The sequence below is a fragment of the Coregonus lavaretus genome, assembly GCF_964263955.1.
Source record: "Coregonus lavaretus genome assembly, chromosome: 11".
NCBI lineage: Eukaryota > Metazoa > Chordata > Actinopteri > Salmoniformes > Salmonidae > Coregonus > Coregonus lavaretus.
In genome coordinates, this window is record NC_139998.1 from 6,160,105 (window position 1) to 6,304,283 (window position 144,179).

Here is a 144,179-nt window from a genome sequence, read left to right on the forward strand (position 1 = left end):
AGCCTACCACACTTTCTTATACAGGCATGTTGTATAAACTTTGTTACATATTGAATGATCTGTGTTTTGTTGAATGAATGCATGGTGTTGCATAACCTGATAAAGCTAGCAGAAACATTTTTATTTATCTGTACAAACCACCTTAGGTCATTCATTCGCTTATTTTGCATGTGCAATAGGACACTTTTCACTTCTCTTTTTCCAAGGCCAGTCCCCTTTCACTTCCTCCTTGATTTCTTCACATCAGACGACCTTGTGTCTCTTCTCCATTGAGAGCCAGCTGTGTCACACACACACACACACACACACACACACACACACACACACACACACACACACACTTTCTCTATCTCATAATGTACTCTAAAGGCCTATGCGCAGCATTCCATTTTTAGCTCACACCTACACTATCCACCCACCCAGCCACCCACACAACAAAACACAACACAGCCCAAGCATGACAGTATAATGCATCAGTTCTGCTTCCTGCCTGGCCAAAATGGTCAGTTTACTGTGAAGGTCTCATCAAGATGAAGAGCCCACATCAACTGAATCAAGTGGTCTAAAATAGACCAAGATGAAACGCCCAGCGTGAGATGTACCAAGCTGTGACAGGCAGCAGAAACGTATACTGTAGCTAGTTTTCTCCTTAAAGGCGTAATCTGCAATAGTTACAGCTGTTCAATGGTTATTTCATTGAACAGCTGTAACTATTGCAGATTACACCTTTAGCAATGAATTCAATATATGCCCATTTGGAATACAGGTTGTTGCTTCAAATACCATCAAGATGTGACAGACAGCAGAAACTAATACTGTAGCTTCTTAAATGTGCACTCTGTGATATTTCCCGCTGTTCAATGGTTATTTAAATGAATGATATATTATATACCCATTGGAGTACAGATTGTAGCTTTAAATACCATCCCGATGCAAGTTACAAACTAAGTGCCTCCCAACTCATGGAGAGACAGAAGATTAAAATATTGCCTGTTACTATGGAGATGAGTTCCCATGGTGTTACTATTCTTATTATTTGCACAGATACTCCTATACACTGTACATGAAAGGATAAGTGATCTGGAGCACAGAAACAAACAGCAACATGCTTTCTTCCTATACAGACTGCAAAACAGAAACCTAGATTCTGTTTATAATGACACACCATTCACTGGGTGGCAGCGACTTATTTTGTGATCTCTGGAAGAGTGTTTGGGTTTCATTTCGCTGTTCAATCAAACATTGCGCTCAACATTTTACCTACAGGTAGAAAAGCAACAAAATAGTCCCCTGCATGATGTAAGCCTCATTATAAACCAATCAGAAATTAATTGACTAGTCTATTATCAATCCCATAGCACCTGTAGTTTGTTGCGTCATGGGGGAGGAGACAGACACTGCAAAAGCAAGTGAACTTTCATGATAACAGTTCAAAGGCAGTAAGTGAAGTGCTCCACATGGGCTAAACTATACACCAGAGAGACATTAGTTCCAGTTTCTACATTCATTATTTTGGAGAACATGATTTTTTGATGAGCATGCTGTGAGCAAAATGAATTCCACTTCGTCATTCACCAGAATCCAAAACATTGGATAAGAGCTTCTCTCTCATGTCTTCTTGGCATGTGAAGAAACCTGCTAGCTTCTGCATTAAGAATGACACCATGTGGTCATATGGAGAAATGCAAAATTGGAAGAATTGCTGTGTAATGGTACATAACCGTGCTGCACATTGCCTGACAGAAAAACCATGAAATGGGCAAAATGTTCACATACACCCATCATTTACCCTGCTCTTTTTTTTTTTATGGGGGTAGATCAGCTTGATATTGCAGATAGATTGTAACTTCTATCAATGTAATTGTCTGCATCACTTCCAGTCCCCCATGTTTTATATACAGTGGGGGAAAAAAGTATTTAGTCAGCCACCAATTGTGCAAGTTCTCCCACTTAAAAAGATGAGAGAGGCCTGTAATTTTCATCATAGGTACACGTCAACTATGACAGACAAATTGAGAAGAAAAAAATCCAGAAAATCACATTGTAGGATTTTTTATGAATTTATTTGCAAATTATAGTGGAAAATAAGTATTTGGTCACCTACAAACAAGCAAGATTTCTGGCTCTCACAGACCTGTAACTTCTTATTGTAGAGGCTCCTCTGTCCTCCACTCGTTACCTGTATTAATGGCACCTGTTTGAACTTGTTATCAGTATAAAAGACACCTGTCCACAACTTCAAACAGTCACACTCCAAACTCCACTATGGCCAAGACCAAAGATCTGTCAAAGGACACCAGAAACAAAATTGTAGACCTGCACCAGGCTGGGAAGACTGAATCTGCAATAGGTAAGCAGCTTGGTTTGAAGAAATCAACTGTGGGAGCAATTATTAGGAAATGGAAGACATACAAGACCACTGATAATCTCCCTCGATCTGGGGCTCCACGCAAGATCTCACCCCGTGGGGTCAAAATGATCACAAGAACGGTGAGCAAAAATCCCAGAACCACACGGGGGGACCTAGTGAATGACCTGCAGAGAGCTGGGACCAAAGTAACAAAGCCTACCATCAGTAACACACTACGCCGCCAGGGACTCAAATCCTGCAGTGTCAGACGTGTCCCCCTGCTTAAGCCAGTACATGTCCAGGCCCGTCTGAAGTTTGATAGAGTGCATTTGGATGATCCAGAAGAGGATTGGGAGAATGTCAGATGAAACCAAAATAGAACTTTCTGGTAAAAACTCAACTCGTCGTGTTTGGAGGACAAAGAATGCTGAGTTGCATCCAAAGAACACCATACCTACTGTGAAGCATGGGGGTGGAAACATCATGCTTTGGGGCTGTTTTTCTGCAAAGGGACCAGGACGACTGATCCGTGTAAAGGAAAGAATGAATGGGGCCATGTATCGTGAGATTTTGAGTGAAAACCTCCTTCCATCAGTAAGGGCATTGAAGATGAAACGTGGCTGGGTCTTTCAGCATGACAATGATCCCAAACACACCGCCCGGGCAACGAAGGAGTGGCTTCGTAAGAAGCATTTCAAGGTCCTGGAGTGGCCTAGCCAGTCTACAGATCTCAACCCCATAGAACATTTTTGGTGGGAGTTGAAAGTCCGTGTTGCCCAGCGACAGCCCCAAAACATCACTGCTCTAGAGGAGATCTGCATGGAGGAATGGGCCAAAATACCAGCAACAGTGTGTGAAAACCTTGTGAAGACTTACAGAAAACGTTTGACCTGTGTCATTGCCAACAAAGGGTATATAACAAAGTATTGAGAAACTTTTGTTATTGACCAAATACTTATTTTCCACCATAATTTGCAAATAAATTCATAAAAAATCCTACAATATGATTTTCTGGATTTTTTTCTCTCATTTTGTCTGTCATAGTTGACGTGTACCTATTGTGAAAATTACAGGCCTCTCTCATCTTTTTAAGTGGGAGAACTTGCACAATTGGTGGCTGACTAAATACTTTTTATCCCCACTGTATATATATACTCCCCTTTATTACTTTTCAACCCCGCCATCCTTTCCCTACTTGGGGTAAATTAGTGAACAACAATGCCCAGGCCTCTACTTCCAGCCTATACTTACTATCTACACCTTATGGACACAGTCAATTTTACAATAATTCTATTTTTATTTTTTTTGCTCCTGAACATCTTCTACTCTCAACCTCTCCGATCATTTTCATGATGTCCATCCGGTTTGCTTCTATATGCCATATCTTTCTAACTGTGCTCTTTCCCAAAAGCTCCCAACATACAACCTATATACTTATTATGGACACAGTATGCTTACATTATTAGTTATCTTGTTATTATTTGTTGTTATTTGTTATTAGTCCCATCCTTCAACTCCATTCAATACCTCCCATCTATCTCTTAACACCATCCATAAAGGATTTCTATTTGCCATATATATTTCAACCGTACTGTGATGTTTTACAAAAGTTCTGAACCTTTCTATTCTCATTGCATATACAGATTGTGATTTAAAAATAAACATTTTTGCTAGAAGTATTATTATATTATTGATCGATTGACTATGACTTTTCAGATCACCCAGTAATGCTATCTGCAAGGTTGGCTCCAGGTAAATATTGCAATCCTTTAGCCATTCCTGGACCTGTGTCCAAAAACAAGCTACAAATGGACAGAAACAAAACAAATGATCTAATGATTCTGTCTCTTCACAGCAAAATCTGCAGAGCTGGGAAGATTGTATCCCCCATATAAATAACATTATATACATTAAAAATGAAGGTTTTTTGTCAATTAGTATATTTGAATTTAACCACAATATTTGTTGCATTATTTGTTCTGTCGTTTCTGGAGGATTAAATTGAAATTGCAACCAACTTTCTATGGCTTGTTTTAGAAATAGTGATATTTGGGAGATTATTTCCTTTTCAAATAACTGAAAATTAGTTGTTGTAATCTGAATAAAGGGAAAAAGGCCTTTCTTGAACATTGGGTGAGACAATCTTACTAATTTGCTTGAGAACCAGTTCGGATTTAAGATTAACTTTTGTATGACTGAAGCTTTTAGTGATAGGTCTAATGCTTTAATATTTAATCATTTCTGTCCTCCGAATTAATATTCATTATATAAATAGGCCCTTCATTTTGTCTGGCTTGCCGTTCCAAATAAAATTGAATATTGTTTTCTCATATAATTTAAAAAACTGTTCGCTAGGCGTAGGCAAAACCATAAGTAAATAGGTAAACTGGGATAATACTAAAGAGTTAATCAGGGTGGTTTTTCCACAAATTGACAGGTATTTTCCTTTCCATGGTAGTAAGATTTTATCTATTATCTTTAACTTTCTATTAAAATGTATTGAAGTGAGATCATTTATTTCCTTTAGGATATGTATTCCGAGTATATCCACATCACCATCAGACCATTTTATTGGTAAACTACATGGTAATGTGAAAATTGTATTTTTAGTGATCCAATACGTAATATAGTACATTTGTCATAATTTGGTTGTAATCCAGAGAGGTTAGAAAATGTATCTAGATCAGGGCTGTCAAACGTCCGTCCCGCGGGCCGGATCAGGCCCGCAAACGGGTTTAATCCGGCCCGCGAGATGATTTCGGAAAAAATAGAAAAAATAAAATATTATTATTATTATTATTTTTTTTTTTTGGTAAAGTATAAAAATGCGCTGCAATTTTTCAATAAAATAAACTGCTGTTCCAATTGCGTCCACTGGATGGCGCAATAGCAATTGTGTTAAGCAAGCAAACTGTTTATACCGGGGCAGAGCAAGTAGGTCAAGCACGTGCAGCCAATGAGCTACTTTGTTTTGCCCGCGATATTTATTACGGCTTCTACTCCTATTTATTCACGGAATTGAATGGGAAAGCTGTATGTTTGGTGTGTTCAGAGCATGTTGCAGTGCTGAAAGAATATAACCTTCGTCGCCACTATGTGAGTCTTCATGCCGACAAATATGACAACTTTCAAGGACAGCGGAGATGAGAGAAGGTGAATGAACTGTTGGCGGGTCTGAAGAAACAGCAGTCTGTGTTTACTCACAGCCGAGACATCAGTGACGCTGCAGTGAAAGCTAGCTACCTCATTGCTAATGAAATCGCAGTGCCTTCAAAACCATTTAGTGAGGGTGAATTTGTAAAAACATGCATGATGAAGGCAGCGGAGATTGTGTGCCCTGAAAAGCGGCAGGCTTTTGCAAATATCAGCCTGACAAGAAACACAGTTGCAGACAGGATTTCCGATCTTTCAGTGGATTTGGACAGCCAGTTGAAGGAAAAAGTAAAGTCATTTATTGTGTTTTCGGTTGCAATTGATGAAAGCACGGACATTACAGATGTTGCACAACTGGCCATTTTCATCCGCGGAGTTGATGACACATTGACCGTCACCGAGGAGTTTGTGGAGTTGGTGCCGATGACAGATACAACGACAGCAGCTGATATTTTTACCGCACTCGTCGGCGCGCTGGACAGGGTCGGAGTGGACTGGTCCCGCGCTGTCAGCCTGGCTACAGATGGTGCGCCCTCAATGATCGGGAAAAAAGCAGGCGTTGTGACAAAGTTCAGAGAGAAAGTACAATCTGCAAATGGAGGACGTGATTTTTTGACTTTTCACTGTATTTTGCACCAGGAGGCTTTGTGTTGCAAGTCATTAAAGATGGATAACGTCATGAACTGTTAATTTCATCCGATCCAGAAGCCTGAATCACCGTCAGTTTGACAGCCTTCTCAGAGAGAAAGACCACATCTATGGCCTGCCATACCACACTGAGGTAAGATGGTTAAGCCGAGGTGCTGTGCTGAGGCGTTTCTTTGATTTACGAGAAGAAATTGAACAGTTCATGGAAGAAAAGGGCAAACCAGTGTTAGAATTTCATTCCGCAGAATGGATGCAGGACCTTGCATTTATGGTGGATGTTACAGAGCACCTGAATAACTTGAACAAACAGCTGCAAGGGCGCAACAAAGTTGTCACGCAGTATTATGACAGCATACGTTCTTTCAAGTTGAAGCTGTCATTGTGGGAGACGCAACTTGCCGGTGGTGATGCAGCTCACTTCCCCTGTCTGAAAAATGTGTGCGCGACCCAACGTGGCAGACATGAAGCGGTTCAAAGATAAAATAACGGGACTGTTACGGGAGTTTGAGCAACGCTTTCAGATTTATGTTTATATGTTATACAATGTGCTATTGTTTTTAATTGATTTTATTTTATTTGTATATTTAACCTATTCTTGACTCTGTGGTTCTTGCACTTGTTTGGGGAACAGGATTTCATTATTTTTATCTACATTTCTGCCTGAGAAATGACACCCTGATATAGTTCTGTGATCTGTGATATACTTCTGTGAATCACTGAGGCATTGTGTGTTTGTGTGTTCTTTTTCTTTAGAATTTTCAAATAAACTTGATGTGTTTTATGATTAATAGTGATGTTGTGCTTGTACTATTTTGGACACACTGTCCTCAGGCTCCAGCTTTATGTTGTATGTTGATCGTATTAAAACAAAGAAAACAATCTGAAGTTGTTGTTTTTAATAGATTTTCCTCCATGTGGCCCCTGAGCTAAAATGAGTCTGACACCCCTGATCTAGATCCTCTATGAGGCTGTTGAGGGATTCATGTTGTGGATTTAAAAGAAAACATGAATCATCAGCGTACAATGACACCTTTGTTTTTAAGCCCTGGATTTCTAATCCTCTGATATTATTATTGGATCTGATTTTAATAGCTAACATCTCGATGGCCACAATAAATAGATATGCCGATAGTGGACAACCTTGTCTCACTCCTCTTGACAGTTTAAAACTTTCTGAGAAATAGCCATTATTTACTATTTTACACCTAGGGTTACTATACATGATTTTGACCTATTTTATAAGAGATTCTCCAAAATTGAAATGCTCCAGGCATTTATATATAAACCCCAGATGTACTTTATCAAATGCCTTTTCGAAGTCTGCTATGAATAGCAGGCCTGGTTTCCCATATTTTCCATAGTGTTCTATTGTTTCCAATACTTGCCTTATATTATCTCCAATGTATCTTCCATGTAAAAAACCTGTCTGATTAAAATGAATAATATCCGACAATATCTTTTTAATTCTATGCGCTATACATTTTGCTAGAATTTTTGCATCACAACACTGAAGTGTAAGGGACTGGATCTTTTTATATTTTCCACTTGTATCACCACATTTACCCTGCTCTTACTTTTTACTCTTATCCATCCTGATGCCTAGTCACTTCTGCCCTGTCTACATGTACATATCTACCTCAATTACCACGTATCTCTGCACCTTGCTCCTTTATGGTATTGGTACTCCTGTATATAATAACTCCCTTCTTTTTTCCTTTTCTTATTTAACTCTTCATCGTTGGGAAAGAGCTTCTAAGGAAGCATTTCACCTGTTGTATTCGGCGCATGTGATAAATACAATTAGATTAGATTTGGTGTATTATCACACCAGGAAGATATTACTTCTTAAACACTCTGCGCTAAGCTTTACTTTAACATTCTACCTACCCTAGGCTTTTTAAGCATTATACTAAGAAATTATAAAAGGTTCATACATGTTTATAACAAGAGATAAAGCATTACACCAGTCGTCTTTAAGTAAGTTAAATGTTAAAAGGAGTTTACTTGAACATTCTACACTAGGCTTTAGGCCTACTTGAACATTCTATTAGGCTCTACCTGAGCATTCTACACGAGGAGTTTCTTAAATATACACTAGACTTTTGGGTGCCAGTCCATTTCTGCTCTATTGCCAACTTCTTATGGTATTGGACACGCATAAGGAGTTGCCAAGGGAGCAGAAACATTTACTCGAACATTCTGCACTAGGCTCTTCTTGGTTGCTACAGCTGAGACTGCTAGTGATTCACCTCCAGCTGGAGGCACACGGATATGTTTTGAGCTGTATGACTCCCTGCGCCTCAGACAGAAATCCAAAGACGGCAAAAATAACAGACTGCTTCTTCATCAAAACATTTTCTGATTAATTTAACAAATTCACTGTTTTGTTAAAATATTTCCAATGTATTTTCATGAATTAAATGCATCAAAACAAAGGAAAATAATTATTAGGGAAAGGGTGAAAATTGCACAGAACAATCAGTATAAATGCATGAAGGAAGATAGAAGTGCGTACACACTCAAATGATATCAAAGTATAGCTGCATACAGAGAATTTAGGTACAGATGAGTGACTTCTTTTGAAAAAATGTTTATGGCAATTAGATTTACGTGTCTTTGAGAACAACAGACTGTTAGGCTTTAATATTGGAAATATCAGCAAAATTAGATACGTTTACAACCAACACAGCTACAGTATAACTCTGATCGGGGGACAATTCATATGAACGAAAAAAATAAAAATACAAACTTTCATAAAAAAAAAAAATATACAGAAATTACAGAAAATCATTCAAGTTAAAAACCAATAATTTGGAAATGGATTTAACAAGTCAGAAGAAGCCTCCTATGAACAAAATGCACTTGGCTTGGTTGGAAGTTGGTATTGACGCATTTTATAATACACACAAATGCAGTCACCTTTATATACATGACATATTTAAATGATACTGCAGAAAGGGGGGGGGGGGGTTAAACAGGCAGGATCTGAATCTGTCATTCAGTTCGATGTTATTAACCTTCCTTTTGTGGCAATACTAGCCTGGTCCCCAGATATGTTTGTGCTGTCTTGCCATCTCCAACTCAAGCCAATGGCCATAGGAGTTGGCAAGACAGCACAAACAGATACGGGACCAGGCTATGGAAATACTAACAAAACAACAAGAATAATATGACGATGGATGAATGATGGATGTAGATTTTTCTCTATACCATGTCCATGCTCTCTTTGACAACATTGAACTCAACAGTGATCGGTTTGTAACCACAATGATGGAAAGGCATGATCTCTGTGACGACATCACACCACCTGAACGCTGAGCCAAGGGCTCTCACATCAACAAAGGCTACGACCTAATTCTCTAGATTTAAACAATGGTGGAAACTCTCTCCAGCCAATGCTTACATCAATCCAATGCGTTTAAATCCATGACGGGGAGTGTGCAAGCCAAGTGCTTTGCGTTATCTTGGCCAGGTCGCAGTTGTAAATGAGAACTTGTTCTCAACTGGCTTACCTGGTTAAATAAAGGTGAAATAAAATAAAATAAAATAAAAACCTTTGGGAGAAGGGTACAGAACTAGGACGTAGCCTTAAAAGCTGAGGTTGAATATGTGCTGGTTAAAGAGTCTGTTAGGCTCATGACGTTCACTAAAATCATCAGGATGTGTGAATGTCACATCTGTCATGTTTTTAACTTCTTTGTTTTATTTTTGTACAGCAGTGCCAGGAGTGTTCCAGTATGGCTTGAAGAAGCAGTCAGTCCAGCTAATGAGAAGTCCAAAGTGTGCTTTGTTTTGCATAGTCTCAATGCACTTTGTGTTTCCGCTTCTTGTGTTTTTTGTCCTTCTTCTTGCCGGCACACTTCACACAGAACCACTGCTGGTCCTCGGGAGGGGCCGAGACCATCCCAACACATGGCCTGAGGAGAGGAGGACGGAATCAGTGAGTGAGTGAAAAAAAGAGGGAAGATGGAGGGATCAAAAAGGGATACATACATAGTAAAAGTGGATATCACCTTTCCACATCGTAGCATAAGTATATTTTTTAGGTTCAACAACTAGTATCCTAGTACATGTTCCTCACTATGCTTCTACAGCAATAACTAGTCATATCAGCTGGACTGAACCACAGTAGATAAATGAATGAATGAAGCCAAGCCTGTTTCTTACCAATGGTACCAGTCATCGCAGTCATCACAGCCGATCATGGGACTGCCGTCATCAGGCTTGTTACAGCCAGGACAGATCCAGATCTGGTTCCCCAACTCATCACGGACCTACAGAGAGAGAAAGTGTTAGCAACAAGACACTCAGGACTAAAATAAAAATATACATCACACATCCAGCCTAGTGTTGCACGGTATACCGAAACTTCTGTACTTTTTCGCTACTAGAACATGAAAATCAGTTTGGTAAAAACAAATATATTTTATCCTCAGAGTTCGTACTGCTTGGTGACCTAAATTGGGATATGCTTAACACCCCAGCCATCCTACAATCCAAACTAGATGCCCTCAATCTCACACAAATTATCAACGAACCTACCAGGTACAACCCTAAATCCGTAAACATGGGTACCCTCATAGATATCATCCTGACTAACTTACCCTCTAAATACACCTCCGCTGTCTTCAACCAGGATCTCAGCGATCACTGCCTTATTGCCTGCGTCCGTAACGGGTCCGCGGTCAAACGACCACCCCTCATCACTGTCAAACGCTCCCTAAAACACTTTAGCGAGCAGGCCTTCCTAATTGACCTGGCCCAGGTATCCTGGATGGATATAGATCTCATTCCGTCAGTAGAGGATGCCTGGTTGTTCTTTAAAAATAATTTCCTCTCAATCTTAAATAAACATGCCCCGTTCAAAAAAATACAGAACTAAGAACAGATATAGCCCCTGGTTCTCCTCAGACTTGACTGCCCTTGACCAGCACAAAACCATCCTGTGGCGTACTGCATTAGCATCAAATAGCCCCCGCGATATGCAACTTTTCAGGGAAGTTAGGAACCAATATACACAAGCAGTCAGGAAAGCAAAGGCTAACTTTTTCAAACAGAAATTTGCATCCTGTAGCACTAACTCCAAAAAGTTTTGGGACACTGTAAAGTCCATGGAGAATAAGAGCACTTCCTCCCAGCTGGCCACTGCACTGAGGCTAGGAAACACGATCACCACCGATAAATCTACAATAATCAACAAGCATTTTGCTACGGCTGGCCATGCTTTCCACCTGGCTACCACTACCCCGGCCACCAACTCTGCACCCTCTGCTGCAACTTGCCCATGCCCCCCCCGTAGTCTGCGCTCCAGCAGGTATATCTCACTGGTCATCCCCAAAGCCAACACCTCCTTTGGCCGCCATTCCTTCCAGTTCTCTGCTGCCAATGACTGGAACGAATTGCAAAAATCTCTGAAGCTGGAGACTCTTATCTCCCTCACTAACTTTAAGCATCAGTTGTCAGAGCAGCTTACCGATCACTGCACCTGTACACAGCCCATCTGAAATTAGCCCACCCAACTACCTCATCCCCATATTGTTATTGATTTTGCACCCCAGTATCTCTATTTGCACATAATCTCTTGCACATCTAGCATTCCAGTGTTAATACTAATTGTAATTATTTTGCACTATAGCCTATTTATTGCCTTACCTCCATAACTTGCTACATTTGCACACACTGTATATATATTTTAGACTTTGTTTTTTTACCCCATATGTAACTCTGTGTTGTTGTTTTTAATCGCACTGCTTTGCTTTATCTTGGCCAGGTCGCAGTTGTAAATGAGAACTTGTTCTCAACTGGCTTACCTGGTTAAATAAAGGTGACATTTTTATTTATATATATATTTATACATACACAGTGGGGGAAAAAAGTATTTAGTCAGCCACCAATTGTGCAAGTTCTCCCACTTAAAAAGATGAGAGAGGCCTGTAATTTTCATCATAGGTACACGTCAACTATGACAGACAAAATGAGGGGAAAAAATCCAGAAAATCACATTGTAGGATTTTTTATGAATATATTTGCAAATTATGGTGGAAAATAAGTATTTGGTCAATAACAAAAGTTTCTCAATACTTTGTTATATACCCTTTGTTGGCAATGACACAGGTCAAACGTTTTCTGTAAGTCTTCACAGGATTTTCACACACTGTTGCTGGTATTTTGGCCCATTCCTCCATGCAGATCTCCTCTAGAGCAGTGATGTTTTGGGGCTGTCGCTGGGCAACACGGACTTCCAACTCCCTCCAAAGATTTTCTATGGGGTTGAGATCTGGAGACTGGCTAGGCCACTCCAGGACCTTGAAATGCTTCTTACGAAGCCACTCCTTCGTTGCCCGGGCGGTGTGTTTGGGATCATTGTCATGCTGAAAGACCCAGCCACGTTTCATCTTCAATGCCCTTGCTGATGGAAGGTGATTTTCACTCAAAATCTCACGATACATGGCCCCATTCATTCTTTCCTTTACACGGATCAGTCGTCCTGGTCCCTTTGCAGAAAAACAGCCCCAAAGCATGATGTTTCCACCCCCATGCTTCACAGTAGGTATGGTGTTCTTTGAATGCAACTCAGCATTCTTAGTCCTCCAAACACGACGAGTTGAGTTTTTACCAAAAAGTTCTATTTTGGTTTCATCTGACCATATGACATTCTCCCAATCCTCTTCTGGATCATTCAAATGCACTCTAGCAAACTTCAGACGGGCCTGGACATGTACTGGCTTAAGCAGGGGGACACGTCTAGCACTGCAGGATTTGAGTCCCTGGCGGAGTAGTGTGTTACTGATGGTAGGCTTTGTTACTTTGGTCCCAGCTCTCTGCAGGTCATTCACTAGGTCCCCCCGTGTGGTTCTGGGATTTTTGCTCACCGTTCTTGTGATCATTTTGACCCCACGGGGTGAGATCTTGCGTGGAGCCCCAGATCGAGGGAGATTATCAGTGGTCTTGTATGTCTTCCATTTCCTAATAATTGCTCCCACAGTTGATTTCTTCAAACCAAGCTGCTTACCTATTACAGATTCAGTCTTCCCAGCCTGGTGCAGGTCTACAATTGTGTTTCTGGTGTCCTTTGACAGCTCTTTGGGCTTGGCCATAGTGGAGTTTGGAGTGTGACTGTTTGACGTTGTGGACAGGTGTCTTTTATACTGATAACAAGTTCAAACAGGTGCCATTAATACAGGTAACAAGTGGAGGACAGAGGAGCCTCTTAAAGAAGAAGTTACAGGTCTGTGAGAGCCAGAAATCTTGCTTGTTTGTAGGTGACCAAATACTTATTTTCCACCATAATTTGCAAATAAATTCATAAAAAATCCTACAATGTGATTTTCTGGATTTTTTTTCTGGATATATATATATATATATATACACACAGTGCCTTCAGAAAGTATTCAGACCCCTTGACCTTTTCCACATTTTGTTAGGGTTCAGTCTTATTCTAAAATTGATTAAATTGTTTTTTCCCCCCTCATCAATCTACACACAATACCCCATAATGTCAACTGTGGGACCTTATATAGACAGGCGTGTGCCTTTCAAATCATGTCCAATCAATTGAATTTACCACAGGTGGACTCCAACCAAGTTGTAGAAACATCACAAGGATGATCAATGGAAACAGGATGCACCTGAGCTCAATTTCGAGTCTCATAGCAAAGGGTCTGAATACTTATGTAAATAAGGTATTTCTGTTTTTAATACATTTGCAAACATTTCTAAAAACCTGTTTTCGCTTTGTCATTATGGGGTATTGTGTGTAGGAAATTGTTTTATTTAATCCATGTTAGAATAAGGTGTAACGTAACAAAATGTGGAAAAAGTCAAGGGGTCTGAATACTTTCCAAAGGCACTGTATATTTAGGTACTTCTGTCAAATGTGTCTCACGGATCAAGTCTGTATCAGTGCAGCCGATGTCCCCGAACACTTTACAATGCAAGAAAATCTGTAGGCTAACTTTCCTTGCTAGCTTACAGCTGAAGCTAACATCAATTCACTACCCTAGTACTTTGTTTGTGATACCAAACCATAAAGCGAAATATGCTGATTTCAAAGCTGATTGCCACCAACTTTATTAATTCACTTAAAATCGTTCTCTGTCACGTCTCTCCCAAAGATGACCTATGCCTCAGCGAACTGACTGTGTGAATAGGGCTCTCTTGCCTTGTGAATGAGTCATTACTGGTTAAAGAGACAGCGTGCACTTTTATAAAATAAGCTACTTCTATGCAAATGTTGATGATCAGTCCAATAAAATAAGTCCCAAATGGAAGGGAAACAGATTGTTTTTCATCTGTAGCCCCATGAAATCAGCCAAAACAAGCTCAATAACTCAATGCAACACACACTCCTATTGAATATGCATTCACCTGTATTGTGAATAGGCCTAAGCTACATCTTGATTTACCCAGTTATCAATAGAGATTTACAATTCAAATAAATTACCATTATTTTGTTATGTAGTTAGATTGGTAAAAACAAAATCACATTAATTGTATGATTGTATAATTTATTCATTAATGCATATATGTCTGTCTCTGAAAGATTTGACATAAAAATGTCAAATGTAATGATTGAACAGAGCAGTAGCCGAGTTTATCTGTCTGGATCAAGTGCCATTCTGTGACTTTGGCTAATATGCCTTCTTTTTTTGCCGTGGTATCGTTTTGGTATCGAGTATCGTGATACTAAACCTGGTACCGAAGTCAAAATTCTGGTGTCGTGTCAACACTAGTCCAGCTATGCACTGCAGACATCATAGTAAAACTCCTTGTAGTTTATTTGTATAGCACCTGAGGGGTCCCTGATGGATTTGCTATCACAAAAGGGGTCCCCGGCCCCCAAAAGTTTGAGAACCCCTGAGATAGAGGATAGGCATGACAGATACATAATTATGTATATGATTGATGTAGAGGGTCTGACTGGGACTCACCACGTATGTTCTGACAGTTTCAGTGATCACACTGCGTACAGGCAGTTTGCTGGAGGACAGAATGGAGGCGGGGGAGAGCAACGAGGGTACAACTGGGGACAATACTGGGGGAGGTGGTGGGGGCTGAAGGCGACTGCCAGGTCCTGATTTGGTGGCGGGGATCTTGGGTGCTGGCATCTTGGGTGGCGGCAGTGGTGGCTCTGAATTGGGAACCACCTTGCTGATAACTCTGGAGATGGATATAAAGAGAAATAGAGGGGGAGAGAGAGATATCAAACCAGAGCCTATGACACATTACTGCATGCGGATCAACAATACAGCTGCCTTGCAGCACATAGAGCCAACAAAATTAGTTAGGTACAGTATTTCTATGTATGGTTTCATCGGTGTCTGTATGTGTTTGATGTAATGTATGATGTGGACAAATTACAGTGCATTCGGGAAAGTATTCAGACCCCTCATCAATCTACACACAATAACCCCCCCCCCATTTTTATTTATAATTAAATATCACATTTACATAAGTATTCAGACTCTTTACTCAGTACTTTGTTGAAGCACCTTTGGGTATGACGCTACAAACTTGGCACACCTGTATTTGGGGAGTTTCTCCCATTCTTACATTTAAGTCATTTAGCAGATGCTCTTATCCAGAGCGACTTACAAATTCTTCTCTGCAGATCCTCTCAAGCTCTGTCAGGTTGGATGGATTGTCGCTGCACAGCTATTTTCAGGTCTCTCCAGAGATGTTTGATCGGGTTCAAGTCCGGGCTCTGGCTGGGCCACTCAAGGACATTCAGAGACTTGTCCCGAAGCCACTCCTGCGTTGTCTTGGCTGTGTGCTTAGGGTCGTTGTCCTGGCTGTGTGCTTAGGGTCGTTGTCCTGTTGGAAGGTGAACCTTCGCCCCAGTCTGAGGTCCTGAGCGCTGTGGAGCAGGTTCTCATCAAGGATCTCTCTGTACTTTGCTCCCTTCATCTTTCCCTTGATCCTGACTAGTCTCCCAGTCCCTGCTGCTGAAAGACATCCCAACAGCATGATGCTGCCAACACCATGCTTCACCGTAGGGATGGTATTGGCCAGGTGATGAGCGGTGCCTGGTTTCCTCCAGACGTGACGCTTGGCATTCAGGCCAAAGAGTTCAATCTTGGTTTCATCAGACCAGAATCTTGCTTCTCATGGTCTGAGAGTCCTTTAGGTGCCTTTTGGCAAACTCCAAGCGGGTTGTCATGTGCCTTTTACTGAGGAGTGGCTGATTGGTGGAGTGCTGCAGAGATGGTTGTCCTTCTGGAAGGTTCTCCCATCTCCACAGAGGAACTCTGGAGCTTCCCCAGATCTGTGCCTCGACACAATCCTGTCTCGGAGCTCTACGGACAATTCCTTTGACCTCATGCCTTGGTTTTTGCTCTGACATGCACTGTCAACTGTGGGACCTTATATAGACAGGTGTGTGCCTTTCCAAATCATGTCCAATCAATTGAATTTACCACAGGTGGACTCCAATCAAGTTGTAGAAACATCTCAAGGATGATCAATGGAAACAGGATGCACCTGAGCTCAATTGTGTAGTCCCCTGTAGCTCAGTTGGTAGAGCATGGCGCTTGCAACGCCAGGGTTGTGGGTTCGTTTCCCACGGGGGGCCAGTATGAAAATGTATGCACTCACTAACTGTGAGTAGCTCTGGATAAGAGCGTCTGCTAAATGACTAAAACGTAAGATGCACCTGAGCTCAATTTCGAGTCTCATAGCAAAGGGTCTGAATTCTTAAGTAAATAAGGTATTTCTGTTTTGATTTATCTTTAACCTGTTTTCGCTTCGTCATTATGGGGTATTGTGTGTAGGTTGATGAGGATTGTTTTTTAGAAATACATTTTTAGAATAAGGCTGTAAAAAAGTGAAGGGGTCTGAATACTTTCCGAATGCACTGTAAGTTAAATAAAGGGACATATAAATGGAAAGAAAGTTGAATTGAATAGAGAAACGTACATTTTGTCCTGGCCAGCCCCCACCCTTAGGGTAAGCCTGGGGATGACTGGTGATGGGACAGCTACTGGAGTCTCCACTTTCACCTGTGACAGAGGGAAGAAAGGAGAGCAACCAGTTAGTGTGTGTGTTGATTCACTGTGTTATAAATGCTACACTATAAATCAACACTGGGAAAACACAAGTTACCTTTTCTAGCCTAATCCTCTCTTTTTCCTTGTCTTTCTCCTTCTCTCGTTTCTCCTTCTCTTTCTCCTTCTCTTTCCTCTTCTCCTCTTTCTCCCTCTCCTTCTCCTTGGACTTTTCCCTCTCCTTTTCCTTCTCCTTGTCTTTATCTTTCTTCTTCTTCTTCTCCTTCTTGTCTTTCTTCTTGTCCTTCTCCTTGCTCTTCACATCCTTTTCCTGGAGGATAGGGGGAAGAGGAGGCAGCATGGAGGGGATGCGGAGACACGTGGACGGGCTGAACAGGGCAGGCATGTCACCCAAACCGAACGGGGTGAGGGAGGATATCTTCTGCCTGTCCTTACCCTTGTCCCGCTTGTCTTTTCCCTTCTTGCTCTTCTCCTTGTCCTTCTTCTTGTCTTTGTGTTTGTCCTTCTCCTTCCTGCCACTGCCATCCCCTCCATCTCGCGACTTGATCTTGATCATGGAGCCCTCTGGTCCGCTGAACCCTGACCTCTGACCCAGGAAGTGTTCCCTGAGGTCGTCGTCCTTGTTACCGAAGTCCTTCCACGGCATCTTGGCCTCCTTGGAGAAAGAATCTTTGTTCTTATCCTTGTTCTTCTCCTTCATCTTCCCCTTGTCCCTCTCTTTATCTTTTGGCTTCTCTCCCTTCTCCTTCTTCTTCATCTTGGTCTTCAGCTCCTTCTTGAGTTTCTTCTTGATGTCAGCCGAGGAGACAAGCTTGTTCTTCTCCTCGTACATCTTGAGGAGGGGCTCAGGGGTCGGGGGCGAGGCGGATGCTGAGGACAGGTACGATTCGCCCTGGGGGTGTGCCGCATTGGGACCTCCCTGGTTTACTTTACGTATGACCTCGTTGATGGAGTCGTCCATGGTCCAGTTCCCGGGGCCACTGCCTGCGTTGAGGTGAAGCGGCATGGACGTGTCTTTCTCCAGGCTGTTGGCATCCAGTGAGAGCTTAGGCGTTCCCCCTGGCTCCATGATAGTAAGCCTCCGTGGAGAGGAGAAGCCATCACTCTCCGACTCGGAGCCCGACGAGAAGGCAAAAGGGTCAGGCTCTCGCTCGGCGCATGCCCTGGCGATCACGGCGTCGATAGAATCGTCAATATCAGCGTTGTCGCCACCGGGTTCGCCGAGTTTACCAGAGACGAAACCCGCCAGCTCGCGGTCCTCCAGGCTTTGCAGCACGTGGATGTTTTCCTTCCCCATCCTTTCGCTGAGGGCTGACAGGGGCAGTCTCTGTAGGGCCAGGACCTGAGCCTGAGCCTCCGCTTTGCCCTGAGAACCAGACTTGACTCCAGAGCCCATCTTGGGGCTCTTGGGACTTTTAGGGCTCTTGGTCCTGCCCGGGGACTTTTTCTGCTCCTTGGAAGATTTGGGCGAGCGGATGGGGCTGCCTGACATAGCCCCACCAGCATTTACCCCCTTGGGGGACTTAGTCCGTGGCCTACCGGGGGATGAGCCTTTGGGTCCTTTGCGGCCTTGACCGCCATGAGACTTATGATCAGAGTGTCTCCCTGGGGTCACCGGCTGGGGTCTGAACAACGTTGGAGGCCCAGGTGTCTCTGGGGACAGAGACATTGAACCCATGCTGTCGTGGGAATGGGAAGCCATCATGCCTGGAGGGACACGCTGGGGGTTGAGGGAGGTGAGGGGCTCCCTGGGCTCCATGCTCCAGTCGGGGCTAAAGCCGGGGTGCATGCGGGGCCTCTTGGAGGTGGGCATCATACCCATGGCGGCGTCGGGGCTGTCCAGGTGTCTCTTCACAGGGTGGTTCTCATCGTTCACCGCCTCGTCGTCATCCATGTCCTCGTCTGTATCGTCCAGCGGGACCTGCATGGCCTCGGCAGAGGTGCCCATGTCAGCCAGGGCTTCTTCCTCCTCCTCTTCTATAGATGGGAGAAGAGAGAGGGGGAGAGAGGATGAGACACAGAAGAGAGAGGCAGAGAGAGCGAGTCAAAGGTTCATCACTGTCATTCAATCAATCTTGCCCTCTGATTAGTATTGTATTAAAGGACAAAAGAAAAAAGCATTGATTATCTGAGTACCGTAACCCCATTAACACACAAATGCACGCACACGTGTCTCACATAGGGCTGTTGCAGTGACCGTATTACCGCCACTCCAGCAGTCATGAGTCATAACCGCAGTCAAATTCCACGTGACCGTTGGGTCACGGTAATCTCCTTTTATGCACTCTGGACATAAACTCTGTTAACAACTATCAGGTTGCTAATGGCCTGGTACTCAGGGCTCTATTATCCCTCTAACCACTCCGACATCAATGCAAATGCAATCGAAAATCACATCAAACACTCATCATCAAAACAGTATGTGCTTTTAAAACTCAGCTCACTGTGATGATAAATTTGAAGAAAGAAGTTCAACAACAGGTTGAAACTGAATGGAACACATGGTCGTGGTGGATGTTGTTTCAAAGCCAAACAACTAAATGGACAGCACTTTCTAAGGTTATGATTAAATCAAAAACACCCATAAGCATACAGTGCCTTTAGAAAGTATTCATACCCCTTGACTTATTCTACATTTTGTTGTGTTACAGCCTGAATTCATATATATATTTATTTTACCCATCTACACACTATACCCCATAATGACAAAGTGAAAACATATTTTTTAGAAACTTTTGCAAATGTCTTGAAAATGAAATACAGAAATACCCCTGAGTCAATACATGTTAGAATCACCTTTGGCAGCGATTACAGCTGTGAGTCTTTCTGGGTAAGTCTCTATGAGCTTTGCACAATTGGATTGTACAATATTTGCCCATTATTCTCTTCAAAATTCTTCAAGCTCTGTCAAAAACATTTTCAAGTCTTGCCATAGATTTTCAAGCAGATTTAAGTCAAAAATGTAACTTGGCCACTCAGGAACATTCACTGTCTTCTTGGTAAGCAACTCCACTGTAGATATGGCCTTATGTTTTACGTTATTGTCCTAGTGAAAGGTGAATTCATCTCCCAGTGTCTGGTGGAAAGCAGACTGAACCAGGTTTTCCTCTAGGATTTTGCCTGTGCTTAGCTCCATTACGTTTCTTTTTTATCCTGAAAAACTAACCAGTCCTTAACGATTACAAGGATACCCATAACATGATGAAGAGTGGTACTCAGTAATGTGTTGTATTGGATTTGCCCCAAACATAACACTTTGTATTCAGGACAAAAAGTGAATTGCAGTATTACTTTAGTGCCTTGTTGTAAAACAGGATGCATATTATGGAATATTTTTATTCTGTACTTCCTTCTTTTCACTCTGTCAATTAGGTAAGTATTAAGTAGTAACTTCAATGTTGTTGATCCATCCTCAGTGCTCCTATCACAGTCATTAAACTCTGAAACTGTTTTAAAGTCACCATTGGCCCCATGGTGAAATCCCTGAGCGGCAACTGAGTTAGGAAGGACGCCTGTATCTTTGTAGTGACTGGGTGTTTTGATACACCATCCAAAGTGTAATTAATAACTTCACCATGCTGAAAGGGATATTAAGTGCTCTCCTTTTCTTTGCCCCATTGGAAAACCTCCCTGGTCTTTGTGGTTGAATCTGTGTTTGAAATTCACTGCTAGACTGAGGGACCTTACAGATAATTGTATGTGTGGGGTACAGAGACGAGGTAGTCATTCAAAAATCATGTTAAACACTATTATTGAACACCGATTGAGTCCATGCAACTTATTATGTGACTTGTTAAGTAAATGTTTACTCCTGAACTTATTTAGGCTTGCTATAACAAAGGGGTTGAATACATTTCAGCTTTTCCTTTTTTATTAATTTGTAAAAATATTTAAAAACATAATTTCCCTTTAACATTATGGGGTATTGTGTCTAGGCCAGTGACACAAAATCCATTTTAAATTCAGGCTGTAACACAACACAATGTGGAAGAAGTCACTTGGCTCATCGCGCTCTAGTGACTCCTTGTGGTGGGCCGGGCACCTGCAGGCTGACCTCGGTTGTCAGTTGAACAGTGTTTCCTCCGACACATTGGTGCGGCTGGCTTCCGGGTTAAGCGGGCGGGTGTTAAGAAGCGCGGTTAGGTGGGTCATGTTTCGGAGGACGCATGACTCAACCTTCGCCTCCCGAGTACGTTGGGGAGTTGTACCGAAAGAGACAAGATCGAAATTGGGGAGAAAAAGGGGGTAAAATACACACGTTTAAAATATAAAAATAATTATAGTACTTGCCTTTCAGTGCGAACTGCATTATGCATACTGGATGGGCTGGTTACCTTATGCTACACTCCAAACTGTCTATCCATGAGTCTAGGAGAGAACGTATAGGCCTAGGCGATGCTGTTGGTTCATTGATTGTGCAGGGCAGCTTCGTGTTAGCCTACAATTATAGTGCATTTGAATTTGAATAGCCTAGTAATAAGGCATTTTTTATATTTTCATAATTAATAGGCTGACACATTACCTTTAGCAACAGAATATCTCACCACTGTGCGTTTCCATCTCCGCCTCTCTCTCCTTACTTCCTTCTTGAGCGTGCAGAGAGAGGCGCTGGCAACAGTTTAATGAAATATGTTTCATTGTGAAAACAAATTAAGCACTGGGTAGCTGCAGGAACAGGTTTGGAGAGCCCATGGCATACAGAGTTTAGGTGGAATATCACCTGTGGAGGCCTGGAGATGCTAAATGTGCTTATGTTAAATAACGGTCAATTGCCGTGAGACCGGCAGTCATTTACATGACAATAACCGGCTGACAAAATTTCATGACCACCACAGCCCTAGTCTCACACACACAAGTCCCACACACACAGAATATTGTTAAAGCCCCCACCTTCTTGCAAGGAGACCAAGGGTGGCATATAATCTGGAATGTATTCCTTCCTCTCCTCGGCATCCCCCCGGACCCCCACTCCAGGCTGAGGGAACTGCAGCATGTTATTTTTGCTGAGGGGGAAGAGCGGCGTCTGCTGGGAGAACCCCACAGGCTCCAGGTTATGGACATAGTCCTCCAGCTCAGACAGGCTCACCCCCAGCAGTCTGAAGGCCTGGCCCACGTCCTCCAATACTGGGTCTGTTCGCCCATCTAGGAGGAGAGGAAAAGTGCATGCATGAGACATGATCAAACCTTTATGTCTCCTCCTTCTATGCATGCATATATGATACTGTACTATAGATGGTTTAGCTGACAACGTCGAAAACGATGCGCACAATTCAACGGGGCAAAGGTCTGGATGTTTTTGTGATTCTGGATGGCCAGATACCATGTCTTGTTTTGAGGTGTTTTGACTGAAGTCACGTCTATGCCAATAAAGCTAAAATTACAGTTGAAGTCAGAAGTTTACATACACCTTAGCCAAATACATTTAAACTCAGTTTTTCACAATTCCTGACATTTAATCCTAGTGTCGCTCTGGATAAGAGCGTCTGCTAAATGACTAAAAATGTCAATGTAAAATGTAAAAATTCCCTGTCTTAGGTCAGTTAGGATCACCACTTTATTTTAAGAATGTGAAATGTCAGAATAATAGTAGAGATAATTATTTCTTTCAGCTTTTATTTCTTTCATCACATTCCCAGTGGGTCAGAAGTTTACATACACTCAATTAGTATTTGGTAGCATTACCTTTAAATTGTTTAACTTGGGTCAAATGTGTCGGGTAGCCTTCCACAAGCTTCCCACAATAAGTTGGGTGAATTTTGCCCATTCCTCCTGACAGAGCTGGTGTAACTGAGTCAGGTTTGTAGGCCTCCTTGCTCGCACACACCTTTTCAGTTCTGGCCACAAATGTTCTATAGGATTGAGGTCAGGGCTTTGTGATGGCCACTCCAATACATTGACTTTGTTGTCCTTAAGCCATTTTGCCACAACTTTGGAAGTATACTTGGGGTCATTGTCCATTTGGAAGACCCATTTGCGACCAAGCTTTAACTTCCTGACTGATGTCTTGAGATGTTGGTTCAATATATCCACATAATTTTCCATCCTCATGATGCCATCTATTTTGTGAAGTGCACCAGTCCCTCCTGCAGCAAAGCACCCCCACAGCATGATGCTGCCCCCCCTGTGCTTCACGGTTGGGATGGTGTTCTTCGGCTTGCAAGCGACCCCCTTTTTCCTCCAAACATAACGATGGTCATTATGGCCAAACTGTTCTATTTTTGTTTAATCAGACCAGAGGACATTTCTCCAAAAAGTATGATATTTTTCCCCATGTGCAGTTGCAAACCATAGTCTGGGTTTTTTATGGCGGTTTTGGAGCAGTGGCTTCTTCCTTGCTGAGCGGCCTTTCAGGTTATGTAGATATAGGACTTGTTTTACTGTGGATATAGATACTTTTGTACCGGTTTCCTCCAGCATCTTCACAAGGTCCTTTGCTGTTGTTCTGGGATTGATTTGCACTTTTCGCACCAAAGTACGTTCATCTCTAGGAGACAGAACGAGTCTCCTTCCTGAGCTGTATGACGGCTGCGTGGTCCCATGGTGTTTATACTTGCGTACTATTGTTTGTACAGATGAACGTAGTACCTTCAGGCGTTTGGAAATTGCTCCCAAGGATGAACCAGACAAATTTTTTTCTGAGGTCTTGGCTGATTTCTTTTGATTTTCCCATGATGTCAAGCAAAGAGGCACTGAGTTTGAAGGTAGGCCTTGAAATACATCCACAGGTACACCTCCAATTGTCTCAAATAATGTCAATTAGCCTATCAGAAGCTTCTAAAGCCATGACATCATTTTCTGGAATTTTCCAAGCTGTTTAAAGGCACAGTCAATTTAGTGTATGTAAACTTCTGACCCACTGGAATTGTGATACAGTGAACTATAAGTGAAATAATATGTCTGTAAACAATAGTTGGAAAAATTAGTTGTGTCATGCACAAAGTAGATGTCCTAACCGACTTGCCAAAACTATAGTTTGTTAACAAGAAATTTGTGGAGTGGTTGAAAAACGACTTTTAATGACTCCAACCTAAGTGTATGTAAACTTTCGACTTCAACTGTAGCTAGCGAGCTAACCAACAACTGTAACGATGTATTTGAGAGACACTAAGTGCTCATGACTTTGTGCAAATATATTTATGTTTGCAATAAAGATTGGTGACGAAATATAGTTCACATGTTGTCAACAATCTAAGCCAATACTGTCTGTTTTGCCCCATAGTTGTGCATGCGTCGGTTTTGTTGCTAAACAACCAACCCGTCTATATTATACACACTATAGGAAACTGAGTGAAGTCTCTTACACCATTGCATAATGTAAGAGAATGTCAAAAATCAGACAGAAGTTATTTTTTTGAATATCAATTATGTCTTCAGCAAATAATTGATTAATTTCACCCCAGGAAAGACAGTGGCATTTACTGCTAACGTTACCTAGTATTTGTTTAAGCCATTTCTATACAAGATGCCACACTGTTTTCTTTGGAACTACAGTATGTTAGAACACTCCCCCATGTTGACATCTGAGCTAGCTAGTTAGCACACACACCACAGTATGACCTGTTTCAAATTGAGAAACAACCATGGTCATAAGCGACTAAATGTATATAATGACTGTAGTTAGCTAAACATTAAATACATGTAATATTTGGGAAATTACTTTAGCAAACAAACCTAGTCATTGTTTACATAATGTGGCTAGCTAACATAGCTAACTAGTACTAGCACCTAGGCTAACTTTACTGTACACTTCTCTGACAACCTTAGCACTACTAGGCCTCGATTGGAGAGGGCGCTAGTCACAGAGCGTGGAATAAACAATGCGATCCAATACCTAGACAGATTAATTTCATTTACAGTAGACATGTATGAAATACAGTACTTACAGAGCTCCGAGTAACGATGACAACCCCTGGCTAACTGCTGGATATATCTGTGCAGAACATCGGAGAGCAGGTCGCAGGCTGTGAGCTGCACTGCATCCCAGCCCAGCGCTTGGCAGATCTGCGCCACCGACACACGCAGCAGCGAGCGGGCATAGCTCTCGCACATCTCGCTGACTTTAGTAACGGTCCTAGCTTATTCAATCCCTACTATAAAACATCCTCCTGGTCTTCATGATGCATGAAAGACGTGCAGGTTGTGAACAAAATGCTCGATGAGGGATAATTCTGACATCTATTCGAGTAAATATGTTGGCGCTCTTGCCAGAGCCGCCATCTTGTTTCCACCGACAAACCCATCCCAGAAAACGTCGATTAGACATGCGCAAAAACATCCGCCAACCCACAAAGAAGGGTACGTTCACGACACGGTTATCATTACCTGCGCTGCAGTGCAGCGGAACAAGTTCTCAACTATCAAACAGCCATTCCATTTTCACTGACAGAAATAACATATTTAGGGATAAAGTACAGAAGGACACTCAGTATGGATGAAGAATATGATGTTATCGTTCTCGGGACCGGCCTAACGGTGAGAAAACAGACAAAGTAATAGTACAACCGTCCAACAATGGTCACAGCTACTAGGTGTGTAGAAGGCTAATCTGTAGGCTAATGTCATGGCTAACTAACGTTAGTGCTAAATTAGCTTGCTAGCTCGTTTGTTAGAACTCTATTTTCAGATTTTTTTTCTCGGGAATCGGTGTCTACTATGTTTCTCAGTAGTGTTGTGGCGATACTTTCCCCAGTCAGCAATAAGGGACAGCTCCCATACAACAGTATTTCCAGTTATTTTCCTTAGAAAAATGTAGCTAGTTTCCTACGCTAAGTAGCTACTGTATTAGTTAGCTTGCTGTGTTGACATTGTTCTTTACTGTGTTGTTTAAATAGTTTACACTGTTGTTTACACATTTAAAACATAAATGACAATTGTTATCTCTTTGTGTAGCTACCTAGCTATCTGGCTTATCTTTTTCTTCCATAGGAATGCATTCTGTCTGGCATTATGTCAGTGAAGGGAAAGAAGGTGCTTCATATGGACAGGAACTCTTACTATGGAGCAGAGAGTGCGTCCATCACGCCACTGGAAGATGTAAGCAAAGGCACACAAGATGACTATGACCCTTTTCATGCTATAATGCCGAACCATACTTTGCTGGCTGGGATCTTTTGTTTTCACATATTCCCTTCTGGCAACTATGGTGGATCCCTAACTAGGCCAGCCCAGTAATTGGTTTAACTTGGCTCAGTTGGGTCAAAAGGGTATTAGATTATTAACCTTAGGTTCCACAGGCCCCACTGTGTGGTGCCATCACACAGATAGAGTAATATGTTATATTATGTATGCTATCACTCACATCTCAGTTTTATTTTCAAAAGTTGAGGCACAGCTGAGTTTCAGATACTCACAATCTGACAGCTCTATGTTTTATTGTCAAATAAACTAAGTCATGAATGAAATTGAATGAAGTAATAATACAAAGTTTAATCATTTCTGTTTGTCTTCTTCTTGTCCCCCTCCAGTTGTACAAGCGCTTCAGTCTTCCTGGTAAACCTCCAGAGTCCATGGGAAGAGGTCGGGACTGGAGCGTGGACCTCATCCCAAAGTTTCTGATGGCCAATGGTAGGAAAGCAATATGGGGTGTATTCAATTCACTAGGATCCAAACAGAACCAAACGGAATGAAACTGTGAGGAACCTACCTACATTTGTCCAATAGAAACGCTTGTTTTCATTGCAAAATGTTTTACATTTGGAGGAAAGGGCTTCTGTTGTAAAACGTTTTTGCAACTGTTTGCTACGGTCATCATCTAATGAATACACCCATGTTATTCTAGATATAATACTCAGTGCAGGGTTGTGTTCATTAGCCACCACACGGAAGAAAGGGGACTGTACAGAAAGGGACTACTTGGACTATTTTCATTTTCTGTTGCAGAATGTTAAAAAATGTTTTCAGTCAAATGCCCTAATGAACACAACCCACGTATACTTTTCATGAATGTTATCAAAGGCCTCTCCCTCAGCAGCTTATTTAATCTTGGTACACATCAGGATTATTTTGAAATGTTTTCCGTTGTATGCCTTAACGAACATGACCTCTTTTCTTCTCTCTGCTCTACCCAGGTCAGCTTGTGCGGATGTTGCTGATCACTCAGGTGACCCGTTACCTGGACTTCAAGGTGATCGAGGGCAGCTATGTCTACAAGAAGGGAGCGATCTACAAAGTGCCTGTCACTGAGACAGAGGCACTGGCCTCCAGTGAGTATATCAATGGGATTTTCAGTGGCTTATTCCTATAATATAGGCTATGCCAGACGCTTTTATCCAAAGCGACTTACAGTACAGTTAGTGCATACATTTCTTGTAGAGTTTAGAAAAAAAGATTTGTGTCACTCCTAGGGCTGTTGCGGTGACCGCGTTACCGTCACACCGGCGGTCACAAGTCATGAAGGCAGTCAAATTCCATGTGACCGTTTAGTCACGGTATCTCCAAGCTCTGATGCTCCTTAATAGCCTACCGAACTTGTTACATGTCTATAGGCTATGCAATTGCGCGAGAAAACAGAGTGATGGCCTCTACTAAAAAGAGGAGGATCCCATCAGCTTTCTATAGGCTAGGTGTACTATATTTATTTCTCAATTTTCCTAATATTAATAAAATGAACCACGGGAAAAGCGTACTCCATTCGCTATTTGGCCAAGGCTTTCGACTCTGTCAACCACCGCATTCTTATTGGCAGACTAAATAGCCTTGGTTTCTCAAATGACTGCCTCGCCTGGTTCACCAACTACTTCTCAGATAGAGTTCAGTGTATCAAATCGGAGGGCCTGTTGTCTGGACCTATGGCAGTCTCTATGGGGGTGCCACAGGGTTCAATTCTTGGGCCGACACTTTTCTCTGTGTATATCAATGATGTCGCTCTTGCTGCTGGTGACTCTCAGATCCACCTCTACGCAGACGACACCATTTTGTATACATCTGGCCCTTCATTGGACACTGTGTTAACAAACCTCCAAACGAGCTTCAATGCCATACAACAATCCTTCAGTAGCCTCCAACTGCTCTTAAACACTAGTAAAACTAAATGCATGCTTTTCCATCGAACGCTGCTGGCACCCGCCCACCCGACTAGAATCACCACTCTCGACGGGTCTGACCTAGAGTATGTGGACAACTACAAATACCTAGGTGTCTGGTTAGACTGTAAACTCAACTTCCAGACTCGCATAAAGAATCTCCAATCCAAAGTTAAATCTAGAATCGGCTTCCTATTTCGCAAACAAAGCCTCCTTCACTCATGCTGCCAAACATGCCCTCGTAAAACTGACTATCCTACCGATCCTTGACTTCGGCGATGTCATTTACAAAATAGCCTCCAACACTCTACTCAGCAAATTGGATGTAGTCTATCACAGTGCCATCCGTTTTGTCTCCAAAGCCCCATACACTACCCACCACTGTGACCTGTACGCTCTTGTTGGCTGGTCCTCACTACATGTTCGTCGTCAAACCCACTGGCTCCAGGCCATCTATAAATCACTGCTAGGCAAATCCCCGCCTTATCTTAGCTCATTGGTCACCATAGCAGCACCCACCCGTAGTCTGCGCTCCAGCAGGTATATCTCACTGGTCATTCCCAAAGCCAACACCTCCTTTGGCCGCCATTCCTTCCAGTTCTCTGCTGCCAATGACTGGAACGAATTGCAAAAATCTCTGAAGCTGGAGACTCTTATCTCCCTCAATAACTTTAAGCATCAGTTGTCAGAGCACCTTACCGATCATTGCACCTGTACACAGCCCATCTGAAATTAGCCCACCCAACTACCTCATCCCTATATTGTTATTTATTTTGCTCTTTTGCACCCCAGTATCTCTATTTGCACATAATCTCTTGCACATCTAGCATTCCAGTGTTAATACTATTGTAATTATACTGCACTATAGCCTATTTATTGCCTTACCTCCATAACTTGCTACATTTGCACACACTGTATATATATTTTCTGTTGTATTTTTGACTTTATGTTTTTTTACCCCATATGTAACTCTGTGTTGTTTTTATTGCACTGCTTTGCTTTATCTTGGCCAGGTCGCAGTTGTAAATGAGAACCTGTTCTCAACTGGTTTACCTGGTTAAATAAAGGTGAAAAAAAAAAAAAAAAAAAAAAAAATTTAAGTGCATAGATTACATGTATTATTTTCCCGCTGCCCCTGTTTCGAGACAGGTGCATGATAATGGTCCATTCTAAATCAAAACAAATTTCACATATATATTATTTAGTATATGTAAAAACAAGATTAAATCAAGAATAGTCTGATGGGGTGACAATATTAGCCCATCACTTGTGAATTATATGTTATCACTTGTGAATGATGCCCAGCATAAGAAACTGCCTTTTCCCCCCGACTTTTTCAAATCATAGTCGCACACCTCATGTAGCCTAGCCCATAGGCCTATATGTTTTGATAAGGTTTGTATCACAACTGAAGTGGCCAAATAACTACTTAAAATGAAGCACATTAATCCGCTTTATAATGGGTGTAGAGCCTAACTGGCATACATACGCAGCGCGTGAGTCTCAAGTTTGGGGAAAATCATTTTCACCATAAAAATGCACCGTTATAAAATTACGATTAAATGCATAATCGCGTTTGTGGTCACTTTTGAGAATGGTGTTTTCCTGCTTGAACATTTGCACTTATAGCCTACTGCCGTGTGCGCATTGCTGCTCTTATAATGTGAAGAAAAAGCCTAATAGTTTATCAACATTTTAAGCTAAACCTCATCTGTTGCGTCAGGCTCATTGCTTAAAACAGTTTTTTTTTAATGCTAGTGGTTGTATTAATTTGGGATCTATCGCATCCCACAACTGTCCTAGACTATGTTTGGAATATTTATTTCTCGCACAATAGAATAGGTGAAGTTTGTAAAGCCTGCGCAAAAAAACAAAGCAGAGCTCATGCCTTTCATGCGACTTTTATCAAATTATCATTAGTCGCATCATGCAGAGTGTATTAAAAATCTAAACATATAGCCCAACATTTGTATCACAACTAAAGTTACATAAATAACTCTAAATTAAACATATAGCAGGACCTGTTTCTTTGTTATCTGCTCAACACAGAATAGCCGCATGTGCGCACTCCCTCAAATCGTTTGGAGAAAATATCCTTTCTATTTTATTCAGCTTTGTTCAATTGTATTCTTCATACTATAAAATAATCCCACGGAATTCTAAGCACATCTTGTATGCTAAATGAACTAGTGTAGCCCACAGCCATATGGCATAGCCAGATCACAACCTAACATAAGGACAACTCAGAGTATGCTATTCTGTTCTTCTGAAATAGACTACATTCTCTTCATATCATGTTTCTTTAGACCTGTCTAAAATATATAATGGATTTGTGATGGTGTCGCCTATATTACATGGATTTATTAGACTCTTTAAAATGTAGATGTTACAAAGGTCTGCATCAGTGGCTTGTAGGCTATGCGTGGAAGCCAGGAGATGCTAAATGTGTTTATGTTAATTAACTGTCAATTACTGTGAGACCGACAGTTATTTGCTTGACAATCACCGGCTGGCAAAATGTCATGACCGCCACAGCCCTAGTTATCATCTGTTGCTTATTTTTATAATAACCAATTATAATGTGGATTACCTATGCTACTCAAGTAGAAAAAAGTTGTATGTCTAGTAAATCAAGTATTCTATTAACTTATGCTATACACTGAGTGTACAAAACATTAAGGACACCTGCTCTTTCCATGACATAGACTGACCAGGTGAATCCAAGTGAAAGCTATGATCCCTTGTTGATGTCACTTGTTAAATTCACTTCAATCATTGTAGATGAAGGGGAGGAGACAGGTTAAAGAAGGATTTTTATGCCTTGTGGAACGCATTCGACACCTTGTAGAGTCCATGCCCCGATGAATTGAGACTGTTCTGAGGGCAAAAGTGGGGGGTGCAACTCAATGTTAGGAAGGTGTCCTTAATGTTTTGTACACTTAGTGTATACCACTTAGCAGAAGCTTTTATCCAAAGCGACTTGCAGTGAGTGTGTAGCTATGTGATCCCTGCGGGAATTTAAGCCACAAATGAACCCACATCCTTTTAACTGAGCCATACAGGACCACATTCTTAATCTTAGTTCAAACACCCAACAGCTTTTTCTTTTTCTGTCTCACTGACTTTTCTACACACTCTCAGGCTTGATGGGGATTTTCGAGAAGAGACGGTTCAGGAACTTCTTGATTTTCGTTGCCAACTATGACGTGAATGATCCCAAAACCATGGAGGGTGTCGACCCCAACAAGGCGACAATGCGTGACTTGTACAAGAAGTTCAGCCTGGGCCAGGATGTGATGGACTTCACTGGCCACGCCCTCGCCCTCTACAGGACAGACGAGTAAGTGGCTGTGTCCCAAATGGCACCCCATTCACAATATATAGTGCACTACTTTTGACCAGGGCCCATAGGGGTCTGGTCAAAAGTAGTGCACTGTATAGGGAATAGGGTGCCATTTGGGACACAGACTCCGCAGTCGTCACCACCACTACTTGAGTTGAGATGGCACATAGGCTGTTTCACTTCCCTTACTAGTTGTGTATCAACTTTATTATATATTTGTGTGTTTCTTGGTGTTTTATTTATTTTATTTATTGTGAGAGCTCTGGTGAGTAAGATTTCTAATGTATTCATTACTCATCATGGCAAATTAACTTTAACTTGAAAGATGGGAACTACTTTAACAAGTGTCATATTTAAAATATCTATAAGCATTTATGATGGCTTATTCATGAACATTATAACAGTGTGTTACAATCTCTTTGTTTGATCTCTCAGCTACCTGGACCAGCCCTGCATCGACACCATCAACAGGATCAAGCTCTACAGTGAGTCTCTGGCCAGATACGGCAAGAGTCCTTATCTCTACCCTCTCTACGGCCTGGGGGAGCTGCCACAAGGCTTTGCCAGGTAAGATTCACTTGTTTACCTCCTCCCTGCCACTATCATTTGTCCATCTTTAGCCTTTTGGTTGATGAACCCAAGGTAATCGGTTTAATTCCCGCAGGGATCCCATACACACACTGAAAATGTGTACACTCACTGCACCATACGTTTAAAAGTGTCTGCTCAGTGGCACTAATAATAATAATATGAACCCATCCCATGCTCCACTATTCACCAGTGTCTTTGAATTGACCTCTCTCCCGCTAGGTTGAGTGCTATCTATGGTGGGACCTACATGCTGAACAAGCCCATAGAGGAGATCGTTATGGAGAATGGAAAGGTGGTGGGGGTCAAGTCAGAGGGAGAGGTCAGATTTTGTCACATTTTTACCTCTAAATGTTATTATTGTTTTATATTAGTTCTTAATGGTGATTTAATTATGGCAGTGTATACAACCGACAGAGTTTGAATGTTTCCAGATGGAAATTCACTAACCCTATGCCTTACCCAAAACTTAACCCTTACTCTAACCCACCCTAACCTTAACTATAACCCTAACCACTACCATCTCTCCTTCCCTCTCCAGATAGCCCGCTGTAAGCAGCTGATCTGTGACCCCAGCTACGTCATGGACAGAGTCAGCAAGGTCGGCCAGGTGGTCCGTATCATCTGCGTCATGAGCCACCCCATCAAGAACACCGGCGACGTCAACTCCTGCCAGATCATCATCCCTCAGATCCAGGTCAACAGGAAACATGGTGAGACCCCTGGATACTAGGGTACCTAGCCTACAGAAAGACTTAATAATACATTCATAACCATACATACCACATTCATAAGCAGTAGATAAGCATTTCATAAATGATTGTGTGTGAAATGAAGTTGTCACTGAAATATGTTGTGACTTTTTGAAATGGTATTGACTGTGTTCATTAGGCACCAAATATAATAAAAAATAAACAGGGAGGGACTACCTGGAAGAAATAAAAAATGTAATGTTTTCCCGTTGAAAAACTTGTTTCTACTTTTTCTACCCTACTGAACACACCCTAGTAGAGCTTAGTGAGGGTGTATGATTTGTCACTGATCTGTTGTGTTTTCATTTTAGACATCTACGTGTGTATGATCTCCTCGGCCCACAACGTGGCAGCGCAGGGCAAGTACATTGCCATCGCCAGCAGCGTAGTGGAGACCAACGACCCAGAGAAGGAGCTCAAACCGGCCCTGGATCTATTGGAGCCTATTGAACAGAAGTAGGCCTTTGATTCTATGATACTATACAGTGCATTTGGAAAGTATTCAGACCCCTTCCCTTTTTCCACATTTTGTTACGTTACAGCCTAATTTTAAAATTGATTAAATTAAATGTTTTCCTCATCAATATACACACAATACCCCGTAATGACAAAGCGAAAACAGGTTTTTAGAAATGTTTGCACATTTATTCAAAATAAAAAACAGATACCTTATTTACATAAGTATTCAGACCCTTTGCTATGAGACTCGAAATTTTACATTTGACGTTTTAGTCATTTAGCAGACGCTCTTATCCAGAGCTACTTACAGTTAGTGAGTGCATACATTTTCATACTGACCCCCCGTGGGAAACGAACCCACAACCCTGGCGTTGCAAGCGCCATGCTCTACCAACTGAGCTACAGGGGACTACACAATTGAGCTCAGGTGCATCCTGTTTCCATTGATCATCCTTGAGATGTTTCTACAACTTGATTGGAGTCGCCCTGTGGTAAATTCAATTGATTGGACATTATTTGGAAAGGCACACACCTGTCTATATAAGGTCCCACAGTTGACAGTGCATGTCAGAGCAAAAACCAAGTCATGATGTCGAAGGAATTGTCTGTAGAGCTCCGAGACAGGATTGTGTCAAGGCACAAATCTGGGGAAGGGTACCAAAACATTTCTGCAGCATTGAAGGTCCCCAAGAACACAGTGGCCTCCATCATTCTTAAATGGAAGAAGCTTGGAACCACCAAGACTCTTCCTAGAGCTGGCCGCCCGGCCAAACTGAGCAATCAGGGGAGAAGGTCCTTGGTCAGGGAGGTGACCAAGAACCCGATGGTCACTTTATGGTAGAGTGGCCAAACGGAAGCCACTCTTCAGTAAAAGGCACCTGACAGCCCGCTTGGAGTTTGCCAAAAGGCACCTAAAGGACTCTCAGACCTGAATGCCAAGCGTCACGTCTGGAGGACACCTGGCACCATCCCTACGGTGAAGCATGGTGGTGGCAGTATCATGCTTTGGGGATGTTTTTCAGCGGCAGGGACTGGCAGACTAGTCAGGATTGAGGGAAAGATGAACGGAGCAAAGTACATGGAGATCCTTGATGAAAACCTACTCCAGAGCGCTCAGGACCTCAGACTGGGGCAAAGGTTCACCTTCCAACAGGACAACGACCCTAAGCACACAGCCAAGACAATGCAGGAGTGACTTCGGAACAAATCTCTGAATGTCCTTGAATGGCCCAGCCAGAGCCCGTACAACCCAATCGAACATCTCTGGAGAGACCAGGAAATAGCTGTGCAGCAACGCTCCCCATCCAACCTGACAGAGCTTGAGAGGATATGCAAAGAATGGGAGAAACTCCCCAAATACAGGTGTGCCAAGCTTATAGCGTCATACCCAAGAAGACTCGAGGCTGTAATCGCTGCCAAAGGTGCTTCAACGAAGTACTGATTAAAGGGTCTGAATACTTATGTAAATGTGATATTAAAGTTTGTATTTTTGCTTTGTCATTGAGGTATTGTGTGTAGATTGATGAGGAAAAAAACAGTTTAATCAATGTTTGAATAAGGCTGTAACATAACAAAGTGGAAAAAGTCAAGGGGGTCTGAATACTTTCTGAATGCACTGTAGTATATTATACTATAAGATACATATGATAATTATAGTGTTACTGTTATACTCCTAGCACAGGCGCTCACATCACTGGAACACAATGCTGTAATATTATTTTCACACGACCGAGCTGTACCGCACTGGCTTGGTTACATATTCACCGTTCGTTAATGTTTCCTTACCCCGTTGAAACCTTCTCTCCTCAGGTTTGTTAGCATCAGCGATCAGTATGCACCAACTGACATGGGAAAAGACAGCCAGGTGAGTGCATATTTCCTAATCCTCATGTTGGGCTGCACTCTTCTTTGAAATTGTCAGGAGGTGCAAACATTTTCTGAACACTAACCACGTTTCCATCCAGTTTTTATGCGAGTAAAGTCATATAATATTTTGTAAAAAATCATGACAGCTGTGATGGAAACAGGAAGTTTTGGTGTAATTTTATCAATGTGTTCATTTGACATGGTGGGATCTTTTTGTGTCTGTAAAATTAATATGTGGGAAATGGCAGTGGAAACGACTTTATGCGCAAATATTGATATAAAAACCAGCATATCGAATACATTTGGGGTCAAGCGACGATATGGTGTGTGGTCCTCCCACTACGACTTGGGAAACCATGCAGTTTATTAGGCTACAGATTTAAATACTATAAATTATGATGAATTTAACAGGGTGGTAAAAGTGCACGTGATGAGCTTGATGCTGCTTTCCAATAAATATTGAGGGTCTGATTCTGGTGACATGATGATCGATGCTTGACTGTCCTTTGACAAATAAATGTTCTTGCTCTTATCCATAATAATCTCATCATGTAGACTAGCCAACCCCCACAGCCTACCCGCACTATCTGCCAGCTGTTGGCTAGAGCGCAGGTGCCAAGACCAGAGGCAGGCACATTTGCTATATAACGCAAGTTTTTTTTAACCAAACTATCGGTAGAGTTAAAATACAATGGAAACGCATTGAAATTTAGAATTTTATTGGGTACATGAACATTTGCGTGAAGTACATTTTGTGTGCAGTACATCATCATGCACTGATTTTTATCCGCAACAAGTCAATTTGGTAGAAACGTACCACTGGTGGGAAAATTCACAAATTTTCTTTGTGTATTTTAATTTTTTTTCGCATGAAAATCTGTCGCCAATTGGATGGTAACCTAGCTATAGACTTACATAGCGTATTCATACATAGGCCTGTAGACACGTTTTCATTTGTTCAACTTTTTCCTCTTTCCCCTTCTATGCAGATATTTATCTCCCGTACGTATGATGCAACGACCCACTTCGAAACCACCTGTGATGACATCAAGGACATCTACAAGCGCGTGATGGGCACAGAGTTTGACTTTGCAGAGATGGAGCGCACAAAGAACGACATCTTTGGAGATGCAGGTGATCAGTGATAGTATCATGTTAGTGTCCAGACAGCTCCAAATCTTAACAAACTGGTTTATAATCCAAATTCATTGTTGGAATCTGTATCTATGACCATTTTAAAACAATGGAAATATATTTGTAGAAAAAATAAAGATATGTTTATTACTGGCATGCGGATAATTTTGGGTGGCTGCGTTTTAATAATGAATTTGACAGTTTGTTGAGAACATGCAATGATCACATTGTGTACGATCATGGTTTCTTCAAATTCAGACATGTGAATGTCACCAAAGAGTTTTATTCAGGGGTTTATACGTAGTCTATAATTGTGATATAAATTGTATTTTTACATAAGGCACTATTCTCTGTTTAAGTGAAATAAAGATTTATTTTATCTGGAATAGAGAAAAGAACCATGGTCACTCTTTTTTTCTGCGTGTATGGGGGGAAAAAAGATGGGGAACACTTTGTCAATTTCTTTATACCGCAAAGGTGCAATAAATGTATTTACAAACATACAAATAAATACAAGATTGAACAAATACAGTATAACACAGAGCTCTGCATTGAAGCATTTGTCATCGTTAATCTATACAGAATCTACCTGTCATAGAAAATGATTAAGAATAAATAAATCTACACTAAATTAAAACGAAATGGTGCAACGATTTACACTAAGGAACCAAAATGTTGCTCTAAGTAAACTTTTTGAAAATCAAGGCTTTAAATACAGCAATAAACAATAACATGAATATAAAACATAAATTATTGAGAAAATGTTTTATCTTACCCCACAATGATTTAGATCAGTGTGTCAAACTTAGGAGAAAACTCCCAAGAACCCCCTAAAAAGCAGATTTTGGAGTAAAGGGGCCTCCCCTTCTGAGTCTGGTTCCTCTCGAGGTTACAAGGTTTCCCTTGCCACTGTTCTTCTGCTTGCTCTTTGAAGTTTGAGTCGGTTTAATTTAAATAACAGCTGTTGATCATGGGCTCCCGAGTGGCGTAGCGGTCTAAGGCACTGCGTCTCAGTGCTAGAGGCGTCACTACAGACCCTGGTTCAGTTCCAGGCACTATAACAATCTGGCTGTGATTGGGAGTCCCATAAGGCGGTGCACAATTCTCCCAGCGTCATCCGGGTTTGGCCGGTGTAGGCCGTCATTGTAAATAAGAATTTGTTCTTAACTGACTTGCCTAGTTAAATAAAGGTTCAATAAAAAAAATACATGTACACTGAATTTCTGTAATAAATTCATTTTGTGGGGGAAAACTCATTCTGATTGGCTGGGCCTGGCTACTAAGTGGGTGGCGTGGGTGTGGGCCCACCCACCACCCATGGCTACACCCCTGCCCAGTCGTGAAATCCATAATAGATTAGGGCCTAATGATTTCCTTATATGAACTGTAACTCAGCAAAATCTTTGAAATTGTTGCGTTTATATTTTTGTTCAGTATAAAAAGGGCTTTATAAATCAAATGTGATTTGAATTTGATGTATTGAAGACTTCTGTCGAAGGCTTCCCCATCAGCTTAAGAAATAGTGCAAGTGTCACTCTGAGAAATCAGCAGGAAGGAGTTAATATTCATTGTGAATATCCCATGTTTTGCAAACGCTTTGTCTGCCGTTGTGTCTGCAAAATAAAGAAATAATTGTCAGAAACTAGCATTCTTGCGACTAAGAATCCCTATGTATTGCAAACATCGAATTTCTTTCAATGTTAAAGGTCCTACTAATTAACCCCAAAATACCATAAATGTAGCTAATCTTAACGAATGCAGTATAGGGAAAAAGTCTGATCTCTCACCAGTTATAAATACAGGTAGACGAGCTGATACATTCTGGACCTGCAGGCGGACTAGACAGTGGAGGTAGTTGGGTCGTGCCCTTGAAATGACGTCACATTCATGGTAGGGTAAGACCTCCACCATTCCAGCCTCCTGGCAGACGTCCATGAAGCTCTTTTTACCCTGTGCCTCAGCACTAGACCTGTAGAAGGAGGGATGACCAGTTCCGGCAGTTAGTTAGAATCTTTATGGGAACATTAGTTTCCTTGAATTACAAAAATTACTCTGGCCTGGATTCTTACAAACACAGTGTCTTTGACTACCTGCACCGTGATTGAACTTTTACAAGCGCAAGAATAAGCTTACCGTGCGTTCTCTTTCAGCATCCGGCTGTCTCTATAGTGCAAGAGCCATTTCCACTTCCCCTTTTTACTCAGCCCCTCCAGGAAAACAGACATTTTCTTAATGTTGCCTAAGAGAAAGAAAGAGACATTGAGTGAGTCATACACATCTATGCAATGTAGGAGGGGACATTATAGCCTGGCCCCAGATCTGTTTCATGCCAAACATCGGCCATAGCAGTTGGCAAGATGACACAAACTGATCTGGGACCAGGGACATCATAGTTGCGTGTAGAGATTGACAGTTGTGAAAACATAATGAAATGTAACAAATGCACTTTTATATATGGTCTCTTGCAAATCGGGAAGCGCCCATACTGAGACTCAGTGTGTCCAGTGCTGCTCCCTCAAACACCACAAAACCGCCTTTGCTGAAGAGTTCTTGGTGGGTCAGGTTCACAATGTCATCAGGACGATCAATACCAGCAAACAACACATTCTGAGCCTTCTTCAATTCGAGCAAGTGAGGGACCTGAGGGTAAAACAGAAATCTAAAAATTACGATGATAATGTAATCCAACGTATACCGATTCAAAAAGGCTGGATTTCGAACCTGGATTGCTTATCCTTTTCCGGGAGTTTGAGATACTTTTATAAGTCTACAATGGTATAACAGTCTTACCTCACAAATGTGTTCAGCAATATCTTCATTCCTCAAGATAATGTATAGAGGGGACGAGGAACTATCCTTTCCAAGGCAGAATTGAGACTGTTGTACCGCTATGTGGCCTTCTGCTTCTAACAGCTCCTACAAATATAACAAGCTAGTTTTTAAAAATGGCGCAAGAATGAACTTTGGCTTTCATTGTTGTACAACTTATGGTACGGTTTCGTACCCTGGTCCCAGATCTGTTTGCGCTGCATAGGCTATGGTCATTTGACACTGACCATAGAAGTTGGCAAGACAGCACAAACTGATCTAGAACCAGGCTAACATTTACGTTAATCTTACCTTTGTCTCTTTGAAGAATGGGTCATCTGATGTCACCAATATGTAGAACCTGAACTTGTTCTTACATGACTGTTTCACAACAGAGTTCAGATTATCATGCAGGTTGTCATACATGTCCTTCTTCATCTGCCCACAGAAGTCTTTGTCTTTGCTTGGGGCTCGAGACTTTGGCGAACTATTTCTCTTTGCTTCTTCCCTCTTGAGTCTCTCAGTTCTGTGTGGGTACTTTCTGCCTGCACAGACCGCAGTCATCATGGCATGGTATGCCTTGAAACTTTCCGCAACCAGATCTGAAACGTTGACATGCGTCATCTCACTGCCCTTTGTATAGGAGAGTTTTTGAAGATGCTGTGGCATATCTCTGTCTGTTTCTTCAGGCATACCTGTCCTTTCAGGCATATCTACTTTCAACTTCTGCCCTGCGAATGAAGGTAGTCCTTCCCAGTGGTCTTCCGAGCTTTCCTGTTCCTGCAGGCTGGAAAAGTGCACTGTCACAGCCGGGCTACTGGAGGAAGCTCTTTCTTCTACATTTGACCTGTGGTGTCTTGATTGGTTGTACCTGCTGCTGCTGCTCTTCCTTTTACGTTTTAGCATCTGGTTCATTCTCTCTGAGAAGATAAGGGTCTCCAGATCCATAGAAGACTGAGTGAGGTCAGATTCATCAGCGTTATGTGTATCATCCCACCTCTTGGAGAACTCCACAAAACTGCTCGAGCCCTGTCTGTTTGAGTTTGGAACTGTCCATGTGTGCATGCTTGTTGACGGTTTCAGAACGGGACAGTTTTCATAGGTGATTCTGTTTCCTTTGTGATCCAAAACTGTAACTAGGCATGGCTTTGCAACTGAGGAGACTTCCTCGTGGCTTTTGGAGGTGTTCCCACTCCTTTCTGGCCTACAATACTTTAACCAGTCCTGTTTGTTCTCTTCCATACAGGTAAATATTTTGTCTGATTCTTCAGACTGGAAGGTGACCGAAGAGGAAGTGCCTTGCTTGCTGAAGTCCAAAACGTCATCAAATTCCCTTTTCTCCCATTGCTGATACTGGCGTAAAGAATTGATGAAGTCAAGTTTTGTTTTATTCACCCGGGATGTACTACTTGCGTGTTTGTCATCTGATACCCAATTTGTCTCTAGACTAGATTCAATGTTGTCTTGATCTACAGCAGGCCCCTCACTTTCATCCATAACATCCTCATAATCTTGCAAACTTGCAATCTGTCTCCTCATCTCAGTGACATATGGTGTGTTATACGGGTAAGCATTAGTGTTTGAGTGGACAGGGGCATCGGTTTGTTTGCTTTTGAGAACATCTGAAGACATAGGGTCAATATCCGTTTGTCCTTCTTTCCAGCTGTACTCTCCTCTGCTGTCTTCACTCTTCGAGAGATTCACAGCCATGGCAGGTTGTTGGCTGTATGGATGGTGGTCAGTAAAGTTGTGCACTGAAAGGTTCTGAGAAGCTGCTGTAGGTCCACTTACTCCTGGGATACTCTGACGGATGGACTGTATGATAATCTCTGAGTCAGGACACAAGTTAGTGTCTCCTTCCAAAGCGATTTCACTCAAGTCCCGAGTTAATGTTCTTTCTGTTGATTCATTGGACAGGACTTCAAGGTGGATTGATGGCACAGAGAATGCTGCTTTCTCTGTTAAGGTGCTATGGGTTTTGGGAGAGGAGTCAGGGATCCTATGCAGTGAATCGTGACTTGAAAGAGCACACAGGTCTTGTTCAGCAGGGGTAAATCGCATATTTGAGTAAGGATTGTAATCGTTTTTTTCCTTTGAAGAAGTATAGGGAGTGTTGAGAGGTGTGCTAGTGGCGACTGGCTTCTTGCGGGGTTCAGTCCATACTTGAGACAACTGATTACCAATGGCTTCCAGATGATTTGGTTTGTTATTGTTGTTGCTGGATTTATGCAACATATTCTCTACAGAGCTAGAGCTGCTACTAACACTTGGTTCATGTGGTTCACCATGAGCCTTTTCCTTTTCAATAAGAGCAAGACCACTATTGAGGTTGGGCATGTTGGTGTCTTTCGAATCGGGCAACAAAACAGTCTTCGGTGTGTGATGGTCATAAGACAATTCTGTAACGAAAGGTGGCTCATCTTGTGTAGGCGTTGGGCATCTGCTGTGACCTTCCCTGGTGCTGAGGGGTTTGCTGACCCCACCGGTATCGCAGATAGCCAAGGAGCCACTGTAGATGTCAGGAATCGGGATGTAACCATACGGCACATCGTCCACGGTAGGGGTTGGGCATCTACTGACAGATTCAGTTCCCTTTGAAACTATTGTAAGCATTTCATCTGAAAACAAATGATCCCTATGACACACTGAAGAGATTGGTGTCTCTTTCTGACATGAGTGAGTGTCGTGCAACTCTGTGTGCATGATTTCCTTGCTATCCTTCTCTACTTCAATGAATGGTAATTCTACTCCAATAAATGGTATTTCAATCTGAGCACGCACTGTCTCTGATGTCTGACTGTGTGAATGTAGAACATCTTTGTGTGTGATATCTTCCCTGGGAAATCCTACTTGAATCAGTGGTATTTCTACCTGGCCTGTCAGTATTTCTGATGTCTCGTCTTGAGAATGTTGGGGCCCTTGTGTGTCAATATCAGATTTACTCTGACCCGGCATTGATATCTGTTTCTGATCCTTAGAATCCCTAATCCCATTGAAATCAGTCTTAACTACTGTTTTAGCCTCTCCAGAAACATCCTTGGACTGAATGGGTGTGTCGAACTCACCTACACAAGGCGTGTTCCCATCACATACTGGAAATACTCTCGTGGTCAGTACCTCATCTTTAGATTGAATCTCACCCTGCATCTCTGGCAGTACTCTAGTAGTGCCAACAGAAACATCCCCAACCTGCTCCATTGGTAGTACCTCATCGGTGGAAGCATTTCTATCATGCACTGCAATGGGTTCTTTGTCTATATACAGCTTGCTATACAATTTCACAGGTAGTGTCGTGGTTCTCGAATCATTTCCATCATGCGCCACTGGCGGTGTTTCTTTATGGGAATCATTTTCATTATGTGATATCTCTGGTGGCGTCTCAGCCACAGAATTATTCCCATCACACACTGCAGGTGCTGCTCTATCTCCTGAATCTTTTTCATAATTCACCGCTGATAGTGCCTCATCTCTAGTATCATTCCCTTCCTGCAATGCAGTTTGCACCTCATTTTTGGAGTTCCCATCATCCCGTGACACATCTTTGGGAATCTTTTCATCATGCATTGCTTTGAGTGCCTTGTCAATGGAATCATTCCCAACATTCCCAGCAGGTTGTGCATTGATTTCCTTGTTTGTGGTGTCTTTCCCAACATGCACTGCCTCTGGTTTTGCTGCTTCAACAGAATCCTTCACGCTATGATATGCTTTGTGCGTCTCCTTTTTGGACTCACTGCCATCACAGATGGCAACGTAAGACCCATCTCTGGGTTCACTTGCATTACGCTCAACTCTGTCAGCCATGTTGGTAACGTCACCATCCCCCAGCACCTCTGTGCATGACATTGTTTTGACTGAATCGTTATCTTTAACTCGTTGTGCCTTATCAACATCTTTAGATTCCATGGTTTTAAGACTTGCTATGTTTTGTTCTCCATCATGGCTCCTCTCCTCCTTTTGGATTTCCTTTTCGGCTTTGCCCTCCAAACCCTGGGCAGTTCTTTGAGTCTCCAGGACCTTTTCTTGATTAATGTACACACTTGCTGTCTGTTCACACAAGAGAATGTACGATCCATCACTTTCCAAAGTTCTTCTGTTAGGGGACACATCATTTTGGAGGGTACCATTGCTGTCAATCTCATGGTTGTTCGTTTCATCATCATCAAGTTCACTCGCGTTGTCTGACATCATGCTGTCCACACGGTCTCTGTAAACCTGTAGAGAAAAGAGAATAGCAAGATAAACAATGAATCATTGCAAAACTAAAATGTGTATCATGTCAACAAAATATTTATTGGAAAACATTTGTGCTTTACATATATATTTGTTTTCTAACCTTTAACTCAAGACCTGTACTTTGTTTGTGAAAAGAGATGGTTTCCTTGTGGAGTCCACTTTCTGGTTGGTATACTGGAGGATTTTTAAAATCTAGTCTTTGCTTGGACTCAGGGGAATCCTTTGTGTCTACAGTGACATCTAACACAGCCGAGGCTGTTTTCATTGAAAGGTCTAATACCTCAGGTTCCAAGCTTAATGGTTGTGCTTCTTTTTCACCCGTGTTACTAAGGTCCAGAACTTCAGGTTCTGGTATCCTGGAAGGGGCAATATAAGCAGGGGAACTTGTCTTGGTCTCAGATGGAACCTGGGTTTGTACCATTCCATGATCCACTTCTGTAGAATATTTTTCTTCCAAACATGGAAGACTTGGGTCTGCCTGGAAGAACCTAGCAGTGGACCTGCTGTAGAAAAGACCTATCCACATGTGGATGATGAGCTGAACCTGTTCGTTTGTGTCCTCAATGTTGAAATCCCATGGGCTGTACAGAGAGGGAGTGCAGAGGGATGAAGGAAAGGGACAGAGAAAGATCAAATTCCAGTCAAACAATTAGTCACAGATACATAGAGTATTATAGAATAAGCTTTCTGTCTCTAGCAAACTCTTCACTTGTCCTTTCTTCTAACTACTAGATGCATAACTAATCAAACTGAATATATTTTTATTTACACTGAGCAAAAATATAAATGCAAAATGTAGTGTTGGTCCCATGTTTCATGAGCTGAAATAAAAGATCCCAGAAATGTTCCTTACGTACAAAAAGCTTATCTCTCTCATTTTTGCACAAATTTGTTTACATCCCTGTTAGTGAGCATTTCTCCTTTACCAAGATAATCCATCTACCTGACAGGTGTGGCATATCAAGAAGCTGATTAAACAGCATGATCATTACACAAGTGCACCTTGTGCTGGGGACAATAAAAGGCCACTCTAAAATGTGCAGTTTTGTCACACAACACAATGATACAGCTGTCTCAAGTTTTTAGGAAGCGTGCAATTGGCATGCTGACTGCAGGAATGTCCACCAGAGCTGTAGCAAGAGATTTGAATGTTCATTTCTCTACCATAAGCCACCTCTAATGTAGTTTTAGAGAATTTGGCAGTACATTCAACCGGCCTCACAACCGTGTACGACAACGTGTTCCAGTTTCCGCCAATATCCAGCAACTTCGCACAGCCATTGAAGAGGAGTAGGACAGTATTCCACAGGCCACAATCAACAGCCTGATCAACTCTATTTGAAGGAGATGTGTCACGCTGCATGAGGCAAATGGTGGTCACACCAAATACTGACTGGTTTTCTGATCCACGCCTCTACCTTTTTTTAAGGTATCTGTGACCAACAGATGCATATCTGTATTCCCAGTCATGTGAAATCCATCGTTTAGGGCCTAATTAATGTAATTCAATTGACTGATTTCCTTATATGAACTGTAACTTTGTCAAATCTTTGAAATTGTTGCATGTTGTGTTTATATTTTTGTTCAGTGTAAATTACAAATTGTAAGTACATACCCATGTAGGGCTCTAATAACTGTTATATCCATTGGGTTGTTGGTAAACTTGCTGTCTGAATTAAAGTCATAGTTTTCCTTCCACAGCCTTGTCACTTGAACTGAGCCGTCTTTTTCGATGAACTGCCGTAAGCGACGGAACTTCTGCCTGCGCCCGATTCCTTTGCTCATGGATTCTGGAGCCATTCCGGGTTCCTCCCCGAGTTCCTTCCTGTTCTGGTCCTGCTCCTGACACCGGAAGGCCCGTAGTGCTTGAGTTCCGTCACCATAGACCATATCCTTGTGATGCGGCTGAAGTCCCTCCGAAATGGGGACTTGGAGGATTGAACCTGACAAACCCAATAGTAGAGAGGATGGCGGCAGTGAGTAAGAATGCTCTTGTGAGACTAACACAACCCGCTCCCCACTCCCCACCACCAGCCCCTTGGGTGACGGAGACTGAGGGGGAAGTTTAAGCCTAGCAGCAGAAGGGTGCTTCAGCAGAGCATGAAGGACAGACTCTGGCTCACCATCTGGCTCATGAGGAGAGCCACCATCTTTGACACTGTTGTCACTTATCACCAAACCTGGACAGCATTCTTGTTGCTGAAGAGCCAGGTGGTCTGGCTGCTGTGCCAGTACTTTGTCATTACTGGTACTGAGGGCCAAATCGGCCAATAGGGTCAGAGCATCTGCTGGTGGGCATGATGCATCACTGGCATCTTTCTTCACTGTGCGGGGCCTACCCCTACTGACAACACGCCTGACATCAGGGTCAAGTGTCAGTAGTTGGGAGGATATAGGTTGTGCTACTTTCTCATTTTCAAAAGAAGCTGGTGTGTGATAGTGCAACCACCCTGTAGAAACAAAAGAGAACAGAGAAAAGAGACAGAAGAAACAGTATGAAAACAAAAAACACGAAGTAGCGTATAGTGATAGTTAATACTTTGAAATTAAATTGTTGTAAGGCAGTCGCCTGCATTCAAATCTCCTCGCCAAAATTGAACCAAATTGTTTTATGATTTGTAATAGATTGAACTGGGGGACAGTAGCACGACACACAGCAAGACAAAGCAGAGGCAAAGGAGGTGGCAAGAGGCTAGCCTGGTCCAAGATCAGTTTGTGCTGTCTTATCAACTACAGCAGAAACACACCTGGGACCAGAATAGTAAGAAGCTATTAACATATTACTTCATAGTGTTGCTTTGCAGTTCAGATAGAAAAAGAGATATAGAAACAGAATCATCAGGAATTCAAGACAACAGGATTAAATCAACATATTTTTTTAAATTCAGCACATATTAACTGCAATCACAACTTAATTATCAAGATGAAGAATATCAATATCTAATTAAGTGTTTGGTTTAGTAGAACAAAATAAAATCAATCTGCATGTTCTGTTATTTGCATGACGTGAGGTTGACAGCAACCACATGACTTCCCAAGAGGAACTTACATTTTTTCCTTATGGAGTCTGCAGGCTTGCGTTTCTTTTCGAGTCCCCCCCGCCCCGTCACGGTGATTGTTGCTAAAGGGGAGCTAGGCAAAGCCTCAGACATTTGGTCAGATATGTCTTGAGGTGTGACCAGGTCCAGTCTGCTCTGAATGTCTTTCTTCAATGGAATATCACTTTTTTCTGGAGATTTGTGTGCATCATTTTGCTCCCTAGGAGTCAAGCCTAATGCTAGTGCAAACTTTGGGTCTAGGCCAAATGTCTGTTCCTTTGCAACTTCAGCAGCACCTGTGGTTCTGTCTGGGCTATCTTTGCTGGAATTACTCAAATGAACACTTTCCATTTCATCCATGCCAGTATCTGCCTTGCTTTTCTTGTCCAATGGTAACGTTTGATCTTCTGAAACAGGATTGAGAGGTGTTTTCCTCTTTCCCCCTCTTGAAAAAACAGTCTTTAGTTTACTGAGGGATATTGCAACAAATTTACGCTTCTTTTTGTGTTTTTCTAAGGAAGGAAAATCCATGTCTTTGATCTGGACCAGTTCTGAGGGGTTCTGAGAGGCCATCTTGTCGACATCAACCATTTTGACCTCTGGTGGATGGTCTTTACCGTCTGCACTCAATATGTGTGAATCTTTGTTCTCATCTGACTTTATCAACTCTAGGCCAGGTTCATCTCCTGTTTGTATGGGTTGGGGGACTTCGATACAAGCTTCAACCATCATCTCGTCAGCACATTGTTTGTGATCTATCACTTTCCCCATAACTTTCAAAGATTCTATATCCTTGGCGATAACTTCTGAACCATGAGGGACAAAGATTCTACCGCATTCGGAGATGATCGCCTTCAAGTCCCACTGCTCTGTCTTCTTTTTCAATGGGTGGCCGTCGTGAATTTTATCCATACTTTCCTTACTTTTGAGTGGGTAAAAGTTAATTGAATCCTTGCTTTCCTTCTTCTTTTTCAAAGGCAGATCTTGGATCAAATTCATCACTTCCCTCTGCATTTTCATTGGGTGAACCTGGGTTACATCCATTCTTTCCTTCTTTTTCAATGGGGGATCTAGGGTCAAATTCATCAGTTCCCTCTGCATTTTCAATGGACGAACCTTATTTTTCCATGCGTTAAGTTGAACTAAATCTGTCCTTTCCTTCCACTTTTTCAATGAGTAGACTTTACTTGAATCCAAATGTCCCTTCTTCTCGGTTTCTTCCTCTTCAAAATCAGCTGCTGAAGACCTCAAGACCCTTTTACCCAACCCGCTAAATCTACGCCGTTTCCTTGGCCGTTTCCTCCAATCAGATATAGAGAAATTACTGACCTCATTGGCCTTGACACGTTGCCCATTGAGAGTACTTCCACCCTTGTCCTGTACTTTGGCTGGTGGCAAACTGGACGAGTTCTTTGTGACCGACTCTGTATTGATCAAGCCAAGGTTCTCATTATGAGGTAAAACGGCTGCAGTTCTTTCAGTGGCAGTGATGACTAGCACTGTTGGGAGGTCACCTGATGCAGGTGAGGTTGAAACCTCTGTCACCTCTGTGGCCTTGGTCATCACTGTCACACTGGCTATCGCAAAAGCCTTTGCTGACACTGCAAGCTGGGAAAGATCACAGGGAACCTCCTCTTGCACCTCCTTCTGAGGCAAATTTCCCCCTTTATCCTCTACTCCTGCCTCTAGTGCTTTACTGTTGGGCTGGGTCGCCAGGGCCGGCCCAGGTTTCTTCAATTCCTCAGTAGAGACTGCAGGCTGTGTAAGACCAGAGGGCATATCCTTTTGCACCTCCTTCAGGTGCAAGTTTGTCCCTTCATTCGCTACTCCTACCTCTGGTGCTTTACAGTCTGCCTTCCCCAACGCTGCCGGGCCAGTATTCCTCAAGTGTTCTGCAGAGACTGCAGGCTGTGAAAGATCAGAAGGCATCTTCTCTTTCACCTCCTTTTGCCCATCCACTTGGACTTCCTCTGGGTTCAAATGTGTCCCTTCATCCTCTACTCCTACCCCTGGTACATTACAGTCGGCCTTGTTCTTCCCAGGTTTCCCAGAATCATCTGCCGACACAACAGACTGGGAAAGATCAGAGGGAAGCTCCTTCTGCACCTCTTTTGGAATCAAAGTTGTCCCTGGTGCATTATTGTCGGCCTTCTTCAAGACAGGTTTCCCGAAGTCCCCTGCAGGGACTGCGGGCTTGGTAAGATCAGAAGGCACTTCCCCCTGCATCTCCTCGGGTTGCACATGTTGCACCTTCTCTTGCACCTCCTTTGAAGGCAAGTTCTTCCCTTCCTCTACTCTTTTCTTTGGTGCATTACCATCTGCCTTGGTCATACCAGGTTTCTCAAAGTCCTCCGTAGACACTGCAGGTGCATTACTAATATATGTGGCTGTGTCTCCTGGTGACTCTCCCCCTGACTGCTCCTCCTCTGGGCCACCCAAACTAGCAGGAGTCATGGGGGGGCCCTCTGGAGATGACAGACAGTAGTAGACGTCATCATCTGGCTCATCCCCTCGCTCCTCTCGCCCAGCCGCCAGGAGCTCCGTGGCCCTGGACACAGAGAGCTCGAAGGAGCCCGGCTGGTGGAAGTAAGACTCGAGACATTTCCATCCCATTTCAGTCCACTTTGGGGTGGAGTAGAGGTATTTGAGGGCGTCAGGAACATCAAACTGATCTGGGAAGATGCTGGCTTCCCTGGATGGACTGATAGTAAGCCCAGGGTGGATGAGGGCAGCATAGCTCTGGATATGTCGCTCTAGTAAACCAAGTAGCTCCCCACTCTGTTCAGGGAGGCACTTTTCCACCTCTGTCTCTGCGTAGTTCAGTGCAGGCACCACCTGAAGGCCCTCTGGTGAGAGGGAGGGCTTCTTCGAGCAGATCTTGGTGTCTGTAGTAAAAAAAATGACATTGCGTAAGGATAAATTATAAAAGAATAGACAAAAACCCTACTGTATACTAGGGCATAGGTGTTGGACACACACACACACACATACTTTGAATTACCTCTCTGTATAGCTCTGGAATCCGGAAACACAAACATCCCCTGCAATACCTCTGGCTTATTGGACCCAGCATCTGAAATGTACAATTATAATGTAATGTTAGATATTTAGCTTCTATCTATAATATATTTAAATGCAGTATGTTGCGTATACAGGTTCTGTCTTACCTTCATATGTGAGGAAGTGAGATGAATGTAACAGTATAAGGAAACCACTATCATTCAGTTGTATTGTGAGGGCCTGTTGGTAAGAAAAAGTAGATTTATTAGAATCAAGGTCTGACAAGGCAACAATGAACTGCATTCCGGTCTTCCAATAACCTGCCAGTCTACTTTACAAACAATGAAAGCTCACCAGGTCTTTCTCCTTGAGCTCCTGTGTGAGCTGAGAGAGAGAGGTGTCCTCAGCATCACTGGGTGCCAGCTCATACAGACTCCAACCCATTCCTTCCAGAGAAACTGAAAAACCGTACAACTCAATATAATTCAATGGTAAAGAATGCAAATAAAGCTCACACAATAAATTGGGTGTTGTCATAGCTGAATAAATATTCAGATAATCAACACATAAAAATGTCCTGGGTAGGGTTGCAAAGCTACCGGTAATTTATGGTAATCTATCGTAACTTTGGTAATTTATAGTTGAATAACTTAAAAATATATACACTACCAGTCAAAAGTTTGGACACACCTACTCATTCAAGGGTTTTTCTTTATTTTTACTATTTTCTATGAAATAACACATGGAATCATGTAATAAGCAAAAAAGTGTTAAACAAATCAAAATATATTTTATATTTGAGATTCTTCAAATAGCGACCCGCAATGTCGTTTTAGAGAATTTGGCAGTACGTCCAACCGGCCTCACAACCGTAGACCACGTGTATGGCATGTGGGCGAGCGGTTTGCTGATGTCAACGTTGTGAAAAAAGTGCCCCATGGTGGCGGTGGGGTTATGGTATGGGCAGGCATTAGCTACGGACAACGAACACAATTGCATTTTATCGATGGCAATTTGCATGCACAGAGATACCGTGACGAAATCACCTCATGTTTCAGCATGATAATGCACCGCCCCATGTCGCAAGGATTTGTACACAGTTCCTGGAAGCTGAAAATGTCCCAGTTCTTCCATGGCCTGTATACTCACAAGACATGTCACCCATTGAGCATGTTTGGGATGCTCTGGATGTAAATGTACGACAGCATGTTTCAGTTTCCGCTAATATCCAGCAACTTCGCACAGCCATTAAAGAGGAGTGGGACAACATTCCACAGGCCACAATCAACAGCCTGATCAACTCTATGCGAAGGAGATGTGTCGCGCTGCATGAGGCAAATGGTGGTCACACAGATACTGTCATATATTTTACATGTGATAAGGCCACACAGAGGGCCAGCGATAATTACAGACACCTGTGATAATCTGAAGTACCCAAAAGAGACACTTGATGTCTTGTCATAGACTACATAACATCTTTGAAAGATATGAAAATTCTGGTAATTTACTGGTAAACTTAGAACATTTTCAGTAATATACCCTCCCTTTGCAACCCTAGTACTGGGAAGGTTAGTTTGTGGTGACACTGCTCAAACAAAATGCTTTCAGAATGAAACCACTTTTGAGTAGCCTACATTTACATTTGTAAACATAAACATGACAGTACCTTCCCCGATGAAGCAGGTTTCAAATATAGCCTTCGGTAATTTCTGCCTCAGATCTGACATTTTAATGGCTCCGTCAACTGCCATTACTGTTGGACTGAAATCAAACAAAATGACATTCTCAGGTTATGTTACCACATCAAAACAGGTAGTTAAACGTGTTTTTTGTTGCCTAACGTTTTGCTATGGTGTGCCCTACTGAACACGACCCACATCATGTAAATTGTAGAGATATTTATAAGATACTGTATTTATAAGTCATAGCATAGGGAGAAACCTTCACACTAGGGTTGCATTGAACTTACAGTTTAGCTGGGATCAGGGGTCCTGTGCTGGACTTCAGACCCACATGGTAGACCTGGGAGCTGATTTGGAGTTGGCCCCTCCAGGGGTAGTAGTGAAACACTGTAATCATATTAACATTTTAGCAGACAATGTTATCCAGAGCAACTTAATGCATTCAGTTAAAGTAGGAATGCACTGTACTGTAGTAGTAATGATATGCCATTGAACGGCACCATAACATTATCCAAAAGCACCTTTGCAACAGTTTGATTCATTACTCACCTGTTTTTCCTTCCTCACTGCAAAAGAGAAGAAACAGATCAATCATTTTGGACGTTTTAGAAGATGTTCCTTTTCATCAAATATTTTCGATGAATCTGAAAAACGTAAAAACCCCATGAGGAGAAAGAGGGAAATGTACCTTTTCTCCTGCTCCTCTGATGCGGGTGTCTTGGTATCCCAATAGGAGAAAGCCACTATAGCGAATGGGCAGGCATGGCTGGGAGGCTGGACTGTCGAGTCAGCCCTTCCTCCAGGCAGCTCATACATGTAGTACTGCAAAGACCAACACAAATCTCTTCAGCTTTGCTATTGTATTGTATTTATCACTACTGTATCTGCAGGTGTATCTTATAAACTTTTCTAAATGCCTGGAGCAAAAACACAAATAAATCATAACTTTTTTCATTAGAGAGGTAGCTTACTAAATTAACTTCTGTTTTATTTTATTTGACACACGGAGTGCACATTTGACAATTGAAGGCAACACAACCCGAAACCCAGCAGGCAAAGCTGATTGAAATGACCTCATTACAACTAGTTTTTCCTACTGGAAAGGTACACAGATTGACACGGAGGGATGAATGATAGAGGGATGATGGATGGAGGAATCTCACCTGTGTTCTCTCGAAGGCCAGGAAGGAGCTGGTGTTGGCTGACACAGCACTGAGCTGCTCTGATACATGACAGTCAAACCCATTAGAGGGAGAGGTGTAGTTTACTGTGTAGTTCTCTGTCACCTCTCTCACTCTGCCCTGTAGAACCCCCCCCCCCCAAAAAAGAGAGAATATTAATGACAAGCCCTTTCAACAAACAAATCAATCAAATGTATTTATAAAGCCCTTTTTACATCAGCAGTTGTCACAAAGTGCATTGCAGTAACTCGACCTAAACCCCAAATTTCAAGCAGAAGCACGGTGGCAAGGAAAAACTCCTTAGAAGGAAATAACCTAGAGAAGAACCTTCAACAGTGAAGTTACCCATCGCAACGCCTCTGTGGTCCGTAACTATGTAAATACCTTGGTGAGCCTGATGATGGCGATGTATCCAGACTTCCCGTGATACCAGCGGTTTAGGTCCAGGCAGTCGGAGTACTTGGACACGTACACACCTGAGTTAACAAGAAAATTCACATCATTGTCACGTCTGTTCCCACAGCAAGAACATGGGGTGGTGAGTGTGCCAACATCCTCTCTCTGATAAAACCAAAACAACAATATTCAGTGCAGAACAAGGCTTGATGACCTTGAAAGATGTTAGCTGAACTAAATATTTGTAGTACAAGGAATAAAAATATGTAGGTTTAATTACATTCAAATATTTAATTTGAGAAGTGGAAATATGAATATTATAATAAACATTTTATTTAATAAATGCCTCACACAGTCAAAGGGTTTTGGTTTATTTCCAAGTGTGAATATGTTGTTATTTGTGCTCATTTTCCCAATGGCCAACCATGACAGTCTAGGGAACCAAAGCCACACCCTAAAATGTTTTTTATACACCTGATCTCACATAAATGTCAAGGACATGGGAGCCATGTTGTACAACGTCCTTAGTATCACAGTACCAAGGCACACCCAAAACAATTAGCAATATCCTCCTGTGAGGAATTTCCAGTCTTTCAGTGAGTTGGAGGACTTTCCATACTTTGGTGCCAACTGCCAAGCCCAACACAGCCTGTGTTCCCTTTCTAAAACAATGAAGTGAGGGCTTAATATAATGTAACTGAGGTGGTTTGGCAGAATTGGCACCACACTCACATGATGAACTTGTGTTGGCTCCCTAAGCTAATGCCTAGGCTTTTTCTCAGTAGGCTAACACAGTCTTGCAGCACACAGGTACATGCTATGGATATGTGGTTAGATCTTTTCTTTAGTCTGAGCAGAGAAGGCTGTGCCATGTTGATTTCTCTATAGTGAAGGGAGGAGGTTCACAGGGTGCGAAACAGGAAAAACGAGTTGAAGCACATTCAAGCAGTGACAAGTGAAGAACCCATACGGGAATGAAAAGGTCTTACAAAAGTCTTATTGTACTAGTACTGAAAAAAAGACTTCAACTCTTTTTGTAAAAAGTTGCGTAAGATCTCAAAACTATCAGTCGGTTCTAGTTTTTTTTTTATACAGAGCTTCTATGGCGATCTCGTACACATTTAGAATTGTTCACTTTTGAAAGTGCAAAACAACAGCCCACACAAGGAATTTGACCATTGTTTCCTTCCTCCATAACTACGCCAGTTATCTGTATCTGGGCCTAGCTTATATACATACAACTAGCAGACTTTGTCCTACCGTAGATAATCTTACATCACCCTTCCCCTTGCTAGGGACTGCCCCTGCACCTTGAATTCTATTGAGGAATGCATTTATGGAACTCCAAACAAAGAAAGATATGTACTGTATGTTCGAAGCTAAACTCTCATAACATTAACATTCTGCTGATAAAAGTAGAATCATTCCAATGAGTTAAAATCTTATCTAATTTCTACATCATTCAAACATTTTTACTGTAGGCATACGTTTAGGCTAACACTACTCACTGCCTCAGCAAACATTACTAGAGTTAAGTTTCACTGGTCTCTCTCTTTTCCACTCTCCTTCCACTTTCTCTTTCCAGTCAAAGCATTCATATCATTTGTCTGTTAAGCACAGTTTCACTTTCAAAAGCAGATGAAACAGCCCACCAGCAGCTTGGTAAGAAAACTGCTTTCAATCTCATTACTTATGTTATGAAGTGTATTTAGCCATATAGTGCACACTCACGGATAGCATAGTATTGATTATGGTCACGGCTTAGACAATTGCTTGTCATTTAGTGTGCGAGCGAGTTGCCTCTCTATAGGCCTAGCTAGCCAAATAGCCATGTCTGTTATACAAGCTTAGAACGGTTCCTTTGTTTAGTTGAGGCCTTGTGGATGACAGAATAAAGAGGTTTCATTAATAGTAAGACTACCCGTTTTACTCTTATCCCCTTAAGACAGGTTGTTGTTGACCTAGTGTATTTAACTTCCATGCTGCGAACCATTTAGTCATTTCCACTTGGTACTCCGCCAACACAAAGGCAGGAAATGGGTTTGGGTTTTGCATCTTGTCTGACCACTGGGCACAAACTGATTGAATCAACGTTGTTTCAACGTAATTTCTCAATGTATTGTGACGTGAGATCTGTATGGAAAATACATTGGATGAAAACAATTCACAACGTAAACTGCAGTTTAGAGGGTGATATTTCAACCACAGGATTATGTGATCACGGAGGAAAATAAATCTACATATACACACCTTGTATAAAATATGTTGAATTTGTACCGTTGAAACAACGTCAGATCACCAACGTTATATCCACTATCAGAAAAAAAACTATAGGCTGGGCAGCATCTCCTACTGGAGAGTGAATCTATCTACAGCTATCCATTTGGTCTCCCATCCATGGTTTTAACCATGCCCAGCTTTGATATTTGTCATTGTCACTACTACCAATATGCTATCATGAGAATTATTATTGAGAACTCTTAATAACTAAATAGATTCACTGTTATCAAAGTCATTCCAAAGGATAGGTTTAACAGCGCAAATTAAATGTACCCATACTTTATAAGTCATATGATGAACGATACTATTTAGGCCTACAGTGGGGAGAACAAGTATTTGATACACTGCCGATTTTGCAGGTTTTCCTACTTACAAAGCATGTAGAGGTCTGTAATTTTTATCATTGGTACACTTCAACTGTGAGAGACGGAATCAAAAATCCAGAAAATCACATTGTATGATTTTTAAGTAATTAATTTGCATTTTATTGCATGACATAAGTATTTGATACATCAGAAAAGCAGAACTTAATATTTGGTACAGAAACCTTTGTTTGCAATTACAGAGATCATACTGTAGGTAGGTCTTGACCAGGTTTGCACACACTGCAGCAGGGATTTTGGCCCACTCCTCCATACAGACCTTCTCCAGATCCTTCAGGTTTCGGGGCTGTCGCTGGGCAATACGGACTTTCAGCTCCCTCCAAAGATGTTCTATTGGGTTCAGGTCTGGAGACTGGCTAGGCCACTCCAAGACCTTGAGATGCTTCTTACGGAGCCACTCCTTAGTTGCCCTGGCTGTGTCTTTTGGGTCGTTGTCATGCTGGAAGACCCAGCCACGACCCATCTTCAATGCTCTTACTGAGGGAAGGAGGTTGTTGGCCAAGATCTCGCGATACATGGCCCCATCCATCCTCCCCTCAATACGGTGCAGTCGTCTTGTCCCCTTTGCAGAAAAGCATCCCCAAAGAATGATGTTTCCACCTCCATGCTTCACGGTTGGGATGGTGTTCTTGGGGTTGTGTACTCATCCTTCTTCTTCCTCCAAACACGGCGAGTGGAGTTTAGACCAAAAAGCTATATTTTTGTCTCATCAGACCACATGACCTTCTCCCATTCCTCCTCTGGATCATCCAGATGGTCATTGGCAAACTTCAGACGGGCCTGGACATGCGCTGGCTTGAGCAGGGGGACCTTGCGTGCGCTGCAGGATTTTAATTCATAACGGCGTAGTGTGTTACTAATGGTTTTCTTTGAGACTGTGGTCCCAGCTCTCTTCAGGTCATTGACCAGGTCCTGCCGTGTAGTTCTGGGCTGATCCCTCACCTTCCTCATGATCATTGATGCCCCACGAGGTGAGATCTAGGGTGATTGACCGTCATCTTGAACTTCTTCAATTTTCTAATAATTGTGCCAACAGTTGTTGCCTTCTCACCAAGCTGCTTGCCTATTGTCCTGTAGCCCATCCCAGCCTTGTGCAGGTCTACAATTGTATCCCTGATGCCCTTACACAGCTCTCTGGTCTTGGCCATTGTGGAGAGGTTGGAGTCTGTTTGATTGAGTGTGTGGACAGGTGTCTTTTATACAGGTAACGAGTTCAAACAGGTGTAGTTAATACAGGTAATGAGTGGAGAACAGGAGGGCTTCTTAAAGAAAAACTAACAGGTCTGTGAGAGCCGGAATTCTTACTGGTTGGTAGGTGATCAAATACTTATGTCATGCAATAAAATGCAAATGTATTACTTAAAAATCATACAATGTGATTTTCTGGATTTTTGTTTTAGATTCCGTCCGATAAAAATTACAGACCTCTACATGCTTTGTAAGTAGGAAAACCTACAAAATCGGCAGTGTATCAAATACTTGTTCTCCCCACTGTATATAGCATTTGCGATGTCATCAACATCTATTGTTTTAAAGGCCCCCACCAGAGACAGAATCACAAAGGCTGCTAATACATATTCGCGAATTAGGGGTGGGAACGTTGTGGTGATTTCCACGTGGAGTGGAGAAATAACAACAAGTAGGGGCACTGACAGCGTCAGTGTAGCTAGCTAGCATACTAACCTTATCTAGCTAGCTAATGGTATCTGTTGTAGCTTTTTTTTTTTACTATACCTTATTCAAAAGATTAGCCAGCTGGCTAGGCTATGGCTGGTTCTGGAGCTGGATTTCTCATAACATGCATTTAGGGAAAGCTTTGCCAAAGATGAATAGGGGAAGCCAGTATATTTGACTTTGACATGTATTGTTATCTCCAAAGTTTTGTCATCTTCCATGAATCCGCCATAGAAATACAAAGAATAAGATTAATCTCTGGTAATATGGATAGCCTAACTATTGAACGGTTTGGACTTGAGTTTAGTTTTTCGACATTGTAATGGACACGGTGCAACCTTTGGTAGGCTGCTGGCAGGCTATTCAGCTGCGGTACAGCAATGTCAAGTCAGCCCATGCTCATGCCATGGTTCTCACAGCTAGAGGAAGTGAAATGATAGACTACAATGACATCTCTGCATGTCTGGCAGACATATCAGTGTGGATGACGGATCACCACCTCAAGCTGAACCTTGGCAAGACGGAGCTGCTTCTTCCTCCTGGGGAAGGACTGCCCGTTCCATGATCTCCCATTACGGTTGACAACTCCGTTGTGTCCTCCTCCCAGAGTGCGAAGAGCCTTGGCGTGACCCTGGACAACACCCTGTCGTTCTCCGCTAACATCAAGGCGGTGACCCGATCCTGTAGGTTCATGCTCTACAACATTCGGAGAATATGACCCTGCCTTACACAGGAAACGGCACAGGTCCTAATCCAGGCACTTGTCATCTCCCGTCTGGATTACTGCAACTCGCTGTTGGCTGGGCTCCCTGCCTGTGCCATTAAACCCCTACAACTCATCCAGAATGCCGTAGCCCGTCTGGTGTTCAACCTTCCCAAGTTCTCTCACGTCACCCCGCTCCTCCGCACACTCCACTGGCTTCCAGTTGAAGCTCGCATCTGCTACAAGGCCATGGTGCTTGCCTACGGAGCTGTGAGGGGAACGGCACCTCCGTACCTTCAGGCTCTGATCACTCCCTACACCCAAACGAGGGCATTGCGTTCATCCACCTCTGGCCTGCTGGCTCCCCTACCTCTGCGGAAGCACAGTTCAAAAATCTCATTCCAAAATCATGGCTATTAATATGGAGTTGGTCCCCCCCTTTGCTGCTATAACAGCCTCCACTCTTATGTTGTGCGATTATTCCTTATTTGCAGTCGGTGTTCCAATTCATCCCAAAGGTGTTCGATGGGGTTAAGGTCAGGGCTCTGTGCAGGTCAGTCAAGTTCTTCCACACCAATCTCGACAAACCATTTCTGTATGGACCTCACTTTGTGCACGGGGGCATTGTCATGCTGAAACAAGAAAGGGCCTTCCCCAAACTGTTGCCACAAAATTGGAAGCACAGAATCGTCTAGAAACATGAAAAACAGCCCCAGACCATTATTCCGCCTCCACCAAACTTTACAGTTGGCACTATGCATTGGGGCAGGTAGCGTTCTCCTGGCATTCGCCAAACCCAGATTCGTCCGTCGGACTGTCAGATGGTGAAGCGTGATTCATCACTCCAGACGACGCATTTCCAATGCTCCAGAGTCCAATGGCGGCGAGCTTTACACCACTCCAGCCGACGTTTGGCATTGTGCATGGTGATCTTAGACTTCTGTGCGGCTGAAGCTTCATTTCATGAAGCTCCCAACGAACAGTTCTTGTGCTGATGTTGCTTCCAGAGGCAGTTTGGAACCCGGTAGTGAGTGTTGCAACAGAGGACAGACGATTTATACGTGCTACTTACTTTTGTATACAGTGGGGGAAAAAAGTATTTAGTCAGCCACCAATTGTGCAAGTTCTCCCACTTAAAAAGATGAGAGAGGCCTGTAATTTTCATCATAGGTACACGTCAAATATGACAGACAAATTGAGAGAAAAAAATTCCAGAAAACCACATTGTAGGATTTTTAATGAATTTATTTGCAAATTATGGTGGAAAATAAGTATTTGGTCACCTACAAACAAGCAAGATTTCTGGCTCTCACAGACCTGTAACTTCTTCTTTAAGAGGCTCCTCTGTCCTCCACTCGTTACCTGTATTAATGGCACCTGTTTGAACTTGTTATCAGTATAAAAGACACCTGTCCACAACCTCAAACAGTCACACTCCAAACTCCACTATGGCCAAGACCAAAGAGCTGTCAAAGGACACCAGAAACAAAATTGTAGACCTGCACCAGGCTGGGAAGACTGAATCTGCAATAGGTAAGCAGCTTGGTTTGAAGAAATCAACTGTGGAAGCAATTATTAGGAAATGGAAGACATACAAGACCACTGATAATCTCCCTCGATCTGGGGCTCCACGCAAGATCTCACCCCGTGGGGTCAAAATGATCACAAGAATGGTGAGCAAAAATCCCAGAACCACACGTGGGGACCTAGTGAATGACCTGCAGAGAGCTGGGACCAAAGTAACAAAGCCTACCATCAGTAACACACTACGCTGCCAGGGACTCAAATCCTGCAGTGCCAGACGTGTCCCCCTGCTTAAGCCAGTACATGTCCAGGCCCGTCTGAAGTTTGCTAGAGTGCATTTGGATGATCCAGAAGAGGATTGGGAGAATGTCATATGGTCAGATGAAACCAAAATAGAACTTTTTGGTAAAAACTCAACTCGTCGTGTTTGGAGGACAAAGAATGCTGAGTTGCATCCAAAGAACACCATACCTACTGTGAAGCATGGGGGTGGAAACATCATGCTTTGGGGCTGTTTTTCTGCAAAGGGACCAGGACGACTGATCCGTGTAAAGGAAAGAATGAATGGGGCCATGTATCGTGAGATTTTGAGTGAAAACCTCCTTCCATCAGCAAGGGCATTGAAGATGAAACATGGCTGGGTCTTTCAGCATGACAATGATCCCAAACACACCGCCCGGGCAACGAAGGAGTGGCTTCGTAAGAAGCATTTCAAGGTCCTGGAGTGGCCTAGCCAGTCTCCAGATCTCAACCCCATAGAACATTTTTGGAGGGAGTTGAAAGTCCGTGTTGCCCAGCGACAGCCCCAAAACATCACTGCTCTAGAGGAGATCTGCATGGAGGAATGGGCCAAAATACCAGCAACAGTGTGTGAAAACCTTGTGAAGACTTACAGAAAACGTTTGACCTGTGTCATTGCCAACAAAGGGTATATAACAAAGTATTGAGAAACTTTTGTTATTGACCAAATACTTATTTTCCACCATAGTTTGCAAATAAATTCATTAAAAATGCTACAATGTGATTTTCTGGATTTTTCTTTCTCATTTTGTCTGTCATAGTTGACATGTACCTATGATGAAAATTACAGGCCTCTCTCATCTTTTTAAGTGGGAGAACTTTCACAATTGGTGGCTGACTAAATACTTTTTTTCCCCACTGTATATAGTGTATGTAACAACATCCTGAGACGATCGAACACATCAATACAAATGTAAAAACAGCACAACAAAATAGATAAACTAGTTTGTGTAATTTTCTTTTGCAGGTGCCTTTTCATTATAGGATAGACACTTGTGGTTTCTAGCTGCACCAATCAAAGCAGTGGAGCGTGGTCAAAACCATTCATCTTGGGAGGAGCGGGGTTCCAAAATGCAGTCATATCAAATGCAATGTAATAATTTATAAAAATGTCATTTTTTTATTTTTATACAGACTAGCTAAATAAAAAGTGAAATTTGACAAATTATCCAATGGATTATGATAATTTGCTGGTAAAAAAGTGGAGGTGCAAAAAAATTATTTGCTCCATAGCTAAGGCGGCCAAGTGTAGGATACGGCAAAAAGCTGTTTGGCTCAGTCGTGAGGAAGAACTTTGCAGGTGTTTCTGATTAATAAACAATGCCATGCTGATGGGTGGTAACATTCAAATAAAACCCAGCCCCGAAAAGAAACGTAGATTGAAAAGTATTAGCATGTCATCTCATAAGTGAAACACACGGCATTGACACAGAAAATATATTTAGTTACTACTTTGGATTTCCCACTTCAAGCCCAAATATATCATATATTGACTAAAACTATGACTTATTGACTTAAATCGTTGTGCAACATCATGCGTAAGCTATGGGCATCGTCTTTCAGCTAAAAACAATTGAATTTCCGCTCTTGTGAGCGTTTAAATTCAACTCAGGGTATGAAAAATGTATGCACTCACTAACTGTAAGTCGCTCTGGATAAGAGCGTCTGCTAAATGACTAAACTAAAAATAGACAATACAAATAGTCATAGGGTTGTAAACTTTGGTGGAAATATAATCTTCAAGTTAATAATTAATATGTTGGATTCACGTCTCCATCTCAACCAAAAATTCAAGTTAAAGAATAGGAATAAATCAAATCAAACTTTAAGTGCACTTTAAATAAAGTTTGATTTGATTTAGTCCTATTCCTTACCTTTGATTTTTGGTGGAGATGAAGAGGTGATTCCTACATATCAATTATTAATTTGTAGACAAACTGGATATTGAATTGTGGTTGGTTGTCAATGCAACCAAATATAATTTGAAGGAGATGTATCTTCTGCTTGGACAGTTCCATCTGTGCCACTGATTTCGTCTGGCTTTAATTCCAGTTTGTCTACAAATATATAATTGACATGTTGAATTCACATCTCCATCTCAACCAAAAATCGAAGTTAAAGAATATGCCTAAATCAAATCAAACTTTAAATGCACTTTAAATAAAGTTTGATAGGATTTAGTCCTATTCTTTAATTTAGATTTTTGTTTGTGATGGAGACGTGAATATAACATATCAATTATTAATTTCTCGACAAACTGGAAATAAAGCTAGACTAAATCAGTGGCACAAAATATTAATTTCCTTCTAATGTTGATATTTGGTTGCGTTGAGAACTAAATACAATTCAATATCACTTTCGCAATACAGTAAATAGCCCAATAACTTGCAAGTTAATAAATGATATGTTGGATTCACATCTGCAAATAAACCAAAAATAAAAGTTAAAGAATAGGATTTAGCCAGTGACTCAGATGAAACTATCCAAACATTAGATACATATCTTTTAAATGTTGATATTTGGTTGTGTTGTTAACCAAACACAATTCAATATTACTTTTCTAATACAGTAAATAGACAAAAGTTAAGACTATCTTACAAACTAATGTAACAGTATTTATTCAACCTTAAAATGAGTAATGCATCCATGGCCACATATTGAGGTTACTGTTACTATTATGTAATCATAGAAATCATGCATGTTCATCATAGCAGGTCTGTGGAAATCTTCACAATTGCTATAATAATCTGTGCAGACTCTTGAACAGCATTGATCACTTGCACTGTGTACTTTTAATGTAATCTCAACTGCAATCCAGGTCATTTGGTTGTGCTACTAGATGAAGCACAGTAATAATACATTAAGTTGTTGTATAAATCCATAATGTCTGACATTATCTTCCTATTTGAACTTTGTTGCTTTTAAATGGTTGAAAGCATAGTGATAACACATTGGGAATTCAGTGGGTGAATAAAGGTTTAAATGTCATTGATCAACATCTCAACCAAATATTACCCACATTTCAACCTTGAAATTACGTGGTGTGCCCAGTGGGTGATATCTCGTTTTCTATGGCGGAGGAGTTATAAAACAATATGGCGGAGCTCATTTACCCTTTGAAGGATCTCCAAGCGTTGAGCATGTGCTGTGTCCAGGGACTACACCAGTTTCTCCCACTTTATTTGCCTTTAAAATCGAAAAATAGTGATTAGTAGTGATCAGTAACTTTGCTTGGGATGTTTTGAGGTAGTTTTCTATGACAAGAAATTACTGATATCGGTTTCTCCATTTAAAAAAAGTATACAGTGTGTGACTTTCTTTCCTTTTTTTTTACAGAAATATAAATGTAGAAATGGTTATTAATATGTTTAGAGTGATATTATTCTGGTGTTCATTGATATTCTTTCTTATTTATTATTTTCACCTTATTTTCGTCGTCGAAAAGCAAGAACCCATAGGACTCCTCCAGTTCTTCCTCTGAGTATCCCATGCCTCTCCTTTCAGTTCGGAAGGCCTCATACTGTCAAACAAGAAAAAGGTCATTCTTTGTCGCATGTGACCAACATCTTGCTAGCAAAAGTAAACCGATTTACTTAACAACTGACTGAACAGCACAAGAAATACCAAGTATTGCACATAGTATGTACTATCAAATATAACACTTATACTATCATGTAGAAGTACAAGTACGATCATGTATTATCAAGTATTACACAGATATTATCATGCAATAACTGAACTCTGGTCAGAGAGGGACGGCGCACTGAGGGGTAAGCAAGTGGATTAAAAAGTTACCAAGTCGTCAAATATACTGACCCGTTCTTGCAGGGTTGCATTCTTTATCAAGAAAGCAGAGTTGTATCTGAAAGACAGCTTAGACTCCTCGTACATGTACATGTTCTGCAGTGGAGGCAGAATAATGTTGTCGAAGGGCTCAGATCCTGGTAGTACAGGTAATAAAACACCTGGTGGTTGGAACAGGAAGAAGATTAAAAAGTGACTTTACTGTAGGGTTGTACATTGTTATGTTTTGTACCAACAGTTGCCATGCATTTGTAACTACCATATTGATATATTATATAATTGTTTATATTATATTATTGTCTATTCTATACTAGGTCCCCTGTAGCTCAGTTGGTAGAGCATGGCGCTTGCAACACCAGGGTTGTGGGTTCGTTTCCCACAGGGGGCCAGTATGAAAATGTATGCACTCACTAACTGTAAGTCACTCTGGATAAGAGCGTCTGCTAAATGACTAAAATGTCAAATGTGCCTTGCATTGGTAACTACCATATATATGATATTATTTTCTATTCTAGGTGTCATGCATTTGTAACGACCATATTGATTCTATTCTATATATACTATTTTGAGTTAGGCCAAATACTGGTGAGCATGTTGTTAAAAGATTTTCTGCCCTGCTAGAGCTGCCCCGGTCAACTGTAAGTGCTGTTATTTTGAGGTGGAAAAATCTAGTAGGAGTAACAACGGCTCAGCCGCAAAGCGGTAGACCACACAAGCTCACAGAACGGGACTGCCAATTGCTGAAGCGCGTAGCATGTAAAGAGTTCCAAACTGCCTCTGGAAGCAACATTTTACATTTTAGTCATTTAGCAGACGCTCTTATCCAGAGTGACTTACAGTTAGTGAGTGCATACATTTTCATACTGTCCCCCCCGTGGGAAACGAACCCACAACCCTGGCGTTGCAAGCACCATGCACTACCAACTGAGCTACACGGGACCCAACGTCAACACAATAAATGTTTGTCGGGAGCTTCATGAAATGGGTTTCCATGGCCGAGCAGCCATACACAAGCATAATATCACCATGCCCCTGTGCATAAAGCGAGGTCTATACATAAATGGTTTGTCGTGATCAGTGTGGAAGAACTTGACTGGCCTGCACAGAGCCCTGACCTCAACCCCATTGTACACCTTTGGAATGAATTGGAATGCTTAATCGGCAGGTAGCTTAGTGGTTAAGAGCGTTGTACCAGTAACCGAAAGGTCGCTAGTTCTAATCCCCGAGCCGACTAGGTGAAAAATCTGTCGATGTGCCCTTGAGCAAAGCACTTAACCCTAATTGCTCCTGTAAGTTGCTCTGGATAAGAGCGTCTGCTAAATGACTAAAATGTAATAATAATAATAATAATAATATATGTAAAAATGTAATCGCCGACCTCACTAATGCTCTTGTGGCTGAATGGAAGCAATGTTCCAACATCTTGTGGTAAGCCTTCCCAGAAGAGTGGAGGCTGTTATAGCAGCAATGGGGGGACCAACTCCATATTAATGCTCATGATTTTGGAATGAGATGTTCGACGAGTAGGTGTCCACAGACTTTTGGTCATGTAGTGTATTTATGCCAAAAATATTGTGTTTTACCTATGGAACTGCATTATCTGGAGTGCTAGCTAGTGTTTCGCCCATGTGTATGCATTATTCTTGTTGCTTACGGATTCTAACTACAGTAAAGTTTGTACCCTATGCACACGTGACAAAATACTGTAAACTGTAAATAATGTAATACTCATAGATAGACCAAAAACCAATGATGTATGACTATAACCAATTCTCGACATAGTAAAATGTAAATGATAAATAGCTATCATATAAAAGTGTTATATAAGAGTGATATAACGAATTATGGTTGACCAAAAACTCTATTCGTCACCTCTTGCGACACCATTCTCGATTTCCATGGTTGAAAAAAACGTATGAAATCAGTTTGTCCCTTTTTCTCCTCTTGACATTCGCAGACCACCTCCGTCTATCGTTGATATTCCGATACTTTTAATTGGTCTATTCCGAGAAAAATGTCGCCAATCCATATGAATGATTTGGCGAATCGTTGTGCCAAAGTCAAGTCTCCACGTACGTTGCAACCAGGAAGAAGTACGAAAAATGAAAAACGTCGCGATTAGAACACACTTCGATATTCTGAGCCTATACTCAGATATTTGCCACAAATAGCATATATATATTCACCGAGTAATGTAATCCTAACTCAACATAAAGTTTTGCTTCCAAAAAAGAAACAGAAACTTATGTCTCCCCGCATCCATTTTGAGAATAATTTGCTTTCATTTCTCCACTCCACTAGTAGACGCAGTTGAGTAGACGTTTGAGCTTTTGAACAGCAAACACAAACTGAAAATTGTACGTGAATGGAATGCATTATGTTCATAAAAATATTATAGGCATGGCAAACCTATTCCAAACTAGACATTTAGAGCAGACTGTCATTTACAGTAGGCCTACATTTTAGGCCGATATTTTACAAATATGAAAATGAGTTAGAAAAGTTACACTTCTTCACTGAATAGATCTCATCTATGAGGCGTAATACGTGTCTATACATCGATTGTAAAATGTAATATTCAACTAACAACTTGATAAGGCCATGCCGCAATAGAGTGATTATTGGGACTCGAACTGCTCCTTCAACGAGAACCGGAAGTGACGAATGCTAAGGGGAGGCGAGTGGACGATTGTAAGTGGAAAGATCAGTTCAAACCTCTTTGGAAGACTGTTGTGGAAAAGTGGGAGGGAGCCGGTAGGGGGCACAATGTGTAGCTACAGCTCAGACTGCTATGGAATGTTAAGTGGAAGCTTATGTTATGTGTAATGACTAGCTAGTGTAGTCCAGAGGACAGAATGGAAGGTATCAGGTCTGATGTGATCGCGTGCTGCTAAAATTGCTTTGGTTGGTTCAGCATTGTAATTCGTTGGTATTGCTAGATAGCAAGCTAGCTATATGCTAACAGCAGCTAGTTAAACTAACTAGTTAGATATATTACATTCAATTCGGCTCCATTGTGGCTACAGTAGCTATCTAGCTCTATCTCACTAACGTTAGCTAGCTAGCCAAGATAAGCGCAAGTCTATCGTAAATCATGGAGTTGAGTTAGCTTGGCTAGCTAGCTAGCTGTTTTAGATTCTGACCAGACCACTTCGCTTTTCTAGCTAACCTAAGTAGCTTGCTAACTAGATATATACAGCAAACTAACGGGCTAATGTTAACCCACTGAATGATGTTTCCTAAGCTTGATACGTTGAAGCCATCCGTGTGTGTTTTTGTGTGTGAGAGAAAGAGGAGTAGCTAGCTAGCTAGCTAGTATGAGAGGGAGAGAAATAATGTATCTGGTGAATAACTTAGCCTCACATGGAATCTGATTATCACAATACTGTAATTTATGCATGGCAACACATTATGTTATGACACATTCTTATGAGGTATAGCTAAGCTAAGTTACCAGTTGTGTGTCTGTCTTTGAGTTATATCTTTATAGTGGGCATCTCAGTGCTTGAGGCGTCACTACAGACCCCGTGGTTCGATTCCAGGCTGTATCACAACCGGCCGTGATTGGGAGTCCCATAGTGCAGCGCACAATTGGCCCAGCGTCGTCCGGGTTTGGCCGGTGTAGGCCGTCATTGTAAATAAGAATTTGTTCTTAACTGACTTGCTTAGATAAATAAAGGTTAAATAAAAAAAAATAGTGGCAGATACCTGAGTTGATTACAGACCAGCTGGACAGGACTATCAGACTTCAAGGGGAACCCATCTTTAGCTTTTGTCAGGTCACACACAAGTTTACACATACAAACTTACATGTCTCTGCATCAGCCAGCCTAAACAGACAGATATACACATTACTGGGACATTGTTAAAACATTACCATTAACAGATATTGCCACCTTAGGTAATGGTGGATGTGTACTGCACTGTTGAGAAGAGCCTGTGAGTAAGCATTTCACTGCAATGTTTAGCCTACATCCTGTATCTTGCGCAGATGACAAATAAACTTTGATTTGATCACATCTGATGTTATTTAGTACAAACCTTGAGTTCCATCTTTCCATTGAAATCTAGTCTAATTGTATTGTCTATCTGTGTTGTGTAGCACCAGGTTAGTATGCTGTGATCTGATGTGAGTACGACACCCTAAGAACAGGTGTGTTCAAGAAGGATGGAAACCTGGAGTTCAACATGAGGGCCATTTTTTACAGGAGATACCCAGACACACACATCTGTATTGAGGTTACAAAAACACACACACAGTTTACTGGGTTGACACAGAAAGGTTACAGTACTAATGATTTGAGTCACATGTTTGTGTGTGTGTGCTTGATCAAAAAGGAGGAAGCCCTTGACAGCTGATGAGCTGCATGTCATATTACCTATTATTGTTGTGTACACAGGAAGCGGCACAGGTCCTAATCCAGGCACTTGTCATCTCCCGTCTGGACTACTGCAACTCGCTGTTGGCTGGCCTCCCTGCCTGTGCCATTAAACCCCTACAACTCATCCAGAATGCCGCAGCCCGTCTGGTGTTCAACCTTCCCAAGTTCTCTCACGTCACCCCCCTCCTCCGCACACTCCACTGGCTTCCAGTTGAAGCTCGCATCCGCTACAAGACCATGGTGCTTGCCTATGGAGCAGTGAGGGGAACGGCACCTCTGTACCTTCGGGCTCTGATCAGTCCCTACACCCAAACGAGGGCATTGCGTTCATCCACCTCTGGCCTGCTGGCTCCCCTTCCTCTGCGGAAGCATAGTTCCCGCTCAGCCCAGTCAAAACTGTTCGCTGCTCTGGCACCCCAATGGTGGAACAAGCTCCCTCACGACGCCAGGACAGCGGAGTCACTCACCACCTTCCGGAGGCATTTGAAACCCCACCTCTTTAAGGAATACCTGGGATAGGATAAAGTAATCCTTCTACCCCCCCCCCCCCCCCCCCCAAAATTGTAAAGTGGTTATCCCACTGGCTATAGGGTGAACGCACCAATTGGTGAGTCGCTCTGGATAAGAGCGTCTGCTAAATGACGTAAATGTGCCCTTGAGCAAGGCACTTAACCCTAATTGCTCCTGTAAGTCGCTCTGGATAAGAGCGTCTGCTAAATGACTAAAATGTAATGTAAATGTAATACTATTAGGCATATATACACTGCTCAAAAAAATAAAGGGAACACTAAAATAACACATCCTAGATCTGAATGAATGAAATAATCTTATTAAATATTTTTTCTTTACATAGTTGAATGTGCTGACAACAAAATCAAATGTATCAACCCATGGAGGTCTGGATTTGGAGTCACACTCAAAATTAAAGTGGAAAACCACACTACAGGCTGATCCAACTTTGATGTAATGTCCTTAAAACAAGTCAAAATGATGCTCAGTAGTGTGTGTGGCCTCCACGGATCTCCTCCCAGACCTGGACTAAAGCATCCGCCAACTCCTGGACAGTCTGTGGTGCAACGTGGCGTTGGTGGATGGAGCGAGACATGATGTCCCAGATGTGCTCAATTGGATTCAGGTCTGGGGAACGGGCGGGCCAGTCCATAGCATCAATGCCTTCCTCTTGCAGGAACTGCTGACACACTCCAGCCACATGAGGTCTAGCATTGTCTTGCATTAGGAGGAACCCAGGGCCAACCGCACCAGCATATGGTCTCACAAGGGGTCTGAGGATCTCATCTCGGTACCTAATGGCAGTCAGGCTACCTCTGGCGAGCACATGGAGGGCTGTGCGGACCCCCAAAGAAATGCCACCCCACACCATGACTGACCCACCGCCAAACCGGTCATGCTGGAGGATGTTGCAGGCAGCAGAACGTTCTCCACGGCGTCTCCAGACTCTGTCACGTGCTCAGTGTGAACCTGCTTTCATATGTGAAGAGCACAGGGCGCCAGTGGCGAATTTGCCAATCTTGGTGTTCTCTGGCAAATGCCAAAGGTCCTACACGGTGTTGGGCTGTAAGCACAACCCCCACCTGTGGACGTCGGGCTCTCATACCACCCTCATGGAGTCTGTTTCTGACCGTTTGAGCAGACACATGCACATTTGTGGCCTGCTGGAGGTCATTTTGCAGGGCTCTGGCAGTGCTCCTCCTGCTCCTCCTTGCACAAAGGCGGAGGTAGCGGTCCTGCTGCTGGGTTGTTGCCCTCCTACGGCCTCCTCCACGTTTCCTGATGTACTGGCCTGTCTCCTGGTAGCGCCTCCATGCTCTGGACACTACACTGACAGACACAGCAAACCTTCTTGCCACAGCTTGCATTGATGTGCCATCCTGGATGAGCTGCACTACCTGAGCCACTTGTGTGGGTTGTAGACTCAGTCTCATGCTACCACTAGAGTGAAAGCACCGCCAGCATTCAATAGTGACCAAAACATCAGCCAGGAAGCATAGGAACTGAGAAGTGGTATGTGGTCACCACCTGCAGAACCACTCCTTTATTGGGGGTGTCTTGCTAATTGCCTATAATTTCCACCTGTTGTCTATTCCATTTGCACAACAGCATGTGACATTTATTGTCAATCAGTGTTGCTTCCTAAGTGGATAGTTTGATTTCACAGAAGTGTGATTGACTTGGAGTTACATTGTGTTGTTTAAGTGTTCCCTTAATTTTTTTGAACAGTGTATGTCATCTTCTCTGATGAGTCCAATTTTCAGCTTTGCCCAACACCTGGTTATCTAATGGTTAGATGGAGACCTGGAGAGGCCTACAAGCCACAGTATCTCGCACCCACTGTGAAATTTGGTGGAGGATCGGTGATGATCTGGGGGTGCTTCAGCAAGGCTGGAATCGGGCAGATTTATCTTTGTGAAGGACTCATGAATCAAGCCACATACAAGGTTGTCCTGGAAGAAAACTTGCTTCCTTTTGCTCTGACATTGTTCCCCAACTCTGAGGATTGGTTTTTCCAGCAGGACAATGCGCCATGCCACACAGCCAGGTCAATCAAGGTGTGGATGGAGTACCACCAGATCAAGACCCTGTCATGGCCAGCCCAATCTCCAGACCTGAACCCCATTGAAAACTTCTGGAATGTGATCAAGAGGAAGATGGATGGTCACAAGCCATCAAACAAAGCCGAGCTGCTTGAATATTTGCGCCAGGAGTGGCATAAAGTCACCCAACATCAATGTGAAAGACTGGTGGAGAGCATGCCAAGACACATGAAAGCTGTGATTGAAAATCAGGGTTATTCCACCAAATATTAATTTCTGAACTCTTCCTAAGTTAAAACATTAGTATTGTGTTGTTTAAAAATGAACATGAACTTATTTTCTTTGCATTATTCGAGGTCTAACAACACTGCATATTTTTTGTTCTTTTGACCAGTTTTCATTTTCTGCAAATAAATGCTCTAAATGACAATATTTTTTTTGGGAATTTGGGAGAAATGTTGTCAGAATAAAACAAAAATGTTGATTTCACACAAACACATACCTATAAGTAGTAAAACCAGAGAAACTTATATTTTTGCAGTGGTCTCTTAATTCTTTCCAGAGCTGTATATACACTGCTCAAAAAAATTAAGGGAACACTTAAACAACACAATGTAACTCCAAGTCAATCACACTTCTGTGAAATTAAACTGTCCACGTAGGAAGCAACACTGATTGACAATAAATGTCACATGCTGTTGTGCAAATGGAATAGACAACAGGTGGAAATTATAGGCAATTAGCAAGACACCCCCAATAAAGGAGTGGTTCTGCAGGTGGTGACCACAGACCACTTCTCAGTTCCTATGCTTCCTGGCTGATGTTTTGGTCACTATTGAATGCTGGCGGTGCTTTCACTCTAGTGGGAGCATGAGACGGAGTCTACAACCCACACAAGTGGCTCAGGTAGTGCAGCTCATCCAGGATGGCACATCAATGCAAGCTGTGGCAAGAAGGTTTGATGTGTCTGTCAGTGTAGTGTCCAGAGCATGGAGGCGCTACCAGGAGACAGGCCAGTACATCAGGAAACGTGGAGGAGGCCGTAGGAGGGCAACAACCCAGCAGCAGGACCGCTACCTCCGCCTTTGTGCAAGGAGGAGCAGGAGGAGCACTGCCAGAGCCCTGCAAAATGACCTCCAGCAGGCCACAAATGTGCATGTGTCTGCTCAAACGGTCAGAAACAGACTCCATGAGGGTGGTATGAGAGCCCGACGTCCACAGGTGGGGGTTGTGCTTACAGCCCAACACCGTGCAGGACGTTTGGCATGTGGTCCTCTGTAGCTCAGCTGGTAGAGCACGGCGCTTGTAACGCCAGGGTAGTGGGTTCGAACCCCAGGACCACCCATACACAAAAATGTATGCACGCATGACTGTAAGTCGCTTTGGATAAAAGCGTCTGCTAAATGGCATATTATTATTATTATTATTTGCCAGAGAACACCAATATTGGCAAATTCGCCAGTCATGGTGTGGGGTGGCATTTCTTTGGGGGGCCGCACAGCCCTCCATGTGCTCGCCAGAGGTAGCCTGACTGCCATTAGGTACCGAGATGAGATCCTCAGACCCCTTGTGAGACCATATGCTGGTGCGGTTGGCCCTGGGTTCCTCCTAATGCAAGACAATGCTAGACCTCATGTGGCTGGAGTGTGTCAGCAGTTCCTGCAAGAGGAAGGCATTGATGCTATGGACTGGCCCGCCCGTTCCCCAGACCTGAATCCAATTCAGCACATCTGGGACATCATGTCTCGCTCCATCCACCAACGCCACGTTGCACCACAGACTGTCCAGGAGTTGGTGGATGCTTTAGTCCAGGTCTGGGAGGAAATCCCTCAGGAGACCATCCGCCACCTCATCAGGAGCATGCCCAGGCGTTGTAGGGAGGTAGTCTCCCGAGTGGCGCAGTGGTCTTAGGCACAGCATCGCAGTCCTAGCTGTGCCACTAGAGATCCTGGTTTGAATCCAGGCTCTGTCGTAGCCGGCCACGACCGGGAGACCCATGGGGCGGCGCACAATTGGCCCAGCGTCATCTAGGGTAGGGGAGGGAATGGCCGGCAGGGGATGTAGCTCAGTTTGTAGAGCATGGCGTTTGCAACGCCAGGGTTGTGGATTCGATTCCCACGGGGGGTATACAATTTTTTTTTTAAATTAATTTTTTTTAAAATAAAATAATGTATGCACTAACTGTAAGTCGCTCTGGATAAGAGCGTCTGCTAAATGACTTAAATGTAAATGTACATGTAATACAAGCACGTGGAGGCCACACACACTACTGAGCCTCATTTTGACTTGTTTTAAGGACATTACATCAAAGTTGGATCAGCCTGTAGTGTGGTTTTCCACTTTAATTTTGAGGGTGACTCCAAATCCAGACCTCCATGGGTTGATACATTTGATTTCATTTGATCATTTTTGTGTGATTTTGTTGTCAGCACATTCAACTATGTAAAGAAAAAAGTATTTAATAAGATTATTTCATTCATTCAGATCTAGGATGTGTTGTTTAAGTGTTCCCTTTATTTTTTTGAGCAGTGTATATAATCAGTACCAGTCAACATTTTGGACATACCTACTCATTCAAGTTTTTAAAAAGTTTTTAAAAAACTATTTTCTACATTGTAGAATAATAGTGAAGACATCAAAACTATGAAATAACACATTTGGAATCATGTAGTAACCAAAAAAGGGTTAAACAAATCAAAATATATTTTAGATTCTTCAAAGTAGCCACCCTTTGCCTTGATGACAGCGTTGCACACTCTTGGCATTCTCTCAACCAGCTTCATGAGGTAATCACCTGGAATGCATTTCAGTGTGCCTTGTTAAAAGTTACTTTGTGGAATTTCTTTCCTTCTTAATGCGTTTGAGCCAATCAGTTGTCTTGCGACAAGGTAGGGGTGGTATACAGAAGATTTGGTAAAAGACCAAGTCCATATTATGGCAAGAACAGCTCAAATAAGCAAAGAGAAACGACAGTCCCATCATTACTTTAAGACATGCAGGTTAGTCAATCCGGAAAATGTCAAGAACTTTGAAAGTTTCTTCAAATGCAGTCGCAAAAACCATCAAGCGCTATGATGAAACTGGCTCTCATGAGGACCGCCACAGGATAGGAAGACCCAGAGTTACCTCTGCTGCAGAGGATAAGTTCATTAGAGTTAACTGCACCTCAGATTGCAGCCCAAATAAATGAAAAACAGTATGAACACCTGCTCTTTTCATGACATAGACTGACCAGGTGGAAGCTATGATCCCTTATTGATGTCACTTGTTAACTCCACCCCAATCCGTGTAGATGAAGGTAATAAGACAGGTTAAAGAATGATTTTTAAGCCTTGAGACAATTGAGACATGGATTGTGTATGTGTGCCATTCAGAGGGTGCAACTCAATATTTGCTGTTTTGTACACAGTGTATGTCTGCTGAAGAGATTATTTTTTGATCAGTCAAGCTATAGGATAAAAAATACCAGAGTTTTGGCACAGGTACAGTCGGCTAACGCTATCTAGCGAATCGATACACTGTAAAAAATTACAAGTTGACGGAACAAAAAAAAGTTTCCTGGTTGCCTTAAAATGTTGATTAAGTTAAGCAAAGGATCTCAAGTTATTTCAACACACACTTCAGTTTGTTCAAATTAAAATAAGAAGTTCCGATGACTTCCCTGACTGATGATAAACCATTGAATCAACATAGAATATTTAGTCTAAGGAAGTGATGTTTATGTTGAACCAACAAAGTAGTTTCAGTTCCCTCAGCTCAAATTAAAGTTTGTCAAACTTAAAACAATTAGTTCTGCAAACTAAATATTTGTGGTCTTATCAACTATCTATTTTAGTAGTTCCAACAAAGTTATTCAATGCATTTCAACTTAGCATCTGGTTGAGTGAATTTAAAATCCTAAGGCAATCAGGTAACTTTTACAGAAAGTTGGCCCTACTAGCGATCTTAAATTTAGTCAACTTCCTTGACCGTTAACATTTGCCATGACAACAAAAGTGTTCCAACAGGATCAACTAAAAACTCTCTGAAACAAGATTTCACTATTAAAAGTGCAAATGTATTTTAGCAATTGTCCTACAGACAATAATACAATTTTAACATAATTTTGAACCATATACATTTCCAAATATGCAAAACAACAAAGTGCTGTACATAAACTGTATGCATGGATTTACCATTGTTCTAAAAATGAAAAGAATATATAAAATCAACAATTTCCCAAAACGATCAAGGCCATTAATAAACAAAACATTTCCTTGGGACAGTGTTTCTGAGTGTAGATTTGGTTTCAACTATAACAGAGTTGTGACACTATAACAGTGGCACTACTACCACTTTGGAATCATACAACTTTAATTACTAATGCCTATGGTCTTTAAACCAACGAACAACAACGTTACTATGTCCCTGTGACACTGTTTCTGTGTAGATGGCTCATTGGTTTCAACTATAACAGTAGGCTGGCTGCCTTGTTGTGTTTCACAACTTGCCTCTATAATGTGCCCTGAAGCAATTTGTTTCATAGTCCAAGAGTACGTGCAGAGCAGGTCCCCCCACCAACGTCCATCAGAACCTTCTGGAGGACCTCAAAGGTATATTTCAATCCCTTTGGATAATCAATATTTAGGCTGTTAAGTAGACCCACCAAAACACAGAAAGCAGTAAGTACATCACTTAGTTAATTCAAAACAATGTGCCCCTCCAGTATAACAGAAACATCCAGAACATTATTTGGTAACACAGCCTCTTCTCCATCTTCTCTGACAATCAGAACTCCAACATCCACTCCTGTCACAACTCCCTCCTTGGAATCAGAAGCCTGAAAGTTATCACACAACACTGAATTACTAATCTGTCTAACATCAGTATTCAAAACTTGCCCTACATCCTGAAACACAATACATGGAGCGACAGTGGCTCAGCGGGTCGAATAAGGTTGTCTAGCAACCGGGAGGTTGGTGGTTCGATCCACGGTTCCCACTGGCCAAGTGTGGAGGTATCCATGAGCAAGACACCTAACACCAGCTGCTCCCGACGAGCTGACTGGCGCCTTGCATGGCTGACACCGCCGTCGGTGTATGAATGAGTGAATGTGAGGCACTGTAAAGTGCTTTGAGTGGCCATTGGTTAGAAAAGCGCTATATAAATGCAGTACATTTATCATTTTATTTATGGGTAATATTGTAATAGTTGTAATATCTAGGTCTCAAAACCACTTTAAAGCTTCCACAGAAAGGTGGGTGATATCAGAACAACATCACATTAACCCTTGGGAGTTGAAATCCGTGTGCATAGTTTACATGTCGTCGAATAAAAAAACGTAATAGATATATCTATAGAAACGTATCATTTTGTTCCTGATACTCTAGCCATTCTGCTAAAGTTACACAGGCTGAGTAACGTGAGCACAAAGTGGACCAGTATATCCAGCTGAAGGAATGAACATACGTTTTTTGGATTTCTCTCTAAAATGTCAACTTCTAAGTCAAGAATAAGATATTTAACATTCTCAAAAAGAATGTCAACTGTTCTGTGCAGTTGAGATTCAGCTGAATTCAGTAGTATATTCATTATAACAAAGGGGGACCATTTTGGAGGCCATAAAGTGAAGATCTAGGCAGATTTAATGAAAAATTAAATATATAGTCTCCCAAGGGTTAACACACAATGACATGTTTCTTTCAACACACCTGGCAGAACTTAATGAAGTTGGAGGGGTCTTCTTTCATGAAGTGTGGCAACCCAAGCAGCGCTGCAGCTCTTTTGTTCTGGTTGGAGTTCTGAGACAACATGAAACCACAAATTAACAAAAAAATTACTTTCTTTACAGACTCCTTGCACATGCAATACTATCAATCTATTTGTTCCCTTACAGCAGGATTCATCAACTCTGGTCCTGAAGGGCCGAAACACTTCTGATTTTTGTTCTCCCTTTCTAAAAAGGGATTGGTTTAGACCTGGGAAAGCAGGTGATTGCAATTATCTACTAGGTAAAATAAAAAATCTGAAGTGTTTTGGGACCGGAGTTGATGAACCTTGCCTTACAGTTTCTGATATAATGAAAGTTTGCTGTCCGAATGAGACCTTAAGAAATAATGCTTGGTAAAAAAAAACACAAACATACTATCAGAATAAAACTATTGTGTCATTTTAAATAGGTGTGACTTTTTCACTTACTTGAACACCCAAAGACTCCAACAGATGTTGAAGTTGTGTGACGCGACCACCTTGAGCTCTGTACAACTCAAGGAGTCTTGGCACATACCGGTCGAGCCCATCCAGCAAGGATTTGTGGAGGTCAGCTGACACAAAGCGCATAAATTCAGCTGCAATCTGAAGACAAATGCCATAAAATCAACATGTATCACAACAGAAAACAGTAATAATGAGGATGTTACATGTGATGGTTTCCCAAATTGTATCTGGCAAACATTTCAAGGACTCACCTGTCTTTGTGAAAACAATGCTGGCCATTTGCTTTTAACGTCAGACACCAGTGGCTCGTTTTCAACTATTTCCTGTCTCCGCAGCGCAAATGTGCTTCTCATCAGTGAATCAATCCTTTTCAGGTCCGGCTTCTTCTTCTTTATCTCATCTTCAAACGTTTTTCTCTCCTCCACCAGGCTGTCGAGAGTTCTCCCTTGAGGAATATCTGGAAGGAAATTGATCTCTAACCGTTTAGCTTTTTCAGTTTATTGGCTCCACTCCCTGCACCCGATGACCTTTTGCTGTTGATTCTTAGCTCAGGACTTCCAGCTAGGCGATAGTTTTGACGAAGATTTCCCATCTTAAAACCGAGGCTAAACTTCCAACAGTACCATCCCTCTGTGGACCCTAGCTCTCTTAAGCAAGGATGCTTTTTTACAAGGGCTTTTGCTACTTCTTCAACTTGTTTCTGGGTTGGATATGATTTAAAGTCATACATTGCACGTCCAAGCTTGTCCAGAATGTCAGTCTTGACATCATTGGTAGTGGTCAACAGTGAACCATTGTTTTCAAAAGGCGTAATTTCCTTTTCTGAGTTTCAACTCTATGTCATAAGAAAAGCTTGGTATGACAAATGATTCAGGCCAGTGCTTTGAACGACCGCTGAGTGATGAAGCCTGTCCTGATGAGCAGCTGGAAGTGTCCACACTACCTGTGTCCAAAGTGTAGTCCGATCGGGATGAGCTGGGTGGTGCCTTCATTATAATCTTCTATTTCACCCTTTCTGTAGGTAGCTCGGATATGTCAGTCACGTTGCAGAACTCATTGTTGAATTCTGGATCCTGAAATTGGATGATCATCTCACCCTCCAGGATGAGTTTGCGCTTAAGCACAGTCTTTAGTTCATCAACCGTCTCTGGAAGTGTTTCAATTTGAATTCTCCGGATGTCATCATCCGCAAGGAATACATGAAGCAACATGCTGGCTGTTGTACAGACAAAAAAGTGAGAAACAGTTTTAAACAATTACTAACAAGGCAAACACAAAATATATTTTCTTAACAAAACCCTTAGTGGTGTATAAAGCTCTTGGGTGAAACCAGAAGTCTTCCTTGTAAAAGGTAGGATGAGAGCGGGGAGTAGCAGTTTAGTTGTTCTAGTTCTGGTACAAAGAGTTCTTTGGAAGGCTTCTTGGTGAGTTCATAGCACCTGAGGTGTTCCAGGTACCAGATTAAATACGGTTAAACAATGAAGGATGCCGTTTCTGCTACAATTAGAACTTTCACAATTTTGCCAAAGTCAGGGAGTCCACTTGTCTTACCAATAGACACAAACATGCCCTCAGTGTACTTTGTGCCATGTATAGAACACTGGAAGCAAGAGATACAGATTCCACATCTTTATGTTTGTCACGCCCTGACTCTAGGACTCGTATTTGTTGAGTCAGGGTGTGTATTTTCTGTGTCGTGTGGTGCTATGTTTATTGTCTATGGTTAGATCTAGTATGTATAGATCTATGTTGGCCAGGGTGGTTCCCAATCAGAGGCAGCTGTAGCTCGTTGTCTCTGATTGGGGACCATACTTAGGTAGCCTGTTGGCACTAGTGGGTGGTGGGATCTTGTTCCGTATAGGTTTGTTGTGTGTTACCTTGAGACTTCACGTATCGTTTGTTTGTTATTTTGTCGTGTGTTTATTCGCTTAATAAACATGTACGCTTATCACGCTGCGCCTTGGTTCGACCAGTCTTTAAATGATCGTGACAGAAGATCCCACCAAATGAGGACCAAGCAGCGTGTCCAGGAGCAGACAGCCTGGACCTGGGAGGAGATCCTGGACGGGAAGGGATCCTGGACTTGGGAGGAGATTCAGGCCGGAATGGATCGGCGTCCTTGGGAGGAGACAGTGGAGGCGCGCTATAGAAAGGAGCAGCGGCAACGCAGAAGGTGCCGGCCGAGGAGGAAGCCCGAGAGACAGCCCCAATAATTTTTTTTGGGGGGGCTAAAAGGGTGGTTGGTGGAGCCTAGTGTTAGAGCAGAGCCAACTCCCCGTACTCATGCTAGGAAGTGTGTGACTGGGCAGGCTCTGTGTTATGCGGAGCTACGTACTGTGCCGCGAGTGTTCCGGCACAGTCCTGTACGTCCTGTGCTAGCACCACGCACGTGTCGTGCAAAGATGGGCATTCAGCCAGGACGGGGTGTGCCGGCTCAACGCTCGTGGTCTCCAGTACGCCTCCTCGGTCCCGTATATCCTGCGCCGGTGCTACGTACTGTATCGCCAGTACGTGTGCACAGCCCCGTACATCCTGTGCTAATGCCTCACACATATTGTGTGGAAGTAGGCATCCAGCCAGGACGGGTTGTGTCAGCTCTCCGCTCCAGACCTCCAGTCCGCCTCCACAGTCCGGTACGGCCCGTTCCTGCTCCCTGCACTAAGCCAGTGGTGCGTGTTCCCAGTCCGGCCCGGCCCGTTCCTGCTCCCCGCACCAAGACAGTGGTGCGTGTTCCCAGTCCGGCCCGGCCCGTTCCTGCTCCTCGCACCAAGCTAGTGTTGCGCGTCGCCAGCCCGGTCCGGCCCGTTCCTGTCCCTCGCACCAAGCCAGTGGTGCGCGTCGCCAGCCCGGTCCGGCCCGTTCCTGCTCCCCGCACCAAGCCAGTGGTGCGTGTTCCCAGTCCGGCCCGGCCCGTTCCTGCTCCTCGCACCAAGCCAGTGGTGCGTGTTCCCAGTCCGGCCCGGCCCGGCCCGTTCCTGCTCCCCGCACCAAGCCAGTGGTGCGTGTTCCCAGTCCGGCCCGGCCCGTTCCTGCTCCCCGCACCAAGCCAGTGGTGCGTGTTCCCAGTCCGGCCCGGCCCGTTCCTGCTCCTCGCACCAAGCCAGTGGTGCGCGTCGCCAGCCCGGTCCGTTCCTGTCCCTCGCACCAAGCCAGTGGTGCGCGTCGCCAGCCCGGTCCGGCCCGTTCCTGTCCCTCGCACCAAAAAAAAAAAAAAAAAAGTGTAAAGTGGTTTTCCCACTGGCTATAGGGTGAATGCACCAATTTGTAAGTCGCTCTGGATAAGAGCGTCTGCTAAATGACGTAAATGTGCCCTTGAGCAAGGCACTTAACCCTAATTGCTCCTGTAAGTCGCTCTGGATAAGAGCGTCTGCTAAATGACTAAAATGTAATGTAAATGTAAGCCAGTGGTGCGCATCGCCAGCCCGGTCCGGCCCGTTCCTGTCCCTCGCACGAAGCCAGTGGTGCGCGTCGCCAGCCCGGCCTGTTCCTGTCCCTCGCACCAAGCCAGTGGTGCGCGTCGCCAGCCCGGCACATCCCGTTCCGGCTCCCCGCACCAAGCCAGTGGTGCGCGTCATCAGCCCGGTCCGGCCCGTTCCTGTCCCTCGCATCAAGCCAGTGGTGTGTGTGTCCAATACGGCACGGCCCGTGCCTGTCCCACCGGTGCCTGGTCCGGCACAGGTTAGCTGCTCCACTCCGGAGCCAGAGCAATCTGCTCCACCGGGGTCCAGTCCAGCTCCGGTCAGCGGATCCACTCTGGAGCCAGAGCAGTCCGCTCCACTGGTGCCCAGTTCAGCTCCTGTCAGCTGCTCCACTCCGAAGCCAGAGCAATCCGCTCCACCGGGGTCCAGTCCAGATCCGGTCAGCGGCTCCAGTCCGGAGCCTGAGAAGTTCACTCCACCGTCGTCGGGTCCAGCTCCAGTCAGCGGTTCCAGTCCAGACCCAGACGTCAGCCCCTCTCCAGGTTCGGGGTCTCCCACACCAGGGTCCAGACAGGACTTGGTACGTCGTGGGAGGAAGGAGAGGGGAAGCAGCGCGCCGAGGTCCAGACCAGACCAGGGGCGCAACAGGGAGGTGGAGAGTAAGTGGTGGTCACGCCCGGAGCCGGATCCGCCTCCGAGGCGGAATGCCCACCCGGCCTCTACCCTGTTATGTTTATGTGGCGCGGTCGGAGTCCGCACCTTTGGGGGGGGTACTGTCACGCCCTGACTCTAGGACTCGTATTTGTTGAGTCAGGGTGTGTATTTTCTGTGTCGTGTTGTGCTATGTTTATTGTCTATGGTTAGATCTAGTATGTATAGATCTATGTTGGCCAGGGTGGTTCCCAATCAGAGGCAGCTGTAGCTCGTTGTCTCTGATTGGGGCCCATACTTAGGTAGCCTGTTGGCACTAGTGGGTGGTGGGATCTTGTTCCGTATAGGTTTTTGTGTGTACCTTGAGACTTCACGTATCGTTTGTTTGTTGTTTTGTCGTGTGTTTATTCGCTTAATAAACATGTACGCTTATCACGCTGCGCCATTGGTTCGACCAGTCTTTAAACGATCATGACAATATTTTAACTTAATAGCTTGTTTAATTGTCTTATCCAAAATGTCTGGAGAAACGAGAGACACATTCACAACTTCCAAAGGGGGCTTAAAAAGGCTGGGCATGTCCAAGAAGTAAGCCAGCATGAGTTGGTGTCTTGTGGCTAATGTGAGCAAAATGTTTTTTAAATTGTTCGCATCATGGACAACCTTTTTGAAAAAACTATGCTTAGCTTCAAAACGGATAGTCCAACAGTCAACCAAAGGTCCAAAGCAACGGATGAGGTAGGGATAATGTTCCAAAAAATGATGTTTTGGTCTTAAACGAAAATCAGGAAACACCACCTGCAGCAACTGTCTATGGACTGAGATTTTATATTCCAAATAGCACAGCGACTCAGTTGTGTACACAGACGAGGACAAAAGTTCTACAATATCTTTCAATTCAAGAAGTACTCTCCACGTGTTGTCATTATCTGGGACTAGTTCACCAATCATCAAGGGCAACAGCCTTAAAAGAGTCCAATTCTCATGTCCGTTTCCACCAATTGTTCCGTTAACTCAAAGTCTGAGTTACTCTTTGGGGTCGGTTAGTCTTATCTGAGAATGAGTATGGGAAGTGTTGAACTGTACTATTTCACTTGTCTAATGTGAAGTATTTATTAGAAATCAACTTGCCCAGACACAAACTAAGTTGGACAGGCACAATTCCCTCTAAAAGGTTGTGAAGAAAGTCAAGTGGGAACCCTGTAGTTGAGTGAAAGTAGCTCAACCTGTTTAAAACACAGTCCCTTTTTACACCATCTACACACGGCTGACCAAACAAAATCTACAACATTTGTCGACATTAAAGGATTCCTGAAAACCAGCAAGTGAATGGGCCCCCAAGTTATCAGCAGAGACAAAGAGTACGGTACCCCTAATATTTGCCCCCAAACGCTGGATAAACACTCCGTGATTTTCAAGTAGCTCTATGTCTTTCATAAGTGGGTCTAAAATTGTATCATAACCAAACGTTTTTACATCATTAATGTTACACAAAACTGCAAGGTAGATAGAAGAGAGAGAGGCTCTATATTTGATCGCTAGATTGGCAATAACCCAATACACAGCACACACTTTATGTTTTTTCCTTGAGGTGCCTAATGGGTTACAAACCTCAAAATCATCAATATACAAGCCAACCGCAATTGAGAGCTCATCTCGTGGATTTTCTTTAAAGAATGAGCCATCCCGAAATGACTTAAACTGACCAGACTGTGATTTAGTACAAGATTCTTCGGCTTAGCAACTCAGTTATGACACTTAATATAGGCACATTTACAAATGTTTTTTTTGCAGTCTACATCTAATACATATTACATTTACGTCATTTAGGAGACGCTCTTATCCAGAGCAATTAGGGTTAAGTGCCTTGCTCAAGGGCACATCAACAGATTTTTTTCACCTAGTCAGCTCGGGGATTAGAACCAGCGACCTTTCGGTTACCGGCACAACGCTCTTAACCACTAAGCTACCTGCCGCCCTATAACAGATAAATTACCTTTTAAAAAAGTTGGGCAGTGCCAAGAGAACCACTCCTTGAAAGCAAACCAAGTGGAATTGTTTCCTCTATTTATCAAACCTAAAACAGAGTCGTTAGTATCTAAATTGTGCTGTTTTAACAGATTTTGAATAGTTCTCTTGCTGAAATCTCCAGATAGAGTGCCAATTTCATACAGTTCATCAACTATTTCCTGAATGGCTGACTTTGAGACATGCAAGACTGTTTGCATTCGTAAGAATATGGAGGCCAGTCTATGCTTAATAGACTCTCCATAATCTTCATTGTCTTCTAAAAATCCACAATCTGAAATGACATCACTATCTAAAAGAACTGCATCTTCAGTATGCCCCCCATTGGCTGCAGCTGGTAAACTACGAACACAAATTAACTCTCAAATCATTTAATCTTGAAGAATTGTGATATCTACTTGTATGTGCTCTTAAGGTAGTATACACACTAGACTTGAATGTACATTGTTGAAAGAGGCACATCAGCTTTTCCTTATTTTTTTTAATGACCTCCCAAATGAACAAAGTATTGTTTAAGACTGCAAGGCTCTGAAAAATCACAAAGTTCACACTGCAATCGATAAGTCACTGCATCTTGAGATCCATGTGTCGATGTTTCATGTTTCAACAAATGAGTCTTTAGAGCGGATTGTGTCTTGAAAGAACAGACACAGTCAGTATATATGCAAGATCTACTATAATGACCGTGTTTCAACTTGTAGTGTCGTATTATGGTGCGCTGATTATGATGAAAATGTGCAAAACTTGCAAATCCACTTCATATGAAAGGGTACTGTCGTATATGATGAATGGTGGTAATATTGCTGATGAACAAAAAGTCCGTTATGCTGCATCGTGTCAGAAGTTTTTATTCATACCACGAGGTTACAGCATAAATTCACAGACACGCGTTGCCTGGAGAACGCCTCCCAGATTGTTATGGCCATTCTGTCGTCTCATCGTTTAACTCCTATTTATAAACAATGCAAAGGGAGGGGCTACTCCCTCTTCTGGCCAATCACCAGTCTCCCCTCGGGCGTCACCCTCCAAGCGGCACATTTCAAATAACATCATAAAACATCCCCCCTTTGGCCTGAACAACCAACATTCCATTTCGTCATGAAAAACATTTAACAAAGGCATAATCTTCAGATACGATATTCCCCCCTTTCGAGACGAAATAAACGTCTCGAAAACAAACAGAATAAGATTATGACTATTAACCATTTATCTCATTGAATATTCTTAACCTTAAACCCAAAAACATTCTCCTCTAGAGTGTAAATACCTTTCTATGAAATACCTGTTTATGAAGTGTGAATACATTACTATGACCCATGAAGAAATCTCTATGGAGTATAAATACATTACTATGACATATGAACAACTGTTTATGAAGTATGAACACATTACTATGAATTATGAATAAATCTCTATGGAGTGTGAGAGCGAAAAACTGTCCAGCAGCCATCCATCCATATCAATCAAGACAGTAAAATTCTCTCACCGTCCCTCTGCCCCAGGCAACCACCGTCGGTACTCCAGATAACCTCATAACTCATGTAAATGCATTTGAAACTATGATGTAATTAAATACCCATGTAAACAAAATCCTATCCATAAATATCCACTCTCAGGCTGGTCAACCCATAGGACCTGAAAGGGAATCTCTCCCTGCTTAAACATTCTGTCCCTAACCCCATCGAAATAAACAAAAGCATCTACGATCCTCATCTGCATTCAATAACATCAAACATAATTCTACTAAAATCAATACCTAAGAATATGACACAATTATGTATTACACATCAAATATGTCTATATTTCATTGCAGACACTGGAATGTAGTCCACTACACTTCCTCTTCCTGTAGTGTCCTCTTCCAATGGACTTGTTGATGATGGAATCAGCCACACCATCCTTGTTTCCTCTCCTCCAGTCATATTGTCTTTGTTTGAGTATTCCAATCTCCACATGCTTCTCCCACATGCTTCTGGAATGACAAGAAAATAAACGACCAAACAGTATCCTTTGCAAAACAACCACTTTCAAATTAAACCTCCATTTCACCTAAGAATTTAAAAAAATGATACATAAATGATGCATGAATCACATTATCCCTTCCCCCCTTTGATTCATAAATCACACTAAAAATCATACTAATATTGAAAAACCAATTTGAAAAATCATAAAATAATCCAAAATGATATTTATCCATTCAGTAGTCCATCTAGACCCCCTCGTCCGTCTTCGTCCAGATCCGGAACAGTCAACACCGGCATCTGAGTGTTGTCTCCAGGCACCACTTCTCCAACCTATCTCAATCTCATAACTTTCTCAAAAGTCAGTACAAACATCACACAGTGTTATCAAAGCTTAAACTACTAGAATCTGACCCATCACTGCCCCTACTGGCCTAATTAATCTTGCAACCAAATCCTTTCAAATGCTTCCCTTATATTATCTAAACTATCTGGACTCACAGGAATACACTAATATTTATCAATATTATCTTCCCAAATGTTACACCATACCATGAATGAAGTCCCCCCTTCTCCCTTAAACTTATTCTTCAATGATAGGCTTGAAGACTATGACATGTCGCCATGTGTCTGCTAAATGACTAAAATGTAAATGTAATGTCACCCTTTTAACCCTAGATTTAGCTGTGTCCAATGCTATCCCTCTTATAATGGTAAAACCTCATATGGAAGCTTAAACGTTGACCTGTAACAACATCCTATCCCCCATAGGGTAAGAATATACTCTATCATAATTTCCCCTTATCCTCTAAAATTCCCATAGTCACATTGTCAGTCAAAAGCTAATCTTTTAACCATCAAAGTCCTGCTCTTCTTACTACCTGATATATAAAAAGTAACCTATTATTTGTCATTACTACCCTTAAGGTCATACTTATCCAAAGTTATCATCTAACATCCCAATCTGATCTTTCCATAAACATACCCCTTACCTCATATGTTTTATTAGAACAAACACCACTTTTATCCCTCAATATTTCACCTGAATACTTAAGGTTTCCACTGTTACCTGACTTCACATCTAACAATTCCCATAGGGTAATCCATTTACCCAAGAACACTTAAACCCTACTGTTTTGACAACTACATTATTTTATCGGTCAATGACTGTTGCCGATACCACAGTCATGACAAAGCATAACATTTACCCACACCTGTCAGAGGCCGCGCGACCGTCTAACACGTCTTGGGCTGGCATCCCCAACAGACATCAACCCTCAAGATTCCTCACTGACCCTACAGAATGAGTTAATCTATCTCTAATTTTCACAACAGAGGAACGAGCAGCACTGATCAGATGCCCCCCCCCTCTGTCATCAAAATCAAAAGACCCCATACTGCAGCTTCCATGATGAATCTCTATTCTCCATTTCAGATTAATCTATATTGTTTCTATCTGCTCTATTTTAACCCCATTCGTACCATAACCTCCTGAGTCCCTCTTGCTACCTCTTTAATTTCAGAACAATTGTTGTCAGTATCCTACTCCTATATTTGCTATTGCCATAGTATCATTAATCCCTTCCAAAGTTACCCTTAAAGTAGTTGATTTAGCTGCTGTATCAACCCTAATTACTTCTAGTGCAACATTTCCCATTATCCTCTGTGTATTATCTACTGTTGGAGTGACTACTGTCCATTCAGTTCTACTCCTCCTGAACTCCCTCAATGACTGTGAAAACTTCCACAGACTTCAAATCTTCCATTATAAGCGTTACTTTATGAATTACATTGCCCTTTAACCAATAATTCCTAACCGAAACAAATTCTAATGCTTGCCCTAAATAAGTACACATATATTCTCCCTAACCTTTCTCTATAATATTACGCAACATAAGTGAACAGTCACTCCTAACCCTATTCCAAACTATACCTCCTTCTACTCCTGGTCCTGATAACAATACTTATTCTCCATATTTATCTCTCCATATGAGAGAAACGTCCCCATCTTAAACCCTAATAAGTATTTTTCCCCCTAAAATTGGTGCTGTACTGGTTCCCTTATAATCAAATGCAATATGTTTATGACTTTAATACCTATCAATGTTGAAAGAGTTAAATTGCTTCTCCCTGTTGTTCTAATAGACTGAAGTGTTAATGTCCTTATTTACTCCTAGTTTTCCCCCAGTTTTCCCCTTTTCAGTTCTACCTCTAAACTTTAAACCTTCTGATTATAACAAAATACACCTATAATGACCTTGATCTCCCTACTGGACAGTGTCATTCATTACTGTTCTCTCTCTGTCTTACTACTAACTTTGAAACTTAGCTTACTGTCTCAGAGTCCCTTCAACCTAGCCTACCCCTAACTTATTTTAATCTAATCTTTTCTCTCATAACATTTAAAACCTTTTCCCCTGATCTATTGACAAAATCTCTTACCACCAAATTTTTAGAATATGTGATTGGGAAAGTTCCCCACCTGCTTCTGACTCATTACACACAGACTTGGCAAAACCGACTAAACACCTTTTAGCCTAACCTCAAATCTCTTAGTGTAAGAATGTAACCCAAAATAACAGTCACCCCTATTAAGTTTTTTCCCAGACAGATTGTCTAACAGGCAATCTAATACATTATCATCCTTCCTATGATATTTATCTTTTAAGCAAATGACTCCCCAAAAACCCTACTTCTTAAAATAGTCTCCCAGACAGTCAGTCGTCTATTGGGCCTCTGATTGAATACTTCAATTTACACCATGCATCTCTTCCCAACACTGCCATAACAGCATCTTCTAATATTAGTATGTCTCTTTTACTTCCTCTTTGACTTTTATAGCAGAGCTCAATTGATTCCCTAAGAGTAATTAAACTATTTTACTACTTCCAATCCCTATCCTAACCTAATTAGTTTATTTTACAGAGTGATATGTTTAACCTTTTTAGACTGAACCCCGATAAGTTTTTCCCCTATTCACTATCACTTCTAATGGTCAGTTGTTTCAACTGTTAGCTATTTCCTCTTCTTCTCTAATCGATGCTCTCAGCAATGCACCCCCCTTCATCTCTTCTAGAACAGGTGATCTTCACTTTCTCCTTCATCTTCCTTAAAAATGTTCTCCGTTCTTCCTCCTAACTTGTTGCATGAACAGGTAAAGTACCCAATCTGTCCATAATTATACTAGTCTTCTGAAAGTTGCTGAAAGTGTAGCTGAAATATCCCTCCTTCTTTGTTCTTCTCCCTCTCAAATTCTTTGTCTGTCCAGAAACTGGCGATCGATATGGAACATCTGGTCCCCCCTTGGCTGGTACAATTGCCTTTGATATTGTTCAGTTGAAGCTGTAACAGTGATTGTTGATTTGATTCACTCTGATTCTTCATAACCAACACTTATTTTCTTCTTCTCCACCACCAGTTATAAGTTGTATTTGCTTGAGTTTTCTTCGTCCGGTTCTTCTCATCGTTGACATATCAGTATTCTTCAACCTTAGTTCCAAGTTCTGTCCTCGAAATATCATCTTCCATCATCTTCTTACTAGTGGGCTCTTCTTGACCTCAATGTGTTCTTCTTCAATTCTTGGGATTAAAAATGTTCTCCGCAGGTTTTCTCCTTGTCTCTTCTATATCTTCAGCGTCTCGAGCTGTTCCTCTAGCTCCCTTACCTCTCCCAAAGTCGTCTCTTCCTCCAGGCCTGATACGCCTCGGTCTATATCTCCTATTTCTTCTTTGCCAGTCATTGTAGGATAAAATCCTCTTGAACATACAACACCTTTAATCTCCAAATCTTCATCACTTTCTTCATCAGAACTCGAATCTCTTGTCTCCTTCGTTCAACTTTCATCAGAGATCAAGTCTCCAGTATCCTTCTTTCCTCTCTTGCCACTTCCTTCTGATCAGAGTCATATCCACCCATGACCTCTCTCAATCACTCATCTTCATCCTCCTCATCTCCTTAAGTTCCCAGACATCCCATTTTCTTCAGTCTTCTGAATTCATCTTCATCGTTGTTTCTGCTCGTATTCATCTTCATCTTTGATGCCATAATCACCCTGCTAGATGATCATTGTAAGCTGAGAATAAACATCCCTAAGCTCTACTTTTTAAACCTATCTTATCGCTGACATATTTTATCAATTTTTGTTTGAGAATGAAGGGCAACTTTTGTTTCACTTGCCGGATAACCTAGCAACACTTTAATTAAAGGATTACCCCTATTTCCACCCGTGAAATGACTCTCATAGTCCTGATATCTTTTTCCCCATTGTAACACCCTTTTATATTCCTTTATTGTGAACTATCTTATTCTAGACTGTATAAGTTATATAGGCTTCCCCCCTTAAATTATTATTATAACCCTAACAACCTTCAAAAAAAATAAAAAAAATAATTTTTTTTTTTTTTTTCCTCCTCCCAAAAAAAATTAAATAAAATAAAATATGAATATTAAAAACATTCAATTAAATGCCTTATTCAAAAACCCTTTAATTAAAAATAAAAACCCATTAAAAACTCAATTAAAAATTATGAATAATTTAAAACCAATTTTTTATTCCTATATCACCAATTTATCAATTAGTGTTGAGTATATTACCACAACCCATCAAATGCAAGTAAATGCAAGTTAGTAATCTTCAGACTAAAATACCCATAAACAAAGCCTAACCTTCAATACTACAATACTCCAATTCCCATAACCCCTTGCTCCATTAGCTCTAATTATCATAAATTTACAGAAGAATCCTCAATCCATCCTGGATTCCCAACACATCTGTAATTAAACCCCAGTGATGCACATAGCCTCCAAAATGCAATTTTTAATGAAATAGTATTTGCCAAGCCGATGTAAAATTGTCATAACATCACATATCTGGTTAGGATGATTTTGTGTACTAGCCTGATCCGATCCTCTCCTGCATCATGTGATGTCACATCATGTGACGTCACCCCTCCTCTCTCTCGTCTCGCCATTCCATGTTCCTCTCATATTTCAAAAAACATAGAAACACACAAGATTTCAGCAGTTTATGCAATTAATCAAGTTATCCACATTCAATGCATTATACTTCGTCAACATATATTTAATTTATAAATTTAATAGGTCCCAAAACAAGTTTCATCTTAACCCACCGCCGTTTATAAACTTATAAGATTCGTGTTAAACTCTCCCTGGGCCTATTTGTTCCGTCGTCTGGGTTCCTCTGTCTCCCCCTGCAGTTTAACCAATGTGTTGTTTTACAGAAATCCCACGCATGCGCAAATATCCTTTATTACATAGATCGCTCCAAAACATTTCATTTAATTTTAATCGTCTTTTAATTTAATTAATTATACTCCGTCAACATATATTTGATTTATAACTTTACCACATCTCGCCAAATAGTTTCCCGTTCAAATAACAGTTACTTTAATAATTTTAAAAGAGTCGTGTTCACCTTTTCCGGTAGCCCTTACCCCTGAAAAGAAGCCTGAAACAATCACATGACCGTACTGGCCACCATTTTGTTCCGTCGCCTCAGCACGACCGCATGTCGAAGATTTAGTGCCGTAAACCAAAACGTGTCATAATCTCGTGTCATAAACTCCCCCTTTCTGTAGTGTAGTGTCGCAAAATTAAACGCATGCGCATAACCATTCAAAAATACTTTTCACCGTGGAAGAAAGATTCTCTCTTCTCTCTCCCCAAACATAATAACAGTCCCGCTGTAATTCCCATTTCCCCCTTATAATCAAACAACATTTAACAGCGCTCACAAAACATACAACCTGACTTACAGACAGTGACAAGTTTAAGAGACTTTAACCCATCGCAATGGAATCTCTAAGGATATCCATTAGCATGTAGCACGCAACACAATTAGCATTCAACCTTAGCAGCTAGCTTAGCCTACGGTACATCGTGACACAAAACACAATTAACACTAGCCTCCACCTCAGCCACCATGATGTAGCATGATTCACACAAAAAATTAGCCTTTAGCCTCAAGCCTTAGCATTTAGCATTTCGCCACGATGTACCACGTGACCCGAACCATACAATCAAGCCTTAGCAACGAGGCACCACGTGGCCTGAAACAATCCAGCCTTAACACCAACCTCCAGCTAATTGTAGCCTACTAGCTATACAAATGAACACCCCGCACCGCGGCCCAATCATTTTCCATGATCATCAATAATCTCCTTCTAACTTTTTGTTGCCTTGAAAGATGAATCTCATATCAAGCGGTTATCCCCAAACCAATTTCCCGTCGACCAGAGGCGGAGTATAACATAAATACACCAATTCACTTCATAATTCCCGCTTAAGAAATCAACCTGACCCAATACTAACTAAGTCTGGATTTGTAGCCCATTCATAAAGAATCGCCTCCTCGAGGTCTTTTCCAGATTCACGGTGCCCTAATTATGCAGACGTCTTCCAACCTTTATTCTCTACTAACCCATTGTCACTCGTTACCAATGAATTATACACGTTCAATACTTGAATCCTACCGTTTAATGCTCTAAATTCCAATTAACTGTCGTTTCCGATGAAATAAATTTAGCAGACTTCAGTCGACCAGCAACAAACACCACCTGAGGCCAGGTCATATGGAACATCCCCTCAATGTACACAAGTCATATCCAATCTAACAAACTCCGAAGCGGTAAGAACACACTCACCCTTTTTCGGCCATGCTTCAGAGAGAGTTAGGCCGGCGGTTGACTGAAACAAAGAGGAGACGCAAACCCATGCCCCACGTTGGGCGCCATTATGTCGTATATGATGAATGGTGGTAATATTGCTGATGAACAAAAAGTCCGTTATGCTGCATCGTGTCAGAAGTTTTTATTCATACCACGAGGTTACAGCATAAATTCACAGACACGCGTTGCCTGGAGAACGCCTCCCAGATTGTTATGGCCATTCTGTCGTCTCATCGTTTAACTCCTATTTATAAACAATGCAAAGGGAGGGGCTACTCCCTCTTCTGGCCAATCACCAGTCTCCCCTCGGGCGTCACCCTCCAAGCGGCACATTTCAAATAACATCATAAAACATCCCCCCTTTGGCCTGAACAACCAACATTCCATTTCGTCATGAAAAACATTTAACAAAGGCATAATCTTCAGATACGATAGTACCTTATGAAATGGATAACTCGACACAAATTCTGACCACTGTCCTGTGAAGAAAAAAGTAAATGGGTCATTGTGGATTATCATATGCATGTTTGTACAGCACTAGAACACTGACAAAAATAATGTCATATTGGGCGTCAAGATTTTCTAATACCTAAATGGGGTTGAGCAAGGAATTCCAAAATCATTGCCATCCAAATCCATCACATTGAGCTAAAAATGAAAATAGACAAAATATAAATGTGTTCACTCTCTGGCCGAGAAGAAAGAATGTATTTTCTAAATACCTCCAGAAGGCCTATCCTTTCCTCCGTGAAGTAACCCGCAACGAAAATGCGGCATTCTGCGCACACACTGCAGAACTACATCTTCGTTTGCGCACTTTGGCAATAGTGATATAAAAGATCACATTAAGTATGCCCAACATAAGCGGTGGCTACAGGCGGGAAGTAGACTGATCATTTCTTTGTCAGTGGACAAACGTACAAAATCAGCAGGGGATCAAATACTTTTTTCCCCTCACTGTAACATGTTGCACTTTCACTGTAAATGTGTAGGCTATAGCACTTTCAATGAATTCTATTGTGCAGTTTCTGTGTGTTCATGTACCGTAATTTAAGCACATGACATTTACATTTTAGTCATTTAGCAGACGCTCTTATCCAGAGCGACTTACAGTTAGTGAGTGCATACATTTTCATACTGGCCCCCCGTGGGAATCGAACCCACAACCCTGGCATTGCAAGCGCCATGCTCAACCAACTGAGCGACATGGGCCTGACCAAATGAATTTCCCCCTGGTGGTATAATAAAGTTGATCTGAATCTGAATACCGCTCTTAACCGAGCACGGGCGGTGCGGTGCCAAAGAGGTGTTGTACATAATTTATCTCCTTCAGGGAACTGTAGCTAGTTATAGTCATAACATTATGTTCTGTTTCAGTCAGTCAACTTCGGTACAACATACTATGGGGAAATATAATCACCCCCCAAGCCGAACCCAACCGATGACCCGCCTGATGCGGCAGTCTGGGTATTGCGCACCCGGTGTGCTGCCTAGTGACTTTCCCTGTCCCGGCCGTAAGCACACGGTGTGCTATACTGGAACCAGTGACATCCAAGCGATACAATATCACAAAAGTGTGGTGATGCCAAACTCGCAGCAGCACAAATATCTCCTATAGTCAACCCTTTACACAATGCCCAAGACGCTGCCAGACCCCTGGTGGAGTGGGCGTGTACACTGCTAGGTAACACTTGCCCCTTGCTGCTATATGCCAGGGGAGAGAAGCTGCTTAGAGAGAACCCTGCACGAGCTGGATTAGCAAAACAGACAAAAAGTTGGTCACATAAACAGATATCCCGGGTCCGGTCAATGTACGTGTGTAAAGTTCGCACCAGACGCAGGGCATGTAACCTCTGTTGCGCTTCAGAAGTAAAAGAAGGAGGCGAAAAGGGAAATCGCTCAAAAGCTAAGGACCTGTAGGACATAGCCATGACTTTCGGGCATTTGGACACAAGTCACCTTGGAGTCGCCCGGGGCGAACTAACTACAGGAAGGGTGTATGGATAACGTGTGGAGGTCCCCAACACGTTTAGCCGAGGCCAAAGCCATGAGCAGGGAGGTTTTTGTAGGAGAGGATCTTCCAATCCACCGACTCCAGAGGCTCAAAGGGGGCCGCACACAGTGCCTCCAAAACCAGCGCCAAGTCCCATGTGGGCTCAATAGGTTTAGAGACCGGTCTGAGATGACCTACACCTTTCAGCAACTGCACCACCCCCGTGAGGTTCCGTCAATTTCCACATGACACACTGAGACAGCGGCCATGTACACTTAAAGAGGAGAATGCTTCAAAAGCTCCTGTAGGAACATAAGAATGTCCCTCACAGAGCACTGAAAAGAAACAAGTCCTTTATCTTGGCACCAGAGCTCAAATGCTTGCCACTTATACACATACAGCCCTAGACGGTGCCCTTGCAAACTGAATGGTAGCAATAACATTCGGAGGTAAACCTCTAGCCATCAGATTGGCCCTCTTAGGGGCCAGGCCCATAGGAACCAAATCTCTGCCGGAAACGTGTAGATGGTCCGAGGCCACTGTTGCGCCTGAGCGTCTGTTCCCGACAGGGCACTCGGGTCCCTCATCGATGAAAATTAGACGACAATGCACGTTTTCTCACGATGTGTAAAGATCTATGTCGGCCCTGCCGAAAATGTCCCATAATTTGGAGAGCCTCCACTCCTGAGAGAGAGGGTCCCACCTGGATAAAATATCTGCATCCGAGTTGAGGCAACCGGGGACATCAAATCAAATGTTATTGGTCACATACACGTGTTTAGCAGATGTTATTGCGGGTGTTGCGAAATGCTTGTGCTTCTAGCTCCGACAGTGCAGTAATATCTAACAATTTCACAACATATACCCTATACACACAAATCTAAGTAAGGAATTAATGAAGAATATATACATATATGGACAAGCGATGTCAGAGCGGCATGGACTAAGATACAGTAGAATAGTATAGAATACAGTATATACATATGAGATGAGTAATGCAAGATATGTAAACATTATTAAAGTGACTAGTGTTCCATTTCTTAAAGTGGCCAGTGATTTCTAGTCTATGTCTATAGGCAGCAGCCTCTAATGTGCTAGTGATGGCTGTTTAACAGTCTGATGGCCTTGAGATAGAAGCTGTGATGCACCTGTACTGATCTCGCCTTCTGGTTGACAGCGGGGTGAACAGGCAGTGGCTCGGGTGGTTGATGTCCTTGATTATCTTTTTGGCCTTCCTGTGACATCGGGTGCTGTAGGTGTCCTGGAGGGCGGGTAGTTTGCCCCCGGTAATGCGTTGTACAGACCGCACCACCCACTGGAGAGCCTTGCGGTTGCGGGCGGTGCAGTTGCCGTACCAGGCGGTGATACAGCCCGACAGGATGCTCTCAATTGTGCATCTGTAAAAGTTTGTGAGGGTTTTAGGTGCCAAGCAAAATGGATTTAGCCTCCGGAGGTTGAAGAGGCTCTGTTGCACCTTCTTCACCACACTGTCTGTGTGGGTGGTCCATGTCAGTGATGTGTACGCCAAGGAATTTGAAGCTTTCCACCTTCTCCACTGCGGTCCCGTCGATGTGGATAGGGGGGTGCACCCTCTGCTGTTTCCTGAAGTCTCCTTTGTTTTGAAGTGGGTCTAGGGTGGCAGGTAACGTAGAGGTGATATGATCCTTGACTAGTCTCTCAAAGCGAAAGCATGTTGCTTCTTCATCGGCGGTGCATGCAAACCCTATTTTCTTCATTCCCTCCAATTACAGGAACTGGAAATAGGAATGGGGTTGCGATATCGCCAGCGGAAAGCTATTAAGTTTCACTCGTCGGAAGTTAAGCATGCTAGCCGATGTTAGCCAGGAGGCTTTTTAGAATGAGCTAGGCTAGCTAGCCTCTTTGACCGCAGCACGGTCTGTTTAGAATAACCAAGCGACTTTAATGCTATGTATACTAAACAGGAGAGCTACCCCAGCAACTCCACCGCAGGAATAGCTAGTAATAGCTAGCTCGCCTTGGCAAGGACCGGATCACTGATGGGGGACCGGACCCTTCATCAACAAGTCTGGGAAGAGAGGCAGGCGGTGCTTGACCGAGGTAGACACAGGTGGCGGAGGTACCCACCGAACCTGGCCGCACTCTTTCTTCGTGTAGAGCGCACAGGAGCCGGGTTGGGCGCATTCAGCCACTGCATACCCCATGCCCAGACAGACAAGACATTTGCTCCGACCACCCAATCCATCTCCTTCCTGAACCTCAGTCCCAGCCAAGGTACCGCCATCCGGGAAAGGAAAGTTGCCATCGGTATTCCAAGCTTCCTCGAGAATGCTACATGTCTTTCCAGGGAGATTGTACGCAGCAATGCACACACAGACTGGTTCGAGCAAGGGACACCTGAGCGTGCTTCAAGCTGGTTCGAGCAAGGGACGCCTGAGCGTGCTCCAAGCCGAGACAAACTACACATATTCCGTGTGTATCTTTCTGATAAATGCTATAACCGCATGACTGGGGGCATGATCTCGACCCCGAACACGGCTTAGCCATGGTCATCTCGGTCGTTTTCTTAGCCATCTTACTCATTGCACCAGCAAATTGAAGAATAACTAGTTGTTTGTGATCAGAAAACATATGAGAACAAGTACAACCTTCAACACACAACGTCCAGGGGGTGAGCACGCTCTACCACTATGGGACAGTTTAGTTATCCAATTGTTTGTTTAAGTAGCATGAATTGTTCCTGTTCACACCATCGTGAAAAGCGGAATAATTGAAATAATGAATCCTAGCTTCACGTTTGTAATCTGTGGAAGGCGGGGCTTCCAGCGAAAGCGGATTTTATTGGCCTTGTCAGGATCGATTGTTGCTCCTTCAACCTACGTCGCGAGAGTACGACTCCCTATAGTATGTTGAACCGAGGTTGACGTCACTACTTGTTCTGAAACGTCTTACATGCGCCCTATGGTGGACAAATGTTGGATTTCCACAGGTTAGTGTGATGTCTTTATTATTATTACATTCGGCTGGAGCTTCTTTCAATTTAGTGGTTCAACTTTCTTTTAAGTCTGCCCATGCTGGAATCACTAGGAACGTATCATTCTAAACTACATATCCCACAATCCTTGTATGTTCTTTTCGGTTACTGAGTGCTTCTAACCACTGCTTCTTAACTTTAGGCACCATCATCAACAACGTTACTGTAACAATGCTTCCCTGTTCATCTTTGCGTTATAAAATGCATCAATTTATTCTGGAAGACTAGAAGAGAGGATACCATATCTAAATGGAGATGACTCGCGCCAGACCGTCATTGTTTGGGGATATAGGTGAGTGTTTTATTTGTGTCTCATCTGTCTGTCTGACAGCAGGCAAACTTGACCCACAATCGAAATTATAGAGACATTTGCTGTCCTCGACACGTATTTGTCATGCTTTCCCTTGTTGAGTATTTTATTTAGCTGGCTTATTCATTAGGCCTATTATTAGAAAACATTTGCTCTAACTTGTTTTTAACTGACCTAATTTGAGACCATGCAGCCAGCTAAGCTTGTTATAACAAGTAAGTGACGACGAGTCTATTAGAGCGTGTTGCCTATTATTCTATTTCGTGTTCAGGACTGTAGTAGGTAGCCTAGATGATCGTTATATAACATTAATTCACCTGTATCTAGCTTGTTGCCGACCAGATCATGAATCTAGCCAATGTTGTCTAGATTAGAATATGTTTAGTTTAGGGTTATGCCAATACGTGTCAACAGTCATCACACAGACAGACAGTGGATGTCAGCAGTGGTTCAGCCTCATAGGGTGAGAACCTGGCCCTGCATGGACCCTACAAAGGGTTTCAGCAATAACTCAAGATCTAGAACAATATTTTTTCAGTAACGTTTATTTATTCATATATACAGACTTAAACTAAATACCTACTTTGTAGATGAGCTCAAATAATGTTACCATAATATAGAATTACCCACCCTGTATCATGTAAAATAGATCAACAGTTGTTGGGCAGATTAAATAGATATGCGCCTCTACTGTCTGTCTGTCTGTATCAGGTATAGGTATTTGTAGTATTTTCTCACACTCTCCCTGCCTGCAGCTCATGGCCTGGGGTTCTGGACAGACCGTTCAGCCGTACACGAGGCAGCTGCCCAGGGCAAGGCCCTCCAGCTGCAGCAACTGATCCAGGGAGGAGCAGCGGTCAACATTGTGGCTGTGGACTCCATCACCCCCCTCCACGAGGCCTGCATACAGGGGCAGACACAGTGTGTCCGCCTGCTGCTGGATGCTGGGGCACAGGTGAGTCGGAGAACTATAGGGAAGCTAGAACTCTGTGTCGAACTGAAATTGGTTCTGTAGTTCTGTCCAGCTATGCACCAGCTTCTGAGATGTATGTTTTCATTGTACACTGAGCAAAAATATAAATGCAACATGCAACAATTTCAAAGATTTTACTGAGTTACAGTTCATATAAGGAAATCAGTCAATTGAAATAAATGTATTAGGCTCTAATCTATGGATTTCACATGACTGGGAACACAGAAATGAATACCTTAAAAAAAGGTATGGGCGTGGATCAGAAATCCAGTCAGTATCTGGTGTGATCACCATTTGCCTCATGCAGCGCGACACATCACCTTCACATAGAGTTGATCAGGCAGTTGATTGTGGACTGTGGAATGTTGTTCCACTCCACTTCAATGGCTGTGCGAAGTTGCTGGATATTGGCGGGAACTGGAACACGCTGTCATACACGTCGATCCAGAGCATCCCAAACATGCTCAATGGGTGACATGTCTGGTGAGTATGCAGGCCATGGAAGAACTGGGACATTTTCAGCTTCCAGGAATTGTGTACAGATCCTTGCGACATTGGGCCATGCATTATCATGCTGAAACATGAGGTGATGGTGGCAGATGAATGGAATGACAATGGGCATCAGGATCTTGTCACGGTATGTCTGTGCATTCAAATAGTCATCGATAAAATGCAATTGTTTTCATTGTCCATAGCTTATGCCTGCCCATACCATAACCCCACCGCCACCATGGGGCACTCTGTTCACAACGTTGACATCAGCAAACCTCTCGCCCACACAACGCAATACATGCTGTCTGCCAACTGACCGGTACAGTTGAAACCGGGATTCATTCATGAAGAGCACACTTTTCCAGTGTGCCAGTAGCCATCGAAGGTGAGCATTTTCCCACTGAAGTTGGTTACGACGCCGAACTGCAGTCAGGCTGGCGTGGTTACACGTGGTCTGCGGTTGTGAGGCAGGTTGGACATACTGCCAAATTCTCTACATTTTAGTCATTTAGCAGACGCTCTTATCCAGAGCGACTTACAGTTAGTGAGTGCATATATTTTTTCATACTGGCCCCCCGTGGGAATCCAACCCTCAACCCTGGCGTTGCAAGCGCCATGCTCTACCAACTGAGCTACACGTTGGAGGCGGCTGATGGAAGAGAAATTAACATTCAACTCTCTGGCAACAGCTCTAGTGGACATTCCTGCAGTCAGCATGCCAATTGCACAATCCCTCAACTTGAGACATCTGTGGCATTGTGTTGTGTGACAAAACTGCACATTTTAGAGTGGCCTTTTATTGTCTCCAGCACAAGGTGCACCTGTGTAATGATCATGCTGTTTAATAATCTTCTTGATATGCCACACCTGCAGGGTTGGGTATGTTACTTTCTAAATGTAATCTGTTACAGTTACTAGTTACCTGTCCAAAATTGGAATCCGTAACGTAACTTTTGGATTACCCAAACTCAGTAACGTAATCGGATTACTTTCACTTACATTTTAGATTACTTTCCCTTTAAGAGGCATTAAAAGAAGACAAACATTTATGTTACCAATTGAACAACACCTATTGCAGGATAAATCAATGTTAAAGTTTACATAGCTGGCCATATATGGATGTAACATTTTACTTTATGGGTTGGTTATGTAGGCTTCTTCTAACCCATCGCTTTCTACTACATATAACAATACGATTAAATTATATCTTTACATTAAAAACAAAAGTCTATCAGAATTCCAGTCATTCCAATAAATGTTATACCCCTTGATCTTCAAGAATAGGACTTGGAAATATGGAAGTATAGATTAGCCAAATTGTTTTACCTGAGCATAACCCCAAAACTAAGGACTTATTAGCCAGCCCTACTCTGTTGTTTATGATTTTGTTGTTATGGAGAACTGATTGGGCTCATCGATTCGAGTTGAAAAATAAATGCTGCGCTCACGGAATGGCATGCTTTGAGCACTACTGAAAAGTGCTATTTACATGTGAAAAATGAATGCCATATGCTGCATTTTCTAAAGGCCTATTGTTTACCTTTTTGTTGGTGACACTTTGATATCTTGATAATATGCAGCTGTTTAAAGGGCAAATCCACAGATGAAACAATAACAAAACAGTCGCCCAGCGTTTGTTTTGGTAAAAAGCTGAGTGATGGGCCTGGAGAAATGTTACCACTCTCAGATGAATAGACAGAGCTATGGATGCAAGGATTGACCATCCATGTGATCAAAATTATTGTTTTAACCATGGTATGAGGCTATACAGTGTTTGTTTACAATGTTTACAAACATTGGAGAAAAACAAGCTTATATTTTGGGTTCTCGTGGAGTGTGACAGTTGAACTAAGCTCATGAGGCATTTATAAGCTATATTCTTCAAGAGTCAATGGATATACAGTATATACAGTGGGGAGAACAAGTATTTGATACACTGCCGATTTTGCAGGTTTTCCTACTTACAAAGCATGTAGAGATCTGTAATTTTTATCATAGGTACACTTCAACTGTGAGAGACGGAATCACATTGTATGATTTTTAAGTAATTAATTTGCATTTTATTGCATGACATAAGTATTTGATACATCAGAAAAGCAGAACGTAATATTTGGTACAGAAACCTTTGTTTGCAATTACAGAGATCATACGTTTCCTGTAGGTCTTGACCAGGTTTGCACACACTGCAGCAGGGATTTTGGCCCACTCCTCCATACAGACCTTCTCCAGATCCTTCAGGTTTCGGGGCTGTCGCTGGGCAATACGGACTTTCAGCTCCCTCCAAAGATTTTCTGTTGGGTTCAGGTCTGGAGACTGGCTAGGCCACTCCAGGACCTTGAGATGCTTCTTACGGAGCCACTCCTTAGTTGCCCTGGCTCTGTGTTTCGGCTCGTTGTCATGCTGAAAGACCCAGCCACGACCCATCTTCAATGCTCTTACGGAGGGAAGGAGGTTGTTGGCCAAGATCTCATGATACATGGCCCCATCCATCCTCCCCTCAATACGGTGCAGTCGTCCTGTCCCCTTTGCAGAAAAGCATCCCCAAAGAATGATGTTTCCACCTCCATGCTTCACGGTTGGGATGGTGTTTTTGGGGTTGTACTCATCCTTCTTCTTCCTCCAAACACGGCGAGTGGAGTTTAGACCAAAAAGCTCTATTTTTGTCTCATCAGACCACATGACCTTCTCCCATTCCTCCTCTGGATCATCCAGATGGTAATTGGCAAACTTCAGACGGGACATGCGCTGGCTTGAGCAGGGGGACCTTGCGTGCGCTGCAGGATTTTTATCCATGACGGCATAGTGTGTTACTAATGGTTTTCTTTGAGACTGTGGTCCCAGCTCTCTTCAGGTCATTGACCAGGTCCTGCCGTGTAGTTCTGGGCTGATCCCTCACCTTCCTCATGATCATTGATGCCCCACGAGGTGAGATCTTGTATGGAGCCCCAGACCGAGGGTGACTGACCGTCATCTTGAACTGCTTCCATTTTCTAATAATTGCGCCAACAGTTGTTGCCTTCTTACCAAGCTGCTTGCCTATTGTCCTGTAGCCCATCCCAGCCTTGTGCAGGTCTACAATTTTATCCCTGATGTCCTTACACAGCTCTCTGGTCTTGGCCATTGTGGAGAGGTTGGAGTCTGTTTGATTGAGTGTGTGGACAGGTGTCTTTTATACAGGTAATGAGTTCAAACAGGTGCAGTTAATACAGGTAATGAGTGGAGAACAGGAGGGCTTCTTAAAGAAAAACTAACAGGTCTGTGAGAGCCGGAATTCTTACTGGTTGGTAGGTGATCAAATGCTTATGTCATGCAATAAAATGCAAATGAATTACTTAAAAATCATACAATGTGATTTTCTGGATTTTTGTTTTAGATTCCGTCTCTCACAGTTGAAGTGTACCTATGATAAAAATGACAGACCTCTAAATGCTTTGTAAGTATGAAAACCTGCAAAATCGGCAGTGTATCAAATACTTGTTCTCCCCACTGTATATATACAGTTGAAGTCGGAAGTTTACATACACTTAGGTTGGAGTCATTAAAACTCATTTTTCAACCACTCCACAAATTTCTTGTTAACAAACTATAGTTTTGGCAAGTCGGTTATGACATCTACTTTGTGCATGACACAATACATTTTTCCAACAATTGTTTACAGACAGATTATTTCACTTATAATTCACTGTATCACAATTCCAGTGGGTCAGAAGTTTACATACATTAAGTTGACTGTGCCTTTAAACAGCTTCCAGAATTCCAGAAAATGATGTCATGGCTTTAGAAGCTTCTGATAGGCTAATTGCCATCATTTGAGTCAATTGGAGGTGTCCCTGTGGATGTATTTCAAGGCCTACCTTCAAACTCAGTGCCTCTTTGCTTGACATCATGGGAAAATAAAAAGAAATCAGCCAAGACCTCAGAAAAAAAATTGTAGACCTCCACAAGTCTGGTTCATCCTTGGGAGCAATTTCCAAAAGCCTGAAGGTACCACGTTCATCTGTACAAACAATAGTACGCAAGTATAAACACCATGGGACCACGCAGCCGTCATACCGCTCAGGTAGGAGACGCGTTCTGTCTCCTACAGATTAACGTACTTTGATGCGAAAAGTGCAAATCAATCCCAGAACAACAGCAAAGGACCTTGTGAAGATGCTGGAGGAAACTGGTACAAAGTATCTACAATAAAACTAGTCCTATATCGACATAACTTGAAAGGCCGCTCAGCAAGGAAGAAGGCACTGCCCCCCAAAACCGCCATAAAAAAGCCAGACTACGGTTTGCAACTGCACATGGGGACAAAGATTGTACTTTTTGGAGAAATGTCCTCTGGTCTGATGAAACAAAAGTAGAACTGTTTGGCCATAATGACCATCGTTATGTTTGGAGGAAAAAGGGGGTCGCTTGCAAGCCGAAGAACACCATCCCAACCGTGAAGCACGGGGGTGGCAGCATCATGCTGTGGGGGTGCTTTGCTGCAGGAGAGACTGGTGCACTTCACAAAATAGATGGCATCATGAGGAAGGAAAATTATATGGATATATTGAAGCAACATCTCAAGACATCAGTCAGGAAGTTAAAGCTTGGTCGCAAATGGGTCTTCCAAATGGACAATGACCCCAAGCATACTTCCAAAGTTGTGGCAAAATGGCTTAAGGACAACAAAGTCAAGGTATTGGAGTGGCCATCACAAAGCCCTGAACTCAATCCTATAGAAAATGTGTGGGCAGAACTGAAAAAGCGTGTGCGAGCAAGGAGCCCTACAAACCTGACTCAGTTACACCAGCTCTGTCAGGAGGAATGGGCCAAAATTCACCCAACTTATTGTGGGAAGCTTGTGGAAGGCTACCCGAAACGTTTGACCCAAGTTAAACAATTTAAAGGCAATGCTACCAAATACTAATTGAGTGTATGTAAACTTCTGACCCACTGGGAATGTGATGAAATAAATAAAAGCTGAAAGAAATAATTATTTCTACTATTGTTCTTACATTTCACATTCTTAAAAGAAAAGTGGTGATCCTAACTGACCTAAGACAGGGAATTATATACAGTGGGGAGAACAAGTATTTGATACACTGCCGATTTTGCAGGTTTTCATACTTACAAAGCATGTAGAGGTCTGTAATTTTTATCATAGGTACACTTCAACTGTGAGAGACGGAATCTAAAACAAAAATCCAGAAAATCACATTGTATGATTTTTAAGTAATTAATTTGCATTTTATTGCATGACATAAGTATTTGATACATCAGAAAAGCAGAACGTAATATTTGGTACAGAAACCTTTGTTTGCAATTACAGAGATCATACGTTTCCTGTAGGTCTTGACCAGGTTTGCACACACTGCAGCAGGGATTTTGGCCCACTCCTCCATACAGACCTTCTCCAGATCCTTCAGGTTTCGGGGCTGTCGCTGGGCAATACGGACTTTCAGCTCCCTCCAAAGATGTTCTACTGGGTTCAGGTCTGGAGACTGGCTAGGCCACTCCAGGACCTTGAGATGCTTCTTACGGAGCCACTCCTTAGTTGCCCTGGCTGTGTGTTTCGGGTCGTTGTCATGCTGAAAGACCCAGCCACGACCCATCTTCAATGCTCTTACTGAGGGAAGGAGATTGTTGGCCAAGATCTCGCGATACATGGCCCCATCCATCCTCCCCTCAATACGGTGCAGTCGTCCTGTCCCCTTTGCAGAAAAGCATCCCCAAAGAATGATGTTTCCACCTCCATGCTTCACGGTTGGGATGGTGTTATTGGGGTTGTACTCATTCTTCTTCTTCCTCCAAACACGGCGAGTGGAGTTTAGACCAAAAAGCTATATTTTTATCTCATCAGACCACATGACCTTCTCCCATTCCTCCTCTGGATCATCCAGCTGGTCATTGGCAAACTTCAGACGGGCCTGGACATGCGCTGGCTTGAGCAGGGGGACCTTGCGTGCGCTGCAGGATTTTAATCCATGACGGCGTAGTGTGTTACTAATGGTTTTCTTTGAGACTGTGGTCCCAGCTCTCTTCAGGTCATTGACCAGGTCCTGCCGTGTAGTTCTGGGCTGATCCCTCACCATCCTCATGATCATTGATGCCCCACGAGGTGAGATCTTGCATGGAGCCCCAGACCGAGGGTGATTGACCGTCATCTTGAACTTCTTCCATTTTCTAATAATTGCGCCAACAGTTGTTGCCTTCTCACCAAGCTTCTTGCCTATTGTCCTGTAGCCCATCCCAGCCTTGTGCAGGTCTACAATTGTATCCCTTATGTCCTTACACAGCTCTCTGGTCTTGGCCATTGTGGAGAGGTTGGAGTCTGTTTGATTGAGTGTGTGGACAGGTGTCTTTTATACAGGTAACGAGTTCAAACAGGTGCAGTTAATACAGGTAATGAGTGGAGAACAGGAGGGCTTCTTAAAGAAAAACTAACAGGTCTGTGAGAGCCGGAATTCTTACTGGTTGGTAGGTGATCAAATACTTATGTCATGCAATAAAATGCAAAATAATTACTTAAAAATCATACAATGTGATTTTCTGGATTTTTGTTTTAGATTCCGTCTCTCACAGTTGAAGTGTACCTATGATGAAAATTACAGACCTCTACATGCTTTGTAAGTAGGAAAACCTGCAAAATCGGCAGTGTATCAAATACTTGTTCTCCCCACTGTATATAAATCCAAAAATGGATGTAGTAACTACAGATTGCCCCTTTAAGTCTATCTAAAGTGTGCGAGTTTGAGCATGTATCCATTAGGCCTATGGATTGTATTTTTTTATCAGCGTGAATTAGATTGAACAATAAAAGCCCCACTTTTATTCCACAGGCTGGGATCCGCACTATGCAGCTGTTGCAGAAGCGCATTTTTCACTGGCTGTCCACTGGTTTCAAAAACAATGATTTATAGGCAGCTTAAACTTATTGAATTCAACCATTATTGGGTTCAAATACACATTTAGATTTGTGAACAGCCATCCACAACAACCACAATCCCTAAGGCGCAAATAGCTAAATGAGAGAGCAGCAGTGTGATTCACATCAATGCGCTATGTAGATATCAATAATAAGTGATATCTGTATCGCCGTAGACTACACCACTGCTGTCATCCTTACCTCCAAGCGTTTATTCAAGTGGATAATCTTTGGATGCCGACTGCAGTCACACCATTGGAAGACACAGCTTGGACTGTAGCCTACAAAAGCCTGTTCCTGCTCTTTTCCTGCGATCCATCAAAAGCATTTGGTGTGACATCATAGGGGTCTCTGACTTGTGGTCAGACTCGCTCAGGTGGAACAAACTTACATTTTCAATGCTGATTTGAATGTCATTTAGGAAACAAAGAAGTGTCAAAGATTTGTTTTCTGCAAACATCTCTTCTGAATTTAAAAGTAATCCTCGAAGTAATCATCTAGTTTTTCAAAAGTATCTGTAATCCGATTACAATATTTTCGCTGGTAACGGATTACAGTTACCGTTTTTTGTAATCCCTTACATGTAATGTACATGTAATCCATTACTCCCCAACCCTGCACAACTGTCAGGTGGATGGATTATCTTGCCTAAGGAGAAATGCTCACTAACAGGGATGTAAACAAATTGGTGCTCAAAATTTGAGAGAAATAAGCTTTTTCTGCATATGGAACATTTCGGGAATCTTTTGTTTCAGCTCATGAAACATGGGACCAACAGTTTACAAGTTCCGTTTATATTTTTGTTCAGTATACATGGTCCCTGACAAAAATGAACAATGAAAGAATGTATGTTTTAAAATTAATATATCATTTGAATGCACAGAACCTGACTAGCCTTCAGACCTGTCAATCGCCTCTCTCAATTCCAACCAATTAGGGTGCTTGGACACACTCCAGGGCTCCGCCCCACACACCTCAAGTCAGAGCATGTTCACCTGCCACCTCGAGAAGATCCAAGTTGTGTAGTGACGGACTCTCACATGCTGTTTTTCTATCTTGAAGTGTTGTGCGTCCATCGAACATGTAAATTTTGTGAAATGTGTATATTCGTGTGTGCAATATCTGACTCTCGCAGGATTAGGCCGAGTTGTTAGGTTTAAGAGTTTGAGAGTTTGGTTTATCATGGTTCACTTGTAACTAATGCTAGCACTATTGTTTGTACATGCATTATTTTTTTTATTGCCATATTATCATTAGCCTATTGCATTGCCACGTGTATATTAAGTGTTGCCATTTCAAGTGTCTATATCCCATGCTACTGCAGTGATTTATGTAGTGTTACATGCTACTGTTATAAGCAGGCTGCCATTGTATAGTTTCTGGAACTTTCCAGCCCTATCCACCTCGTTTCATGCTCTAGCACATACGCAATAGCCATGCTTTCAGATAACATCTAGCCCTAGCCAGGCCAGAGAGGGGGCCATAATAAAATAAAGCCTTTCTAAATCCACAGACCCCTGCAATAGTAGCCTCCTAAGTTTGCTGCTCTGGCAGGCCTTAGGTATCCTACCCAGCTAGGCCCCACGCTTGCTTTGCCAGCAGGTCTGCAGTCTCCTGCCCTGCTCGGGTCGCGGCCCCCTGGTTTATCGGGTATGCAGCCCCCTGCCTTAGTTGGTAGGCAGTTGCCTAGCCCGCCAGGTTCAGAGCCTCCTGCCCTGTTAGGCCCAAAGTTTGCTGCACTAGGCTCGCTGTCTCCAGACCAAGTCAGCCTGCAGCCCCCTAGCCCGCCAGACTTAGAGCCCCCTGCAATGCTAGACCCTAAGTTAGCTGCTCCGTTTGCAGGCCTGCAGTCTCCTGCCCTCAGATCACAGCCCCCAGCTTTAGTTGGTAGGTAGCTCCCTAGCCCGCCAGGTTTAGAGCCTCCTGTATGCTATGTTCTCAGTCCTCAGCCCTCTTCGGACCTCAGTTCCTAGCACTAGGTCCTCAGTCTCCAGTTGTACTAGGTCTGCTGTCTCCAGCACTAGTCGGCCCTCAACCCCATAGCCCAGGTGGGTCATCAGGCTCCTGCCCCGCTAGGCTCAGAGTTACCAGTCTCTTCAGTAGGCCCAGAGATTCCCTGTCAGGTCCAGAGTCAGTTTCCCTGTCAGGCCCAAAGTTATCAGCACCAGGCTCCCAGCCCTCAGTCGTTCTAGTTTTGCTGTCACCGGCTCTAATCGGCCCTCTGTCCACTGCTTCGCCAGGCTATAGGTTCTCTGCCACACTAGGTCTGCAGCCTCTGCCCTCAGTTGGTTGGCAAGCAGTCATCTCCCTTGGTGCTACACACCAAACCTCCTGCCCTAGTTCTAGGCCCTGGGTCTCCCTTCCCGCTAGGCTCTGAATTATCCGCTCCTCTAGGTGTGCAGTCCCTGCCCCTAGCCAGTTCGCAGCCCCCAGCCTTAGCCGGCGCCCAGTCGCCTATACTAGTGCTAGGCTTCAAGTACCCTGCTCAGCTAGGTTCGCAGCCTCCCGCCATACCTGGCTTTCAGTCCTCAGTCTTAGTAGTAGATTCCAAGTCCCCTGCTCTGTCAGCCCCTGAGTTTCCTGCCCTGTTGGGCCCTCAGCCCCCTGACCTGGGGGACCCACCATTCCCTGACCCAGGGGGCCTGCTGTCTCCAGTTCTGGGGGGCCCGCCTGCCTCTCTACCCCTCGCACCTTTGGAACCACCTGACCTCGTTTCTGGGGGCCAGCCGGCCCCTTTCTACAGATCCCTGATGAGCCTCGCCCAGGGGTCCCCACCTGCTCCACCATGGGAGCCACCAACCTCAGCCTCTGAGCTGCTAATTACAGTTGTGGCCGGCATACCACAATCCACCGCCTCCAGCTGTGGCCAGCCTCTGACTCTTTTTGCAGAGGGATCCGTGGAATACGTTTTTTAAGTTTGTAATACAATGTAATATTATTAATCTACAATGTATCTTCTTAACCCTGGGCAACATGGGCCTGGGAGGCTTACAGGGATATTGGTATCCACAATGATCTATTGCAGGCTGCCATTGTAAACGTTTCTGGAACTTTCCAGCCCTTTCCAGCTTGTTTCATGCTTTAGGAATGTAATGCGATTGCATTCATTAGCATGTTTATTCCATATGTTTACACATCCCTTTACCTTTGCATGTAGTCTCCTCCTTCTGATTATCATGGTGTATATCAGGGATCATCAACTAGATTCAGCCGCGGGCCGATTTTCTTGAGCGGCTGGTCGGGGAGCCAGAACATAATTACAAATCATTTGTAGACTGCAATTTGACTGCAAGAATCCCAAACCGATATAATATTTGACTAAAACATGATCATTTCAAACCTTGCTTACATTTGTATACAATCACGTCCTGTCTCTATTATGCGTGGGAATACTTGGGAACAGATTTCCAAAATTAATATCAATTGGAGCTGATTTCCTGGAGTTTTTAGTATTTTATGTCCAACAATGAAAATTCAAAAAAACAAAATAATAATTTGCTCAGAACACTTGGGGGGGCCAAATAAAACCACCCGCGGGCCGACCGCCAGTTGGGGAAGCCTGGTGTATATTATTGTTGTCAGTAGCTGAGTGTAGATGCGGTGTGGAAATCAAGCGCAGGAAACACGGGCGTTCGTGAACAGACTTTAGTAAAATAAAGGCAGCACCAAACAGGCGAACAGCCAACCCAACCGGGAGGCAAAATACAAATTACGCACAAACAACAACGTGCGTAAAAGGACAATAGCGCACACAGTGTGGACTCTCGAAAACAACAAAACACGAGAGTAATAACGAGAGCAACAGCTAGACAATAACCAATCACACATAACACCTGACCCAACACACGATAACTAAATAGGAAACCAAATCAAACACTAACAAGGGACAGGTGTACAAACAGACAAAACCAAACAAACATGAAACATCGAACGGTGGTAGCTAGTACTCCGGGGACGACGACCGCCGAAGCCTGCCCGAACAAGGAGGAGGAGCAGCCTCGGCCGAAACCGTGACAGTACCCCCCCCCTTGACGCGCGGCTCCAGCCGTGCGCCGATCCCGGCCTCGGGGACGACCAGGACGACGCGGAGCAGGGCGCGTAGGATGACCCCGATGGAACTCGGTCAGCAGGGACAGGTCTAATATGTCCCTCCTCGGCACCCAGCACCGCTCCTCCGGGCCGTACCCCTCCCACTCCAGGAGATATTGGAGACCCCCCATCCGGCGTCTCGAATCAAGGATGGACCTCACAGTGTACGCCGGAGCCCCCTCGATGTCCAACGGGGGCGGAGGAGTCTCCTCTATCTCATAGTCCTGGAGTGGACCAGCCACCACCGGCCTGAGGAGAGACACATGGAACGAGGGGTTAATATTTCTGTAATCAATAGGCAGTTCTAACCTGTAACACACCTCGTTCAACCTCCTCAGGACTTTGAATGGCCCCACAAACCGCCCGTCAGCTTCCGGCAGGGCAGGCGGAGGGGCAGGTTTCTGGTCGAGAGCCAGACTCGATCTCCAGGTGCGTATACAGGCCCCTCACTGCGGTGGAGATCGGCGCTCGTCTTATGCCGACGGATGGCCCGCTGCAGATGAACGTGGGCAGCGTTCCATGTCTCCTCCGAGCGCCGCACCCACTCATCCACCGCAGGGGCCTCGATCTGGCTCTCGTGCCAAGGTGCCAGAACCGGCTGGTACCCTAACACACACTGGAAAGGGGTTAGTTGGGTGGAGGAGTGGCGGAGAAAGTTCTGTGCCATCTCGGCCCACGGAACGTATCTCGCCCACTCCTCCGGCCGGCCCTGGCAATAAGACCTCAGAAACCTACCCACATCCTGGTTGACACGTTCAACCTGCCCATTACTCTCCGGGTGGTAATCCGAGGTAAGGCTCACCGAAACCCCCAACCGTTCCATAAAGGCTCTCCACACTCTGGAGGTGAACTGGGGGCCTCGATCAGACACTATATCCTTGGGTACCCCGTAATGCCGGAAGACATGGGTAAACAGAGCCTCAGCGGTCTGTAGGGCAGTAGGGAGACCCGGCATGGGAAGGAGACGACAGGCCTTCGAGAACCGATCCACAACGACCAGGATGGTAGTATTCCCCTGTGAGGGGGGAAGGTCTGTAACAAAGTCCACCGAGAGGTGGGACCAGGGTCGTTGTGGAACGGGCAGGGGTTGTAGCTTACCCCTGGGCAAATGTCTGGGCGCCTTACACTGTGCACACACCGAACAGGAGGAGACATAAACCCTCACATCCCTGGCTAACGTTGGCCACCAGTACTTAGTGCTAAGGCAGTGAACTGTCCGGCCGATACCTGGATGTCCAGAGGAGGGGGACGTATGAGCCCAATAAATGAGGCGATCGCGTACCTCGAGCGGAACGTACGTCCGACCCACTGGACACTGTGGAGGACTTGGGTCGGTGCGTAACGCCCGCTCGATCTCTGCATCGACCTCCCATACCACCGGTGCCACCAGACAAGACTTTGGTAGTATGGGAGTGGGCTCAACGGACCTCTCCTCCGTGTCATACCGCCGAGACAGGGCATCTGCCTTCCCGTTCTGGGACCCAGGGATGTAAGTGATTTTAAACAGAAACCGGGCTAGAAACATAGTCCAGCGGGCCTGGCGAGGATTCAGTCTCCTAGCTGCCCGGATGTACTCCAGGTTACGGTGGTCCGTCAAAATGAGGAAAGGGTGTTGAGCCCCCTCAAGCCAATGCCTCCACACCTTTAGGGCCTGTACCACGGCTAACAGCTCCCTGTCCCCTACATCATAATTCCGCTCCGCCGGACTGAGCTTCTTAGAATAAAAAGCACAGGGGCGGAGCTTAGGTGGTGTGCCAGACCGTTGTGAGAGGACGGCCCCAATACCGGCCTCGGACGCGTCGACCTCTACCTGGAATGGTAAAGCGGGATCCGGATGCGCCAACACCGGCGCCGAGGTAAACAGGTCCTTCAGTCTCCCAAAAGCCCTGTCCGCCTCAGCTGACCACCGCAAGCGCACCGGACCCCCCTTCAACAGAGACGTTATGGGAGCTGCCACCTGTCCAAAACCCCGGATAAACCTCCGGTAATAATTCGCAAAACCCCAGAACTGTTGCACCTCTTTCACAGTGGTTGGGGTTTGCCAATTACGCACAGCTGACACCCGGTCAACCTCCATCTTCACCCCTGACGCAGACAACTGATAACCCAAAAAGGAGACCGACTTCTGAAAGAACAGACATTTCTCTGCCTTGACATATAGGTCATGCTCCAACAGTCTCCTCAACACTCGGCGCACCAGGGCTACATGCTCAGCTCGGGTAGAACTGTACACCAGAATATCGTCTATGTACACGACTACTCCCTGCCCCTGCATGTCCCGGAAAATCTCATCTACAAAGGATTGGAAGACTGAGGGAGCATTCATTAACCCATATGGCATGACGAGATACTCGTAATGACCGGAGGTCGTGCTAAATGCTGTCTTCCATTCATCGCCCTCTCTAATGCGCACCAAGTTATATGCGCTCCTGAGATCCAATTTTGTGAAGAACTGAGCACCGTGTAATGACTCCGTCATAGTCGCAATCAGAGGAAGTGGATAACTGTACTTCACTGTAATCTGATTGAGACCGCGGTAATCAATACACGGGCGCAAACCTCCATCTTTTTTCTTCACAAAAAAGAAGCTTGAGGAAGCGGGTGAAGTGGAGGCCCGTATGTATCCCTGTCTCAGAGACTCAGCGATGTAAGTTTCCATCGCCTTCCTCTCCTCTTGAGACAAGGGATACACATGGCTCCGCGGGAGTGCTGCTCCTAACTGGAGATCTATCGCACAATCCCCCTGTCTATGAGGCGGCAGCTGCGCCGCCCTTGTCTTACTAAACACCAGTGTCAAATCCTCATACTCGGGGGGAATATGCAGTGCGGGCATTTGATTTGGACTCTCCACCGAGGTCGCCCCTATGGAAACACCCAGACATAGCCCCTCACACTGAACAGACCACCCTTTAAGAGCTTTCTCTCGCCACGAAATAGTAGGATCATGGGTAATCAACCAGGGAAGTCCCAGCACCACCGGATACGCAGGAGAGTCAATCAGATAGAGCTGAATCGTCTCCTCATGACCCCCCTGCGTCTTCATCCTAAGGGGCGCTGTGACCTCCCTAATTAACCCAGATCCTAACGGACGGCTATCTAGGGCATGTACAGGGAAAGGCTTATCAACGGGAAGGAGAGGAATCCCTAACTCTACACAGAACTGGCGATCTACAAAATTCCCAGCTGCGCCTGAATCTACTAGCGCCTTATGCTGGGAACGAGGTGCAACCTGTGGAAAACAAACAGGCAAGGTTATGTGAACGACAGAAAGCTCTGGGTAAGTAGGGCGCCTACTCACCTGGGAGGACTCCCCAATGCGTGGCCTGCCTTCACCTCCACCGGGGGACCTTCCCCAACACCTAGCCGCGGTGTGCCCTCCACGGCCACAGTTGGTGCAGGGAACGGCCCCCCTCGGGTTCCTACTCCTCCGTTCTCTAGCGCCAGCACCTCCGAGCTCCATAGGGCTCGGCTCGGAGGTGCCGGAAGGTGGAATGGGCTACCCCCACCCGGGACGTCCACGGGTGGCGAGCAGGGTGTCCAGCCGAATGGCCATGTCGACCAGTTGGTCAAACGACAACGTGGTATCCCTGCACGCCAACTCTCTCTGGACGTCCTCCCGGAGGCTGCAGCGGAAGTGGTCTATGAGGGCCCGCTCATTCCACCCTGCATCTGCCGCTAGAGTCCGGAACTCCAAAGCAAAATCCTGTGCGCTCCTCATCCCCTGTCGGAGGTAGAATAGACGCTCCCCCGCCGCCTTCCCTTCTGGTGGATGGTCAAACACGGCACGGAAGCGGCGGGAGAACTCCGCGTAGGTAATAGTAGCGGCGTCTATTCTCCTCCATTCGGCGTTGGCCCACTCCAACGCCTTGCCGGTGAGACAGGAGATGAGGGCGGAGACGCTCTCGTGTCCCGAGGGCGCCGGGTGTACGGTGGCGAGGTAGAGCTCCACTTGCAGCAGGAACCCTTGACACCCGGCAGCGGAGCCGTCGTACGCCCTCGGGAGCGAGAGCCGAATCCCGCTGGGTTCCGGAAGGGGGACAGGAGGACTGACCGATGGGGATGGTCCGGTAGGTGGGGGCGTGGGTACCCCGCTGCTTTCCCATCGGTGGAGAGTGTTCATCACCCGATCCAGGGCGTGACCGATCTGGTTGATCCTGTCCTCCTGCCCACGCAGACGGTCCTCCATGATGTCCGTTGGCGCGGTTGCTCCTGCTGATTCCATGGGTGGATGTGTGATTCTGTCAGTAGCTGAGTGTAGATGCGGTGTGGAAATCAAGCGCAGGAAACACGGGCGTTCATGAACAGACTTTAGTAAAATAAAGGCAGCACCAAACAGGCGAACAGCCAATCCAACCGGGAGGCAAAATACAAATTACGCACAAACAACAACGTGCGTAAAAGGACAATAGCGCACACAGTGCGGACTCTCGAAAACAACAAAACACGAGCGTAATAACGAGAGCAACAGCTAGACAATAACCAATCACACATAACACCTGACCCAACACACGATAACTAAATAGGAAACCAAATCAAACACTAACAAGGGACAGGTGTACAAACAGACAAAACCAAACAAACATGAAACATCGAACGGTGGTAGCTAGTACTCCGGGGACGACGACCGCCGAAGCCTGCCCGAACAAGGAGGAGGAGCAGCCTCGGCCGAAACCGTGACAATTGTGTATCTCTCTGCATGGATCCTAATGATTGTTTGCTCTGCCTTTTTTAGAACCACACACGTATACAAAACATCCTCAACTATACATTGTATATTACTGGGCCTCAACATCACAACACTATAGTGGACCGATCTAAGTAAATCAGCACATAAGTACATAGCGGGTGAGGGCTCAGAAGCCAACGGCTCAGACGAGTTCCAGCTAGACGTTTTTTCAGAACAGTTGAGCATTTCTAAATGTGGTTGTAGTACAATAATGATGATTGTGGGTGTATGTGTGTCTGTCTCCACAAAGGTGGATGCACGGAACATTGACGGCAGTACCCCTCTATGTGATGCCTGTGCGGCGGGGAGCCTGGAGTGTGTGAAACTACTCATACAGCATGGGGCTACGGTCAACCCTCCACTGTTCACCTTCTCACCCCTCCACGAGGCCTGCATGGGAGGTACATTTTGTTTTTGATTACAACAATGTTCATGTTGTGGGAGAGGGGGCCAGCAGTCTTGGGCACCACACACAGTATAAAGACACACTCACACACTGGGATAATGTGGAGTTTACGCTCCCTTAATAACCAAGTGTCTTAAACTATGACTGACGTGTGTGTTACAGGTAACTCCGATTGCGTTCAGCTCATGATAGACGTAGGAGCTCTGATGGAGGCCCATGACTGCCACTTTGGGACGCCGCTACATGTAGCGTGTGCCAGACAACACTTTGACTGTGCCAAGGTGCTCCTCAATGCAGGTGGGTGGACCCCATTGTCGTAACATTATTTCAACACTTTGTTTTGCTCCTGATATTTTAAACGCCATTAATGGGACTGTGCTCTCTCAAGTAAATAAATACCTAACCATAAAAATTAGGAGAAACTTGAGACTTCCATTTGAAAGCATTACACAAATGCAAACCACAACCTGACCCTTTGAAACAATGTTCAGTACTTTTTGATGCACGTTGTAATTCTAAGAATGTAAGTCTCAACCACTTCCCTTTAAAACCAAACCTTTGCATCTTCTCCAAGGGGCGAATGTAAATGCTGCCAAGCTCCATGAGACGGCACTCCATCATGCAGCCAAAGTGAAGAACGTGGATCTGATCGAGCTGCTGATTGAGTTCGGAGGAAACATATATGCCAGGGACAACCTGGGCAAAAAGCCCATCAACTACACTAGTCAAGGTTCTCCAACCAATATCTGCCTAGAGTTCTATGAAAGTAAGTATTTTATTCATACAACGTAGGTAGAACATTTTGAAACGTTTAGAGTAGATGCGATTAGCCCATGTTTGAAAATATGACCTTCAAAGAGTCGTATACACACCCTTTTCACAGTACTGAGCAGAGCTGGGCTGCATTACACTAGCCTTCCCACTGGGCACACGCTGGTTGAATCGACGTCGTTTACATGTCATTTCAATCAATCAATCAAATGTATTTATAAAACCCTTTTTTACATCAGATCAATCAAATGTATTTATAAAGCCCTTTTTACATCAGCAGATGTCACAAAGTGCTAATTACTTTGAACCAACATGGAGTAGATGTTGAATTGACCCAGTGTGTTGTTATGCATTCACCAAAGTTGCTTGAACCGTGCTGAAGAGGACAATGAGAATAGAAAATATTCTAGCCTCAAAATACAGTTCAGTTTGGAACAATAATGTGAAAAGGTTAATGTAGTATTTTCGGGTGTTTTAAGCCAATTATCTCAACTGACAGGTTTTTGCTCTTCCCCAGATAGTCCCCTCAGTCTACAACAGATCAGCAGGGTAGCTCTGAGAACAGCACTGGGCAGAAGAGCCCTGGACGACGTATCTAAACTGGGCTTGCCCAATCGCATCATCTGTTACCTCTTATACCAGCCACCACCAGATTTGGACTTGGACTTTGATTACTTCTAACAAGCCCCATCCTTTTTAAGAGTCTATTTTGTCTTATGTCGAACGATTCCACCGCATAGGAATTAGCCTGGTGCCAGGTCTGTTTGTACTCTTGTCAATGCCAACACATTGTAATGCTGACATTTTTCAAGCCAATTGGCATAACAATGGCTGTTGACAAGGAGTTGGCATAATAGCACAAACAGACTGGCACTCAGGCTCGATAGGAATGCAGACAGATGTTGCTTATTTACAGAATGGCCAAGATGCAGGGTAATCTGGTCCCAGATCATTGTTTTGCGGTCTTGCCAATTCCTATGGTAATTGTCATGCTAAACACGCTTTGACAACGGCTATAGGAGTTGTCTATACAGCACAACTAGATCTGGGACCAGGCTAGAGGCAGGGGAGCCCAAATTCAACATTTGTCTGAATTAGGGTTGCAGTCAAACTACAATGAGAAGTAGGGATGTAAATGTAACTTACTGATCTGACCGGTGTCAGTTACCCAGCTAGCACATTTGGTTCTTTGGAAGTTGCGAGAATGTACGTTTTTGGTTTCCCATTGGTTCTGGGAACGAAGCCAGACATTTCCTGACCGGTAAAACGGAACGCTTTTTAAACATGCTGAGAAGGGAAGTGAACATACAGTGAGAGACAAAAGTATTTGATCCCCTGCTGATTTTGTACGTTTGCCCACTGACAAAGAAATGATCAGTCTATAATTTTAATGGTAGGTTTATTTGAACAGTGAGAGACAGAATAACAACAAAAAAATCTAGAAAAACGCATGTCAAAAATGTTATAAATTGATTTGCATTTTAATGAGGGAAATAAGTATTTGACCCCCTCTCAATCAGAAAGATTTCTGGCTCCCAGGTGTCTTTTATACAGGTAACGAGCTGAGATTAGGAGCACACTCTTAAAGGGAGTGCTCCTAACCTCAGCTTGTTACCTGTATGAAAGACATCTGCCACAGAAGCAATCAATCAATCAGATTCCAAACTCTCCACCATGGCCAAGACCAAAGAGCTCTCCAAGGATGTCAGGGACAAGATTGTAGACCTACACAAGGCTGGAATGGGCTACAAGACCATCGCCAAGCAGCTTGGTGAGAAGGTGACAACAGTTGGTGCGATTATTCGCAAATGGAAGAAACACAAAGAACTGTCAATCTCCCTCGGCCTGGGGCTCCATGCAAGATCTCACCTTGTGGAGTTGCAATGATCATGAGAAAGGTGAGGAATCAGCCCAGAACTACACGGGAGGATCTTGTCAATGATCTCAAGGCAGCTGGAACCATAGTCACCCAGAAAACAATTGGTAACACACTACGCCGTGAAGGACTGAAATCCTGCAGCGCCCGCAAGGTCCCCCTGCTCAAGAAAGCACATATACAGGGCCGTCTGAAATTTGCCAATGAACATCTGAATGATTCAGAGGAGAACTGGGTGAAAGTGTTGTGGTCAGATGAGACCAAAATCGAGCTCTTTGGCATCAACTCAACTCGCCGTGTTTGGAGGAGGAGGAATGCTGCCTATGACCCCAAGAACACCATCCCCACCATCAAACATGGAGGTGGAAACATTATGCTTTGGGGTGTTTTTCTGCTAAGGGGACAGGACAACTTCACCGCATCAAAGGGACGATGGACGGGGCCATGTACCGTCAAATCTTGGGTGAGAACCTCCTTCCCTCAGCCAGGGCATTGAAAATGGGTCGTGGATGGGTATTCCAGCATGACAATGACCCAAAACACACGGCCAAGGCAACAAAGGAGTGGCTCAAGAAGAAGCACATTAAGGTCCTGGAGTGGCCTAGCCAGTCTCCAGACCTTAATCCCATAGAAAATCTGTGGAGGGAGCTGAAGGTTCGAGTTGCCAAACGTCAGCCTCGAAACCTTAATGACTTGGAGAAGATGTTTCAATGGGTACGTTTACATGCACACTAATCATTTAATATTAAACTGATTATGGCAGAAGGCCGAGTATGGCATTAGTAATGTAAACACCATAATCTGTTTATCTTAATCGGCGTAAGTTCATAATTGAAGTAAGCATACGCCGATTAAAACCTGGTTTTCTAAGCAGTCTTTTGAATTATTAGGACACGTAAACAGCTTTATCGGCATTCCAGCAGTGTATTTGATCTGCGCATGTGCTAGCACCGGTAGCGCAAGCCTCCATCTTATGCACAAGTGTGTTCAGAAAAACGGTGTTTCGAAAAATGGAAATTATGCGTCTTACAAATTCGTTTTTACACACAAACTTTATATGTCCGAACTCCGAATCAATTAGTCTTCGCAAAAATAACATGTCCACTGTGGTAGAACGTTTATTTTGATTGGCGATTTTCTGCATTTATCAAAAGTCTGATCAGTAGCCTGATTTCAGATGTGTCCATGTAGACAGGATTATTAGGGAAATCATTGTTCTTGCAAATCATGCAAACTATTATATTAATCTGACTCCACAATAATCATATTATTGTGTGCATGTAACCCGTGCTCAGTAAGACCTTTAATAACACTGCCATCTTATTGTTTGTACTTTTTTTTTTACTCCAAGCACAGATGGGGCACATAAATTCATTTCCTTAGGCATTAATCATGCAAACACATTTGTTTTATGGTGACACGGCATCAGTGAGATTCGAACCTATAACGTTCTGTTTCCTAGCCGTGGAATTAGTCCACTGTGCAAAGCTGTTAATTAAAGTCTATTCAAACAGATGCCCTTTCAAAGGACAAGCACTCATTAAGATCCAGTGTGGCCAATTAGTGGGAGCGGCCAACATACCTGAACGCACTTAACAAGATAGAGAGAATTTTGATGATGCTGAGAACGGAATGTATGTTTTTTTAAATAACGTTCTCTGAAAGTTTTCTTGTGGTTTTTATGGAACGTTTTCTTTACATTCTAAGAACAATTTGAAAACATTACATTAAATAGAACCATGAGGAAACCTGTAGGAAAAGTTATGCTGACGTACTGAAATTCCCACAGAAGAATATTGTATGAAAAAAAAACATAGGACAACCACGCTCTCACCAAGCTCTTAAGTAACATATGGTTCTCAGAACGTTATGTGCTAGCTGGGAAGCGTTCAGGTAAGCATAGTCTCATCTTAACTTGGTCCCAGATCTATTTGTGCTGTGTTCTGTTAACTTCTGTCTAGGGTTGCAAAGCTACCGGTAATTTACCAAAGTTACAAGAATCTTTTGTAATTTTGGTAATTAACAGAATCTATATCATAACTTTGGAAAAAAAACTAAAACATCATATATAGTATTCATTTTTTATAACTGTGGCCATATTGTCCATGAGTTTCTAGTAGATAGACCATATGGTTTGAGAATATAGCCCAATGAATGAAAAAAAGCATCTAATCAACATTGGCAGTATTTTCAGTTAACTCTGCAACTCTCCCAACTATTTCCTTTTTTCACAATTGCCACCAGTTTGACGCCAAAACATTGACAACAAATATATTGACATAGTAAAATAAATACGTGTGTAAAAATAAAGGATATTTCATGTGGAAACCCTCATTTAAACAATGGTATTCACTAAGTTGATGGTTTATATTTAGGATAATGCTTTACAGATTTGTCATTCTATTTGTTATTTTAAAATCATCAAATGTAATTATTTCATATATTTTACATGTGATAAGGCAACAGGGCTAGAGATAATTACAAATACCTGTGATCATCTGAAGTACCCAAAGGGCCACTAGATGTCTTGCGATAGATAAAAAAAAATCCTTGAAAGATACGAACATTCTGGTTGTTTACTGGTACATTTAAAAGGTTTCCAGTAATCTACCCTCCCTTTGCAACTCTTCTGCCAACTGCAAGACAGCACAAACAGATCTGGGACCAGGCTAGTCTCGTCCAACCTGAATTCTTAAATCTTCTAGCTAAGCTTTTAGGATTGTGTAATTATGTGTAAATATAGTTATATTTATTTTTGAATAATGTGTATATAAATGATGTAAATAATACAAGTAATTTATTTGATTTGTGTAAATTCCATTAATACTGTATATGTATGTAGCCAAATGCAAGACTATTGAGTTTCTAAGTGTGAAATTGTCTTCTTCTGCATGGTCTCTGCATGGTTGGAGAGTTGAAAAGGTGGGTGTTACGGGTGTCAAGTGCACCCCTTCAAATTAATATCTGCAGGTATTATCATATTCAATCATGTTAATACTTTTTACCCTTCAATTGTTGCTTTACTGAAGTTACATTTTAAATAATATGTTAAAGGTTGGAAAATGTATCCGAACACCAAGAAAAAGTGCCATATTCAATCATTTTTGAGGAAGAAAAATTCAGAACTACTGTGTGGTTAGAAATGACACTTATCTGAATGACACTGTCACACTAAACGCTCTGTTTGAGAAGAATGAGGAAGGAACATCTTGTCTGATGGTATGGATGTGGCCATGGAAATAGCGGCTTACCATGGTTAGAACAGTTGCACAAGGAAGCATAGTTTAAAGGTCACTGTCAGCATCCGAGCATGCTGACACACACACAGACCAGAGTACCTCCTCTTTCTTCACATTAGATGACTTCTGTTCCCACTCCACCAGTGACCGCTGTGATGCACGCACAAACACAGAAGTCTTTCAACAATTCAAACTTCAGATCCAAAGCTATTTATTTTTCAATTTCTGATTATCTTTACTTCCCAGTTAGCTTTTTTCCTTGCATCATCCTTCACTGATGTAATTTCACCATCCATACCACGTATTTCAGTGATACTCTCTCCTCTTTGCACACAGCACAACATGTGGTAGATATTTGTGTCTGTTCACACCTGCTCTAGAGTAGAGGGGGCGTTTCGTGGGACCTTCCTTGATTTGAGGGGTAAACATTTTTATTTTTTAAACAATTTGCATTTGTTTATACCGATCTAAAACAATGCATATATCCGTGATGGGTATATCTTTGGTTTGTCTCTGATATTCAGAAGCTGAGCTAAGGAGTCAAAGAAATTGGACTTTGCTTGGGAAGTAATCTTATACAATGTGTGACTGTCGCTATCAATTGATCTATACACTTTCTGTAAAAGAGAATATGTATAATTCAATTGAGGGTTCATTTAAATTATAAAACTTTGGTAGCGGAATTGGGGAAATCGGGTCTAGACTTTCATATCCATTATTATAATCATTATCATTAAATAGCTTACCTAAAAGATGTAATGAGGCTTATTAAACTACGTAGAATTGCAGGTAATTAGCTTCAAAACAACCATTTTCCTAGGTATGTCGAGTTAAACAAAATAATACAAACGTGAAAAAGAGGGCCCTGCTCTAGAGAACCCACTTTTCAAACTTGACTAACTTTACACTTTCCCACCATTCTCACGACTCAATTGGATTGCGGTCCGATTCTCAACACTTCTCGCGAAGTGTGCACTCGCTTGTACACTCGCACCAATCCAATGCTTTGACATGCATGATGGGAAACGAATGAGTCAAGTGCACATTTCTAGGTGAAGAGTTGAGAATGGGAAAGCAACCAAGCCTTCTCATCACAACAACATGCTCATTTCATCCTCTATCGCCTTTGTCTCCACTGACACCCATCAGACAGTTGACAAATATTTACTTGGTCCACACTGCATATGCAAAAGGTGCACCAACTACACTGAACAAAAATATAAACGCAACATGTAAAGTGTTGGTTTCATGAGCTGAAATAAAATAAATTTTCCATAAGCACAAAAAGCTTATTTCGATAAAATGTTGTGCATAAATGTGTTTACATTCCTGTTAGTGAGCATTTCTCCTTTGCCAAGATGATCCATCCACCTGACAGGTGTGGCATATCAAGAAGCTGATTAAACAGCATGATCATTACATAGGGGCACCTTGTGCTAGGGACAATAAAAGGCCACTAATATGTGCAGTTTTGTCACAACACAATGCCACAGATGTCTCAGGTTTTGAGGGAGAGTGAAATTGACATGCTGACTGCAGGAATGTCCACCAGAGTTGTTGCCAGGGAATGTAATGTTAATTTCTCTACCATAAGCCGCCTCCAACGTCGTTTTAGAGAATTTGGCAGTACATCCAACTGGCCTCACAACCGCAGACCACGTGTATGGTGTCGTGTGGGCGAGCGGTTTGCTGACGTCAACATTTTAAACAGAGTGCCCCCATGGTGGCGGGATGGTTATGGTATGGGCAGGCGTAAGCTACGGACAACAAACACACTTGCATTTTATCGATGGAAATTTAAATGCACAGAAATACCGTGATGAGATCCTGAGGCCAATTGTGAGGCCCATTTTTTAAAAAGGTATCTGTGACCAACAGATGCATATCTGTATTCCCAGTCATGTGAAATCCATAGATTAGGGCCTTATGAATGTATTTAAATTGACTGATTTTCTCATATGAACTGTAACTCAGTAAAATCTTTGAAATTGTTGCATGTTGCGTTTATAGTTTTGATATGTTACGTTTGGTATGGTTATTTAAGACAGATGGTTACTTGCAGGGTGGTTGGTCGGGCCGATAACGTGCATGTCTAGCAACCCAAAGGTTGCGAGTTCGAATCTCATCATGGACAACTTTAGCATTTTAGCCAATTAGCAACTTTTCATCTACTTACTACTTTTTAGCTACTTTGCAACTACTTAGCATGTTGACTAACCCTTCCACTAACCCTTTTAGCTAATCCTTCCCCTAACCCTTTTAGCTAACTGTGCCCTTAACCCTTTAACTTAACTCCTAAACTTAACCCTAACCTTAACCCCTAGCCTAGCTAACATTAGCCAACTAGCTAATGTTAGCCACCTAGTTAGAATTTGTAACATATCATACGTTTTGCAAAAATTCGTAACATATAATACGAATTGTAATTCGTAACATATCATCAACAAATTAATACATACCATACAAAACGTAACATATACTAAATGGAGTGTCTCGAATTTAGGTACAGAATAACACGAAATGCTCTGAGACCAGGTTGGCATGTAGGACTCAAGGTCTTGAGGTGGTCCATAGTTGACTACATGATGAACACCCTTAAAGTCTACCCCCATTCCCAGTGCTGAAGTAACCATCACAACTCTGCGATTAGATTACTCATCTTTCAAGGCTGTGATGATGCAGTTTTATGTGCTCGGGTGTCTCTGAGTGGTACATGTCGAAAAGCCTGTTTTCCAGTGTGTCCTCTGCTCCCGCTGGATACACCGATTTCTCCCCAAGGAAATGCAGAAAAACGTATGATGTACAGCAAAGACCGTCTTCAATTCTCTTGCAGTATATGACAGTCCTTGGGGTCTCAGGCCCCTTTGACTCCAACTCTGTGAGCAACCATGAAAACGTCTACAGGGTCAGACGACATCTTATTCACTGCCAGTCTGATGTTGTCCCAGTCAGGACTTTTCACTACCTCAACACATTGCTGCATGCCCAGGTGCTTCATTATATGCTCTTCCTTGTAGTCTTGAAAGCTGTAGCTACGACGGCCAATACCGGAACTGGAATGAGTGACCCCAGCTCGCCAACCGTTCCACACCACTTCCGAAAAGCAGCCTCCTTCCCCAGTGCCTTACCTGCACCATCCAGTCCTGCTTCTTCTGGTCCAGCAGGGCCTTGGCTGGTTACTGCAGCAGTCCCTGTACGCATTTAGACCAGGCAACTGGAGGAGAAGAAGAGGACTTGTCATGTTCAGAGCATAGAAATGGGGGGTCATGATGCTGGGTCTACATAAAATAAACAAATACATTCTAAATCCTGGCTAAGTGAGAATGGTGTGTTTGACGTGTAATGAATACATTGGAAATCTTATTCACCTGAGCTCTCACAATAAAAAAGGCCAAAAAGAAATATACAAATATACAGATAATACACAGATATACAACAACCAGCAATGAAATCGTAAAGCTTAAGAGGCGAGGCACCTACCCAGTCTATGACAATCTGTCTGATCTGGCACACTGTTCCATTGGGGCCGGTTCCCATTGCAAGCTTATCCAACAAATCTGTAGCAAGGAAACACATACACATAAACAAAATCATCAGCCCTCTCAAATAAATTGCCTTGAGAGATGGCAGCACTTCGGAAAGTGATGCTTAAGTTTGGGGTCAATTCCATTCAAATTCAGGAAGTAAACTGAAAATCCAATTAATTTTCTTGAAACTAAATGGAAATGAAATTAACTGGAATTGACCCCAACCCTGGTGAGGCTAGTAGAGTGAATACGGTAAAGGCCTACCTTCATGCAGTGGGATGCATGCATCCAGATCTCCGAATATGTGAGTTTGCTCTTCCTCAGTCCTAATGGAAAGCTTCGGCATGGGATCATGATATGCCTGTCAAACAAGAAGTCAAGATATAGGTCAGTCAGCTGTATGATATGAGGGTAACAGACATAATAATGCAGTCAAAATAATAATTGTATTCTTTGAAATTGCATTATTTCTCATTTGAGGTACAGACCTTCCGTGTCAGTTGTAGGTCTTCAATAAGGTCCTGCTATCCTCTGGATAGCTCATGAATAGCCTAGAGAGAGAAGGCAAACTTATGGTTCATAAGGCTTGAAGGCTCTGAATTCATAATTTATTACATATCATACAAAGAGTAAAGATATGATTGCAACACAGATACTAACAGCTGACAATGATATCATAACATTTTGTTAATACATTTTCATCACATCTTCCCTTAACATTCATCATGCTATAGTAAAGTCTGGTCCCAGATCTGTTTGTGCTGCATAGCCAGCTCCTATGGTCGTTGTCATGGCATGGAGTTGGCTATACAGCACAAACAGATCTGGGACCAGGCTAGCTAAAAGCCATTGAGCTCTAATAATAACTAATACATGTGCTACAGGTGTTGGGTTTATTTTTCCCTTCAATCTCTTTGATGGAGAAGATGCTCTGCTGGTGGACATCCTGTGTTTCAGACCACAGAATGCTGTTCCTGTGTTTGGGGGGTGTGGGGCCTTGCTGCAGGACTTCAGGGACGCATCCTGTAACTTGCTGTCACCCCGCAATGACATGTTCTGAGGACATACAGTGGGGAAAAAAAGAATTTAGTCAGCCACCAATTGTGCAAGTTCTCCCACTTAAAAATATGAGAGAGGCCTGTAATTTTCATCATAGGTACACGTTAACTATGACAGACAAAATGAGGAAAAAAAATCCAGAAAATCACATTGTAGGATTTTTAATGAATTTATTTGCAAATTATGGTGGAAAATAAGTATTTGGTCAATAACAAAAGTTTCTCAATACTTTGTTATATACCCTTTGTTGGCAATGACACAGGTCAAACGTTTTCTGTAAGTCTTCACAAGGTTTTCACACACTGTTGCTGGTATTTTGGCCCATTCCTCCATGCAGATCTCCTCTAGAGCAGTGATGTTTTGGGGCTGTCGCTGGGCAACACGGACTTTCAACTCCCTCCAAAGATTTTCTATGGGGTTGAGATCTGGAGACTGGCTAGGCCACTCCAGGACCTTGAAATGCTTCTTACGAAGCCACTCCTTCGTTGCCCGGGTGGTGTGTTTGGGATCATTGTCATGCTGAAAGACCCAGCCACGTTTCATCTTCAATGCCCTTGCTGATGGAAGGAGGTTTTCACTCAAAATCTCACGATACATGGCCCCATTCATTCTTTCCTTTACACGGATCAGTCGTCCTGGTCCCTTTGCAGAAAAACAGCCCCAAAGCATGATGTTTCCACCCCCATGCTTCACAGTAGGTATGGTGTTCTTTGGATGCAACTCAGCATTCTTTGTCCTCCAAACACGACGAGTTGAGTTTTTACCAAAAAGTTCTATTTTGGTTTCATCTGACCATATGACATTCTCCCAATCCTCTTCTGGATCATCCAAATGCACTCTAGCAAACTTCAGACGGGCCTGGACATGTACTGGCTTAAGCAGGGGGACACGTCTGGCACTGCAGGATTTGAGTCCCTGGCGGCGTAGTGTGTTACTGATGGTAGGCTTTGTTACTTTGGTCCCAGCTCTCTGCAGGTCATTCACTAGGTCCCCCCGTGTGGTTCTGGGATTTTTGCTCACCGTTCTTGTGATCATTTTGACCCCACGGGGTGAGATCTTGCGTGGAGCCCCAGATCGAGGGAGATTATCAGTGGTCTTGTATGTCTTCCATTTCCTAATAATTGCTCCCATAGTTGATTTCTTCAAACCAAGCTGCTTACCTATTGCAGATTCAGTCTTCCCAGCCTGGTGCAGGTCTACAATTTTGTTTCTGGTGTCCTTTGACAGCTCTTTGGTCTTGGCCATAGTGGAGTTTGGAGTGTGACTGTTTGAGGTTGTGGACAGGTGTCTTTTATACTGATAACAAGTTCAAACAGGTGCCATTAATACAGGTAACGAGTGGAGGACAGAGGAGCCTCTTAAAGAAGAAGTTACAGGTCTGTGAGAGCCAGAAATCTTGCTTGTTTGTAGGTGACCAAATACTTATTTTCCACCATAATTTGCAAATAAATTCATTAAAAATCCTACAATGTGATTTTCTGGAAAAAAAACATCTCAATTTGTCTGTCATAGTTGACGTGTACCTATGATGAAAATTACAGGCCTCTCTCATCTTTTTAAGTGGGAGAACTTGCACAATTGGTGGCTGACTAAATACTTTTTTTCCCCACTGTATGTCTCTAATATTTCCCATAGCTTTATTTAAATTCCCAATACCTTCCTAATCTTAATGTCCAACATGTATCCCCCATATAATCACATACATTCCCTCTTTTTCTACTATAATAGCATCCAATGCTATGTGATTACCACTTACATAGTCTAATGAGTAACATCTCAGACCCAGTTGCTTAAAAACCCATGATTGTTAAAAGATACAATGTTCAACTCCGACTTTGTCCTCCTAATATACCTGAGATAGATACACATTAGAACACTCTATTTCCACTCCTTGTTAAATCATTACATCCCTAAACTATTCATGCTTTAAGAATTCAACCAAAATCAGATCATATAAAAATAGCATAACCCCATGATAGTAACCAATTAAGTACTTGCCTATCAACATAGATATGTACCACTCTAAACATCCATATCAATATCACCCAATACTTCAAATGTATATAATGACTAATATGCTAATACATTAACCCAATTAATCAACATAATCATGATTTCATTCACAATCCTCACCTTAACTTCCATGTTTCAAACAGTATGATTCAACAATGTCTACTCAAAATAAATCATATAAGTGACATTACCATAATGTATCACTGTTTTAACCCATAATATTTATATAAAACAGTTCTACACTAATACATACTAATGATTCACTTAAATCACTCATTCATGTTATAAATTATAACCAACCAAATTACTTAACCAAATTTAAAATGACAATTGTTATTGATTCACTTAAATCTTCTGGCGTCTCTTCATTATGTTCTTCAGACATCTTCACATTTCCAAAATGACTTGCCCATAACAATGTCACAACTACAATGTCTCATTCGAGTCACCACCAACTCCACAACCTCATTGTCTTGTCCATTTGCCAACCATTATGCCCACATCATTAAATATGTTGCATTTGAACATATATCTCTCCATTCTCACTTAATGGTGGACTCCTTTCCCACTCCTTCGAGATAAAAACATGAGAAAATCCTTTGATATCTTCGATTGGTTGTTGTAGACCAGTTACATTAGAAGTGGTATTTTACAAAAACGTCTTCAACGCCTCTGATATTCATCTTTAGCCGGTTCATAGTTTGTTACTTTTATTTATTTAGGTTCACACCATGCTAGGCCAAATTATCCCTGCTATGCATCAAGACACCATCTGTATTTACCTCACTAGAAAACAAACATAACAGTTTAATTGATTACAATTCTAATCCAATAGATCCATACAATCATTGACCATATGACAAATTATTATGTTTTAACAATTATTCTTAATACCAATTTCTAATATACTTCCCAATTTCTGTTCACATCGCTCTGTGTAGCATCCTTCTTGCATCGCACCAATATGGATTCAAGATTCATTCTGTAATCCTCTACTGCCACACAGTCTCCCATGCACAGAAAATGCACAGATTCTCCTTTCATGTTGGCAGAGTTGCCGTCACCTTTTTGAAAGAAAGTCTGCAGAACATTATTAGTTGAGACACAATATGCTACTTTACACTGTCTTCTTCTCAGTCATTAAAAGCCTCTATTAGGAAGTGCACATTCTTGCATCTTGTTATAGTCACTAGTTTCCATAGACATGCCTCCACTACATTCTACCTTATACCACAAATACATTTTCACCTAAAACATTTAATCTAACCCATAACACATTAATTACTACTGCTCATATTCTTACTACAATATGCAAATGTACCAATAAATCCTCTTACCATCATTACTACCCCCTTTTCTGAACACATGAGTCACAACGTGATTCATGCTTTCAAAAACAAAACACCAACATTGTTTATTAAACCATAATAAAAATGAAATTAAAATGACAACATTCGATAATACCTCAACTTACTTCTATCCCGTAAAGTAATCCAAGATTTGTACAATTGACTAGCAACAGGTATCCCTCATTCATGGAATAGCTCCCTCTCTCTTTTGTTATTTTATGGTTCGAATCACATATATTATTACCAAATTATAAATTATCCTCAACTCGATAAAATAAACTATTTTAAAGTCCTCATCTCATTGTCTTTAGAATTACCAGTGTGGGTGATCAATTCACACTAGAAAGTCAAAACAGAGTTCAGAGGTCATTGAAATCATTCAACGAAATGTTCCATCCTATAGTATACTAATCATTTCCAAAATTCAAAACATTTCATAAATGTTACTTATCCCAAGTGTACATTAAGTCCTCATGACATTTATTCTCATAAGAAATCATGTATACCCAAAACTCAGTCAAAAAAGAAAAAAACTTCATAAAATTCACTGTGTGTGCTCCTTTAAGACTTATCACCTGTGACCTGTTGAAAAACCCCTAAAATCAAAATAACAACCCTTTATAAACATCATACTAGGTGTGTTGTGTTTTATTTGAAAAACCCAATTGAAAAACAACAAACAAAAATTGCCAGGCCTTAGTTAATTTGGTAGCTCCCTTTTACGACCTAATACTGCCTAACTTCACTAAACTGCTCCCCCTAGTTGCCCTGGGCAACATTCCAATGAGATAAGGAAATCCCCTTTCTCCTGGAAGATAAATTATACATTTTGTTAACATTCAATTACAAACAGTAATCCAAAGACAGTAATTACACACAAAACATGATACAGATATACACAGTCCTATCTCATCAATAATCGTTTGTATCAATCTAATACCACATAACTACTCCATAAAAAGATTATATAAAATCTCTCAAAAGATGAAAACCACTCAAATTTCACTTAGTATATAATGAGTATGTTTAATTGATTACCCTTCAGACCATATCCTCTTTAAATCTCACAATGATTATTGAACCCCTAAATCTGCTCCTTGTGATCCCATATCAAATGATCATTATTGTTTACTTGATCAACAACACAGGAAATATCTGTTTCCCCTTCTATTGTTCCTGTCACCCCTGTAAATGTCATATTTCATTCATTAGCCAATACAATCACGTACTCCGTGTAAGTAAGACGTGATATTTTACCTCAGGCATCTATTTAAAAATTGTTTGATACGTTGTCTCCTACTCTCCCCTTAACATAATGCTGTAGGACACTTCCATCAATCCTGGGAGAAAAAAAACTCCCACTCAGAAGACACTAGATAATACCACGTTTCATTAAGTTCACTACACCATCTACTATAAACCTATAATATAATAATATAATAATATATAATAATATAATAATATAATATATAATATAATAATATATATAATATGCCATTTAGCAGACGCTTTTATCCAAAGCGACTTACAGTCATGCGTGCATACATTTTTTTGTGTATGGGTGGTCCCGGGGATCGAACCCACTACCTTGGCGTTACAAGCGCCGTGCTCTACCAGCTGAGCTACAGAAGACCACAACCCCTTTCTAGTAATTTAATCATCGCAACCTGTTGCATTGATGTTTTAAAATATAAACCTATTGTTTAATAACTTCATAACTTACAAAAAATGTTTATTTAATCCATCATCCTAATAGTAACAACTATCTTCCATTGTTCAACATACCATAAACAGATTATTGTTTTTAGAATTAATGAACTGTCTGCATAACTCCTTGTTGTCTTAAACAAACTATAGAATTTAATAATAATAATTACCAATGATCAAATAACGTTCCATATTCAACTATCTAGACATGTTCTTCATATCATCCCAATGCTTCCTACATACAGTGGGGGAAAAAAATATTTAGTCAGCCACCAATTGTGCAAGTTCTCCCACTTAAAAAGATGAGAGAGGCCTGTAATTTTCATCATAGGTACACGTCAACTATGACAGACAAAATGAGAAAAAAAATCCAGAAAATCACATTGTAGGATTTTTAATGAATTTATTTGCAAATTATGGTGGAAAATAAGTATTTGGTCAATAACAAAAGTTTCTCAATACTTTGTTATATACCCTTTGTTGGCAATGACACAGGTCAAACGTTTTCTGTAAGTCTTCACAAGGTTTTCACACACTGTTGCTGGTATTTTGGCCCATTCCTCCATGTAGATCTCCTCTAGAGCAGTGATGTTTTGGGGCTGTCGCTGGGCAACACAGACTTTCAACTCCCTCCAAAGATTTTCTATGGGGTTGAGATCTGGAGACTGGCTAGGCCACTCCAGGACCTTGAAATGCTTCTTACGAAGCCACTCCTTTGTTGCCCGGGCGGTGTGTTTGGGATCATTGTCATGCTGAAAGACCCAGCCACGTTTCATCTTCAATGCCCTTGCTGATGGAAGGAGGTTTTCACTCAAAATCTCACGATACATGGCCCCATTCATTCTTTCCTTTACACGGATCAGTCGTCTGGTCCCTTTGCAGAAAAACAGCCCCAAAGCATGATGTTTCCACCCCCATGCTTCACAGTAGGTATGGTGTTCTTTGGATGCAACTCCGCATTCTTTGTCCTCCAAACACGACGAGTTGATTTTTTACCAAAAAGTTCTATTTTGGTTTCATCTGACCATCTGACATTCTCCCAATCCTCTTCTGGATCATCCAAATGCACTCTAGCAAACTTCAGACGGGCCTGGACATGTACTGGCTTAAGCAGGGGGACACGTCTGGCACTGCAGGATTTGAGTCCCTGGCGGCGTAGTGTGTTACTGATGGTAGGCTTTGTTACTTTGGTCCCAGCTCTCTGCAGGTCATTCACTAGGTCCCCCCGTGTGGTTCTGGGATTTTTGCTCACCGTTCTTGTGATCATTTTGACCCCACGGGGTGATATCTTGCATGGAGCCCCAGATCGAGGGAGATTATCAGTGGTCTTGTATGTCTTCCATTTCCTAATAATTGCTCCCACAGTTGATTTCTTCAAACCAAGCTGCTTACCTATTGCAGATCCAGTCTTCCCAGCCTGGTGCAGGTCTACAATTTTGTTTCTGGTGTCCTTTGACAGCTCTTTGGTCTTGGCCATAGTGGAGTTTGGAGTGTGACTGTTTGAGGTTGTGGACAGGTGTCTTTTATACTGATAACAAGTTCAAACAGGTGCCATTAATACAGATAACGAGTGGAGGACAGAGGAGCCTCTTAAAGAGGAAGTTACAGGTATGTGAGAGCCAGAAATCATGCTTGTTTGTAGGTGACCAAATACTTATTTTCCACCATAATTTGCAAATAAATTCATTAAAAATCCTACAATGGGATTTTCTGGATTGTTTTTTCTCAATATGTCTGTCATAGTTGATGTGTACCTATGATGAAAATTACAGGCCTCTCTCATCTTTTTAAGTGGGAGAACTTGCACAATTGGTGGCTGACTAAATACTTTTTTTCCCCACTGTATGTCAATATAGCCCTTACGAAATCATGTCATTAGTAAATTGTCTCCACAAATCAATACTACCTAATAACATATTTTCATTCACCGAAATATAAATAATAATTTTAATACCCGTCTATTAAACAATCCAATTCAACATCAATTCAACATGTCTCATCAAACAATACAATTCACAATTTCTCAACACTCACTGAACCAACTTTTCTTTTCAAACACAGACAACCCTCTATAATCTCAATTATCCTCTATTGCTGACTTTCCATCTAACGTTCCTTTAACAGATTACAAATTATTTTAAAATTATAGTCAAAAGAAATAAAACATCTATTCACAGCTATGCAACTTTAATTACTATGTTATACTATCCTCTATGTGTTGGTAAAACAATCCCTTTCACATAATGTTATCAATTCACCTAGTAATCTAGGTCAACAGCATCAATGTAAAAGTTTTGCTTTCTGTCCCTACCTGGACTTGAACCAGGGACCCTCTACACATATCGAAAACATTCACCATCGAAACACCATTACCCGTCGCTCCACAAAATCTGCGATCCTTGCAAAGCAAGTTAAACAACTACTTCCACATCGCATAGCAAGTTACGTCACCACTATTAACGTCACTAGTTCGCACCACTAACTAGCTAGCCCTTTCACACCAAACATTCAACCCCCTATGACTTCCTTCTCCACAGCAACCACTGATCCCTGTACACTTAACATAACCCATAATGTCCCTTACAGCTTTCTCACGTTTCAGCGAGCCCCAAAGGTTATCACCCGCAGACAAAAACATGGACATTCTTCCATTTTTTACTAGTAGACAAAATAAAACACTCTCTACATTTACCTCTATCATAGGGTTTAAAAACTAACGTAACAACATTAACCATCCTAAATTGCTGTTGTAACGTCATGTTTGGTTCAGTTTATCTATTACGATAGTATGTCCATAATACTTCTGTATTGACCTCTACCAAAAGTTGCCATAGTCCTCAGTCAATGTTATATTTCCTTTTATTCACAGAATTCCCCTGCTTCACTTCCCATGAAGATAAGACATTCACTTCTCTGTGCGTCCTAAACTACATTCTATTTCCCCTGTAATCAACTAAGATCATAGCTACAGCTCTTATGAAACCACCACTCCTCCATTATCAGAATATATCAGATGTAGGTCACTGTCCTTTCTAAGTAGGCTACAAGTAACACCAAACACTTGCTGTAGTTTACCATCATATATTGAATTTATCCATATTATCAATATCCAATTTATTTATAGAGATTACGCCACCATTCTCAATCGTTTAATCTAGCAAACCCTTAGGCAACTCCCAAAAAGAATTAACTACCACGCAATCGTCTCTCTATACCTGTTAAATAAGTGAGTCTTTCTATTTAAACCACAACACGCTACAAATCTTCCATGCAACATCACCAAACCAAATACTTTGTAGTATCCGTGCAAGCAACACATACCATCAGTTGAATTACACTCATAAATACAGATTTTACTCTATGCCATTGAAATGACAAATAAATCATAATAGTTCAATGGAACCCTATATTGGCTTTGTACTATATTATACATTACGTCTATAACCACATTACTTATGGTCAGTTTATTCCTTAAACCTTATCTCTATTTTTATTTGTTTACATTTTTATTTTGTTTATTTTTTGTTCATTATTTTGATTTTTTATTTAAAAAATATATGTATTTTTGATTTTTTTTAGTCATTTAGCAGACGCTCTTATCCAGAGCGACTTACAGTTAGTGAGTGCATACATTATTTTTTATTTTTTTCATACTGGCCCCCCATGGGAATCGAACCCACAACCCTGGCGTTGCAAACGCCATGCTCTACCAACTGAGCTACATCCCTGCCGGCCATTCCCTCCCCTACCCTGGACGACGCTGGGCAAATTGTGCGCCGCCCCATGGGTCTCCCGGTCGCGGCCGGCTACGACAGAGCCTGGATCACATGATCCAACAATGGTACAAACTTAGAAAACCCATATTAATTACTTTCCCACCCATGACGTACGTCTACGTTTGGGTGAGCAAGTTAATACATATATAACGTTAGAAACTTCTAGGTACTCACATCAAATAATCCCTTCGTGGTGTTTTTAACCAATTCTTAATCGACACAAATCACTTCTTCAAACATTTTACCAGCGGAACCAAAAATAGACTGTAATTTCCCGGACACTGACTGCCCTGCCTGTCCAGAAAATACAGACCTTTCCACTACTCTCTAAAATAACCTCACAATCTCCATACCACTCCTTGATATTCTATGAATTAATTATGTTATATATCGTAACTTCTTATCCAAATTTATATCAAATTATTATACCCATTTTTACAACTTATTATGCACCCCTCAGATTCAAATTATTTTCTGCTCTTTGTTCCTAAAATCGCCCATGTTGTCCCATTCAATTACTTAACTTTACATTACTTTTACAAAATACTTATTCTAACTGCGGATTTGCCTGTAATAATTTTGTCATTTCCTGTCTCTCACGTCGAGTTAATTGAAGCTCTGCTTTACTCTTAATGGTGACTGTTTTTCCAGATATTGGTCTACTAAGCTGGCCATTCATTATTACTATTAGTTCATGCAATTATTAGTAATTAAATACTTACATTAAAATCCCCATCCTGATCTGTATTAAAATGTAGTTCCTATTTTGTCGTTTTGGTGCTATGTTACATTGCATTGGCTCCATCTCCTGGCCGTTTTGAGTAATTCATGATATCTCTTAAACATGAATGGCCTCAAACCATATCCTATATAATGTTTTTTAAACATTCATGGCCTCAAACCATAATGATAAAGGGCTCTAACATTTATCCCTAAGTCTGCTGAGGACTTGAACCTCACAACTTTTAACCTTTTTAGTATTGTCTTTTTACTAAGGACTGTAATGTTCAACCAAATAATTTTTACCTTCAACCGTAGGCCTCGAACCTACACCAAAATACCTTATAGGGCCTTTATAACCTTCTACCAAAGATTCACACCTCTTCATCATGGCCTCAAACCATATCCTTGATTCATGGCCTCAAACCATATCTCTTTCGACACAGGACTCAAACTTATGTACCAAAATATCTTATTCTATTTCATAATGTCGTACACTGTATAATCTCGTCATGTTGAGGACTCGAACCTCTGACCTATGTTATAGTAGTACACATTAAAAGACCCTACGCCCACTATTGTTACACCCATTCTCCTTATTCTGTTTTTTTTTTGTCATTACTCTGACCGAACCCTTCTTAGAATCATAGCACACTGTTAGTGTCTAATTTGATAATTTTCCTTACATCTCACTAAATAACTCAATACCACTCATCGTCCCCCTTTTAAAATATAGAATTTTAAAAGTCTGTTACAGCTAAGCCTTACCACAGATAAGCAGAATTTGACATAATCAAAATAATGAAAGTCTGCTTACCTGTTATTTTGGCTGTAAACTGCATCCTGTTCGTTTAGACGCCAATCTGTTATGATGAGTTTCTAGGATATCAAGTGATTACGAATGTAAGGATATACTTAGACACTTTTGATGAGGAGTTCATATAAGATATTTAATATGTACCATGGTTAGTTATAACAGAAGGACAGAGCTTTGCCTCTATCATCTCCCTCACTCCATAACAAAGATCCACTCTCTCTCTATATATACTCTGTTACAAGTCTCTCCACGAACATCTGGTTATCATCATGGGCACTCCCATTCTTTTATGTTATTACTCTTTACCCCAAGTCAGTATATCCTGTCCATCAATCACGCTATCAAAAACATCAGTAATCTCCTTTGACATAACAGAATGTAGACTTCGTGGCACCAAGCCACTTATCTAGTAACTCTAACCTGGTCCCCACGATACTATGACATGACATCATTACAGTAATTTATAATGACGTAGGGCAAAACTACGTTTTGACATTAATTTCGTAGCACCCTCTTGAATTGCCCCGTTTTTCTCTACATTGTTGTACAGCTGTGAGTGAACACCCTATAAAATGCAAATAATGTTGGCTATCGTTAGCTACAAAGCCGCCCCCCAAAAAAACAACCCGATAGCAACAATTATAATAACTTTTGTCCATACATATACTACTTTGGTAGCTAACGTTAACGCTTAATTTGTAGCCAAATGTCTAGCTAGCTAATGTTAACTAACTAGCTACCATTACCTAGAACAATTAGCTACCTAGCTAACTAGCTAGGACTGTCCAAACTAACGTTAACGTTAGCTAGACGACTGATGCTATTTATGTAGCTAGCATGATGTAGCTAACCTTACTTGTGCTTTCTAACGTTAGTATAGTAGTTCGTTAGCTACATTCAGTGACAATAGTCAATAGTAATAAGATAAATAATTACCTTCATCCTTCTAGTTAGCTAACGTTAGTGGCAGCTAACGCTTACTGTTAGCTAGCCAGGCTAACCTTTTTACAAATACAAAATATACATGCAACACACAATGAAATATATACAAAATTATATGATTTTACGATTATAATAGGTTTTCAAGAGATTATTTTGGCAAATTTGTGGAAACGTTTGTGGAAACTTTCAACGAGCTAACGCTAGTAAACCAACAGTCGAATAGTTCTGGGGCCTTTTCAGTGTTCGCGTGCTTGCTTTGATCCAGGTAGTTTCGCGTACTTGATCCTAGTCCAGTCTCCCCATTTTTTGATGGACATTTCTCCCTCTATCAGCATAGGAATAGGGGACCCAACCATCTCTGATAAAACAATTTCCAGCAGATTGTCTTAATGTACTATTTTATTTATATGCTTGATTTATTTTAAGCAATTGGCATATGTCTCAGCATTATATGATTGAGATTTGCATGTTAATTAAAAAAGTGTAGATGAGTGAAATGTGCAACTGGTGGGATATGAACCGTGGTCTCCCACTTATCCAAAGATTCGATGTGGAATTGCATTTTTATGAGACGCCATTTGGATGGATGATCCAAGTCATTGCACAATTATAGGCATAAGCTTGGTGTTTTCCACCATATTCAATAACTTTGTTACAAATCCATGAAGGGAAGTGAACAAATGCACACTTCAGGAGAAGGGACAGATTAATGGGACAAAGGCAGAGGTATTTTGGAGTTGACCCAGACTCATGACTATCAAATTTCATGAAGGGTTCTTTAAAAAGTGCCAGGGTTAGAATACTGTAGCAAGTGTACTTTGTCATCTTGGATATGATGCCACTAATTATTTCTCTCTCTCGTAACTATTACTTAAGGGACAGATGTGCTCGAGGCCACCTGGTTGTGTCTGATTCACCAATTCCCTCCCTTCCTGTGACCTGACTTCAACTGTATCCACACAGCATCTCCTGCCCTGTCGGAATCATTGAGAGCATCTTGATCACCGCTTGGTAAGGCAACTGCTTGCATCCGATCATAAGGCGCTACAGAGGGTAGTGCGTACGGCCCAGTACATCACTGGGGTTGAGCTCTCTGTCATCCAGGACCTCTAAACCAGGCGGTGTCAGAGGAAGGCCCTAAAAATGGTTAAAGACTCCTGCCACCCAAGTCACAGTCTGTTCTCTCTGCTACCACACGGCAAGCGGTACCGGAGCGCCAAGTCTGGGACTAAAAGGCTCCTGAACCGCTTCTACCCCAAAACCATAAGACTGCTGAACAATTAATCAAATGTGCATTGTACTTCAATCACCTAACCAAACCTACATGTACATATTACCTCAATCAATCAACCCAACTACCTCGTACCCCAGTACACTAACTCAGTACCGGTACTCCTTGTATATAGCCTGTTTATACAACGGGTGGGTCTAATCCTGAATGCTGATTGGTTAAAACCGCATTCCAGCCGGTGTCTATTCCACAAGTTACCACCGGCTAAATCTATGACGTTAAAATGCCTATTTACTCTGTTCCATCTGACTGCGCAATCCACTGTCTCATCAGCCAAGCCAGGCACTTTATAAATTTGATCTCCACTATAAAAAGCATCTAGACATTGGGAATATGGCAGAATACAAACAGTGTAGCTACTCACTCCGCAAGGCAATTCAACTAGCAAAACATCAGTATAGAGACAAAGTGGAGTCGCAATTCAACGGCTCAGACACGAGACGTATGTGGCAGGGTCTACAGACAATCACGGACTACAAAAGGAAAACCAGCCAAGTCGCCGACACCGACGTCTCACTTCCAGACAAGCTATACACCTTCTTCGCCCGCTTTGAGCATAACACAGTGCCACCGACGAGGCCCACTACCAAGGACTGTGGCCTCTCCTTCTCCGTGGTCGACGTGAGTAAGACATTTAAGCATGTTAACCCCCGCAAGGCTGCCGGCCCAGACGGCATCCCTAGCCGCGTCCTCAGAGCATGCGCAGACCAGCTGGCTAGTGTGTTTATGGACATATTCAATCTCTCCCTTTCCCAGTCTGCTGTTCCCACATGCTTCAAGATGGCCACCATTGTTCCTGTACCCAAGAAAGCAAAGGTAATTGCACTAAATGACTATCGCTCCGTAGCACTCAACTCTGTCATCATGAAGTGCTTTGAGAGACTAGTCAAGGATCATATCACCTCTACCTTACCTGTCACCCTAGACCCACTTCAATTTGCTTACCACCCCAATATATCCACAGATGATGCAATCACCATCACACTGCACACTGCCCTATCCCATCTGGACAAGAGGAATACCTATGTAAAAATGCTGTTCATTGACTATAGCTCAGCATTGAACACCATAGTACCCTCCAAGCTCATCATTAAGCTCGAAGCCCTGGGTCTGAACCGCGCCCTGTGCAACTGGGTCCTGGACTTCCTGACGGGCCGCCCCCAGGTGGTGAAGGTAGGAAACAACATCTCCACTTCGCTGATCCTCAACACTGGGGCCCCACAAGGGTGCGTGCTCAGCCCCCTCCTGTACTCCCTGTTCACCCATGACTGCGTGGCCAAGCACGCCTCCAACTCAATCATCAAGTTTGCAGACAACACAACAGTAGTAGGCTTGATTACCAACAATGACGAGACCGCCTACAGGGAGGAGGTGAGGGCTCTGGGAGTGTGGTGCCAGGAAAATAACCTCTCACTCAATGTCAACAAAAGAAAGGAGATGATCATGGACTTCAGGAAACAGCAGAGGGTGCACCCCCCTATCCACATTGACGGGATCGCAGTGGAGACGGTGGAAAGCTTCAAGTTCCTTGGTGTACACATCACTGACAAACTGAAATGGTCCACCCATGCAGACAGTGTGGTGAAGAAGGCGCAACAGAGCCTCTTCAACCTCAGGAGGCTGAAGCAATTTGGCTTGGCACCTAAAACCCTCACAAACTTTTACAGATGCACAATTGAGAGCATCCTGTCGGGCTGTATCACCGCCTGGTATGGCAACTGCACCGCCCGCAACCGCAGGGCTCTCCAGAGGGTGATGCGGTCTGCCGAACGCATTACCAGAGGCAAACTACCCGCCCTCCAAGACACCTACAGCACCCGATGTCACAGGAAGGTCAAAAAGATCATCAAGGACATCAACCACACGAGCCACTGCCTGTTCACCCCGCTATCATCCAGAAGGCAAGGTCAGTACAGGTGCATCAAAGCTGGGACCGTGATAATGAAAAACAGCTTCTACTCAAGGCCATCAGACTGTTAAATAGCCATCACTAGCACATTAGAGGCTGCTGCTGCCTATTGAAATCACTGGCCACTTTAAGAAATTGAACACTAGTCACTTTAATAATGTTTACATATCTTGCACTACTCATCTCATATGTTTATACTGTATTCTATAATATTCTACTGTATTTTAGTCCATGCCGCTCTGTCATTGCTTGTCCATATATGTATATATTCTTAAATTCGGACCGGATAACGAAATAAGGTCCATTGTTTCGATGTGAATGCTTCAACGCTATCAAGTTACTGTAAGCCATTTACCTAAGAGGTTGAGTAGGTGTTCACAAGTGGTGGTGTCCCACAATTGCTCCATCTGAAAAAAATGAAAAACGGTAGCCAAGAGATTAGATAAGCGGACCAGTAGCTGTAGGAGAAATCCATTTTCGTGAACTTTGAGTGTACATTGTAGTAACCTACTCACCTTTAACTAAATAGTAGACTTCTGGACAAAATGTAGCTGCTAATGACACAAAGAATCAGAAACCCATTAATAACTTTGTAAATGTATTGTTTTCTCATGCGCTTATCAACTCTGTGGTGGCCTTCTGCTAAACTGCTTCAAATACAAGGTAGTGAATTACAGTGACTATAAGACAACTCACATGGTGCAGGTGGGGAAACTGTCCAGGCTAGCTAAAAGTAAAACAGAAAGTGATTGTTAAAATAATAAATGTCTATATAAATGCAACTTTTTTATTCAATTGTGACCAATTTAATTAATGACTAATGTATTTCAAACATCTCTTTACTATTTAACTGCAATCCCTTTGTTAGAGCCGATTTGGGCATATTTTGTATAAAAGACTGAACATACTGAGCTCCATGTACATTTGTGTAAATATATTAAATATTAATGTATATGATGAAATATTAGGTACGTACCTTTATGATTTATTTACCAGATTGAGATATATTCATTTGTTATTAGTGTAACTCAGTTTTTGGCCCCCCCTCTTGCCCATTCATTGTACTGTGTTAATTGTGTTAGTATAAAGGCAGGAAGTTGGGCCTTCGGGGGGAGGAGTCCTTGCTAGATGCGGGAGCGGTATAGTTTTTTGACCATATAGACATACAGAAATACAGACAGACAGGTCATATTATATTATGTATTTGCATTTCAAGTAATCTCTGCTTTAAGTTGATTGGAGAATACCTTTTTGTTAGATAAGAAGAATAAACATTTTTGTTGCACTATATCCCTGGATCTCATTGAATGTTTGGCCGTTTGGAAACGTTGAGTGTGGACTGTATGCGTCCGAAACAACCCCGCTTCAGGCTAGGGCAGTGGCTATGGTAAAGAGGAAAGGAAGCCACTACAATCAAGTCAAAAAACTCCGTGAAGGATTACTACCGGAAGGAAATCTCCGGTTCGGACACACGCTGGATTTTGTTCTATTTGTAATTGCATTCGGACCATAAGGACAGCTCGCTTGGAAGGATTTGAACTCCTAGATTTCGCCAGCCGTGAGTAACCACTGCGAATGAATGAGCTGCCCTGTTCAAGGCGATCGTTTGATCATGCATATTATGGAAGCGCAAATGTGCTTATAATTGGAATGTTTGATAAACTTGGGAATGGAATTCAAAATACAGCGCTGTGAAAACAATTAAGAAGTTTAAGTTTGGGAAACACAGATCCTATGCACAATGTAGCCTAATCATATATCTAATATTTGGCCTAACGTGGAAATGCAATCCATCAACGCAACGAATGCAACTTAAGGATCTAAAGATACTGCGTGTTAAAACTTCATTAAAGGGACAAAACCTCAACGGGATGAAATGTTTAAAACGCATCTAAAATGCCAAACTTGCACATGTGCAATTCAAAATGGGTCAATATGCTGAAATGGATGACTGTGTTTTTAAAGATTAAAGGAGGTCTAAAGGGGCATTACGTTTAACAATCAAACCAACAACCGTGTCATTGTAAATTGAGTGAACTAAAAGTGAATGATGGAGGAGGAAATCCCAAATAAGACTCCACTGGAGAGGGCAGAGGAGCATCTAAATTCACTCTATGCAGCCCGGAGAGGCAAACTTGGAGTGTGTACACGCAAAATGAATGAAATAAAAGTCCTTCTTGTTGATGGAGGAAACATTGCAACTGTGAATGAGAGTCTTGAAGCATTTGATGCTGTGCTCAATGACTTTAAGAAGGCTCATGAATCTGTGCTAGAGCTGGTCACAGAGGAGGAACAGGAACAGGAGAGCATTAACTATTATCAACCAAGAATGAGAACTTATGAACATTTCCTGAAAGAGGTGGAAATATGGAAAAAGGCTGAAGTTGAGCCACAAACGCTCATTGAACCACATGACAGCATTTCCAATGTGTCAAAAATATCAAGTAAAACTAAGTATTCTAAGACTGCTTCCTCAGTGTCCTCTGAACGCCTTAAAGCCGAGGCAGAACGAGCAGCTCTACTAGCTCGCCAAGCATCATTACAAGACAAGCATGCATTGGAACTGGAGAAAGCTCAACTGAATGTTAGGATGGAAAAAATGGCACTGGAAACGGACATAGCAGCATATAATGCCAAACTGAAGGTCCTGGAGAGTACCGAGTCAACTTCTCAATCCCATTCTGTGGCAGCCCATTTACTAAGCCAAGAAGATGGAATGAACTCTTATTTTGAGAAACAGGAACCAGAGGTCTATGTGGAACCTGAACCATCACCTGTTGAGTTTGCTGCATTAGGCGCAGTTCCAAAGACCCCACTACAAAGAGTTTTACAACAACCGACCACAAAGCCATCAAACCCTATTCCGAAAACAGTCGTAAACCACACTCTTCAGCAGCCAACAGCAAGGTCTAGCAATCGACACAGAATCAACACTGCGGGTACCAGCCATAATACCAGCCATGATAACCTCTCTACTGTCATGCAAAGGCAGAATGAAATTGCTGACCTCCTTGTACTACAGCACAAACAAGCCACACTCCCTGTTAGGGAGATACCTATGTTTGACGGTGATCCTCTAAACTTTAGGCCATTCATGCGTGCATTTGAGCATGGTATAGAAGATAAGACAAGCAGTCACCAGGATAGGCTCTATTACCTGGAACAATACACCTCTGGTCAGCCCAAGGATCTGGTCCGTAGTTGTCTGCATATGGAAGCCAGAAGAGGCTATGCGCCCTACGGTGATGGCCAATCGTATCTCAATGGCCGACCTGGGGGTTCTTCTTGTAAATCAGTACAACCATGACTTCCCTGAGAGAGAGTATGAAGAGAAAAGTGAGATGTCAGCTGAGGATCGTAGGTTTATGGAGATAGTATCAAGCTCCATAACCCTCAAAGACCATCACTACTACTTACCGTTGCCCTTTCGCAACAAAGATGTAGTCCTGCCAAACAACCGTGACATGGCAAAGCAGCGGGCTCTAAATATTATCAGGAAGTTCAAGAAGGACAAAGGTTACGCTGCAGAGTACAAAGGCTTCATGGAAGAGATGATAACAAAAGGTTACGCCGAGAAGGTACCACAAGAACAGCTCCTCAGAGAGAAAGGCAAGGTATGGTACATACCACACCATGGCGTTCACCATAAGCGCAAAGGAACGATACGAGTGGTGTTTGACTGTTCATCATCCTATAAAGGTACATCTCTTAACAGTGAACTCCTTCAAGGCCCTGACCTGGCAAACACGCTTATAGGAGTCTTGCTAAGATTTCGGCAAGAGCACATTGCCATGATGGCAGACATCGAAGGAATGTTCCATCAAGTACGTGTCCATGAAGATGACTTAGACTTCCTGCGATTCCTATGGTGGCCGGATGGTGATACTAACAAAAGATTGGAGGAGTACAGAATGACAGTACATCTTTTCGGTGCTATATCCTCTCCAAGTTGTGCAAACTTTGCACTGCGAAAGACTGCAGAAGACAACTGTGAGGGGTACGATGAAGAGGTGATTCAAACAGTCAAGTCCAACTTCTATGTTGATGACTGCCTCAAGTCAGTGGCCACAGAAGAACAAGCCATAGCTCTCACAAGAAACCTCAGGGATGTGTGCTCTCAAGGTGGGTTCAAATTGACCAAGTGGGCCAGCAACAGCCGCACTGTACTAGCTTCTATCCCTGATGAACACAAAGCCAAGCAGATAAAAGAACTGGACCTGGACAGAGAAAAGCTGCCTGTTGAAAGAGCACTTGGAATCCGATGGAACATTGAAAGGGATGTGTTTACCTTCCAGGTCACTGTCAAGAACAGACCCCTTACAAGAAGAGGTATTCTCTCAACTGTCAGCTCTATTTATGATCCATTAGGTTTCCTCGCCCCATTCGTATTAAAGGCAAAGCAAATTCTTCAAGTGCTCTGCAAGCTAAAGTGTGGATGGGACGAAGTCATCCCTGAAGAACACTCTATTTCATGGAAGAGATGGCTCTCAGAGCTGGACCAGCTCTCCAGATTCCAGATCAACAGGTGTATGATGCCGGAGAACTTTGGTCAAATCAAGACCGCACAGCTGCATCACTTCGGTGATGCAAGTGAACAAGGTTATGGCACGGCAAGCTACCTTAGGTTCACAAACGTTATGGAAAAGGTCCACATCGCATTCATACTGGGGAAATCAAGGGTGACTCCACTCAAGCAGATGACGATCCCCAGACTGGAACTTGCTGCAGCAACATTGGCAGTGCGAGTGGACAGGATGTTAAGGTTGGAGCTCCAGATTGAACTTGAGGAGTCAACTTTCTGGACAGACAGCCAGTCGGTGCTAAAATACATCCGCAACGATACCAAGAGATTCCATACTTTTGTGGCGAATAGGGTTGCTATGATCCGTGACCTATCGAAAGCAAAACAGTGGAGGTATTTGAACTCCAAACACAACCCAGCCGATGATGCCTCAAGAGGATTACATGTTGAAACTTTCCTGAACTCAAAGAGATGGCGCAAAGGACCAGAATTCCTGGAGAAAACAGAAACACAATGGCCGAAAGTCCCCGAGGAGCTTGGCTCCATCCCTCCAGATGATC

The 144,179-nt window shown here is 42.7% G+C and overlaps 4 protein-coding genes across 7 annotated transcripts; 2 read left to right on the top strand and 2 right to left on the bottom strand.

Moving 5' to 3' along the window:
• Positions 1-8,537: 8,537 nt before the first annotated feature.
• LOC311137126 (transcription initiation factor TFIID subunit 3-like) lies at positions 8,538-25,397 on the bottom strand. The gene is made up of 7 exons (XM_084171464.1): positions 25,038-25,397; positions 22,045-22,296; positions 17,252-19,131; positions 17,066-17,148; positions 15,082-15,310; positions 10,319-10,425; positions 8,538-10,068 (listed from the first exon to the last, which is right to left on the bottom strand). The coding sequence occupies exons 1-7, from the start codon at positions 25,201-25,203 to the stop codon at positions 9,954-9,956; spliced, it is 2,832 nt and encodes a 943-aa protein (XP_084027590.1). The 5' UTR covers positions 25,204-25,397; the 3' UTR covers positions 8,538-9,953.
• A 48-nt stretch (positions 25,398-25,445) lies between these two features.
• On the top strand, positions 25,446-36,715 carry LOC311137128 (rab GDP dissociation inhibitor beta-like). Its single transcript, XM_084171468.1, has 11 exons — positions 25,446-25,626; positions 26,080-26,187; positions 26,619-26,718; positions 27,222-27,356; positions 31,317-31,515; positions 31,954-32,085; positions 32,329-32,428; positions 32,648-32,819; positions 33,170-33,314; positions 35,127-35,181; positions 36,173-36,715. The coding sequence occupies exons 1-11, from the start codon at positions 25,582-25,584 to the stop codon at positions 36,326-36,328; spliced, it is 1,347 nt and encodes a 448-aa protein (XP_084027594.1). The 5' UTR covers positions 25,446-25,581; the 3' UTR covers positions 36,329-36,715.
• Positions 36,716-36,767: 52 nt separating this feature from the next.
• Positions 36,768-65,629, bottom strand: LOC311137127 (uncharacterized protein). 3 transcript variants are annotated; one of them, XM_084171466.1, is made up of 23 exons: positions 65,196-65,629; positions 63,336-63,484; positions 62,944-63,039; positions 62,633-62,705; positions 52,644-52,735; positions 52,242-52,379; positions 51,767-51,900; positions 51,628-51,644; positions 51,366-51,465; positions 51,063-51,157; positions 49,751-49,854; positions 49,564-49,636; positions 49,398-49,469; positions 46,408-49,281; positions 45,482-45,808; positions 44,974-45,301; positions 43,459-43,939; positions 39,438-43,337; positions 39,108-39,233; positions 38,804-38,957; positions 38,451-38,556; positions 38,105-38,286; positions 36,768-37,930 (listed from the first exon to the last, which is right to left on the bottom strand). In XM_084171466.1, exons 1-23 carry the CDS (start codon positions 65,221-65,223, stop codon positions 37,830-37,832), a joined length of 9,750 nt encoding a protein of 3,249 aa, XP_084027592.1. In that variant the 5' UTR covers positions 65,224-65,629; the 3' UTR covers positions 36,768-37,829. The 3 variants fall into 3 exon arrangements, with proteins under 3 accessions (XP_084027592.1, XP_084027593.1, XP_084027591.1); XM_084171467.1 differs by having other exon boundaries at positions 43,639-43,939; positions 44,974-45,808; XM_084171465.1 differs by having other exon boundaries at positions 44,974-45,808.
• Positions 65,630-96,078: 30,449 nt separating this feature from the next.
• LOC311137621 (ankyrin repeat and SOCS box protein 13-like) lies at positions 96,079-116,396 on the top strand. 2 transcript variants are annotated; one of them, XM_084172124.1, is made up of 7 exons: positions 96,079-96,159; positions 96,347-96,496; positions 97,270-97,469; positions 113,946-114,096; positions 114,264-114,398; positions 114,676-114,867; positions 115,390-116,396. In XM_084172124.1, exons 2-7 carry the CDS (start codon positions 96,454-96,456, stop codon positions 115,551-115,553), a joined length of 885 nt encoding a protein of 294 aa, XP_084028250.1. In that variant the 5' UTR covers positions 96,079-96,159; positions 96,347-96,453; the 3' UTR covers positions 115,554-116,396. The 2 variants fall into 2 exon arrangements, with proteins under 2 accessions (XP_084028250.1, XP_084028251.1); XM_084172125.1 differs by lacking the exon at positions 96,079-96,159 and having other exon boundaries at positions 96,326-96,496.
• Positions 116,397-144,179: the final 27,783 nt, after the last annotated feature.

Bases quoted from the DNA above. Each gene is read 5' to 3' on its own strand.
- LOC311137126 (XM_084171464.1), bottom strand. From the start codon at position 25,203: ATGTGCGAGAGCTATGCCCGCTCGCTGCTGCGTGTGTCGGTGGCGCAG. The intron at 15,311-17,065 runs GTACGTTTCTCT...ATCCATCTCCAG, and splicing joins GGGGCTGGCCAGGACAAAAT to AGTTATCAGCAAGGTGGTTC. The intron at 10,426-15,081 runs GTGAGTCCCAGT...CTCTCTCTGTAG, and splicing joins AAACTGTCAGAACATACGTG to GTCCGTGATGAGTTGGGGAA.
- LOC311137128 (XM_084171468.1), top strand. From the start codon at position 25,582: ATGGATGAAGAATATGATGTTATCGTTCTCGGGACCGGCCTAACG. The intron at 25,627-26,079 runs GTGAGAAAACAG...TTTCTTCCATAG, and splicing joins TTCTCGGGACCGGCCTAACG to GAATGCATTCTGTCTGGCAT. The intron at 35,182-36,172 runs GTGAGTGCATAT...CCTTCTATGCAG, and splicing joins ACATGGGAAAAGACAGCCAG to ATATTTATCTCCCGTACGTA.
- LOC311137127 (XM_084171465.1), bottom strand. From the start codon at position 65,223: ATGGAAATCGAGAATGGTGTCGCAAGAG. The intron at 38,958-39,107 runs GTAAGACTGTTA...TTTTACCCTCAG, and splicing joins TTGCTGAACACATTTGTGAG to GTCCCTCACTTGCTCGAATT. The intron at 38,287-38,450 runs GTAAGCTTATTC...CTCCTTCTACAG, and splicing joins ATGCTGAAAGAGAACGCACG to GTCTAGTGCTGAGGCACAGG.
- LOC311137621 (XM_084172124.1), top strand. From the start codon at position 96,454: ATGGAGATGACTCGCGCCAGACCGTCATTGTTTGGGGATATAG. The intron at 97,470-113,945 runs GTGAGTCGGAGA...GTCTCCACAAAG, and splicing joins TGCTGGATGCTGGGGCACAG to GTGGATGCACGGAACATTGA. The intron at 114,399-114,675 runs GTGGGTGGACCC...ATCTTCTCCAAG, and splicing joins CAAGGTGCTCCTCAATGCAG to GGGCGAATGTAAATGCTGCC.